Source organism: Myiozetetes cayanensis, unplaced genomic scaffold (assembly GCF_022539395.1).
Source record: "Myiozetetes cayanensis isolate MyiCay16 unplaced genomic scaffold, myiCay2020 scf17, whole genome shotgun sequence".
Classification (NCBI taxonomy): domain Eukaryota; kingdom Metazoa; phylum Chordata; class Aves; order Passeriformes; family Tyrannidae; genus Myiozetetes; species Myiozetetes cayanensis.
In genome coordinates, this window is record NW_026087378.1 from 4,507,496 (window position 1) to 4,621,409 (window position 113,914).

A 113,914-nucleotide genomic window follows, 5' to 3' on the forward strand; every position below is an offset into this window, starting at 1 on the left:
TAAACCTGATCGATAAATCTGCAGAAATTTAGTATTTGCAATTAAATTCTGTAGAGCTGCTCCCTAAGTACACAAATTGGGAGCTCAGAAAGGAGCTCTGCTTCTTGATACATCATTTTTTGCTGGGAATGCTCTTCCTAATGAAAAATGATGGCAAACAAAAATAGATTTTCTGTCATGGGGGTAATTGTTCTTTTTCTTAGTGCACTCCAAATATTTCTGTAAAGCATCATCTGCTCTTTAAACACACATTGTAGAACATCAATGGAAGTCGATACCTTTTGTCAATGAGTAAAATATTAAAAGTAATGAGCTGACCTGTTTCTTATTTAGCTATCGATCCTGCCTCTCTCTTGATTTGTTTTCCTGAAACATGCAAAGTTAGGGATTTGGTTTTCGAATCAGATAGAACAGCCCAGGCTGTAAGGGACCTCACAAAATCATCTGGTGCAATGTACTGTGGGGAGGAAGCCCAGATGAGGGTCTGGCACCATGTCCATTTACCTCTTGAACACTCCATGGCCCTGGGAAGGTTGCTGCAGTGACTGTTCTTGTCATGGCAAAAAAAAATTCTCAAATTGAGATGAAATTTCTCCCAGTGCAACTGGTACCCCTTGTCCCCTGTCTTCCCCACGTGACCACAGGGTTTCACTGTATAAAACCCAAGTGGCAGGGGATGAGGGGATGAAATGTGTGAGAGCTGTTTCAGCATTCTCTTCGCGATCCAAGCAATTATTCCAGCGGTTTCGCTGACCCAGAAGCCACCAGCAGAGTTTATTCTGGTCAGCTGTAAACAAAGCTGTGCACTTCTACTTATCAAATCACTTTGCTTCTTTCTGAAGGTCAGGATGGAGAACACTGAGCACCTGAGATAAGTGGGAGCTGATGCCAGTGCCCAGTGCTTCTTAGTGCCCTACCTAACTCTCCATCAGCTGCCCCAGCTTTCCTCTGGGGACCTTATTCTCTTTTGTGGTATGTTAGATGATGCAATTTTTGTTCTAATTGTGTTTCTGATCAGTGTATTCGGTTCAAGAAAAGGTTATAAAAATTTTATATCTGGGTCTGTCACTCTGCTGAGGCTGCAGGCTGGGGAACCCCTGTGCAGCTGTGGTGGCTGGATGTGCTCCTGTGGCCTCATGTTGAGACACAAGGTCTGTCCTCTTGTGCCACGCTTTATGCACACCCATCCCCTGGGATAAGGCTGGAATCAGCAGATGGGAGGGTTGCACAAGCCTGGAGGTGCCTGGCATGGGGTTGGGATAGGGCATGGACGGTGGGAGCAGTGGGAAGCTCTACCATGCTGTACCAACCCATGGCCATGGTGGACACTGGTCCACTGTGCTTTCACTCTGCACTCAAAAGGGTTTATTCCATGGCTGTTCTGACAGGTGAATTAAATTATTCTTAGATTGTCTTATGCAAAACAATCAATGCAGTGCTTGAAAGGTAGGGGCTCCTTTGGATTTTATTTACATTGATGTTGCTTTTAGTGGAAAACTCATAGTTTTGGTGTATAGATTTTAATTAGGACTGAAAATAACCTTTCAAAGACACAGCTAAGATTGGAAGGAAAAATGAATTTTTGTAAGTCTGAACTGCCTGTTTCAGTAATTCTGATGATTAAAAATTGAGCTGGATATTGAAGATAATATATTAAATAAACAGCAGAGTATTTTAAGTTATGTTCAGTGCTGTTGTGAGTAAATTAAACAAGTGGCTGGTACAGGAGTGAAAGGAAGAGAAGCAATGTTGTACCTTCAGCCCTGCTTTCTGAAGGCTGAACTGTACAATTCGCCATTAAAAAGCTTAATCTGATGTGCTGTTGGGAATGTTTCTGAATTGGTGCTGCTCAGGGAACACACATTTCTATGGAAATAAAATTTCTTCCCCAAAAGGGCTTGTCAGGCACTGGCAAAGGCTGCCCAGGACAGTGGTGGAGTCACCATCCCAGGACAGATTTAAAGTGTGAATGTGGCACTGGGGTTTGTGAGTTAGTGATGGTATTGGCAGTGCTGGGGGAAGGGTTGGACTCCACGGTCTTGGAGGACTTTTCCGACCTCAACAACTCCATCATTCTCATAAGCTGTTACCTGTTGCCCTCAATTATTCTCAGGTTACCGAGTTCAGTTCAACTGCTCAAATGTCAGCAGCTGAGAAGAGGGAGGGGAAAGCTCAAAGTCCACAGAGGGCAAAAAGAAGTTTAAAAGAATTCAGTGGGCTGAGTGGCCCCATAGGCAGTGAGTGTGTCTGCTCAGCTGTCCCAGGACATGAAGGATGTTGTCACTGCAGGATGGGGATGGAATTCCTTCGGAATGCTTTCCACAGGAATGCCCTCTTTGCTTGGGGAAGGTCTGTAGAAACAGGCTTGTAAACATCTGACAAAAACACACCTTTCTAATCAACACTGAAATTCACCTTTCCCAGAATTTGGGAGTATTGGTTCTGGCACTGGTTCAAGCCTGTCTCTCATCGAGTGATTGATTTCTTTATTTCTCTTGCTCCTGCCACCCCTCAAGAACGTGATTGAGTTAAATCTAGAGAACCTTAAAGGCACAAAGATTTTATTAGAGAAGGCAGTGAGGATTCCTGGGTGGAGGAGGATCTGCATAAAGGCAGGACAGGGCAGGGCTGTGCCCCAAGCTGTGAATCTGCAGAACAAAATCATCTGGAAAGTGTAATTTCATCAGTTCCTTTGAAAGAGGATGGGCTGGGGAGGTTGGACTATGAGGGATGGGATAGCGACCCAAGGGGGATATCCCTGTGCTATAGAATGTCAGTGCTCAGTGACTGGTTGCTGCTTGGATCTCCACTGGCACCAGTCAGTTCCTACTGCTGAACTCCAGACACCCATTTTCTGTTTTTATGAGAGAATGAAGTGTAGAGTGAGCCTGCCGTCTCTGGCAGGGCATTTCCATATCCTTAAACTGGATTATACAGTATGTAATGTGCATTTCTTGCTCATTCTTTCCTCCTTAGTCCACACCGTGCTCGGGCTTCCAGCCGAGAGCTGCTGAGTGATGGGGCAGAGGAGATGATGATGTGCTGCTGAGCGTTACCTCTCAGCCAGCATTTACCCCAGAGTTTCTGTTATTTCAGTTACTCTGTTTAAAGTTGAAATTGCTTTTGTGATGAGCACAGTATCCCAAGAGAAGGCAGCAGGACAAGTGACAACAGGCAGCGTTTCTTCCCTTGTGCCAAGAACCCGAATGCGAAAGCAGGTGCTGCCACAGCGGCTGCGCCGGGAGGGTGAGCAGCAGTTGGCAAAGCACAGATTCCTCAGAAGCAGAGAAAAAAATCACAAGCATCCAAAATGCCACTGGGAAAAGCTGGAAAAGCACTGTTTTCTTTATGAACAAGACAATTTTACCAGCGTTTTTCCAATAACTTGTGTGTCGGGCTGTTGTTCATTGTTGTTGCTTTCAGAAAGGAGGAGCTGCTGCCTGGCACTATCTACTCAGGCACAGGGTCATTATCTTGCCTTGCAGCCTGCATGGCATTTTCCTGGAGCAGATTAATTAAAAAGGGCTAGTTCCTCCCTGTTATTTACATATATAACAAGTTTGTTTCCTCTCTGCATTCTTTGTCCCAAATTTAACCATCTGTGGTTGTGGGCTGGTGGCTGACAGTGGTGTGCAGAGCCATGACCAGGTGGTGGGAAGGGCCAGAAATAACCAAACGGTGGGTAATTCAGCACAAAATCATTTTCTCATGGTCAACATGCCATTAAGTTCTTAAGTTTAAAGTGTTTGGAAAAATTGTAGTAAACTCAGTTAAAATGTTGATTATCTCACCAGAAAGTTATTAGCTATCCTTTTTTTTTAACCCCCCCGGTTGATTTTATCAAAAGTTTTATGCTTTCATAAACTGGGATTGTTCTTATACCTCACAAGAGCTAGAAATGCTTTTTGGTTGATTTTCATCATTATTTAGGTCAAGACTTTCAGTCAAGCAAAACTGCTGTAAAGCCCAGAGTGTGATTTGGGATTAACTCTTCCTCCTCAACTCACAGTAGCTGCTGTTCCCACCACACGAGCCCTTGGCCAGCCTGGACCTGCTCCAGAAGCATGGAAACCAGTTCAGCCAGACATTGCTGCAAGGCAGTCCAGAAATATCCCATGGACAGAAGGGAAAAGGGCAAGGTTACTATTTGGAGGATTTGGACTCCTTCCCATCTTCTGCCAAGGTAAATTCTCTGCTAATGTCGCAGAAACTTTCATATCCTCTGCAGTAACAGTGTGTGAAGTGGGGGAGTTATTGGCAGTTTAGCAGTGATAGAGCAGGAGAGAGAGTAAATGTTAAGTGCACTTTACTATACAACAAATTTTCTGTATATGGCATCCCAATACATCAAGAAATTTTGCTTGCTTCTGGCCAGGAAAATGTCATTCATTTCACTATTCATATTACTTGGAAAAAATAAGTGCAGTGCTCATGCTTGTTTACACCCTCACAGCTCGCTGGGAAAAGGCTGATTTCCCACCCTTCACTCACACAGTTCTGCTCTTTCCATATCAGAGCTGCTGTACCTGTGGGGGCTCTCAGAGCTGCGTGAGAGCACAGCCGGAATGATGCAGGACTAGAACACGTCTCTTTCCTATATCTCATCCAGTCACCCTCTGCATTGATGAGAAAAATAACACATAACCATTTGAATCAAGGTCCTTCTTACCCTTCTTGTGCAGAGGAGGTTGTTGGAGGGGTTGTTCAGTTTGGGCAGGTTGGAGCCCTGTTCCTGCAGATGGAGCACGTGCTGCCCACGCGGTGGGGCCTCCATCTGCTGCCCAGCTCACCCGCCCCAGCCCACCCACGGGCCAGCAGCCCACCTGCCGAGTGACAGAGCAGCAGGGAGGACTTCAGACAGCTTTTAAACCTTTGGTACAAGCTCCACAACCACACAGCCAGGCACAGATCCTCTCTACGGCTGCGAGGAGGGACAGGGAGCCCAGCAGTATCGCTTCACCTCTTGGAAGGGCAGCGTGAGGTCTGTGCTCTGCCTTCAGGATTAAAGTTGAGTGAGTGGAGGTTCTTCCTGAAAACTGCTCATGAAATCACAGGCAGAATCCTGAGCAAGGCAGAAATGTGTGCATACTGCCTGTGAACGCTGCCCTGACACCATCCAAGGGCACACAAATCAGAATAGTGGATGATTTTGTAGCCTGTGCCTTTCCCTGTGCCTCACTTACCCCGACACACGTGTAAAGTCTGTGTTCCCCAGTCTCAGCCAAATCCAGAGTCTGTCTTTCAAAATCTTATGGAGAAATCTCTGTTGCCTTATTTTTATATCTACCCAACCTCCTCCTCACCAGGGGTTGGGTTCATCCCACAGCACCAGGCTCTGCTCTGTGGAAGTAAACCAAGACAAGCCACTTGCATGGCTGAGGATTGTAATAAATCAAACACAATCTCCTCTCTAGGAACACTTTCCCAGACATTTCTCCAATGCCCCAAACCCTGTGGGATGAGGACACCTGTGACTACCTTTGGCTGTGACAGGAATGTTCTTCTTTCAAGACATGGTCCCTATGGAAGGTATGAGGAGAGCTGGGGAGTGTAACGTGGCTGATAAGGTTTACTCATGGACTTTACTGTTTGTGAGTGTTGCTGGCAATTACTGGAGTGAGACAAAAGTGTTCCAGGAAGAGAGGAGCAGGAGGGAAAAAACAACCACCTCCAAGTATGCAGAGGAGTATCTTGGTTTTACAGATGCACATAGCATCGATCAAAATGCCACCTGCACACCCTGGCTGGTACCTGGAATTACACAGTTCCCCTGAGCTTACAGGATGCATAAAATACACATTTAATGAAGCAGGCTCTGTCTGTGGATCCAAGAGACTGAAAAAGTGGAGCATAGGATATATATGCCCAATGCCTGTTCACAACAGAGGAATAGGGATTTGTTTCATCACAGCAAGTAGCTTTAATTTTTATGACTTAGTAGGTAGAGTTCTAAAGTGTTCAAACTAGGTTCAGATGCTCTCAGGAGTCTTTTTGGGGATGTGCAGGTCCTTATAGCGTATTTAGTCATGCCAGGCAGGCTAAGGGCAAATGTTGGAAAATTTTAGAGGTATCTTCATAGAATCAAATCACAGATTGCTTTGGGTTGGAAGGGACCTTAAAGCTCTTCCAGTTCCACCCCCCTGCTATGGGTGGCACCTCCCACTAGACCAGTTTGCTCCAAGCCCCTCCAACCTGACCCAATGAACCTCTGCATTGGCTGCTCAGAGCCCAGAGGATGAGGTCAGCCTGTCTGAGCTGCTCGGTCTGAGTCTGTTCTTCACAAACCTGAGGGCTGAGGTGGAAAAAAATGGAAATAAAGAATAGGTTATTTTTATTTCAGTATGCATCAAATCCTGCTTTTATAACTTATTAATGATAAATTGATCTCAGGAGATATTAACTCTGTATTTACAGAGTGTTTAGACATGCTGGGGGCTGTTTTAAATGTACCAGCTGCTCAGTGCTGATTTAAGTACACAGATGTTCTTATTAGCATAACATTCAAATTCGATGTCCTTCTTATCTGCATCCTGTCAATGCACAAAAACAACGGCACCAGCAGCCCAGGACCTCCACGCAGGAAAAGCCTTTTCTCCCCCTGGGACCTCCCCACGGGCTGCATCCCATCACACCTCAGTGACAACAGGTGGGATCCCAGCACGGGACAGCGCAGGGTGGTGGTGCTGGAGAGAGGGGGCCTCTTAGAGATGATTCGGTGAACCTGCGTGGGCTCAAGGCTAAACAGCCCTTGGGTTTTATGTAAACCAAAACTGGGGATGAACTTTCACTTGGCTCTTTTTGGCTGTGCTCGGCGACGTTTGCCGGTTATTGCTTCTGCGCTTTCCTTTGTGCTGATTTTTAACAGCCCTGTGCTTGCTTTTTGTTTGCGAGAGATCAGCTGTGATGGGCAGCAATGTCAGTGGTCTTTGAACCGAAGGAATGGCAGGTAATGACAGCAAATTGGTGTCTGGCTCCGTGAATTGCACGTTACAGAAAAGTGCCTGACTCACAGTTCAGGATGGAGTATGGCAGAGCTGGAAAGGGCAAATCCACCCCGGAGTGACTCTTTGCTGGCGTGTTGTGATGTGCAGAGATGTCTGTTGTCTTTGGGGTGACAAAGCAGCAGGAACCTCTTACAGCTCTTTTGAATTATCTCGGTATTTTTTCTCTTCAAAGGTAAAAAAGTTCATTAAAGTTTTCTTTCTTTGTTGGGTATTTTAAATACACTTCCTATTGCTGACCTGTTGCTGGAGATGACCCCAGATGTGACATGGTTGTAAACCAAAGGCTATCGCAGGGGATGTAAGTAACACTCTTTTCCAAAGAGACTTGTCTCTACAGGGAATAGAAGTGTCAGAAGAATGTACATGATTTTCCATATATATATTTTTGTTCTTCATTTTTCCTTGCAGCAGCCTTGAGCAACCCCTCGCAGCACCTACCTTTTGATACCCCGTGTTTTCAGACCGTGCCTCAGCGCTCAAGGGACCAGGCAAGGAAAGGAACACAGAAAGGGAGGATGTTTTGTGGTCCCTCGCTCCCCCATAAGAAACATCCAGCAGTCCAGTAGAAATACAAAGTAATGACAACAGAAGAACTGGAAATCGCTTCAAAGTCAAACTCATATCTTGAGAAACATGAGGAAAAATGTTACAAAGGAAATATCAAAGGCTCAAGAAGGATTTTCCGAGGCACTTTGTTACTGAAGTTGTTACCACCCTCCCGCAGAGGCAATCAAGACTAATGGGGACATTAGCACAGCCCAGGACTACACATCAAAAGAGTCCCTGGAGCAAATAACACCCAGCAACTGGAGCGTCGCTGGCACCGCGCTCCAAACCACCCCCCTCTGCCTCAGAAATGAGTAAAAGGGTCGTAAACAGCAGAGAGAAAATTTTTGCCTGGTGACTGCAAATAAGCACCCAGCAGAGCTGTTAAAAGTTGCTTGCTGAAGAGAAAAATATGATTCTTCCAGTTTTATGGGCCATGTTCAGATAGCTCTTACTCCTGCGCCATAAATCCAATTTTCACATAGATTAAATGGAAAGGCAGCAGAGGCTCTGCTGAATAATGCACGGATTGTCATGGATCTGTGGCGTGAGGTGCACAAATCGATCCTCCCCCCCACGCTCATGCGTGGCTTCAGCGATGCTGCAGCGCTCCCACCTTTGGTGCCTGGCTTCAGAGTGGTACCTCTGAGCATGAGGAGCGCTACCAATATCCTCACAGACCTTCACCTGTGGTCCTCCTTGGATCATCTACCTAAATTTTAAAACTTAAAAAAAAAAAAAAAGTTATGATAGAGTTTAAGCTAAGAAGAGGTGGCTTGAGGAATACTCTATTCCTTTAGAAGGATGCTCAGAGGAGCTGCACTGGGGTAAGGCCACCACGGTGTCCAAGGGAGGAGGAAGGCAGATAGATGCAGCTCAAGTGTGTCATTTGTCATCCATTTAGTGTGTCTGTGCACTGCTGGCAGCAGGTCTCAGTGTGCTGTGGTGGAGTCACCATCCCTGGAAGTGTTCAAAAAAGGAGTAGACGTGGCACTTTCTGATGTGATCTGATTGACAAGGTGGAGATTGGTCAAAGGTTGGACATAATGATCTTGGAGGTCTTTTCCATCCTCAGTGATTCTGGGATTCTATACTTGAGCTTAGCTGTTGTGAGAAGCTGAAACTCTCCCAGGAGCAGTGGCTGCATCTGTGGGAAACTGCTGGTATCACAAAAAAAGTGCTTTTTCCAGGTGTAGCATTAAGCACTGGTTCCCTTCTCCTAAAACAACGTCCCGTTTGGTCTCTGGAGGTTTGCTGACGTTGCTATAATTGTGAATGACAGAGCTTTGGGAATGCTGTGTCTGTGAACTGTGCTGTGGAACCAGAGCCTCACAAAGTGTGCTGTGTGCCGTGCTTAATGCTGAGCACAAAGGAATGCCACTGGCTGTGGTGTCTCTCAGTAACCAACCCGAGTTCGCTGATGCAGTGAGGTTCTCTGAGGTTGCTCCTCGCTATATTTAGATCAAAGGAAAAGCTCAAATCTCTAACCAAGTGCTGCCTGATAGATCTAAGAGATTGCATCATGCATGGGGCAGCACCTCAGTTACGCTCAGCCAATGTTTCTGTGTTTTTCTTAATTTTGGTTTCATCCTTTCAGTGTTACAGGTATTTAGGGAGCGGGGCTGGCTTTCCACGTCTGTGTCTGTTGGCCACTATTTGAGGCATCTCTCTGAGGACACAGTCCTGGTCAGTGTAAACCCAGTCGTCCCCTCATCCATCAGCACTGGGGTTGGACTCATCTGTTGTTCTGCATCTGGCACCGCTCTGCATTTCTGCATTTCTGTACATTATTATTATTATTATACTGGGGGTAGTTTTGTACTGCTTTGTTCTTGCTCCAGTTGCTGATCCTCTCGTGCTTTGCTGGGTGTGAGTACCCCAGGGAGTACTGCCTTTCTGCTTGTTTCATTGTTTCAAATGCTTCAAGAGAGGCCTTAAAAAGCCATTATTCACATCTACAAGTTGAAATTAGGCTCCTCATACCAATGTGAAGAACAAAATCTCAGGTGTGTTACATTCTCTGAGTTTCGGGGTTTCCTCTGGCTCCACATGGACCAGGAGTCCTCCCAGCACTGCCATACCCTTGTTTTTCAGCCCTTTGTACTTGTTGGTGTCTCTCTTAGTGACTTCTAGTTTAAAGATTTCTAAAATGTAAAGCCACTTCAAGTCAGAAAATATTTTTTTCCAAAAAATTAGAGATGCAGGAGGTTTGTCAGAGCTGAACCTTCATCACAGCAGTCACTGCTCACTGAGCTGCTATTGCCCAAAGATTCATTTCTTTTGCAAAAGTGAGTGGTTAACAGTGCCTCACACTTCTCATCACTGACCTAATCCCGAGGGAGCACCTGCAGTATAACCCCCAGATTAGGAATTACTCTGGCAGCCCTGTTTGAGGTGAAGGAAGGTCTGTGTGGGGACATTTGCCACACACAGTGACAGCACTCGTGGAGCCCTTGGATGAGTTCCTTGTGTCCCGATTCCCAGAGCTGACAGGGGTTGCCTGGCAGGAGGAGCTGTGGGGGCTCTGGACCTGCTCACCTGTAGCCTTTTATCCAGGTAACAGTTTCAGCTGGATGCTGACAGCTGGAATCACCTGTGGGGACACTTGCAAAGAGCTGTGTTTTCTCACGGTGACACAGCTGTGGTGCTCTGTGGGTGTTGTCTGATTGCAATTCAGTGCAGAGACTAAGGGGCAGCCCTAAACCTGCTCAGGTGCTGTGGTTCTTCTCACCTTCTCCCTGCTCACTTCATTCCTTCCATTCCCACCCAGCCCAGCACTGCCACCAGCCCCTTTCTCACCTGAGCAGGTTTAACTCCATGTCTGTCAGTGATCTCTCTGACCAGGATCGCTCCAGCTTCCCTCTAATTGTGCCACCTCACACAACAGAGGGATTTCCATAACTCCAGGAGAAGCTGCTTATTATTTTCCATTATTTTCCATTATTTCCCAACCAATTTGTTGTCAGCTCAGTTTCCAGCAGCCTGAGTGCTGGATGGCCTCATGCAACTTTAATGAGGCACAAGGTAAGTGGAAATACAATGCAGAGAGGAGGTCAGCAAAATCCCTTCATCAATTAAATAAGATGGAATGACTTTAATTTTGGCGAGGGCATGTTATCTGTCTGGAAATGCACCTCATTGCCAGTTCAACCCAGAAGTGACACATGGGCTGCATGTAGGTGCTTCCCCAGAAAGATAAAGGTCCCGTCTTGCCTGTGACAGGACACTTCATTTCAGATGAGACTGACAGTCTCTGAGCTCCCCTGACACATGCATGTGTGAATTCCTTGTGAAGTCAGTGTGCTTGGAAGTGAGTGCTGCAGCCTTGTATTTCTGAGTGGCAGAGAAAGTATCATGTCAGCATTCAGAATAATTAATATTTGTAATTCCCTGCGAGACCTTTAATCTATTTGCCACAAAATATGCTACAAAACAGGGAGCTTAAGGTTTTTTTTTTTTCTCTTTGAGTGAGGAAACTGAGATGGACAAGGAGGTGTGGGATCTGCCTGTCTCCTCCCAGCTCTGACCCAGCACCTTTGGAGCACCCTAGGCCTGGCTGGGGAGATTGCTTTGTCCACCTTGTCCTGATGAAAGTGCTCTGTTATGCATTGGTTTGCTGTTTATCTCACTCCAGCCAGACAGTCCCTCCCTCCCCCCTGCTGTACTCAAAGCATGATGTAACTGGCTAAGTAGACCCCCCAGCCCACCCTCCCTCTGCCTTCAGATGCTCCACTGAAGGGGTTAATTTGTTTAAACCACGGTTGTTCTCATGAGTTATAGGCTGACTCCTGCCAGTGGAGTGGAAAAGTGATTTAATTTTCCAGTTCCAGCATGGCAGATGTGTGTGTGGGAGGGCTGTGAGAGAAAGGGGGGGGGTTGTTGTTGTTTGTAAGGTGACCGAAATCTGGTCCACCAGATTTAATCTAACCTCCTTCCAGCCTGCAGAGCTGGTGATGGCTGACGTGGTGCTGCTCTCGTGGTGGGGTGCACAGCAGGGTGGGGGTGATGGGACACATGGGGGGTCCCACAGGCAGTGGTCTGTGCTCAGGGGCAATGAGCTGAAGGGCAGGGAAGCAGAGCTGGTGTGAGACCAGCTCTCAGGAGAGGGCTGCTGTGAGAGCAACTCTTGGCTGCTCAGATCCTGCTTGGGATCTCCTGGAGGCCCCATATCTGCTCGATCTTGCTGTAGAATTAGCTCATCCCACTGCCCTCCCTGTGTGTAGGCAGGTGCCTCGTGTCTTGTGCCTCTCCAGGCTGTGGGGATTTGCACATTATTTGACTTGAAATGTGTCTTGCTTTAACACTCAGTCATGTGCTGTGAAGGTCAGAGCCCTGCCTTGAGCTTGGCCTAACAGGTGAAAAGCTGTGATAAAAAAATCCGGTGCTGGAAAGCTTTTCCATTTCTCCCTGTCTGTGCAGGTGAAATGCAGAGTGCGGGCAGGAGCTGGAGGAAAGTTAAATTTTATTTTGTTATTTATTTATTTATTTTATTTTTTTATCCTTTTCTTTCTGTTTTCCTATTAGAATAATCTGTTATTAACAGATGCTTTAAGAGATAATATTATTAGATAACGTTAATAGATAATAATCCTATTAGAATAATTAGAGTTACTCTGCATGAAACACAATCTTCATAAACATCATCTTCCTTTACTCTCACAAGTTAGTCTTTGCTTTGGATTTATTGGAAGGAATTGTGAGGAAACATGGAACAGTGTTTTTGTGATGTCTAACAGACGCTTCTTTACCATGTGCAGATGGAAATTCCTTACAAACGTGATGTAACAACAAAGGATGCAAATGTATGGCCACAGTGAACGGGAAATCAGTTCAGCAAAGAGAAACATGGTGTATTTGGTAGGAACTGAGGCTGTGAAGCGTCTGCAAACATCAGATGGGAACCACATTAATTCATTGCACAGGGGGTTCATTACTATATTTTGGTAAAGGTACTGCCTCTGAGTCATAACCAAGTGATTCCTGCCCGAACCTGCTCCATCCTCACAGCAAACAGGAGCACACGGTGGGGCCCGAGTGGCAGCAGGTGGCAAGAGAGGGTAACCTGGTTTGCAAATGCTGGGAAAGATGCTGAGCACTGGTTTGGGGTTACAGTTTAAAGCATAACTTGAGGCCATGGATTTGGAGACTCACATTCTGCTCTATCAGGCTGGAGATGTCCCGGCACAGAACGCAGAGCCTTTGTGTTCAGCTGCCTCGATCCATACAGGAGAGCCAAAGGGGAGATGCTGTTAAGGTTTGCCTCATTCCTGTTTGTAAAGCATTTCAAAGTCTCCACAGGTCCGTTTGGAATTGTGTGCTGGAGGTCCATGGTACCACCCATGGTCCCTGAGAGAGCTGCTCTCTCATGGTGTCTGCTCTGTGAGGCCCCTGAGCCAGACCCTGGTGCTCTGCACTGGGGGTGGTTTGGTAGTCCCCACACCAGGTCTCTGTGATGCGATGGTTGGGGAGGTCATTGTGTATTTGGTTTTTTTGGTTTGGTTTTTTTTTGTGTTTGTTTTTTTTGTTGTTTTTGGTTGTTTTTGGTTTTGTTTTTGTTTTTGTGGGTTTTTGTTTGTTTGTTTGTTTGTTTTTTTAAATCAGCACGTGAACTACTCTTGTACCATTGCTACATCTAAAACTGCTGGTTGGAGTTTTGAGGTTGTTTTTCAAGAGGTGTTTTTTTTCTCTGTCCCTTTTAACCTTCTCTGGTTTTGCAAATTAAAAGAAGCTTTCCCATCAGATTCAATTTCTATTTTAAATAAGTAGCGTTTATGCTGGGGAAAAACTCTTCAAACCGCTCAGGAATTGAGCAGTAAATCAATGGCAGAACCAGTTAGTGATGCTGAGAAACTGAAACAGTTGTGGACTGATTGGAAAGGTTTTGGGAAGACACATGAATGGAAACCACACCTTTTGGGTTCAAATCTCTGGACATTTGTCCCTGAGAAGCTGGTCCTGCCTGGACCTTTCTGGATCTTCCTGGATCCTTTCTGCTGGCTCAGAGCATGGACGGGCCCTCCCAAGAAGGCAGCGGTACATCGTGCTCTGACACTCTCCAGTTCAGTGGCTGTTTAAGCTCAGTCCGGATTTTCAGCACGAGATAAAGTCCCACTGACAGCTTGTCTCCATCCCTGACGTGAAACATTCATTGCCACGAAACAGGTAGGAACCTTCCTGGTTTTAGGTGGGAGCTTATTCATGAGTAATATGTTTATGTAGAAACAGAGCATGTGGAAAGCAGCTGTTGGGTGCTCTGAGTGACAGCTTCCAGCCTCAAGAGAACTAAGTATTTGGGGCTGAAGCTTTACAAGGAGACACATCGTTGGAAATCAGGAGTTAATGAAGCGTTAAGAGGGAATCAGCAGTTGGGCGTGGAGCTGCACTGTCACTGAGAAGTGAGGCCGTGCCCGAAGCACCGGCAGCTTTTTTTCTCTTCCTTCCTTTCCCTTTTTTGGCTCTACCTGCAGTCCTTGCAGGCAGTGAGAGTGGAGCAGTGGCACAGGGATCTGAGTCTCCATTCTGTTGGTGCCACGTGTGGGTTTCCCAGTGAAGAAAGCACCGCAATGTATCTTAAGTATTTTTAGGGTAAAAGGACCATTGAGCAAAGATGAACCATTCTGGAGTGTTAACGCCGCGTGAAAAGGCATCGTTATCCTTGGCAAGTGCTGCTTGCTGTCGGCAGCAACCTGTTATTTGAGTTTATTTGTTTTTGTTAAATGAGGGGTACATTTCCATGCAGTACATTTCGAAAGTGTTAACCCGAGGAATGGGATCTATTTCAGGGACTCAGGGGCCATTACCTTGGTTGCCTGTCTCATTAACACCTCCTGCTCATCACTCCATCCTTTTTCATCCTGTAGCTCCTTTGGAGGGGCTGACACCCCATATTTGTAGTTCAGGCAGCAACAGCAACACGGTTTCCTCTAAGTACCTCACTTAGGAGCAGGATATGGAAACGATCCAATTAATCATCTACGATTTCTTGCAAGCACATTAGAGTGAGATCACAGTGTTCATGCAAAGGAAATACTTTTCAAGGCCATGCTTAATTTTGTTGAATAGTCTCATTGCTGTCACATCCTAGCCTCCTGTACCTGGTGCTTCACGTTCAGGTTTCTCCTGTTCCTAGTCCCATACCTCAGTTAATCCTTCTTCCCTGCAGGAGCCCTGAAATGCCATCTCCTGTGCTGGCTCAACGTGTCTGGTTTGTGATTAATCTGCCTCATACCTGAGCTCTGAACCCATTTAAACAGCCTCAGCAGCCGGGGACTTCCTATGAGGTTTTCCATTTTCTTTTCTTATTTACTGTAGAAAATTGCTGATGGAAATAAAAACGAAGTTCCCCTTTGGCTCACTGCCCACAGCTTGAAGGGATAGCTGAGGTCCATCTGGCTGAGACAGGAAGGCAGAAACAAGAAGGGAAAGATGCGAGTGAGAACATCTGGATGTTGGTCCCAAGGTATCCCTGTTAACAGACTGAAGCACTGAAATAACAAACCCACCACATCAAGGAGTATAAGCAGTGATTCTACAGGATTCTATAGAATAATAACTAATGTTAAGGTTATCACCCAGCAACTGGGTCCAGCAACTTTGAGTCTCCTCTGGAGTCAGGGAATGCTGGAGCAGGTTTCCATCCTGCTCAGCCTGTCCCGGTGACCTTGGCAAGGCTCTTCACGTGACTCTGCTCTTATCCTAAAATCAGCAAGGTTGGAAAAGACCTCTAACATTAATGAGTCCAACCATCCCACAACTGTCCTCTTCACCTGTGAGAGGCTGGGACCACCTTGCTGCCCTTCTGTGGGTGGTGCTCGGGAGGTGCAGGTGCTCACACACATCCCAGTGCAATGATCTTATATAGGAGTTTTCTGCACTGAAATACTTGGAGGTGACTTAAAAAGCAAATACATAATGTTTTTATGGCTGGACGTGTTTATCACCATGTCTCAGCAGTATCTCATGACATGAGGAAGAGTTATAAAAGCACTTTGAGCTTATTTGACAGTAAATGTTTTGTGGCCATTCTCTCTTTTTTTCCCCTTGTATTTTAAACTGCTGAGCTGTGTCATCAGTATTTATGAGCATCCAAACCCAGCACAGTGCACAGAGCTGTGCCAGGAAGGAGGGAGGAGATGGTGCCTGCCCAGGAGAGGGATCTGGAGAAGGTGTGAGGGCACAGAGGTGGTGAGGGGTCTGGAAGGTATGCAGGGGTCCAGAGGGGGCACAGGGCAGGGGCTGCTCAGCGCTGCTCAGGCTATACCAGCTGATTCCAAATTCCATGGCAGAATTCTACCTGGATGCCCCATGAGAAGGAAGGCTGCAGGACCAGGTGCAATAGAGCAGCTAACTTTCAAACTGTAAGTTTTCAGGTGGGCAGAACTGAATGGATTGCCTTGGAATCCAGTTCTGTTATAGAAGAGCAGCATTTGTGAGGAGGTTTAACCTGGTCCCTCCATGGCAGGCTCTGACCAGCACCAGAGCAGTGTCTCATTGGGTACAAGGGAGCAATAAGTTCTATATTGATGCTGAGCAAAATATAATATCTGCTGCCTTTTCCTCTGTGTAGGAAGGTCCTTACTGCGTGGTAATAGGCTGCCAATTCTGAATAATTCAAGTAGCCAAAGGTACTTCTGGATATAGGAATGTGTGCTTCAGACTTGCACCCCTTCCTGAGATCCCCCTCCTCAGCCCTGGTACCCCTCAAACCTTCTCCCCACTCCATGAGGATGTGGTGCAGCTAGCTATTAAATGATGAAGCTTTGCTTCCCTCAGCCTGTGATTAATTAGCTGTGCTTTTACCCCAGAGAGCCAATTAAAAGAGAAGCCCGTGCAATCCTACAAAAGAGCAGGAAAGTAAACATGGGAGACTTGTCACGAGCTGCTCCCGCTCTGTGTCACCATGCACCGGGCTCGGCTGCTCCTGCTAGTTGAGAGTAATTGAACCAGGTGCTGTATTAATATTTATAAGTCCTTGCTAAACCACGACGTGATCTCCTCCTGGAAATGCTGCATGTGGAGCACTTTCTGTGACCGGCTCTCAAGTGCCCTCCACCCTCCCCTGCTCCTGGCACATGGTATGCACATTGCCAGTGGAATTTTGTGTTACTCATAACTTGCTTTTTGTATCTCAAAATGTCTGAAGAAGGATATCAATGGCCCTTTTCTCCCCAGGTCTGGCCAGGGAGGGCTGCTCTCTAAAAAGGAAACTACTCAAACAACCTTAATTATAATAAATAATACTACAATAATATTACATTAATTATCATTAATAATACAATAATAAACACTGTTAAGTGACTTGGAGGGCACCCTGCTTCCAGCACAGGCTTGCTGTGATGTCTGTGGGGTTTGGCTCTGCTGGTGCCAGGAGGGAGAAAACAGCGTTGTCGCGGTATATTTCTACTGTGCTTGGGTTTTGCATGAGTGACCTCACTGGGGAGCATTTCTGACTGAAAACAGCCAGGAACAAACCCCTCCATGGCCACCTCATGCTCGGCACGGCCGCAGCTCCCGCTCCACCTCGGTATTCCACTGGTGTGACCGTCTGTAAGCGCTTGCCAGTCCCTTCCCACCCGCCGTTCCTGGCCGTTGGCTGCCTCTGAGCTGTGTAATTGAGACAGAGAGCTTTGTGTGCACACACGAGACGCTGCCTCCTGTCCTCGCCCTCCCCCAGACCCGCTGGCACGTGTCCCGCTGGCACGTGTCGTGTCCCCGGCGGTGGCCGCGGCCGCCTCATCCCGCCCGCTTGTCTGTTGGCAGTGGCGTCACAGATTATTTCACAGTTGGGTTGGATGGGCATAAGGACAGGAGGATAATGAAAGGTGAATATTTTAACGGCTTTGCACATCAATTGGTACCAAATTCCGTGAGGAATGATGGATAACTGCAGGAATAGGTTGCAATAACCCAGGTGCTAATTTAGCAGGAAACAGGAGCGTGAGTCTGAATCCCGTGACCCTTTTCCACTGAAATGTCAGTGATCCAAGTGGTTTTATTGCTTTTTTTCTGCTGGCAGACTCTGAAGCCAAAGGAACCACTGTGAAGTCTCATCTGACCTCTTGAGAACACAGGGACAAACTACTCCTGAGCCAAACTCACGATGAACTGAATGATGTGCTGCAGAACACAGGATCTAGTGGGGGCTGCTCTACCTCCTTGGAGCACCAGGAGACCCTGTGGAATGGGAACATGGATTGTGTTTTCATTGACAGTTTCAGCAAACGAATAGATTAGAATGTGACCTCTGGGGACAGATGGACAACAATATGAGAAAGCATCCATTGAGAGGCTCGAAGAGTAGTGACAGTGTCTTACCTTGGGCATATTCTGAGGCGCTTTACAGTCTATTATTTTGTGGCAGTAGGATTTGAGTGTCACACAGGTGTGGCTGCAGCTTACCCCATGCCATGCTGCCTTCTGGTCAGCCAGGTACCAGCAAATAGAGGGAAAATAACAGAGAGCTTGCAGAACAGTGGTTTCCAAATGGTTGCTCAGGATTCTAAATAATTAGGTCTAGGAATTACAGCAGGGAATGGCATGCCAAAGTGCCTTGGAAGAGCTGGGCAAAATGGTTTTAATGAAAACAGGAAAAATCTCTTGACCTAACCTTGAAGGGTGAAGCTTCCCACAGCAGCCTTCTGCTTAAAGACTTCACTCAAACCAGTAGACAGGAGAAACTGGTGTTGGTGGTGAGGTCTCACTGGTTGTACTTCCCAGAAAGGTACCCTTCGGACAAAGGGAGAATTCTGCATGGAAGTGCTCAGAAAAGTGAATGCAAGTGAATAAAGGCATGAATTGAGCTACCCTGGCACTAGGCCCTATTTTGACTCTCCTAAATTGAACCAAGGTCCCTTTGGTTCTGAAATAATTTTAAAGATTTAATGATTCAGTTAATTGTTTGGCCTGATTGATAATGCACAATTAGTTGGGAATTTAAACTCCACAGATAGCAAGTTTGTTTTTTTTTGGTGAGACATTTTGTTTTAGTTCTTTGTATGTCAGGAATCATCACACAGATGCAGGGATATTGAGAGCCAGAGGGAAATCATCCTGCTGGAGATTGCTGTAGAGTAAAAAAAATAATTTTAAAATCCATATTGATTCTATATTTTCTTATTGCTCTGAGCTGTGGGGGATACTGATGGGATGGGCAGCTGGAGGGGTCCCACACCCACTGTCACGGGTGCTTCCTGAGAGTGGGGTGGGTCAGGGCCATCCTGGCTGTTTTAATCTTGGAGAGGCAGGGAGAATTGTGCTCAAGGAATCACAGACTTCATCTGCTCTTGGTTTTGTCTTCCTGGCCTTGTGCTTGCCCTCCTGGTGCTGTACCAGCTCAGATCAAAACACCAGAACGTTCTTTGGATTGCAAGTGAACTTGTCTTTTCTCCCATGGATGTCCACTGGCAGCAATGGCCAGAAAGTTTCTTCCTACGTAAAGCCAAAGTCCAGGTGAGGAGATTTGTTCTGCCTGTGTGGGGATAAACCAGGAGAGCCCGAGCTCTGTCACCAGCCCCATCCTGGCAGATCTCACCAGCTTCCCATCTGCAGCAGAGACCAGCAGCATCCTGCTCTATGTGGGCAGCGTGAGCCAGGGAGACATTTCCCAGCATGGAGAGAGCAATTCTCTTCCTTTCTCAGGCAGTGTTTTAAGTATTAGCAACCATGGAAACTGGGATAGCGATGCAACCTGTGCGCTGTGCCTTCGGCTTGACACAATTGTCTTTGCAGAACAGTCGTGTTAAAAATAAACACAACTTGCACCAGATTCCTCAGCCACCTCTCTGTGCTCTGCAGACCTGCCCAAGGGTTGGTGCTTGGATGAGGCCAGGCAATGGGTTGGTGGTGATGGCACATCTATAATTATTATGGCCATGTATTGCCTTGCTAAAACATCTGGAATCGATGTTTGCTCTTATAGCTCTGGCCCATGATCAGTAATAATTTCAAGTTGACTGATAAGAGTGCATCAACCATTGACAGCAGAGACCACCTGGGATAGCAAGGATTTCACTTTGGAAAAGCTAGGTGATATCAGCTGAGGGCAGTGGTCAGAGCCCCAAGCCTGCCAGAGTTCAGGAAGTGTTTGGACACTGCTGTCAGGCACACTGTGGGACTCTTGGAGCTGTTGGATTTGACATCTCTGCCTCACATCAGTTTATACTCTACAAGAGATGGCAGAATGTGGGGGAAAATTGCTATCAAATGAGTCTGGTTTGACATCAAACATTCCTCAGGAGTTTGTGCTTTTTGGACTGCCCAGTGCTCACACACAGGGCATGCAGTGTAAGCCTCACGTGATTTTCTCCAGTGTAACATTGTGCTGAATTCCTCCTCCATCTCCAGCAGATGAGCAGGACTGAAAAGAGCCTCGTCAGATCCTCCTCCAGTTGTGTTTGCAAGCTCAGCACTTCGGGCTACAGAGCTCTGCCAGGATCAGGCCACTGAGAAACTCACAATGGAAAATACCACAGAGCACAGACTAACACAGCCCAAAATGTTCCTGAAGCACCACGGTCTCAGAGCCAGACCCACAGCGGTTCCCAGGGATGAGCTCAGCCCAGCTGGCTGCAGAGGGACAGGAGGAATGAGCTGCCCAGGTAGGTGGTGGTGTCACCATCCCTGGAGGTGTTAAAGGAGCAACTGGACATGGCACTCAGTGCTCTGGTCTGGTTGACAAGGTGGGGATTGGTCACAGGTTGATGCAATCATCTTGGAGGTCTTTTCCACCCGAATGATCCTGTAATTCTGCGGGGACTACCCTGTGTACCACATTGTTCTTGCCATAGAAGCAATTAAAACATTGAGCAATTCAATCATCCAGGAAAAGCACGTGGAAGAAGGGAATAAAATCTGACTCAGGAAGTATAAGTTTCCCCCTCCCCTCGTCTTTTTGAGTGAAGGAAATCAAGGGAAGGCTTAGATGGCAGGCACTTAACCACTAAAGATTTTTGCAAGAGTCATTTCCACAAATGTCTTACAGCCCATCTATAGATCTGGAGTCTGTGCTTTTAATGGACTGACAAATGTACACTAACCCCAGATGACTGTTGCTTCATTGCTTGGCTATCCAGATAAGAGGAATGCTTTCCTTTGATTGAGATCTTAAATCAATTGTTCCTTTACCCAGTGGCTGGTGGTTATTATCCAAAGAGAAGATAAAGTTCAGATGGTAAATTGTTAATATTGTAAGAAAAATGTCTGTTGTGTCCTGCTTAAAGTTTTCTGTCTAGATGAAATACATTCTCCTATAATATTTAGGTTTGTGTGTAATCCATCAGAGCCCACACTGAATCACTGGCTGTATTTGCTTGTTCTGGCTCTGCACTGTCAGATTTTGCTGTGTAGTTGTGTGAAATCTGCCTGCATAAAGCATCCAACAGCTTTGGGGAGTAGAGCTGAGCTCTCCAGGGCTCTCTGGCTCGGCTGGATGTCCCCTGGGTGAGGTATGAGCTGCTGGGAAGCTGGGCAAGACCCTCCCACAGTAATGGGAAAGCAGTGAGCTGTGCCACAGCAGATCCCCTTGTCCTGCCCCAAAATGTCAGGGACTGTGCTGCTGCCAGCATGGAGACGGAAAAAAATCCCAAAGAGGTCACTTGCTTCACTCCTGTCTGTCCCTGCCGTGTCACCCCCACTGGTGACACGTGGAGGGAGAAGGGAGCAGGGGCTGCAGGTCACAGGTGTGGGATGGAGCATCCTGAGCTGTTCCACCTCCTGAGTCACGTCAGTGTTCGGCAGCACCAAGCACACACCAGGTAGGTGAACAGCCCTGGTGTGATCCTGGGCATTCACACCCCTTCCCTACAGCTTCTGCCAGTGTCAGGCTCTTTGCCATGCTGTGCTGTCTGTGGTGGCCCCTGGACCACCCTTTGCTCTTGAGCCACCAGCACTTTGAAAAAGGGGGAGGTCCTTCAATTTCTTCCTGGGATTATTAACTCATTATTCATTGCCTTTTCAAGTTCCATGACTACAGTAACAGATGAAAACCATTTGGATGTTCTTCCTTTATATCATTGTTACCACAGATACCGACTTCCCTCTCAAGCACTCAAAACACATTGTCTCACATTTGCTTCCCAAATGAGCAACAACTGTAATTCCTCATCTACTCATCTTTGATTTAGTTGGGGTGCTAATATTTCACACCCGTTTGCTGTTGAATTTTCACCTCTTGTCACTGAGAGAAATAGTTCTGTTATTTTCTAGTGGTGACTCATGTTGTACCTTATGAACTTTACCTACTCTCAGGGTCATTCTCACTGACAAATTGCTGTAGGCTGCTACAGTAATTATTTGTCCTTAGGAAGAGGCATTGAAGGTATCCTAAGAATAAACCAATCTCAGTATTAAAATGTCTGGTCTATCACTGGAAGATTAAATACTTACCCTTTTGACCAGTTCATGCCAGTCCTTGAGAAGCAGAGATCTAGAAAAAAGTTCTAAAATCGACTCCATGAAAGCCATTAGAGAAGGTGTATAATTAACATGGATGCATATAATTAATTCTGATACATTCTTATTTTCATTTCATTTTTGTGTATCAGATCTGACAGTGATCACCAAGGAAACTAAAATATGCTGGTTCTTCACATCCCCAGCAAAGCTGAGTTAAGATCCTCCTGGTACAGTGTTCTTCACTTGAGGCAAGGACAAGCAGCATCAGATGTTCCCAGGTAATGGCTCACCTGGTTGTTTCTCTCTTGGGTTTTGAGCCATCTCAAGCCCCCACTGTGATTTCTAATGTTGCTGAAAGGTGACTTCCAGCACCACCAACCTGGGACTGAAGGAGGCAGAGCAGGAATCCCAGTGTCTTTTCCTGGCCAGGAGACTGGTACAGGTATCAACAGTATCCAAAACCCAGGCTCTGCTGCTGGTGGTGTCTTTGGTGCTGCCACAGCAAATGTGCACAGGAGTTGGTAGCTGAGCTGTACTTGTGCTCCCACATGCTCAGCCTGAGCACACACAGGTTTGTTTGGCTTTTGGGAAGCACTAGGGGAACAGCCTGAATCTAAAACGTGTTCACTAAGAGAAGAGCTCAGTAAAGTAAAGCAAATCCTAGGTCCATCAAAATCAATAAGAAAACTGAAGGAAAGCTCACAAACTGGGATTTGGCCCCAAATTTGGTAAGGGAGACACAAAGAGTGAAGAAACTGTGCCTTGGCAGACCCCACTTACTGCAGCCACAGAGCCCAACCCCACAGAGGGAGGCTGGATCCTTCTCCTCCTGTGCCTCTGTTGGTTTGGAGTCATGGACCTGACACCAAACACAATCCCAGTTCCCACACTGCCCTCTCAAACCTGTTTTATTTCCCATCTCCTTAACCCAGATTTGTGGCGGTGTCAGCTGCTGCTGCTGTGACAGATGCTGAGAGAGGCTGGCAATATTTTTGGTGTGAAAAGTGGTACTTCTTTGCTGACAAGCTGTTAAAGAAAAGATTTACTGTTATGGGGCTGTTTCCCCTCTGGGTCATTTTTGAGAGGGAATAACTTTGGCTCTGTTGGTTGAGGACGTGCGGGGGCACAGAACCAGGGGACACTCAGACACCACAGCCCTCGTGGAAGGACAGTGTCCCATGACCTCACACAAGGAATTCAGAACAGTGGCTTGTCCTGAAATGAAGATCCATTCACTCCAAGTTTCTTTTTGGTTTTCCTGCAGCGATGAGACTCTGCTCTAGGTCTGGTTCTGCCTGAGAGGTGAAGTGGTGGCTGTGAGTAGGTCCCAGTGAGGCAAAGCAGGAGGGAGCACAACCACCTCAGGTGGGGCACAGCTGGTTTCTCCTCATCCTCTTCTTCCTCCTGCCCTGTGGAGTGAAGCAGCTGGAAATGCCCTCCCCACCAGCCTCTGTGGCCTTTGGTGCTGTGACATGTAAGCAGAGGGGCTCTGGGGCTTGCTCATGGATTGGTACCCAACTGGTGGGATGGAGGGGGATGCAGGGGATGTCCCTCTGCTCCGCACACAGAGGCAACAGGCACAGGCCAGCACCACATGCTCCCTCTCCTGACAGCCCTGGCCCTTCTTGGGGCAAGCACTCTGGTCTGGGATGGGTCAAACACACACATCATTCTGCTGAAGTTCAAGGGATCTTGAGTGTTTCCACACTTACATCTTTTCTACATCAGTGCTGTCATGAGCGGTTTCATCAAGTTCCCTCCGGCTGAGACAGATCAGCACCGCTCCAGGACTCATTTTTCCTTCCCAACTCTGCTGATGGCTGTGTACCCATGGCTGTCAGTGCCCATGTCCCCCAGCAGCCTCTGCCTGGGATCTCCTCATTTGTCTTCCACAGGAACACATGTTGACTGTTCCCATTGCTCTCACGGATATGATGGATGGCATGTGGTTAATGTGTGGCCAGAGTGAGCTTGGGAGTAAGTGCCACTCCATGGGAATCACTATGATGTCCTGTTCCATGCTCCTTCCTCCATGCAGTCTTTTCTTTTAGTAGAGCTTATACTGCACAGTCTGTGCTTTTCCTGCTGTGGGAATAACTAGATGACAGTTGTCAATCCATGCCGTCTCCCCAACATTGAATAAATAGCTTTTTTCCTTCAAAGACACTTTGGGGACTTTGAATGATTTTTTTGACTGTTAAGAGAATTCACAGAGCTCCAATAACAGCTTTGTAAATATTCACCTACAATGTTTGTCCCTCCTCTACCGCATTCCTGATTTCTTTTCTATTGACAGGGATCAACCGTGGCCTGTATGAGGAAACAGATAAATGTATATCCAGCTAACGAGGGGTAAATGGCTCTTCAGAACAAGTTGGCCTCACAAGTTTCCACTTGTTTCTGCATTTTTTAAATTTTTTCACTAAATATTCAGCTATGCATGTTATCTCCCTCACCTTGAATGTATCTGAACTCTCCAGTCTCTCTTCTATGTGCTTTCAGTGTTTTGCAATGTCGGATGTTGCTCACAGCTGTAAGAGAAATTATCTTTTATACTTATTTAAAGGAAAAGCAATTTAGAGCATTTACATCTGCAGAAACAGTAGCTCCTCAAGGAGCCCAGCACCCAAGGGGGGGGTTTGTTTTTGTGCACTATTGGGCAATATCAAAGGCAGCATTGGGGTAGTTAATGATTCCCTCTTCATGGCAGCCTTTAAATTTTTGTGTAGAGCCTTTATTATTCACACCAATCTGTCTTTCAGATCATCTTCCATAGACACTCCAGATTAAATTTTCGTCATTATCATGATAGAACTGGATGAATAAGTGGCACATCTGTTCATGAAGTGCTTTATTATCTGTTCTGATGAGGTTTTGGATGAATAGCAGGATGACTTAAATATGGAGCAGAGAAGCGCATACAGGTTTATGCATAATCTTAAATTCATGACCAGTAGTGCTAACTCAAGGCATCTGATTTTATACAGAAGAGGTAATTATTAATTAGTGATATGGGCCAATCTATCACGAGGGCCAACTTAATGAAGGGACAAGACGAGACAGAGCAAACCCGCCTGTGAAACAGCACTGACGAAGCCCCACACATTGTTAAACTGGTTCTTGTTCCATCACTGCAAAGGAAAACTCCATAAATATTTTATAAACACACCATTCTGGCCATGTCAAACCAAACTGCACCAATAAATCTATTTATCCAGAAGTTATTTCCTAATCTCTTACAGCTGCATCACTTACAAAGGAGGACGCTGATCATTTGTCTGTCAAAGAGACAAAAGGGCTGAATTTTCCACACCCGAGCGGTTGTGGAGGGCTTCCATGAACACTCCCACACTGCAGAGCACACACGATCCTGTTCACCTTCAGGGCTGGTTGTCTCACAAGGAGACAGAGCCCTCAGAGGCAGGCCAGGAGGAACACAGCAGCCAAGGTTTTCCAGCTGTGGGTTCAGATCTCCTTTTAAAGGGGATATTTTTCTCATCCACACACCAAACCTTGCTTGAAGACCCGAGGAAGGTGCCCCAGGCCCAGTAAAAGAATCCTGCTCCATTCAGGTGCACTGAACAGTTTGATGCCCAAGATCACAGAATCCCAGAATAGTTTGGGTTGAAGGGACCTTAAAGCTCACCTGCCACTCCTCTGCCACAGGCAGCGACACTTTCCAATACACCAGGTTGCTCCAAACTCCATCCAACCTGGCCTTGAACACTTCCAGGGATGGGGCAACCACAGCTCCTCTGGGCAACCTGTGCCAGGGCCTCACCACCCTCACAGGGAAGAATTCTTCCCAATATCTGTTCCAACCCTGCCCTCTACCAGCAGGAAGCCATTTCCCTTTGCCCTTTGATGCCAGGCCCCTGTCCAAGGTCCCTCTCCAACTCTCTTTTATGTGCCTTCAATATTATATGATGAGACACTTTATTGACCGCCTGCAGATGAGGTAAAACAAAGCATCAGATTCCTGTATGTTCTTGAAATCTTTATTTTGAGGATATAAAATATGAACCTGTGTCAGAGGGAGGAGTCGCATCTTGAGCTCCAAGTGACAAATCCCTGGAGCTCAGGGGCTGCCAGGGGGTACAAGGTTACAGGAACAATCAATGAAATTGCAGCCTTGTACCACAGGGTTGTTCATCCATGGTTATGGAAATAAAGTACCATCAAAACTGCTGCAAAAACTGGGTTACAGGATGCCAAATTTGGGGACATGACAGCAACACTCAATCACAGTATTCTGACAGGTTCTGTTGGCAGAAAATAAAAATTACAAGCTTCTACTGTTGTTACCTGAATAATAGGATAACTGTTAAGATTATTTGTCAGCTGTTATAGAAGAACAAATCTGGGATACTGTACAGTGCCTCAGAAAGCTGAAATCCCTGGGGCAGCACAGGTGATATGGCAAACTCCACGATTCTCAATTTTCCTGTGGCCTCTACCAAGCAAAGTGCCCATCAGGTAAGTGATTCTTGTGGAATTTAGAGGGAATTTTACACGGGAGGAGAGCACAGCAATGAGTGGGTGCAGGATGGGGTCTGAGCCGCAGCTGCCACACAGTGCTGGAGTTTTCATTTAATAGAGAAAAAACTGCTCATCTAATCCATTTTGATGGTCTTTTGCTGTCTAGAGCTATGTGGAAATATTTAACTTCCATCTGAAAATACATAAGGAGAGTTAATTTAATATATCACTTAAAGAACAGGTCATTATATGCTCAACTCTCTGCCTTATTAAGGCATTAAGAGCTTAATTTCGGGCTTGAGCTGGGATCTGGGAGAGCAGAGCTGTTCCCAGCCTCCAGGTTCAGGCCTGCGGAATCTTGCAATTAAAAAATACTAGTATTTCATTAAATAATATTAATTGAATAATGGCACTTTCAAAAACAATGCAGAAAATGCGGTTTGCCCCAAACTGTACTCACACCACCCTGTTGCTTGCAGGTTTTTGAGATGCTTTCTTTTCTTACTGATTTCCTGGATTATTACAAAATATCTTTACTATGGCTTTCCTGCAGAGGTAGGATTCAAACCTAAATTGCTATTGTAGGAATTTTAAATATTTTAAAAAAAGTTCTGTACAGCTCAGCTTCAGACCATTGTTTCTGAGATCTGCCACAGTGGCAGATACCACATGGAACATTTTTGTCTCCCTCTGAAGATAGTATCAATCACGTCTGTTCCTGACAAGCCCTGAGGAGAAGAACATTTATCAGTACCTATTAGAACAGTCTAAAAAAAATTCTAGAAATGACATTTCCTAGCGAGGGTATGATCTGGTTGGAAAATAGCAGAAGCTTGATGCTTTCCCTCAAAAATTCTGTGCTGCCTCCTTATATAGCTGCTGTCATCACACCCTCCCCACACCTCATTCCTCTTATTTCAGGAGATCCTTTTTATATATTTCCACGTCAATCCCATGGGGGAAGATTCCAAAATGGGAGTGAGCAGGAGGCCAGACCCCGTTCAGTCGGCCCAAAACCTCCCCAAAGCGCTGAGCCTACAACTTTCTGCTGGCTCCTGCCCCTCAGTCCCCAAAATAAGTAACATCTGCTGCAGGGATTTGAGGGAAGTGTGAGGGTGGTGAGGCCCTAGCACAGGTTACCCAGAGGAGCTGTGGCTGCCCCATCCCTGGAAGTGTCCAAGGCCAGGTTGGACAGGGCTTGGAGCAACCTGGTGTATGGGAAGGTGTCCCTGCCCATGGCAGGGGGTGGGACTGGATGAGCTTTAAAACCATTCTGGGATTCTGTGGCTCTACAGCACAGTGAGGGACATCAATAGGCAACGTTTCCCTTTTCCTGCTCTTTCAGGGCCAGACCCAGCCAGGGTGTGGGTGCCCTGGCACTGGTGACATTCCTTCTTCAGAAGCGAGCAGAGGTGTGGGTATTCTTCATCCATGGGCCAGTCTTGTCTCCAGCAGACACTGTATCCCCCAAGAACTGTCCAGAACTTTATACGCTTAAATTTGACACCACATACCTTCAGCTGTAACAGTAAAATCAGTGGGACCATTAAAGCAGATTATGCACTAATAATTATGCAAATATTCCTTCAGTGAAACTATAAAAATCTCATGAAGATTTAGTACATGGCTATTATGGGTTAGAGGAATATGTGGGAAATGAAAATGAAGATTGTCATTAACTTTAAGGAGTTAGGGGAATTTTTTTGCTATCATTTAAATACACGATACGGGACGTCTTTGCAGGCTTAACCTGGAGGAGATGATTAGTTATAATAGTACTAAAATACAGCTGCAGGATGGAAATTTGGTCTGCCTGGAGACATGGTCGCTGGAAAAGAGAACTCACCTGCTTTGTCCTTTTAAAAAGAACTTCAACACAGTGTTAGGGCATTTATAAAATGCAGAATAACATTTGTATTCCTATCAGGTAGATCTAAAGGGAATATCCATCCTCCTGTTTCAGGGCATAGATCAGTGGTTGGAAGAAATTACACAGGCGTTTGACCTCTCCAATGCCCTTGGATTCAGCTGTGGCTGGAGGAGCAGGAGCCTTGCGGTGGCTCCGAGTAGAGAGTGGAGCAAAGAACCCACAAGCCAGAGTAGCAGAGTTTTCACTATGGTTGTGGCTGTGAAGTGATAAAATATTGAATGAAGAGACCACCCAAAGGAGAGAATTTAATTTACTGAAGTTGAGTTCAGCATCCTGGTCCTAATGTAGCACTTTGTTCTCAATTAACTTTAAATCTACAGAAACCTCTGGAGGTGCAGACACCACAGTGACAGGAGGGTCTTCAGAGCTGATGGATCTATCCCAGCAGAAAACAAAAAAAAAGCTAATTTTTCTGTTAAGATTAATTCTGACACTGAAGTCAGAAAATTAAGTCTATTTTACTGGTCCTGGTGTGGTGCCCAGTTCTGATCCAGCTTCTGCCTGCCCAGTGCAGTGCCTGAAGGAGTGAGGAGCATGCAGCACCTTCAGACAAGGGGCCAGGATGCTGTGGATGGGCATCCAGGATGCTTGGCTGCTCATCCAGGATGTTTCTGCTGGCCATCCAGGATGCTTCAGCCCTCCACTTACTCCAAGGAGATCAGTAGCAGAGGTAAGGATGCTACAGAGGTGATTGGGTGCATCCCTGATACTTCAAAGCAGAGGAAAAGCTGTCACTGCTCTCCCCATCATCAGGTCCCCGTGGTACCACATGCAGCTGCAGCCACCATTCCCTGGTACCATTCCAGGGGCAGGGAGAGGGAACTGTGCTCACTCGTGTTTTGTTTGCTGGGGAGGCACCGTTGTACAGCCACAGCTGAACTGCCAGTTTTGAGTTCTGCTTTGTTACCTGGATTTATTCCTTATTCACAGTGCTGGGAAAAACCAACATGTGACAGGGTAGAGATAAGTTCTAACGCTGCACTGCGACGTGGGGCAGCACCAGCAGCACCAGAACAGGTAAGGGTTTCCTGGCCAGTGCAGCTCACCCTAGACACAAAGGGAGGTTTTATGTATGACACGAAGATGTGAACAATTAAAATATATGAAATTTTGAGGGGAAATCTTCAGCCTTTTGTGTTGACTAAAAGCTGCAAAATGCCTGAAGAAGCTGGTGAGGAGTGGAACGATTTCTGCAGATAATTAAATCAATATATTAGATTTGTGGACAGCTGAAAAAGCTGCATGGAAGTGTAGTGACAAACATGGCGGTAGCTGTGTGTGGGATAATTCAGGTGAGAATAACATTCCTGAACACGATACAAAGCTGTAGAGAAAGGGGAGACACCGGGGCAGAGGGAAGGTATGACTGGAGAATCTGGACATCTGCACTTTAGGGGGCTCAGTCCTGTGGCCACTGTAATCAGGGGCAGGTTTTCCCTTTAATAACAATTTTACATTGAAGGAAGAGAGCAGCATTGGTGGGTGCAGGGGCAGTAGCACTGGGGGGTGCAGGGGCAGGGACAACAGTGGTGGGTGCAGGCATTTCTCTCTACCCTCTCCCCGAGCCTGGCCATCAGAGTTGACATGATGGGTGAACACATCCAGGCCAACACTGCTGTTAATTGAGGGGTTATGAGAGACATATTTTTACCCCTTCTATTACTGCCTGTGTGGGCACTGACCTTCACTGTCGCCCACCCTGGGCTGCACGTCACATCTTGCTGTGTCACTCAGCACTGGCATCTGTCCCTGTGTCGTGATGACAGAGCTCAGCCCTGCCTGCATCCTCTGCATTCCCCATCCTTTTACCTAAAGCCGTACCACTCCAGCCCCTGATCTCCTCAGCTCTCACAGGTTTGATTGGATTAATTCATTATGCAGAAAGCCAGGGAGAGACCTGGTTGCAACAGGAAAAAATGAGTTTGTCTCTCGCTAGGCCCTGTCACAAACAGTTGTCCCACTCCCCCAGCACAGGCTGCCCCAGAACCTCTTACACCTGTTTCTACCTCTCCATTTTTCCATCACACACCACCAAAAGCACATTGGGAAAGCTCTGTGATTGTTCTCAGGGCTTGTGATAAGAGAGAAGGGAAGAAGGATTCAAAAGTAATGGTTCTAATGAATAATTATAGATATTTTATATTATTATATTTTGTATTCATAATGATAGAGATCAAGACTTGTTCATTTGGGCTAATGATTAAAAAAAAGCTCACAGCTACATGAGTAGTGCCATTGATTTTAGCAGTGGTAATATCGCTAAACTACACGCTATTCCCAACACATTATGTTAAAATTGCACATATAAGGTGTCTTTATTGGATTTTAAAAATAATTAGGGTAGTTTAATAACAATTTCAAGTAACAGAGGCAAAATCATAGAGAAAAGAGAACCCACATTTTGGCTGAGTGTCCCTGAGCACCAGCACCATCCAAATGTCCTGGAGAGGGGCCAAGCCAGAGTGGGGGCAGGTGGAACTTGGGGTTAATGTCTGGGACTGAATGAAAAGGAAGAAAACTGTGGATTTCTCTTGGAGTTTCAGCCAAGGGCATCACTGATGCCATCAGCATGTACAGTCCATCACCCACGTGGTGCCCTTTACCTGTCACTGCTCATCTGCTGTATCTTATCTGCATTTTACATCAGCTCAAAACGAGGGAAGTGGGGGACAGACACAGTGATGTTGGAGTGAGATGTACTGAAATAACCCCAGCTCCGTGCAGAGGAGGATGTCGTCCCTTTGCGCCCGGCGGTCGATGGGGGGTGGCACAGCTCCCGGGGACAGCAGTTCCCCCGCCAGAGCAGCCGGGGAACATCGCCTCTCCTGGCAGCCCTCCTCCCCCGGACAGCGCAACCCTGCCCGGGGTACCGTCCCATTAGCACGAAGCTCTGACCCCCAGCGATGTGACTGCCCGGATTTCAGGGCTGTAGAAGAGGTCTGGGATGTCAGAGCAAAGGCGGGAGCAGCTCCGTCGCCTTCTGTTCCGCAGCTCAGCAAATCCAGCTGCTAAAATACATTTACACTGAAGTGTGCTAGAGGATTTTTGACAGCCCAGCACTGTCTAAAGCTGGAAGGCTTCAGCAAACCCTTCCCCGGCAGTTCAAGGGGTTAAATTCCAAGCAGAGTGTCTGCCCAAATTCCTTCTGCTCTCCCAGCTCTATTTCATGGGTAAATGGCCGCTCACAGATATTGACTTCCCAGTTCAGTCAGCACTAAGTCTCGAAATCAGGAATGTTTTGCTTCAGTAAAGACTGAATAAAAAGTGCTAAAGGGTTTAGATGTGGCAGCCCAACGTGGCACAGGCACACCTGACTGGGAATTTGGTAAGGGGAGGTGCTTTTAGTACCTCCTGGCTGCTTTTGCTGGGATCCCTGGGGCAAAATAACCCTAAGAGCTGTGCCTCGTTTTCTCCTCCCATTAAATGGGCACAATAATAAAAATACATCTGGAAAGATGCAAAATTTATGCCGTGGAGAGGATGTTTATAGTATTAATGGTTTTAGTGATTTTTTAACGAGTCTCTGATGAACCTGTTTTTCTCAAGCTTTTCTTTGGGAGGCAGCTCATTAACATGCAGTGTAATTGCTGAAAGTTTTGTTTTTCTTGCTGTGCTTTAAAAATCCTGAGCGTTTTGGGATGATTTTTGAGCCATTTGTGATATTTGTGTCATCACAGCCCTGTTTCATGACTCAGAATCGTACCAAGAGCCCAGTACAGCTCAGGGCTCACCCAGAGACAGTGACGAGCATGCAGCTCCTCTTCCCACGGACCTCAGGGGCATCTGCTCGATCCACTCCATTTAAATGGGTGATGGTCTCTGTTTGGAGGGCACCCCAGGGATTGATGTGCTGGGGAGGAGAGGCCAAGGGCTCTGCAGCTTCTCCTATCACAGGTACCATCTCTATACTCAAGGGCCCTGGAGGGGCTTGGTCTGGGTCACACAGACGATGCCGGGTGCCTTTTTTGTCTTTGGCTGATTTTTATTTATCAATAAAACAATACTACAAAACATGGGAAACATCTGCATTAAATACAGACCTGCTGATAGTGTGCCAGTTTTTAACCTGCTGTATTTACAGAGCTCTCCCTGCAGACACCCCGGCAGCAGCAGCGCGGGGCGGACGCAGCACCAGTTCCTCGCTCTCGGCAGCAGCGACGGGAGAGAACAGTCGAGCGAGAAGTGAGTATCCGATGCTCTCTGCCCTCGCCTGACACCATCCCGTTGTCCCAGTTCCCTGCAGCAGGTTTCCTCGTTGCCCTGCCTCGGGGCAGAAGGGAGAGGGCTGGAGGATGCAGGGGTTTGCGTCCCAGGCACTGCTGTCCCACCCAAATCCTGCCTCACAGTGCAGGGATCTTCTCTCCTGGATACCTCCGAACAAGCTGCTGAGCTCCTTCTTTGCTCTGGTTTTGGGGCACAATAATAATTTAGTCCCATTCCTGTCAAGCCCAGAATGACCTGCAGGGTCACACCTCACCTGCCCGAGCATCATTCCAGGTGGGAATGGCCCCGGTCAGGGAGCTAAAGGGGTGACACAGGGACTGACCACAGCCTTCCCCACCCCACCCCTCCTCCACAGACACCAGGTGTGGGGACAGCTTGTCATTTTGGAGGGGTGGGGGTTACCTCTGGGGAGGGGTGGCCTCTCCCCTGAGAGGGCTTTGGAAAGCAAGGAGTTTGCTTTTCCCACCCCCGCCCACCCTTGTGGCTTATGGCAGCACCTGGCATGGAGCAAGCCCAGCCCTAACCTGGTGCTGCCCACTCTGCTCCCAGGCCAGAGTGACTGTAACTCCAGCAGCAAGAGAAAGAAATATACATATGTGTGTGTGTGTATATATATATATTTCTATATATAAGCTCCTTTAATTATATAGTTGTAAGGCAGATTAAAATCATTTTCTGGTATCACCTGGTATCAAAGGGAATCTCTCCTATTTTCCATGCACATCATCCAGTGCTGTGTAGGGGAGGTAATTAAATCCTCAATAATTATTGTGCAGGTGTTCTAACCCGAACACCCACTACTCTTTCACATCTGCCCTGACATGAAAAGAAGACAAGACAGTGCTCAGAAGTGCTCAGAATAGCAAAATTCAGCTTCCTGCCCTAGAATGAGTGTGGGAAGCAGCAGAGCTGAGCTGCTTCTCAGAACTGAGGGGTGTCCTGCTGGGGAGAAGACTTGCCACCCATACTGGGGGTCTCAGCTGCTTCCCGTGTGTTCTCTCCTGTATGGAGAGATGGAGTGTGAGGGACAACCCCAGCCAGGAGTAACAGAGCTACAGACCTATGGATTTGCTCAGGAACAGCAGCAAATCCTTGGTTCACCCTGCCCTCTCCCCCAGCTCCTTGGCTCCCCACAAGGGGGGGTTAATCCGGGAGAAGCTTGGGAGAAGCTCACTTGAAGGGGTTTAGGGACACTGTCCCTGCTGCAGGTGTGGCCCTGAGGCAGAAGGCAAGTGCCTCCTACAGAGTCCTCTGCCAGGACAGGGATTGTGCCAGGATCACCTGGCTCGTGGTGCTGCCAGCGCCGGGCTGATGCCGCAGGTATGCCCGGAGAGCAGCCGCCTCACCATCTGAGGAGACACAGCTTCCAACACACTTTGCCTTCCATATGCTTGTGCAGACACTGCAACATCCAAATCCCTGCTACAGGGAGGCACCATATGGGGGAAATGCTGCAAAGATGGATCTTTCACCTTCTCCCAGGAAGGGGCCGTTGGAAAGGGCTTCCTCTGAACCACAGCCAAGTACCACAGATTAAAAATAATAATAAACCTAATCACCCCTGGATCCTCAGCCCCACAAGTGAGCCATCATCTGGTTTTCTGGCTTTTTCAGCCCCAGCTTGCCTACAGCAATGCTTCCCAATTCCAGCCGTGCAGGTATGACTGGGAGCATTGGGAACTGGGCCACCCGTGTGGCAGTGGCAGCAGGACAGAGCCCTGATTGTTCCCAGAGAGCTGTGCCGAAGGGAGGAAGATCATGGAATCACAGAATGGCCTGGGTGGGAAAGAACCTTAAAGCCCCTCTCATTCTGCCCCCCCAGGGGCAGGGACACCTTCCAGTAGACCAGGTTGCTCCAATCCCCATCCAACCTGGCCTTGAGCACTTCCAGGGATGGGCCAAGATACAGCAATAACCCCAAATTGTGAGTCTGCTGTTCCAAGAACAGCCATGTCGGGGCAGAACAGCTCCTTCCCACATCCTTTTCCCCTTTTATCTTTGCAGCAGCTACTGCAGGAAGGTGAAGCTTTCACCTTTCCCCAGGGACCTGCCTGGGATGGATGACTGGGGACCAACTCTGGAAAAAGGCCACAGCTGGCTGCCTCTTCATGTCCTAAAGAGATATCCTGCCTTTCCCTCCATATCCCTCTCCTCTTGTCATGCCCTGCACCTTCTCCACTTGTGACTCAGCTGCTAGCTGGGATGAAGCCATCACTTGCCAAGGCATCTTTAAAATGACAAAGGATAAAGTATTTTTGGAAACCCTCTGGCAGGTAACCCCTGATGCTGCAATGTCTTCTCCAGCTGCTGGGACCAGGACTTTCAATTCACAGCATCACAAAAATCTCTGTGCAAGACAGGGAGGGAGAAGAACTTTCCCCTGTGACCACTGAACTGTTATTTTCAGCCCAACCCCCAAATAAATGAGGAAAAATACCCACCACTTTCACAGGAGAATAATGCCCAGCTGGGAGGGAGGGAAGGGGTTACAAGGCCTAATGGTAAATCCCTGTGGGCAAGAAAGCCTGGATGGATCTCTGGATGTATTCCTGTATGTGTATGTGACAGCTGAAGGATACCAACCTATTCCTTGTCTGTGCTCTTACAGTGTATATTCACTGCTTTATTTGAATGGCAAGACACAAATTGGCTGCAGTTTTCAGTCGCCCAGTGCCCCGACACCGGTGCTGTGCTCTCCCCATGCAGGGTCTGACACCCACCCCGCACATGGAGCAGCTCTTCACTCATCATCCCCCGAACCAAAGGCCAGCTCTGTTTCCAGCAGCAACGCCAGAGCAGAAGGCAGCAGCAACACCTTCACTTCCCACCTCCCAGCCTCTAAAATTGGCGTTTTTAGCACTTGTACCACAGCGACCCAGAAGGTGCCGTTGCGTGAACGACCCCACACAGGTCACAGCTGTGACTTCATTTTTTCCAAGATCCCTCTCTTTCCTGGTGTTCTTTGCACCAGGGAAATACAGCAGGCTAAAAGCTACAAGATTTTTTTTTTTTTTTTTTTTTTTACATACCACAGTAGAAACAGTTACCAAGTTATATTTGTCAGAGTCACAGTAGTTTATGCATATTTGCTATTCACAGACTGCAGAATATTGCCAATAACCTCACTGGTGGGGACTGACAACACGGATACATGCATTCAGGTGAGACCATTAGCAAGGATGTCTATACTGTATTAAGCACATTCATTTTTTTTTAAACACCTTCCAGTAAAATCGATTCCTTTAAATTTGTAGTTAAAATTATTTTTTTTTTTTTTTGTTTCCACAATTACGCACAAAAGAACCTGTAAACAGTTTGACATTACACTTATGTACAAGTGAACCACGTTGGAAAGTCGAGAGGTAATTCAGTGGGTGCCACTTAATCTACATCAATGTGCAACAGACTGACTCAGCCTCAGCGAAGTCATTAAGTGCTGTATGAGGTCCGAAAATGTAACGTAAGCAAGGCCCCAAGAGATCACAACATCACCAAACCCCCTCTGCACCCCGTGTTGGCTGGGACAATATTGCACTGGCAGCACCTGCTCCTCTGTACAACCCCAAATGCCTGGGGGAGACCTGGTCCTGCCACCTCCCTGGGGCTGGGGATGGCCAGAGGGGACCACAAAGGGGCCCCAGGGAGGACATCATTCCCCTCGACTCCAACGCCCACCCGTTCAGCCAGCTGGGCCCTGCCACCCTCCTGCTTCACCTCAGTAAGTTTTGTCTGTGTAACTCTGAATTCTGCTTTTTCGTGTTTGCTTTAGCATTGCTATAGTTTAAAATCTGCAATATCCTATTTATAAACGGATTTTTTAGCTAAGTGACATCGATAATGCCAAGAAAAATAAAGAATGTCTTTTTATAATATAAATAATTTAAAAGTGCTTTTTCTTTCTTTTTTTTCTTTTTTTTTTTTTTTTCTTTTACTATTAATCTACAAAGCCCCGCTGGGGCATAAACTATCCATAAGACTGGACAATTATTTTGTACCATGATATACATGGGGCCTTATGCATAAAGTATTCTGAAAGTCCATACTCACAATGGTGGGAAAGGGCTTTGGGGAGGGTAAGGAGCTGGAAAGTTTCCTCCAGCCTTTCTAGGGCTGGGAGACCAGACTGGGACACAGCTGAAGGGCTTGGTTACATGATGGCCATTTCCAATAAACCCCAACCTTGTCTTCTCCTTCAGCTCGTAATTTGAAAATGAAATTAATAAATGGACTCACCAAACCAGAATTAAACCCCCAAAATGTTCTCCAGAGCACTGTGAAGCCTCTGGACAGTGTGTGCAGATGGTAAAATAAGTTGGTCCCTGTGGGTCTGTGTAAACTGACACATTCTCACATTCTCCCTGTGTCTCCCCTGACGCTCTGAGTCCTGCTCAGGTGTCTCAAGGTGTTTGGGCACATAACAAACTCCTTGGAAACTGGGAATTCTGCCTGTGGGAGGTGGAAGCTGTTGTGGGCACCAGGACAGGCGGGATGTGGGTGGCTGTGACAGGAGCTGTGTCACCCACCCCGTGGCCCATGGGGGCAGAGGGTGTCACCACGCTCCCTTCCCAGCACCCTAAGCTAAGCTTAAGCAAGACTATGAACCAGGCCATGGTATTTGCAGGCTGGCTGTGCCACACCGTCCCTGAACGACTGGACCTGTGCCACATGTACACAGATGTGAATGTTCTCACTCATCCTCACTGGGGCAAGTGCCCATTTTTCTTGAGAAAAGGTGTTTTGGGGGAGTCTCAGTCCCACTGAAGTCAGCGTAAGTTTTTCGGTTAGTTTCAACAGAACTTATATTTGGTCTTTGTTATGAGTGGAAAGTAGCTCAAAGTCCAGTTTGCCCCCCAGATATTTTAGAATGAAGTACTCTGTGAACTGAGTTTAATTTTGGCTTGCTACCAGAACTGTCCTAGGGAGAGACATGGGTTCTCTCACTGAAACAAAGTAGAATTGAGTAGAATATATTTTAGAGCCTAAAACCCAGCTGCCTTTCTGGCAATCTCATTCCAGTTAACTTTTCTCCTCTGAAATACCTCATCTCCATTCTTCCCTTCATGGCCCCATTTCCCTGCACAGCCCCAGGGAAAAGTCCTGGAAGGAGGAAGGTGCTGGACACACCAAGCATGGGCTGCATTCCCCTCCTCCTGCTGAGCTGGCCATAGGCTTTGAGGTACCACTTTGATACCCACCTATTGCAGGGATTTCCTGTCCCTGGGAACAGTGAGAAGAGCCCACCCCAGAGGGGAGGGAGGAGCAACCTTGCCAAGAAGGCATTGGCACCTGCCTTTCATCCCAAGGAGTGTGATTGTATCTATCCAACTATATGGAAATGTATAGTTTTGTGTCTCCATATGTCCATGGTATTATTTCTGGGAATAGGTATTCCAGAGTTAATGTCACCCTCCTACCACCATCCTGGTGCCTGCAGAAGGTTTGGTTGCTCTTTCCTGGCCCACTGCCACACAGCTGAACTATCAGGCCATCATGGAGCAGCATTTTTCATTCCCCTGGTCCCTGTCTCTACCTGCCCCCGGTTTTTCCACACCATTGCTGGATGCTCCCATCCCCTGCCCCTGCTCCAGTGGTGGCAGAATGAGGTGCCCCAAAGGTGGCTCTTTGAGGGGGTCCCATGGGACGGTGGTGGCGCAGAGAGAGCAGTGAGTGAGGAGGGAGAGAAGGGGAGCTCTGAGCAGCATCCACACAGCTCTGACTCTGCCGGGGAGGAGTAACAGCCCTCCCACCACCACCACCCAGGGATCCTGTGTTCCACCTACAGCCCACCAGTCACTCTGAGCAGCACAAAACCTGGCAGCACAGCCCCAGCTCTACACAAGCCACTCATAAAACAACCACACATGTAGTCAGACCAGAACAAGGTCCCTTAGCAACACAGCAGAGCACACATGAACACACACACACACAGGAGCCCCACGTCTGGGTACTGCCCTCCTCCAGCCCCATCTCAAATTGGGTTTCCCAGCAGGTTTGGCCTGCCTGTGATTACTGAAGTTTAAGACCTTTATTTCTGTAGCACTGGAGAGTAATAACCATTTCATCTCAAACTGGAGACGTGAAGGCCACATAAATCAAGCCCACTCGGGCGCATTTCATTTGGTCTAATTTTTCAACAGTTATTAATCATTGAGCAATCCTGTGTCCCCTGAACATCAGCCTGGGAACACACACACACACACACATCCAACGCCTGTTCTTCCACTCTGGCACATGCAGTTTATACCCCAAATATTTGTGATGTTAAAGAGAGACTTGGAAAGATCTGGATTGAAAGGACAAGGTTTTAGCTCCAGTCTGCTGCCGAGGAATCAGGGTGACCTGTCCCCAGCCCCATCCTCTGCTGGAAATTCTGAGGAGAGCCCTAGCTGTTCCCCAATTTTTCTTGCTTGGTGCCAGAGCCGGGGGGACAAGGTGTGGGAAATGTTGAGCAGGAAAAGAAAAATGCAATAAACTAACCACGACATAACTAAGCAGGGTCAAATCTGTGGATCTTGTGCAAAACATTGATTTCTGTGGGAAAATGTCCCCTTTGAGCCTGTAAGTGAAGGGTGGCACAACAGTCAGGCCTGAACTCCAGCAAGATGGAATGTCCTAAAACCTGAACTTGTTCCAAAGCACAATCCTGGGAAATCTCTGAGTTTCCTCACTGAGCATTTCCCAGCCCAGAGCCTCTCATTCCCAATCCTTGGTACCAACACGGCATGCCAGCTGCCAGGAATGGCACCTTCTCCATGTACAATCTCTACAGAGGTGATAACCAGCTGCCACATCCAAGCCCTGTTCTCCAGCAACCTGGAGATGTATTGCTGGAACGGTTTCCCCCTCTCCACAGCCAGATCATGCTTATGGATCCCTCTGGACAAGTATTGCTTCCTACTTTTGCTGGTAAAATGTGCATCCTCCCCAAAACACACCTGTGTGCTTGTAAAGACCTCGTAGTTCTCTACCAAACCCCTCTGTGCCAGCCCGGCATGATGGAACCCCACAGGAACCAAGATTCCATCCTGCTGGAACTGCACAAGGATCACAGAGAGAACCAGTGCAGACAGGACTGCATCTCCCACAGCAGCCTCTGGAATTTAGTTGGGGGAAGCCCTTGAAGCTTCAGGATGCTAAATAAGTCAGAATCCAAGTGCTCTGTGCTACCAGCACTGTCACTGTCCGTAGTTTTTTCTGTGTATATAAAATCTTCTTCCTGTGCCTTTAGAAAATGAAATATATATCCCAAATCCTCCAGCTGGTTTGTTCCCAGATATGGCCAACACAGGTTAGTTGGAGCAATTAAGTTTTCCATCACTTTCCATGGTTTCCTTCCCTAGCAGCCTGAGTCCCCTGAGCTGAGCCCCCCTAGCATTCCCCTGCTCCAGGTTTGGCTCATCCCACGCCTTTACCACCTGCCAAACCCCCCGATGCTCTCCACTCTGTGCTGCCATGCTCAGGCCTCACCTGGCCTTGACAGTTCTGCACCCCACAGACCCCCCTGCTCCCTTGCCCCTTGCTCCCACACCCCGTGGGTCAGCGCAGGACCAGCCTTTCCCACGGCTCCCGGGGTGACACGGCACACACGGTGCAGTTTGATGGCTGTCCCACCACGGGGCCTGTGGGACGGAACGCAGGCACCTCCTGGGGTTGTGCTTTCTCTCGGCACACACCTGCTCCCTCCTCCAGGAATGGATCCCCACACGCAGAGCACCACCAGGCTGGCTGGGAGGGTGATTTCTGTGGGTGTTTCCATGCTGGATGGGACACAGTGCCCTCTGTCCCTGCCAGCTGGGATAGACACTCCTGGCACTTGTGCCTGGCATCCACAGGAACTAGCACAGCCACTCCACACACAGCCGTGGAACCAGCCCTACAGCTTTCCAGCTGGGATCAGCACACCTTTAACCCACTGGCACTGGAGAGCCTTGAGGAACACAAGAGGTGTGGGGAGGACACAGAGGGACAAGATCATCCAGAACAAATGGGAGTATTTTGCTGATGGTAACAAAGAACGACAGACTGCACCCTGGTCTCCACTGAAACGCATTTACAGTGTCTCAGAGGGGGGGTAGGGACAGGGAGAGGGAGCAGGGGAGAGACAGTGAGATGGATTTCTACTGTTCAGCCCTCAAAGACCTGGAGAAGAAACAGAACATCCACAGACAGCTAAAAAATGCTCTTTTCTGAGAAAGTGTAGTTATGAGGAGAGAGCCAGAAAATCTTTAAGCAATATATATTGATATATATATATAGATATATATATACATATATATATACACAGAGATATATATACACACATATATATATGCACATATATATATATACACATGCTTAAACTGCCACAGCAGAGCTTGGGGCTTTGCCCTGTGCACCTCCCTCCAAACAGACGAGCTCTGAGGAGGACACAAAGGGCACGGAGCTCACATCCCCCTGACCTGCCTGTCCCAGGCCACGCTCCCACAGCACTGGCAGCCACATGCAACCATCCCTTGGCATGGGACTGGTTGTGCCCTTAAGGTTTTTAGCTTGTGTAAGACTCCGAGTTTACAAACGAAAGCGTTTGTCATTGTGCTTCCAGGACTGCAAAAAATATCGTTACCCTATGACTAGAAATGTTAAGGTGAAATAGGCAAATTAGGCAGTACTAGAGATGGGTTTTGGTTTTGGTGACCTAACAAATAATTATTATTGGGAATTATTTTTGTATCAATTAGGATCTGTCTCTAATGTAACAAGGTCGTGTGCTCTCCCCACCCTGAGCCTAAAGGTGGTACTTCCGCAGCAGTTCAGATTGCCAGGGGTGTTTCCTCTCGGGAAACCTGTCTGGGATTTTGATTTTGAGGAAATCCTGGATACATTTTTCCAGCTCCTCCTCAATGGAGAGCTTCTCCTTCACTGCTTTTTTCTTGCTAGAGTTGGACTCCCGGGAGCCGGAGGTGAGAGTCCGGAGCAGGTCGCTCTTCCTGCGGATCTCGGACTGCTGCAGCAGCTGCACGGGGCCCTTCTTGGCCGGCCGGTCCAGAGTCTGTATGTTGGTCTGGCGCGTGACAGGGCCACAGATGACGGTCTCCTGGGGGGAGCTGGCCTCCGACTGGCTGTCGCAGCTCGACGTCGACAGCTCGTTGCAGGACGTGCCGCTCTCGCCCTCCTTGTCGCCTTTGCCGTTCTTGCAGCAGCAGTCGCAGTGGGACGAGGACCACCGGGAGGGCTCACCTGCAGGAGGAACAGAGAGTGCCTGGGGTGACCGACAGCTCCAGACTCCCACCCACACTCAGGACAGGCTGCTCAGCCCCGCTGGGACTGCAGGGGCCGGGATGGACACAGGCAGCCGGTGCCACAGGAATCCTTGCAGGGAAATTCCCTGAACGTCACCACAAACTGCCAGCAAACCCTCCACCCAGTCCCAAGCAGGAGCTGATTCCTATTAACCCTGGAACTCCTCCATCCATTCTGCTGGCATGTGCTGCTTGATATCCAATGTGGGTCTGAAAATTTTCTGAGATCCTCAGTGAGAAACCACCACTCAAGGATCCATGTTTAACCTGAGTGAGTGACCACTGACAGAGCACCCAATTTCTCCAGACACCATTTCTTCCCTGAGGCTCAAGAGCTGAGGCCAGATGGGGCTGCCAGATGGTGCAGCCAGCACTGCCAGCCTCCGTCCTGGTGGGCATCACACCCCAGCATCCCCTGCCCCTCCCCAAACACGACACTGTGGATGTCCCACTTCCCCCAGAGCACTCTCCCCACACATGAGGGCCTGGTCACACACACAAACCACAGGCTCTGGGGAAACACAGTCCTTCATTTGCATGACCTCGGTGATGGAACCCCAGGACAATAACTATTTCCTGATTCATGCGGCGCACGGATGGAATTTTTGTTTTTCAGCTGGAACCCTGCCCAGCCGCAGTAATCCGTGACAAAGGGGAGAGCTGGCACCGCTAACAACTGCTCCCTGACCACACCGCAGTCATCACGGAGATAAATGTCATTTGGAAGCATCCATCTTCCCACTAAAATGGAATTACCATTCCCAACTCACGCAGAGTAGTAGCATCATCCAGAGCAAGAGAAGCATCACTAAGCTTTGCAACATCAGAGCAGCACTGCAGGCCCTGCTCTCACCCGTGACCCAGGGTCCCACTGCAGCCCCATCCACAGAGTCACACCCCAGGGTTGAGGGTCTCTTACAGCGGGACAAGGGGCAGGGGATGGGATGGTCTGGTCAGAGCCACAGCACTGCCCTGTGGTTTGCAGCAGTGACACACAGTGCCAGGGTCACAGCCCTGCCAGAGCTCCAGTGGAGCAGTGGGAGGTGAGGCCAACGGGGGAAACCTCCTCACACTGATGGGACAGTTTGGTGTCACCACTCCAGACACAGACCCCCATCAAAAAAGGGGGAAAAAAAAAGAAAAAGAAAACTGCCAATTTGCAGCTCCTGAGCCCAAGGAGAAGAGCCTGGAGTAAGGAGCCTGTGAGCTCATGGTGGTTACAAAGACACTGACAGTCACTGCCCTGCTCTTCTGTGTCTCCATCTTTCCTCAGCTGGGAACACAAAGCACGTAATTTACAGGAACAGGCAGAAAAATAAAGTCACCAAGCCTCCTCATCTCCTCCTTTCTCTCCCTTGTCAATGATGAAGGAGTCTCTCAGTCTGTGAGCTGTGGGGCTACATCTAATTTACAGACTCGCTTCAATTCTGTCCTGTATCTTGTCTTAAAACAGTCAATAATGGCTAAATTGAAGATTTTTATCATTTGCTGGGCTTGGACGAAGGCACCATGTACCAAGCCCGTGTAAAACCCTGGTCATGTGTGCTCTGAGAATGCTTCCAGGAGCTGTGTGGATTCCAGCTCCTTATTGCAGCCGACATTCCAGCTCCGTGAGGGTTTTTCTGATGGCTGCTCCCTGCGAGGGTTGGCTCTGGAGCTCTGCCTTTCCCAAACACAGAGTGAGTGATTCTAGCGAGCAGCCACCACTGCTTGGAAGGCAAAATCAATTAGGTGGAAGCAGTGAGTGTTTTTGTGGCCAGCCCTGGGGAGCAGGTTGGTGTGGGAAGGGAGAGTCTCCATCCCAGCAGCTCCTGCTCACCCCCTGTGAGCACTTCTGCTCTTCTCACCTGTAAATCAGTGATTTTCCCCACACTGCCTCTGTGCATTTAAGGACAACAGTGAATCCTAACAGAGGAACCACATTTGACAAGCAGTAGTGCTGCCAGAAGCTCTTTCCCAGCATGTTTTTCCTCTGGACACTGTCTCCCTCCTTCCTGGTGGACAGCAGGACCAAGCTCATGGCAGCAGCTTGGGGGGTGCTTGCCTGCCCCAGCACTGGAGTGAATTGTTCCTGCTGCCCTCGCTGCTGACCCCTCACACCAAACTGAATGAAGTCTGAGAAACAGTGAAAAATTAGCTGGGAGGGAGAAGGTTATTGCTCAGGTCAGTTCCCATTAGCACTGTGTAACCTCCTCCCACCTCCCACTGCCGGCTCTGAGCGTGGCACTTCTCGGTGCCCTCCTGACAGCTTCCCAGCCAATTCATAGGGACACTCAGCCAAACCACATCCCACAGCAGTGGGACAGCCCACGAAACCCACAGGGCTGCGCTCACCCAGCCAAGGAACAAAGCTCCAACACATGCCTTAAGTACCCAAACAGCCCAAACTGATCATCAATTAATGAACATCAGCCCCAGCAGTGGCACAGGACATTGCTGTGATCATCCAATGAAACTCTGTAAGTCTGCCCTCATGTTCAGCACATGCTCAGGTCACAGGCATGCTTCTTCCAGCTGTACCTTCACGGCTGTCATACAATCCCAGAATGATTTGGGTTGGAAGGGACCTTAAAGCTCATCTCATTCCAACCCCCTGCTCTGGGCAGGGAATCTTTCCATTATACCAGGTTGCTCCAACCCAGCCTTGAATGCTTCCAGGGATGGGGCAGCCACAGCTTCCATGGGCTGTGGGGAAGAAGAGATTCAGCCACCTGTATCCTGGCCAGACCCAGCTCAGGGATGGTGGCTTGGGCAGAGGGACCCTCCAGCTGCCATCAGGCACAACTACAGTATATACTTCATTATCACAAAACAAGGCTTTTATAAGTCAATTAAGACCTAATCGATGCTAATTTCAGTTAATGAATATTCACCAACCCTGAGCATACCACAGGTGAGCCGGGAGGCAGAAACTCATCTGTTCATGAGGCAGAACTGCAGAACCCAGGTGAGGTGAGGTCCTGGGAACAGCCACAGGGTATAGAGAGGCTCCCTGGGCAGAGGCCTCCCCTGGCACCAGTGCTCAGTGAGCTGGCCTGGGTCAGCTGGTGGGGAGGGGGCTCATGGGACTGCTTGTGTCCAGCAGCAGGTGCTCTGAGCACACAGAGATCTCCAGACCACTGGGAAATGTGAAAGCCCAGCTAAGCTGCTGGTGCTGCAGAGAGAGCTCCATCCAGGGAGCTCCTTCTGTACCCTGAACTGCTCCTCCACTCTGAGAAAACCACGGGGCAGAGGTGAACAGGTTTCTTTTTATTAATCACAAACCCTACACACTGAGCCACTCTCTCACACTGCCCAGCAGGAGCCTTTTGATTAGAGAAAAACCTCTGCCAGTGTAATTTTTTTCCTTTGGGCACCATTTTGCCATGAAATAAACAGTTTTGCTGGAGCCCCAGGAATAATCTCAGTGCCACAGGTGGGAGATTTCACTGAGTTTGGGTCTGGGTCAGCAGAAAACATTTGTTCCCTGTGGGAAGCTATCAGTGTTCAGTGTGCATCTCCTGGGCTGGGGGATTTGCACAGCTCCCAGCAGTGTGTATCTACCCAGGATAGGTCTCCTCACCCCAGATTTGAGTGCTTTCAGGGTGACAGACAGAACCAAAAGGAAAAAAAGAACTATTTATCTGTGTTTTGCAGTGAGAGGCAAGCACCTGCAGCAGCATTCACCCTGCAGGACCCAGGGGTGGGCAAGGAGAGGTGCTGAGACTGAGCCCGGCCATGACTCCGGCGCAAACCGAGCATCGTGCTCATTTAACCATCGAATTCATTAATTAATGTCTAAATGCTTTGAGATTCTTAGATAAAAGTAGCTAATTAATTCTGGCCTGGCTTTCCTGCTTTCCTCCCTGATCTCAACACATTTCTCTCCCAGTGCCCTAATTATAATTATTATTATCAGAAGCTTCTGAAGCAACAGCAAAGCTTATGATGTATAATTGACACACAAACCGTCAGCCATCCCGTTTCCCCCTTCTCTCCCTCCTTCCCAACAAACACACTGCAAGGAAGGAACAGGAAATCTCCATGCAGTGAACAGCTGCTGTAAGAAAACAGAGGAGCAGAGAGGAGTGGGATATAAACCAAGATTAGCACAGGACCTTAAAACCAAAGTTAACAAAGAGTTTTATGGTAAGAGATGGCACAGACCCTACCCCAGCCAAGCCCACTTCAGACATGGAGGTGTTTAAATTTGGAAATGCTGATCCTGGCATGAACAGCCCAGCACTGTTGGCCCCAGGGGTCTCAGGGAAGGGCTCCCCCATCCCCATCCCTCTATCACCCTGCCCCCTAATGGTGACCCCTGAGAGCAGGGGGGCTGCAGAAACACCTTGAGGTGTCTGAAAGTGCCCCAAAACCTAGTGCCACAGCAGGCTGGGACATCTCCCCCCCACCCCCCACTTCCACTCTGAGAGACTTTAAGAAGGAGGTTTTTGAGTTAGTTCACCCAGAAAAAGGCTAACAGGGAGTTTCTTACTATTCAAATGTAAATGCCACTCACAGGTAACTCCCAAACAAGTCCTGTTTGACCAAGTAGCTGCACCCAGATCTTAGTCTGGCCTCAGCCTCTCCCTTTCCCCAGCACTGGATCCTCCCAGATTTAATACCAAACAAATTATCCAGCTGCTACACTGGATAGAAATTATCCCCCACTGCTCTTCAGGCCCACCTGGGAGCACAGTGGGAGCACAGCCACACATGTGACACCTCTGACAGTCCTGGGAGGAAGGGTTGAACACTTCTTGGGCATTTTTTCACTGGTAAATGCTGCTGTCTTGAAATTGAAATATTCTAAAGGAGCACGGGGACTTTGACTGCATTTGCACTGGGAATGTGCTCAGCCAGATCATGACAACACCTCCTTGCATTTTGACATCTGTGTTACAACTTTAATATCACACCACATATAGTTAATTTTCTGTTATAACACTTCAGACCTGTAGAAGTACAGTGGTGTGATATTTCAGAACAAATGTTACAAATTAACATTTTACAGAAAATTTTGAAATTTTTATTTTTTTGCCTAATGAATTTGGACTGGAAGTCCTTGGTGTGGGAGAACATGCAATGGAATGGGGGCTGTGCTCTCACATAACTCTGACCTCACAGGCAGATGACCTCATTCTCAGAACTATATTCTTTTTATTCAGTTTCTACAGTTTTCAAAGCCCTTTTTCCTGAAGTCTGTGGCCTGTTTCAGGAACAGTGTCACACCATCCCAGGAGTGTCCAGCAGGAGTCATGGCTGGGAAGGGTCAATGTTCCCAGGCAGGGCACAGAGCTGGGGTACTGTCTGATGGCTGGCTTTGAGGCAGGCAGGGATAATTTCTGTATCCAGACACTCACTACCTTCACATGTGTGGCTGTACCAACTTTCCAGTCTGTAACCATCATTTAAGCCACTTTTCCTCCTGTTCCCAATCCAATCTGGTCCACTTACATTGTCCTTTCACCTTTTATTCTTCTTCCAGCTTCTTCTGCTTTAGGGTTTTAATGTTGGTCTTGATTTTTTATTTCTGTTTCACATTTGTTTTCTTCTTCCTTGTCCCATGACTTTTACCTCTGCCCTGTCCTGGGGCTTTGGTGTCTCCTCCACACTTAATCTCTTCTGCTGGGGCTATTGCAGCACCTGATCCCCATTTGGGTGGTAATTAACCACACTGCCCAGGCAGGGGCTTTGGTAGGTGGGAACAGGGTGATCCCCAGCCTGTGGGGACACCTCTTGGCCAGCTCTCCATCCCACTGGGGTCCCATCACCTGCATGTATGAGGGGCTGGTGCCCTCACCTCCAAGCTCACCTTTGTTTCCAGCCTTGTGAAGCCAGTATTCACCTTTCAACACCAAAAAATGAAGTGTGGAAGCTTTTAAAAACGTCACCCATTATTCATATGGCAAATCAAAACTGGATTGCCTCTGGGGCCCAGGATAAGGGAACGTTGGTGAGATGACAATTTGATTTAGATCAGGCACTCATGCGAGCCCAACGCCTCCAACGGGTTTGCATCCATGCAGGAATTAAAGGTGTTGTGATTGATGAGAGACCAAGCTCTAATTGCTGTTTTAATAAATACATTCTGACGTGGTAATCGAGCCAGATTTATCAGAAGAAAATGTCCCTGTCTAAATAAAATTACCAAGGTAAAGCTGAGGAACAATGACAAATGCCAGGCAGTAACGGGCTCCTGGATCCACGCTGTCAGCAGGATGGACACACTGTGGATTTATTTGTATTTAGGATCAAGTATCTTCAGTAAAATATCAGTTAAAAAAAAAAAAAACAAACAGGGAAGGACTTGGCAGTAATGCCTTGATTTGAACCCTCCCATATGTTCAAAGCCAGGACTAGGGGAGGAAGGGAACTGGCAGAATACACAGCTGTTTCAGCCCCCTTAGCAAGCTCATATAATTTTTTACCCTTCTTGGGGCAGCTGTGGTGCTGCCACGGACTTGATTGGCTTCCCATAGATTCCTGGTTTCTTCCTAGCCCAGTCTACAAATTTCAATTTTCTATTTCAAAGCTTTTTCCACTTATATGTTCTGAACTTGCCAACCCAATATAAACCCCAGAATTGTCCTTGTTCACCCACAGTCTCTCTTTTTTGTGCAAAGAGGGTTTCAGCCAGTCTCCAGCAGTACAGGCACTTCCATCAGGAGCCCAGCACATTGTCATTTTACCAACACTCCTTCGATGTTTCCTAAAAAACTGAATTCAGGAAATGAACTTCTGCAAGAGTATCAAATTTGTTTGGAAATAAAAATAAGTTCCCCAAATGGTGGAGAAAAATAAGAGACCTGGTGTTAAAATACCAGAAGGCATTTTAAATGAGCCAAAATATTTATATATGGCTCTTTCTCAAAGTAACATGTGATGAAGTTAAAATTCGGAGCGGAAAGAGAAGCCTGAAGTGTGAGCAGCAGTGTGGTGAGACACGGAAAGTGTTGGGAGAAATTGGTCAACGTGGTCATGGACGTTGTCAGACTGTTTCTGAAAGCTGTGGTGTACCCCAAGTCATACAGATGACTCCTTCATAACAAGAGATTTTTAGAGCAGAAAACTCCTTCCACAGTCAATTTATTCTTTTGGACACCACTTTGCTGCATAATTTTTGACTCTACTGGCATCCCCTGTGCTGGCTTACCTGGAGACCCAGCCTGAACCTGGGCTACTCATCACTTGTCTAAACCAGCCAACGTGTCCTGAGAGGACCCTCCAGCCTCAGGTGTCTCCCACCTGGGCAGGCAGGTGGTGACAGTGGCTGCAGGAGCAGCCTGGCCTTACCTGCATCTTTCCCAGGGGATGTGGTGGCTGTCCTGCTCTGCACTCTCCAACCAGCACAACACATGAAGAGGGTCTTCAGGCAGCCTCCTCGGCAGGTCTGATGGAGCCTGTGCAGATTTTGGGGTTGGGGGGCAGCAGGAGGCCCCATGGCTCAGCATGTCTCACCCTTAAGTAAGTCACTGCCATGTTCAGGAAACTGTTCTGCCTCTTACTATAAAGATGTGTGGTGATAGCTCAGCAAGTGTCTCCATCATTAATTCAGGTCATCTGTCAACTTTTAATTGTTTCTGATTATGGTCTCTTCAAATCAATCCTCTCCTTAAAGCTCTTTATCAGTCTGGCCATAGCTGTCTGCTTAACCAAATCCTTCTCTGTGAGCACTGAAACCATTCTGACCTGCACAGCCCAGATCTATCTGCCTTCCTGTCTTTAGTTCTCATCCACTAAGGAAATCTTTGGCCAGGCTGAAGCAGGGCCAGGGCTGAGCAATGCTCTTCCAATTCTCACTGGTATTTTCCATTGTTGTTTTAGCAAGGACTTTGACTGAAGGAGTACAGTAAAATGATTAGCTTGGTTTGTAGGAAAGGCTGGAGAGGTCTGAGCATTCAGCATTCCAATATAAAAAGTAGTAATTCAGGGAGTAATTCAGTGCTCCTTCCCTGTGCTCTCCTTTCCCAGTACTCTGACTAGAAACAATATTTGGCCATCAAGACTGAGGCATTTAAGTGTATTTTCCTCTGGGAAAATGACATTGATATGAAAACCTGATATCCAAATTTTCTTCCACCCACAGTGTTTGCTCTTTCTGTCCTGCCAAACATCTCTAACTCTTGTAAGTTTAGCGCACCGAGAATTAATAGCTGCCACTACTGGTACCTTCCTTCTTCAAGTCCAGTCTTGCTCCCTCAAATTTAAGACTCTTCTGAATATTTATTTATTAACAATGTATTATCTTAATACAGTACCTTATCTTAATACAGCCTTTCCTTTTATCTTCTGTTACTTAAAATTTATGCTCAAGAACTTGAAAGTGAAGTCTGATGGAATCAAACCAGTCTGGGTTAAGGAGCAAGTGCTTTCCTTGTTCTCTCTGGACAATCCCCAGGAGTAACGCATGGCATGGGCTGAGCTGCACCAAAAGGCATGAAACCCTCTCTCAGGCAGCAAACTGACAGCCAGAATCCAAGGAAGTGATGCAGGCTGATCACGGATTGAAGCCCCACTGCTGTTTTGTACTGACGTGTTCACGATATTTATGAAGAAAGAAATTCCAATCATCCTTTAATTAAAGCACAAGTACAACCAAATTAGTCTGAATAATCAGAAAACACGTCTCCTCATAGGGTCCTAATTTTGGCATTAACCACATGAGCACTGCTGAAGGCTCCTTGCCTGCAAGAGCCAAGCAATCCAGCATGAGATGAGATGAGTGTCAGCAAAGCTTGAACACCCAAACACAAAGCCACGGCAGCTTCCCCAGCCTGGTCACCCCGAGGTGTTGTGTCCATGACTGCACACAGTTCTGAGCTAGTAGGAAAGACCTCGAGATATATATATATATATATATATACAAATAGAAAAATAGAATCACAGAATCACACCTCTGCCACGGGCAAGAACACCTTCCAGTAGACCAGGTTGCTCCAAGCCCCATCCAACCTGGCCTCAGACACTTCCAGGGATGGGGAGTCCACAACGTCTCTGGGCAATATACAGGTATTTCCATATCTATAAGGAAACCCCCAGTTTAGATTAAACTTGAGCCCCGTTTTGGACACCTGTTTTAATTAGCCAAGCCAAAGTGTGGATTGCTCCTGCTTCTGTAAGATCTGTATTTTAAACTGCTGACAGATGGTTGTGCTAATGCGGGAGCCACAATTTTTGAATTTTTGAAAATTAGAGCTCATGAACTCAAAAATGCTCTGGAGATCCCAAGTTATCATGTCAGCCTATGTTGTTCCAATTAATTGCAATCAATTGCTAATTGAGAGCTATTTTAAGACTTGTCATTACCCTGAACATAATGTAGAATAAATTGCATGTTCCCCTTTACCCCCACCACAAATGACGTCAATGCAAAGAAATCTCAGGAAACAGAGTGAAAAAGAGTAACAGGAACCTGATTCCTGATTTTCTTCTGCTTTTTTGACAGGTACAACAAAACTAGGAGCTGTAGATTTAGAAAACTTAGAGATAAGGGCTGAGACAAAGAATTTCAGGGACTTCTTGGGGCTTCACCTGTAAAACCTGACAAAATGGCAGCTCTGATATTACTCATATTTTAACAAGCTGGAAGTAGATGATCTTTAAGATCCTGTTCAACTCTTTCTCTGATTCTGTGATGCTCTGATTCTATGATATACCCCTGGGGACAGGAAACACTGTTTGGAATGGGTTTACTGGGGAGAGCAGTTGATTTGGCTTTAGTTCGACTGGCTTTATGGCAATGGCCCCAAATCCTGACAGAGCTACTTTGACATAAAAATCAAATGACCTAAATAACTGTACAGCATTAGGCAACAGTCTGGATGCTTCCTGCAAAGCTGGTGGAGCAGGCAAATCCAACAGGGATAGAACTCTCAGAGGCACAAGGCACTGACGAGACCAGCGCTCAAAGACAGCGAGTCTGTCACTCAGTGTCGACGCTCAGACATTCACCAGCTTGACAAGCTATTTTATGATGTCAAGCAGGAAAATCCCCAGGCAGAGAGATAACTAATTCTTAAATGAGGAGTTTCTGCTAACAGCGCTGGTTTCAACCAACTAAGATATTTTTTAAATCCATCTACAGTTCTGCTGTCTTTTCATGGCATTTTACTGTGGTTATAGTTGGAGCAAACCCAGCTCTCCTTTTGAAAGACCCAAGTTTGATTTTTTTCTCCTGATTATTTAATCACATACTCTCTTCCCGTTTATTTCCCACCTGGTCCTCATAAATAAATATATCCTATATATAAATCTGTCTCTCTTTGGATCCTGTCAGTGGCCTCTGTGTGCAATTATCCTTGCCATCATCACATGGACAAATTCTCCCCTTTCACCTCTCATTTGTTCTGTTCTTGCAGTCGCTCCAGTTTCTTCCCTCTCATCTTTTACTCTCAGTATCAAGTGATTTGCTATTCTTGGAGTATCCTCCCCTTGTCCCTTTGTCTCTGCTCCAGGTGCTGTTCCCAAAAGTCACCTTTCCCAGGAGGTGTTCACAGGGGCTCCTCTGTCAGCTCTCCCCTGGGCTCTGCAGTCCAGTTCTCCTTTGGGTTTCCAAATTCTTGTCTCTCTGCTTTACCAGTCCTTTCCCTTCCCACATTCACAGCAGGGGGGGTTATAATGCTATAAACCATAACTAAGCTGTGTAATTGGGCTATAAATCAATAATTAAGCTGTCTAACAGGCAGGAAGCTGTTATAATGCACAACTGAAGTGATGCTATTGAAAAGGGGTGGTGGTGGGAGGAGATTCTTTGAATTTAAACCCAAGATTACTAAAGGTGAGTTAATACAGCCCTGCAGCTCACCTTTACAATTCACGGGATGGCTGAACAGCCTCCCAGGGAGGAGAGGATCAGCTGCCAGTCCCTGCTGCCTCCTGGGAAAGGAAAACCCAAGAAGGGGTCTCCAGCCTCTCCCCATGGCAAATCACAATGCCCATGTTGGATGCCATGTGAAGGGTGGGAGTTGGAGGAGACCAGCTCTTCCTCAGTGGCTCCTTTAGCTCTTCCAGCAGTATCCAAGGACCTGGAGGGGAGTTGCTCCCATTTGGACAAGCCAAAGCCACTTGTGAAGCACCGCTGAGAACACCTGCACAGACAATGGAGACGCTGCAGGAGCAGCCTGGACTCATCAGCCCACAATGAGTTTATTAGTGGCATTTCTTCTCTGCCTTGTTTAGCCCCGTGTGCCTGCATTGTCCCCCAGGCCTTGCTGGCACCGGCAGAGCTGAGAGGAACAGCTGCTTTCTGGATGGGAAACAGTGACATGATGAATGTCGTTATTATGGAGGGAGATGGACCATGGCTGGTGCACCTGGACCAGGCACAGCGAGAGGGGTGAGAGCAGCAAAGCAGCCAGAGATGGCTCTGCTGAGAGATCCAGCTGAAAAAGTTTCTTATGAAAACAATTACTTTGGAAATCACTTTCCTGCTTAAAGCCATTACTGATCTCCTAATCAGGAGGTTGTAGCAAGGTGGGGTCAGCCTCTTCTCACAGGCAAAGAGAGATAGGACAAGAGGAAACAGCCTCAAGTTGCACCAGGGGAGGTTCAGCTTGCATATTAGGCTGTCCAGGGAGTGGTGGAGTCACCATTCCTGGAAGTGTTCAAAAACCAAGTAGATGTGGCACTTTCTGATATGGTTTGGTGGACACGGTGATGTTCGGTCAAAGGTTGGACTTGATGATCTTGGATGTCCTTTCCAACCTTAATGATTCCATGATTCTAATTCCTGTTATTTGGTTTTAAGCAATCTAAGCACCTTCACTTATCCTTTATTGTTGTGCAAAATGGCCACTCACGGCCCAAGCAGGGACACCAGTGGCACTGCCAGGAGCTGCTGGTGGCTGTGGCACCCCCTGCCCATGTGGGTTGCACGCTGAGGAGCCTCACTGTAGACCCAAGGCACTGTTCCTCCATCCTAAGGATTCATCCCCAAATGAAGGCACACATCACTTCCCTATTTACCAGGAATTAGCAGCCTTCCATACCCAAAAGGAGCTTACAAGAAGGATGGACAAGGACTTTTGACAATGGCATGGAGTGACAGGGCAAGGGGGAATGGACTTAAGCTGATGGAGGACAAGGATAGATCAGATACTAAGAAGAAAGCCTTCCCTGTGAGGGTGGGGAGGCCCTGGCACAGGTTGCCCAGAGAAGCTGTGGCTGTCCCATCCCTGGAAGTGTTCAAGGACAGGTTGTTTGGGGCTTGGAGCAACCTGGGATAGTGGAAGATGTCCCTGTGCATGACAGGGGTGGAATAAGATGAGCTTTAAGGTCTCTTCCAACCCAAACCATCCTGGGATTCTATGATTCTATAGGCACAGTTGGCTACAGAAGCTGCCCAGTGGTGCTGCTGGGCATTCCCTGCTTTTTTATCACTCAGGAGGATGGTGGCATTTCACCACGACAATGGGCACTAACAAACAATTCAGGTTCTTTGCTGCAGCCCTGCATTTGCACTAGTCCTGAACCAGCTGCATCCTTCACAAACACGCTCTGAGGAAGAGCCCTGCATGGTGCTGGCAGACCCAGCAATGGATTGTGGTGCAGGACAGCAGTGCCAGCCCAGAGCTGTGACACGGAGCAGTGTGTGTAGGGTGGTGGCTCATCATCCACCCAGGCTGCTCATCCTCACCGGCTCCTGCTCCCACCAGGGCGAGAGAACACTGCAGCTACATGGAAAACCAGAGAGTGAGGGGCTGTGGGGTAAGGAAGCCCTGAAAAGCTGTTGGTTTTTAATTATTTGAAGCATGACCAAGAGAGCTGCTGCCAGCAGAAAACAGGGATGGTCTGACCGCAGAGTAGGAGCACGGATGGTGCTGGCATTTTGCATCGGGGTTGTCACATTTGTGGGACTATCAGATATCCCTTTCCATAGGGGCAGATGCTTATTTTTTATGAGCTATTTAAGACACTCTCTCTGGAAGTTTTCTTATTTTTTCCCTGTCTGAACCTCATAAACTGGGCTTCTGCTCTACAGAGATAAATTTGATTTATGTGAGAAACATTCCCAGGCACAGTGGGCTTTGCCTTAAACCCTGTATCTCGTTGTTCAGTGTTGCTGTGGCTTAGCTTGGTTTATTTTCTATCCTCTAAGTGGTGAATTGAACTTTCAGAAATGAATGGTTTGGTTTATCTGATTTAGCATCTAGCGCAAAGCACTTTTGCATCAAATAAACGCAGGCAGTGGGAGACCCTCCAGATGCTACTTTATTCCAAACATTTTCAGCACTGGTTTCAAGATCAATTAAGTTACCCATGCCTGGGCAGTCCTAAATGCTCTGAGATCACAAGCTTTTCCCTTCTATGGAGGGTTTTGAGGGGGTGAGGAGCATGCTGAGCTGTGTCAGGGACAGCACCACCGTGGCTGGGCTCATCCTCCAATGCACACAAGGCTCTGGAGGGCACTGGCTCTGAGTGCTCTCGTCCTGTGTAGCATCAGTGAAACACCCATCTCGTTCTATTTTTGCAACGTGTAAAAAGAACAAAAGTAGAAACCAGCCAAAGTCAAACATGCCCCATCACTTCCAACTTCACGGAAGGTGCTGTGAGCAAAGGGACAAGCAATTCCAGAAAATGAATCAGAACATCGGTGAAGAGGATCCACAGGAGAAAATCCAAGGGAAGTCTGGAATGAGTGACATTTAGAGATGGAAAACACAGCACAGCATCCACTCGCAGTGACAGAGGGGATTTGTGGAACACACCAGACCAGATAAATCTCTCACTGTGAAGTGAGGGGGAGGTGGGCACAGAGGGGCCGGTGGGACTGTGGGGTCCTGGGCTGTCCCCAGCCTTGGGATCACCCGACCAACCCTGCAGCAATGCCATCCCTGGGTACCAAACAGCAGAAGGTGCACACATGTCCTGTGGGAAGGGTTTTCAACCAGATACTGAAAGACTTTTCCCTAATGAGTCCAGAAGATAAGTTGATTTTTCGGAGTTGGGCAGACTGGGTTGCCCATCTGGCCCTGTCCAACACTAGATTGGATAGGTTTGGGGAAAATAAACTAAACTGGTTTGGGTTAACTAACCTCCAGCTCTGCCTTGCAGTTACAGAAGAAGAAAATACTTTTTTTCCCCTGATAAATCTGACAGATTATGTGATATTTTCTTCCATATTTTTCTAAAGGAGAATGCAAAAATCTGTAGAGATATTATAGGTTATTATATAACTTCTCCAGAGGAATGCAGAAAATCTCAATGATTATTAGACCAGCATCTCTGTGGTAGTCACAGGAAGTCTCAGAGCATTACAGATGTATTCAAAAGAATAATAATGGAAGGAGTTTTCTACATGCTGTAATGTGGGAATGCATCAAACATGGAAAAATTGGACTAACTGTCCTTTGACCTAGAAGAAATGCTGAAAATTTAAGTAAGCTCTCAGCTATGTACAGACGTGATCCTAATCCCTCTGGAAATAATGTGAGCATTTCTGCTGACTGGAAAAGACTTCAAAAGAGCCCACCAGCTGCAGCTGCAGCCTCGTGCTCCTCACCTCACACACACTTCATTGCTTCAGAAATCACCGCGTCTCACAGCTACCCCAGAGCTAATGAGGCAGATTGTGAAGGCTGGCTGAATCTAAAGAAAACTTCAGAGGGGAAAAAACTATATATACAAGTTAATTTGAAGGTTGGTATGTCAGGTTTCCCCAGTTGGAGTAGCAATTGCTCCTCAGTACAGCACAGAGTACTGATGGAGCAGGAACAGGTTGTGGGGAGCACTGACCTGGCTCTGGCTCCTTGGGCAACTCCTCTGTTGGCACAACGTGACCTGTGAGTGTTGCAGAGGAAGCCTCCATCTGCAGGAGATGGGACATGGGCAGGAATACACAACACCAACAGGAATACACAAAGGTCAGTTCACCCCCATGGTGCTGAGACCACGGGATGGAGGTTCCAGAGCAGCCCTGGAAGAGCAGCCAGGGTTGCCTCCATCTGCCTGGTGGAGCCAAGGCATAACTGAACATCCCATTTGTGTTTTCCTGATTTCTGTTCCTCTTTTTCTGTTTCATTAGATGTGCTTGTAATGTATTTCTGGAGTGACTGAATGCAGAGCTTCCAGCACTTTTAGACAGGTGAGGCACATGGCCAAGAGTGGCAGACATGGGAGCCCTCGCCCTGGCAGTCTGCACACTCCCAGCCCCACCAACCCTCTGAGGTGCCACCCGCAAAGTCATTCTGGAAAAATTTCGGGAATCATTTCTTCTCAGAAAGTTTGTCAGGCATTGGAAGGGGCTGCCCAGGGAATGACTGGACATGGCACTCAGTGCTCTGGTCTGGCTGACAAGGTGGTGATGGGTCACAGATTCTGGAGGTCTTTTCCAACCTAAATGATTCTGTGATTCGCACACATAAAATTAAAAGTAATGACAAAAGGTGGATTCATGGGTGACATCTAATAACATCCGAGGAATAAGCTGACCTCCCAAAGACCCTTCTTGCTACTCGCAGTGAAGATGTCATACCGGGTCAGGCCATGCCCCAGCCTGGCTTCTCCAGGAAGGACTCCCAGCCCCCTGCCCACCTACCTCCCTGCTGCTGCAGCCCTCACACAACAAAAGCCTCCCAAGGAAACGGCACAGTTTAGGGAAGCAGAGTGTTCAGCTGCTGTAATCACTCTAATTACTTGAGACGTTTCCTTTCTCCCTTCCCTCCTGCACCCTCCTGGGCCCTTTTGCCTTCAAATCAGCTACAGAAACAAAGTAATTTGATCAAGGAAGAGGCTTATTAACGCATCAGGGAGCTCAGCAGCACAAGAAAACAGAACCCAACAAGGTCCTTCCTCCCCATGTCCTGACAGACTGAGCGCCCCAGCATGGCACAGGGGGTTTCTCTGGTGGGGAGGGGTAGGAAACCTCAGCAGCCTGTGGCTTAAAAGACCTCCCTCAGTCCTCTCCATTTCAACTCAATTCCCAGCCATAAAGAAATGGTCTAGAGCTCGTTTTTGGGAGTTATTTCTGTTTGCATCCAGCACTGATGCTGACACAGGGACTGGCTGCTCAGGTCTCACCTATTTCTTTATTTCAGCTTTATCTGATGAAAACAAAATGCTGCAGCCCAGTTCTTTCGCTCAGGAAAGATAAATTGCAGTCCAAATGCATGCGTGACCTGCTGGTCAAGATGCTTGTTTTAGTGTTTTATGGTCATTATTTATTGACCAGCTGTGAGATCCAAATCTAGTTCTCTGAGCTCTTTAAGCTGGGCTGGAGCTCAGAGGAGCTTGGACACGGACACGGTGCAGCTGTGGGGGTGCAGGGGCTGCCCCCCTCTCTGTGAACTGCAGCAGCCTCATTTCAGCATCATTGCTCAGGTGAGAGTCTAAATGTTTCAGGTTCAGCTCAATAGTGATTGTGTGAGAAGAGTTTCTCCTTACACCACTCCCAGCTTCCCGAGAGCTGCTCAGGCCTGAGTCACCACAGGGCTCCCTCCTGACCTGTCCCTGGTGGCTTTGCACCCTTATATAGCTGCTTCCAGGCAGCCTGAATCCAGCCAAAGGTATGTCCTGCCTCCTCGGGGAGCTGATATATCCTGACATCTTTCCTGCCCAGCCACAAGAAGAAGTGGCAGATCCAGTGAGTAATTCCTAATGGGAGCTGTTGGACCTGAATCAATGTGGAATATACTGCACACACATCACAGTGCCACACTCACGGCTCATCCCAGCTGACAGCCAGGCAAGGTCGGCCCCAGGAGGGGCAGGAGGATCCCAGTGCAGCAGGAGTGGCACAGGGTGATCCCAGGAGGGGGAACAGGAATTGCAGCAGAACCCCATGGGGAGCCAGGACTGACCCATCAGGGTGCAGCTGGGCCCTTCACAGAAAGGAGGGAGCAGCTCAGCAGCTTTGTGCCAGGAGGAAGCCCCTTTTCCACCTGGGAAGGCGCCGGCTCCCAGGGTCTGGGATTCTCATGGCCGAGTGCTCAGCTTAGCAGGATTTATCCACTCTCCGGGACTTAATATTATATTTCACTCCCAAAGTTCAACCTACTGCCTTCAAAAAATAAAACAAACTCTTATTCAACGTGGGAGATTAATCTGTAACACAAAATATTTAATTAATCCAGAGAAATTCATTTCATGGGTACTTGCATTTGTGCTGTGATAAGCAGTAGCTGAAGATCAGTGATTCACCAACTACTGCCGACGACAAAGGAATCGTTCGTCTACATCGCAGTCAAGCATAGCAAATATCCAAGTAGTATTTTGGCATGGTCTGTAATGTTTGCTGTATTAGTCCTGTACATGAATAATTTACAGCTAAAGGTCTGTCTCGTTGCCATCACCAAATCAAAAGCCATTTGCTCTAGTTATGATATCACAGTGACAGCTTGGCTCAGACAGTTTCCACACTGCCAGCCTATGGATTTCACTGAGTTTAATGGATTTCTCTTACATATTAAGCAAAAATAAAATTAAAAGATGCATTACCAGTATCTGGGACAGAAGCTCATATTTGATTACAGTTCAATCATGGTTCAATGACCAAAGGATGAGCTGAACTGAGACACCTCATCACCGTGAGAGTGCCCTGGGCTATCCCGTCCTCCCAGCACAGCTGCTGGGACTGGGGTCACCCTATGGTGGGCAGTGGGTGCCTAGGAGGGCTGGGGCAAGGACACAGAATGGGGGCAGTGTCAGGGAGAACCCTATGACCCTGCCAGCCCATGGGACAGGGCAGGGAGCTGCTCCACCATGGCACGTGCTGCCTCTGGCCACAGTCCCGCTTATTGCAGGGAGTTTGTCATTGGGAAAGTATCACAAATCCCAGACCAGTGGAGTCAGATCCTCATTTACACATTAAGCCTTTTTATATCTCTCTTGCTGCATACGAGTGCCATAAAACAAGCAGCAGTGTGATTTACTTGCGTTTCAAGGCCCCTTTACAGAGCCAAAATGATTTATGGGGCCCCCGTGCACATGACCAAGAGGTCCTTAATATTTAACAGCTGTAAAAATCCTGCACGAACGCTGCACATTCAGGAGGCAGCTCTGGCCCACAAACAGATTAAGGTAACTCTGCATACAGTGCGCCTGGTCAAATATTAATCATTGAATAATTTATCCTGTGAATTTATTTTGTTTTAAAAAAATCATTCAACAGATAAATTTGCCCGCTCCAGTGCAAATACATATTTATGATATGGTTATTGGCCTAATGTATGTTTTCTGGTATCCTCGTTTCGGGATATACATAATAGGAGTCAAATCCATCCCTAGGAAAAGGAAGGGCGGAGAGCCCAGCAGAAGTTTTCTATGCAGGGCTACGCTTGGCTGAACGGCGCTGCCTGCACCAGGGAGCTCTGGAAATGAGCACTTGCAGTCTCTTTAAATATTAATGGCTTGGCTGGAACTGTTATGAAAGCACTGGGGAGAGCACTGGGGATGATGGAAAAGCCCCAACACGTGGAGCAGAGCACACAGGAATCCCAGCAGGGCTGGCTGGTACGTGCTGTCCTCAGCAACCGCTGGCCCCCACCCTAAATGAGCCCCTGCACATCTGAGCCCCAGAAGATCTGAGCTCCTGTCCCCCAGCACATCCCAGCTCCACTCTGGAGTGCACAAAACAGTGATGTGGAAGTTAGAATAGGGAACAGGTGCTCACAGAGGTAGATAAAGGTATTTGTTTCCCAGCATCCTTCCTGGCTCTCAGGAGGATGGGGATCCCATGGCACAAGGCACAGCCAACTCTGGCTCTGGGGAGACCCTCGGGGAGCCCCTCAGCCTGGCTGGGGCTCATGGCTCCACGGGGGCCAGGCCAGGTCTCATCCAAAGACATCCAGCCAACATATTCCCATCACACAGCCTGATGACTCCCAGGATTTTAGGGGAGCAGTGCTCACATCAGAATTGCACTGCTCCCTTCCCAAGTCCTCACTTGGGGACCCCCCCTTAAAACATTTTGATGTTTTTTGGTTCTGAAGGAAAAGCTGTGAGATTTTGGCACTCATTAACATCCTGGGAAGAGCAGAGTCAGCTTGGAGTCTGTGCTGGAGAGTGACTCTACAAGACTCTGTAGCACATCTGAAACGTCACGTAGACAAGCCCAAAGGGACCAGTGCTCAGGCTGTTGCTGGAAACAGCTTGTGCAGGCAGCTAAAAGCAGATAATGCCTGCACTGTGAGATGCACACTGCCGTGGGAGTCTGAAAGCACAAATCTGGGGGCCTTTTAGGGACAGAAAATTCATATGAAAAGCAAGTCCTGAGTTCAGGCTGGGATTTCTGCTCCCTGAATCCCAGCACTGCCCCACTGCCTTACAATCATTACCTGTGGAGTCATGCTTGATACCTGCAAAGTGCACACAAAAGGGGATTAAAGAAGGCAACATGACTGACATTGGTTGATTAACCTCAGCCAGGCATTGAATTCAGATTGTCAGAAGTTCTACACTAGCGAGTGAGAGCTGGGCTGGGGCATTTCTGAGCCCTCCTGCAGCCCATTGCTCGAAGGCTCTCACCAGAGACTCCAGGGTGGTCACTACAGCCACACACTGTGGGGGCAGACCAGCTCACCCAGCAAAGGAATGACTGAGGAGCTTGGCCAGCAGGATGGGCAGGTCAGTTATTCCACCATGGAGAAGCACCGTCACCGTCAGAAATACCCTGATTCATGCCGTGTGTATTGGGTGCAGAGCAGTCACTTAATGACCCTAAAATGGCACATCCACCGTGTGCACTGTAAATACACCACTAGAGCAGCTGAGGGGAGGTATTTCTAGCACCTCCCTCGTCAGCTCACTGCGTCACAGCTGCAGCTCCTGCCCAGCTACGGGTTGTGTGGGAGACAAAATCCGTCAAATATATCAAACTGGAAAAGCAGGACTGAGGCTTTAACCAGGACTGACACCTCAGCCAGGACTGACACCTTAACCAGCACTGCCACAGTGATGCCTGCATCCCCTGCATCCCATTCAGCCCCTACATCTCCTTCAGTCCCTGATTCCAGCCCAAAAGCCAAGGACAAATCCAGCAACCATCTGAATGCATCAGCATATCTGAGCTCCCTGCCTGCTCTGAGCCAGCCAGCGCTGCCACTCCAGATCAATTGCCTGAAAACCCCTGTCTGAATCCTGACAACTCCTCTGTGTGCCTCCAGACAGGATCAGATCCAGAGCCAAGGGCAGCCTGGCTTTGTTTTAAAAGTTTTAAAAGTTGCCTCTGATTTTTAAATCAGATCAATTGATTATTGAATCAAAGCCCCCAGGCCCTGTTGGCTCAGCTGTTCTGCTCTCCCCATGACAGCCTGCAGCAGGATGTTCCATGTTCTTTGGGGCCTGATCCCTCATTCCCCTTACCTCCATGCTGCTTCTGGGCACTGCCCCTCACACCTATGGGTCATCCTGGGGCCCCCTCAACCCCTGTCCCCCAGCACACCCTGTTTTGCAGCCATCAGTAGCCCTGCCCAGCATGAGCACTTCATCCACGCTCAAACTGAACAAAACCCAGCACAAACAGCTTCCCCTTGCTCCCATGGCACCAAAACTCCCACAGTAATAGCTAGTTAACTTATTTTCATTTCTTCATTATGAGGTGGTGGTTGCTGGTTGGCAACACTGAGATTTTCACTTGGAGCAGGATTTCTCTCTCTCAGGTTCACTCTACATTCGTCAGACCTTCTCTATAATCCCCCAGTGACCCTTCACACAGGAGCCAGATAGCCAGGCTGGGGCGTCATTCTGCAGGAATGGGAGATTTCAGCCACGCTCAAAACAGAGGGGTCAGAGAGGTCCCTCATCAGAGTAAAACATATCCTGGAAGTGGGTCTCAACTCCCTATTAGCAGCCTGAGCTGCTTTGGAATTTAGATCAGTCGGGATTTGAGCTGTGAGTGTTGGACACCTCCTCGTGCCTCCTGATGTGCCACACACAGCTCAGGTGAGACCCTGCTCAGCCCCTCTCCCAAAAGCCCAGACAGCAGGAGCTGGACTTCCAGCTACAAAGAAAGAAGTTTAAATCTCTGGTAAACTGAGAGTGATCCTCCATCACAGCAACGAGCCTGACATTCTTTTAGGAGAACATAAACTTAATTTTAAAACATGTGGGAAATTCCATTAAGCGATTTATCCTGTAACTGATGAAACTGCAATTTACTTCAAAGCCCCAACCAGCATTAGAGCCAGTCTCATGAGCTCAACAGTACAATATTTGACACTGAAAATTATTTTAACAGCAAATAGTGTCAGTTTCCAACTGGCCTGATGTGGTAGATCTCGGTATGGGCGAGCAGCAGCCAACTCTCTGGGATGGGAACGCTCAGGGCACCACAAACTGCCTTTAAGTGCAGTGAGAGGAGTGATATAGGCTCAGTCAGGGGGTCCCAGGTGAACCAGCACCATCCTGATCCATCTCAGCCAGCTCTCACCTCTCCACAACCTTCTCCTCAGAGCAAAGAGCTCAATATTGCAATCCATCACCTGCAGCCTCTCCCCTCCACATTCCCCTCTGCGGCACCACAGGCAGCCCGAGGATTGTGCTGGGATTAAGGAAAAGAACCCACTGTGCTGCAGGAGCTGCTCTGTGCTGCCAGCCCAGCTACAGCCCCAGGCAAGTCCTGGGCTCCAGGGAATCCAGGGCAGGAGAAGTGTCCATTCCCAGCACGTGCTTAATTACTGTCCAACTGCCTCTTGCAGTAACTGGTGACTAAGATCCTTATTGATCTAATTAGCAACAAGAGAAGAAAATTCTGCTTTTTTGTTGTGTTGGGGGATTTTTGTTTCTGTTTTTAAAGGGCTGTGGGCTGGTTCCAGGTCCCAGCTGGAGCTCTGATAGCTCCATGCTGGCATGTGGGCAGCAGGACAAGCTGGCCCCAGAGCCTGGGGATCCATCACGGTCGGGTGCCCTGAGCAGGGCTCAGCACCACACACAGCCCAGGGCTGGGCAGAGCACACAGGATGTGCCCAAACAGGACAGTCCTGAGCGAGGGCTGTGGGAGCCGGTTCCTCCCGCAGAAACTGCCTTAGGGAACAGCCTGGGTCCCGGTTTCAGGCTATGACCGAGCTGGATGGAACCAAAGGAGACCCAAGAATTTACATCCACCCTGTGTTTCCTCTCCCGTTATCCTCAATCAATGCCTGGGGCTGCTCCAATGTACACACTCCCTCCTCCTCTACCACACCCCCCTCCCAGCAATCCTGGTGTGCACAGAGCAGGAAGGGAGCAGCGAGGGGATCTGCTCCAACCCTGTGCTCTGCCATAGGGATTCATGTCCAGCAAGGAATGCTAAATGGGTGAAACATACCACTGCCTGGAAATGTTTAGTTTGAAAAAAAGATGAATGGAGGAGGGAAGGAAGAAGAAATTTGTTGGTATATGTGTTTGTTTATCTTCTGAAAGGAAACAAAGACTTCCCGGGACTGAATAGCTCAATTAAGCGCTTGCTGGAGTGACAGATTTACTGCTTGCTCAACAAATACGTCTCAAATCAGAAGCAGAAACAGAATGAGAGAATTAACAGAGAGATTAGGAGAGCCTCAGATAACCCAGGACAGGATCCACCATCCTGCACAGGCACCAGGAGCTCCTACAGAGTTGGGTCAGGTGATTTGTTCTGCAGCTCTGCATCCGTGGGAAGGAAGAACAGCCCTCGGGAGATGACACAGCTCCACAGCCCCTGCTCACCTGGCAATTCCCAATGAACCCCCACAGCCCTGCACAGGCCAGGGATCCACCACAGCAGGATTTCAGCCAAGGCTTGTTCTATCAGGTTAAAGTTTCACCTCCAGCTGCTCTCCTGGAGACATTTTCCTAAAAACTGTGACTTCCTGGTTTCCTTTTCATTGGTTACTCCTTACTCATGGCCTGGGGATGGTGCTGTCATCAAGCACAGGGTGCTGAGCACCTGCCAAAACGCTGGGTCAGATGGTGAGTCCTTGTCTCTCTAGTCACACATGGGGCAGAGCCCAGCCCTGCAGCTACACCTTCATGAATACTCAGGTAGTTATTTAAACCTCAAAAATTAGGTGCAATCCTTCAGTTGAATAGGAAGCACTGGAATGTGTATCCCTCCAGGAGCAGCAAGGAGTGCACTTTTTATTATGGGGACTCTGCTGAACAATGATCAGCTACATCGAGGAGGGTTTTGATGGAACCAGACAGAGGATCACCTACATGAGTTAAGGTGAAGGTGTTCCCAGCCAGGCTCTCTGGCAGGCAGGTTTTGTTTCAGCCAAACAGTAGCAATGGCAGGAATTCAAGATTTGCAGGTGCCCAGATAGAAGCTCAAACCCTCCTGTTACCAAATCTCCCTGCAATTATGGCAGACAAATTCCTATCCCTCCCTGAGCACCCAGACTGAGAGGATTCGTGGGTTTTCTGTTTCAGGCAGATTTTGAAAGGCACAAAAGCCCGTTGTGTGTGAAACTCCCGGTGATAATCAATGACAGTTGGGTCCTCATCAATCATTATGTACTCAGAAATCTTCACTTTTGTGATTAGCATATTGTTTCTTTGGCTCTCCTCTTGATTAACAGGAATCACAGAGAAACACTCACACATCCTATCATTACTGGCTCTGGGAGCTCTGCAATTACAGATTTTAATTAATATCCTGGTTCATTTCAGGGAAACTCTGGGTTTAAGTCTACTTTTTTGACAACCAAATAGCAGCCATGGCATGGATTGAGATCTTTTCTTCCACAGCCTGGGGAAAGGGCAAATGAGAAAGAACATCACTCAGGAAAACTTTTTTTTCTTTTTTTCTAAAACCTCTCTTCTTTTCCAAACAAAAATTCTGAATTTAACCCAAGCCAAGTAGTGATCTATTTCTCTCACCCACATTGCAAAAGGCTCTTTTTGTGCAGCAGAACAAAACTCCATTTGCAGTTTTTGGGGAGGTCACCATGACAACTCCCCAAAGTCATTCTTCCAAGACATCTTGAATAAACCACAGCCTGACCATCACATCATGTTTTAATCTGGTTTTCAGTTATGTGGCACATGGGTCACAGAATCACAGAACTGTTGAAGTCAGAAAAGACCTCCATGATCATCGACTCAAACCTGTGACCAAACCCCACCTTGCCAACCAGTCCAGACCACTGATGCCACGTCCAGTCATTCCTGGAACACTTCCAGGGATGGTGACTCCACCAAAAAGTGGATCCATGTGGATCCGGGACCTGGCCTGGGCCTTGACCGAATGTGGTGTGGCAGGTGAGTGCAGGTGACTGCAGGTGAGTGTCTCTGAATGTGGGTTTTAAAACTGAGCCTGGTCAGGACCTGGGTGATGCCACAGCTCCCACACGTAAAAGGACCTCCATCTCGGACCATTCCCTTTTTTTGTTGTGCTTTCTCTTCATTCTCCTTTCGACACTTGATTTTTCTCTTCAGCCTGTTCCTTTCCCAATGAAGAAGGGTGCTGTGGCCACAAGCTCTGCCCGCAGCTGTCCCCACGCTCGGGTTGCTCCCAGGGCTCTCAAGGGGTGCCAGCAGCCACCACCAAGCACAGAATCCTTCTCTGAGCTGAATGATACAACACAGCTGTTCTTTAACCTGCTCAATATTCTGATTGCACCCAGATGCCATGCAAGGAATAATCACACAAAGCCCATCGCGCACCGGAGCGCAAATCACAAACGGGAATTTTCCTGCAATCAAAAACAAAACGGTGCTGGAATGTGCTTTGGAAGAGGGTCGTGCAGGCAGAAGTAAGGCAAGATAGGAACTATTTTATTTTTAAAATAGGGGAACATTTCTGTGGTGAAATATGAAATGCTTTCAGTCTTGAAATGTCTTTTTTTTTTTGCCAGCTCTTCCTAATGAAAAATGATGAACAGCCTTATCTCTGTGCAGCCTCCTGTCTGTACAGGTGAAAATGACCTGGCACCCACTGCCCAGTTCCAAACTGAGGGCTGTCAGTGCTTTGGATCCCATTTGTCCTGCTACAAAGTATGAATCACGGAAGTTGCATTTTAGGCATTCCTGAGATTTGGAGAGAGATTTTTATCCTAAATGAGAAACAAGTCAAGCAGCCGCTGAAGCTACAAGTGACTTGATATGAGGATCCACTTTACCATCAGCCTGCAGGCATTTCCCCTAAGCACATGCCTTTGCCTTGGAAAACAGTCAGGAGCTGAGGGCAGGACCCCCACCTCTCTGGGGGCAGCTGCTGCTCTTCTTCCCCTCAGTACCCCAGGGTGGCCGGGGCAGAGGTGCCTATTCCACCCCTGAGCCCTCCCTGGGTGCCAGGCTTGCCCCCCCTCAGTGCCAGCTACAGCCAGTGGCATCCCTATAAACACTGGATGTGCCACCCAAAACCATAGTGAAAAAAGCCAAGAGCAATTACTTAACTGCTTTGATCTGTGCTCTGGTGAGATCCATGGAGCATAATTATATTCTTGCTTTAAAAGGAGTGAAGAAGAAAAAAAGGCTTTATTTTGATGTTTTAGTGTTTGCTTCACAGCAATATGTGCTTAAAGGGAACTATGGTAATTTATCTTTCCAATGCCTGCTTTCTACAACAGAAAAAACAGGAATAGCTGCTGTACATTTGCATCTCATTTTTAGCTCAAGCTTCTCAACAAGGATTCAGCCAAATGAATCGGCGCAGTTTGCACGGAGAGCAGCTCAAGGAAATAAAATCTCTAGGGATGCTGACAAAAACAGGCATTAAAATCGGGATCTGCTCTTCCACGGGGAAAGGAGCCCAGCACTTGTAGCAGGATTTGAAGTTCATTGAATTTCTTCCATCAGCTCCGCAGGCTCTGGATGGCTCCCAGAGATCCAGTGATCGACTCTGTCTGAACCTGTTGGGGCCAAATTCATCTCGAGCATCGAGACCACCCTCTCCATGGCAGAGGAGGTGAGCACAAGCCCTTTGATGGCCCTGTGACATCCCCACTCCCACCAGGGCTCTGGGGAGAGTGGAGGGCAGGCACGGTGAGGGGGTCTGGGAGCAGCCAGGCTCCCCCAAGCCCCCGGTTTATTCAGAGTGGCTCTCTCAAAGTTCCACCCGAGAGCATGCAAAAGCCTCCACTTTCAATTCACTCCGGAAAAAAGTGAGGAATATTGACCAGCTGCGCTGTTTATGGGGAAGTTATGAGCACTGATCTTGAAGAGCTGGAAAACACGTACCAGTTTTGCATAACAATTAACTTTCATGTTTTTCAAGAGGGCTGTTCCCTTTGCTGTCTCGGCACTCCGGGCCAAACCCCATCCCCGTCTCCAACCACTGAAGCTCCGCTGCCTCCAGCCACGGCGATTTCCCCAGGCTGAGGTTTTACTCTTTGTTTTAACCCTGCCTTTGTCTGAAGGTCACGCAGGCTCCGAGGGAGAGGTTTCAGACGTGGGGAGGACTCGGCTGGCTCTAATCCCTGGCTCCCAGGGAAGCAGAGGCCGTTAATGCAGCGCTTTCAAACCCTTCCCGGAGCCCACTTTATCTGGAAGTGCAGCAGTCGGAGAGGCTGAAAGCAGAGGTGGGGCTGATCCGGGCACTGTGGGAGCCCAGCAGACCAGTTTAATTAGTAAGACTGAGCCGAGATAGAAGCTTTCATCTCTTGATACAGCAAAGAGGACAGAGGAGCAGCGAACGATCTAAAAGGTGCCCATTGCCCCGGGCTGGCTTTCACTGGGCACCGCTCCCTTTGTTGCTCAGTCCTTTTGGTCTGGTGAATTGAGTCAGTCACAATGGATTGCTTATTGCATTTGAAAGAGTGGGAGGAAAAACTACTCCCAGGAACATGCCTGCAGTCAGGGTAGAGCAGTTGGAGCAGCTCCCAGGCTCTCTGTTGCTTTTTTCAATCAAGGATGTTCAAAATTGTCCTCTGGGACAGCCTGGCCGGTGAGGCTGAGAGTGACAGCCATAGTCAGGCAAAGAGTCATCCCCACTGGTTTTATTCCAGGACAAAACAGCAACAGGCATCATGCTAAGAGTCTCCATTCACCACCTGGAGTATCTGGGCACAGATGGTTTTCCTCCAGGATGGAGCATCTCCGTAACCCACTGCAGCAACACTCAGGTCCCAACTGGTATTGACAGGGTCAGGCTCTTATTGTCATTTTACAAAGCACATATAAAGTCAGCAGTTTCTGAGCTCTTGGCAACAAAGCCTGAGTACTTTGCAGGGCTTCATCACCACACCATCTCCAAGAACCCACATGGAAACAGCGAGTTCACCACTGGGATCTGACTGGCCCCAGTGCCTGGCTGGGAGCACCAGGCTGATCTGGCTCAGGGGGTTGCTGGCCCTGATCACCTGGGGATACAGGGAGGTGTCACAGCAGGATTTCCCCTCCGGACCATTAAAGATCATAGAATCATAGAATGGTTGGGGTTGGAAGGGACCTTACAGCTCATCTTGCTCCAAACCTGTGCCATGGGCAGGGACACCTTCCCCTAGACCAGGCTGCTCCAAACCCTGTCCAACCTGGCCTTGAAAAGATGGATGTAAAGCTTTCCTTGCAAACCCCTCACACTCAGAACAACTTAGTCAATTTTATATTGTTGTACAACATCAATCTAGAGCACATTCCAGGAGATGACTGGGAAGGCTCATGACATTTCCAGTTAATCCAGCCATGCAGTAACTGTATTGGTATCACCCCCAACTCACCCTCCTGCAGGTGGAATGTTGCCATTTTATTGAACAGAAAGGTAAAACAACACAAGCATTTAGTTTTACTAAGAAAAGCTTCAGACAGGAAAAGAATAGATCTGTTTTTTTGGAGACTATCTTGTTTTTTTCTCCAGAGCAAGATGAGGCAAGTGACACAAGCAGCTATAAATGATTCTTTTCCAGCAGCACCTGTATGGCCATTTTTATCTGAGACATGAGGAAGAAGAAGCCTCAGACACACAGTATTTTTAGTGGAATATCTCAGGAGCACTTTGAGCTAGAAATGACTACACCAGCTCCCCTCTAGCAACAGACTGCTTTCTAATTCACAGAATGCAAATGCAGATGCTGTTCTTGGCACTTAACCAAATTATTGCACAACACATTTGTTTCTAGAGGAGCAGCATTCAATACAGCAGCAATAAAAGGGAAAATAATACCTGACATCACCTGCATTTGCCTGGGTTTGTTATTTCTGCATATGACACAGTGAAGATCCTAAACTGACAGCAAACATCAGCCCTGGAGAGATCTCAGTCTGCCTGTCCTGGCAATAATGAACAGGGAGGAAAAGTTACAAGAATTTCTATGCTGTCCTAGCCTCCAGCACTAGGGTCATCCTAAGGGTCTCTTTGTAGGGTGAAGTCACACAACATAAGCCCTGCCTGACTTCTGTGGCTCGGCCGGGAGGCAGAATGGTAAAATTAAAAGAAATGTTATCAGAGCCAGGGATTCAGAGTCTCTCCCACTTCAAACTATTTGGCTCAGGATCAAGAGGAAGACAATTAATCTGCATTAACAACACAAGAGCAGTTCTCTGGGATTCAGTTCCGACATATATTACAAATATGGGTTTTGGATCAAGGTTGGCCGCACCAGCTGGGTCACAGCCCCGTGCCCAGAGCCACCCAGAGGGACCCAGGATGGTGGCAGGGAGCCCTCCCATGTGGCTTTCTGCAGACCAGGAACATCTACTGCTGCCAAACAAAGAGAAATAGGAGATAAAAAAAAATCCACATTTTCTCTCTGCCAGAATAACTCTAAAAAAGAACCAGAACACACTTGAAAACAAGGAATTGTAAAGTGAGGGTCATTATCTTGCTCTTCAATAACAAGGAAGGAGAGATGCTGTCTTTTTTCCTGACATTTTCTCTCTCTGTTCCCACTTGGTTCTTCTGATGTGGCTCTCTGTGCCCCTGCAAAGGTGGGGCACACCCAGAAACCTGCCTGGGGCAGCCCAGACCCTACTGCACCCCTTGCAGGCTCAGGAGGGCAAAAACATCTTTGCAAAGCTGAAACTCCTGCCTCCAGGGAGCTGAGGGCAAATGCTCCTACATCCCCTTACACTTCCAACCAGTTGAGCGGATCAAGTTTTAAATGCAAGAGTCACCTTAATTAAGCTGTAACATTTCCCTGCTTGAAATGAGCCCATTTCTCCCCCCAGGTTTCATCAGCAGCCTACATCCGCAACCACATTCCCTGTAAAATGCCATTGGAACACCAGGGATTACTGACATGCCAACTCCTCACACAAATTGCATCTTATCAAAGAGGCGTTGAAGTACATAATACAATTACTCAAAGAACAGTTTTCTGGTGGCAGAGCCAGTATTTCACATCCACCACTGAATTTACGGTTGAAGACTGAACATTGTCAGTGAGCACCGATCTGATACATGTCCCTCCTTGGGGCCTTTTCTTCCTCCCTCCTTCTTCTTTCAGCTCAAACCACAGATTAATGTGTGATTGGAGTTAACAACAGGTTGATGACTCCTACAGAGATGGACAGGAACCCTGTCAGCAGCCACAGACACACCAGCCCATCAAAACCAGCTCCTGCTTCCCAGTGTAGGCAGGAGACAGTGCAGTGTGGTCCATACACTGGATTTCAATGCCTCTGCCATGAATCACAGAATCATTTCAGTGGGAAAAGACCCCCAGGATCATCGAGTTCAACCTCTGGCTGATCACCCCTAGTCAACTAGACCAGAGCACTGAGTGCCACGTCCAGTTGTTTCCTGAACACCCTAAACATCTTCAACATCTTAAATACATCAGGGTGAGAGAGAACAGAGCAGTGCACAGGACACATCCTCAAACGGCACCAGCAAATGAGGTTCTTCAAAACCACTTACATGATATAACATGTCTTTTATGCATATTTTATACAGACACATAAATATGTATCTGCAGAATATGCAGGTATTTTGCATTGCTGAAGACTGAAGACTGTTTGATGCTTGCATTCACTAAATCAACCTGACCTTTTGAATCCCTGAGGTCCATTTCACAACCAGGACCCAGAAAATGGATGCACCTCATTTCAGGTGACAATGACAGCAGCTCCCTGGCCTAAGGATGTGCTGGTACCTCAGTGTAATCACAGCTCTCCTCATACAGCTCAGGACAGGCAGCCTCACTCACCTTCCACGTTTTACTGTTGGTTAATTATAAACATAACATCTAGATTTTTATCTGTTTATCCAGATTTCTGTACATACAACTACCTTATTTACCCAGACAGGGTGGTGTGGGCACCAGTAAGCAAATATTTGATGAGCGTTATCTGAACCTTAAATGTTATTCCTAATAAAAATGTCAGCTTGAAAATCAATTAAGTCCCATGGAACCAGATTCGCAGCAGAGATGAATCGGTTTATTTCTGGAAAGTCAATGGAGTTAAACTAATTTACACAGCTGCTAACGCCACCCTGACTCCTGAACAACAATAAATAGTCTGTGCTTCCCCCTGCTTAAGCAAAAACACATTACTTGTTTAAAAAGAAAAAGCTTTGCTGAAATAGATACTGAGCTTTTGGCCTAGAAGAGATTCTGCTTTTTTTTACCCCAACAGGCCCAAACTGCTTTTTGCATTCTTTGCCTTATCTAATATCAACTGCACTCACAGAGTCATTAAGACCTTTAAGATCACCAAGTCCAACCATCAACCCAGCCCCAACATGTTCACCAGTAAACCATGTCCTCAAGTGCCACCCCCAAATGTTTTTTGAACACTTCCAGGGATGATGATTCTGCCACCACGCTGGGAAGACTGTGCCAGGGCTGGACAATCCTTTCCATGAAGAAATCTTTCCTAATATCCAATCTAAACCTCCCCTGGCACAACGTGAGGCCTTTTCCTCTCATCCTGTCACTTTGCCAAGATGTCCCCTTTTTAAAATTAATTTGTGGGGTCTGAGACAGGAGCCTGAGCCAGGCCTGTGGTGGGTTTGCCAGTCAGGGTTCTGCAAGGAAAGAGTCTGACAAAACTACTTGTCACTAATTAGGTCTAACTAAACCTCCCAAATTTTATGGCCCCGTGAGATCTCCCACACAAGTATTTCGTGCCAATTTTACGAGCCCGAATTACAAACACTGACAACGTGATTTAGGAGGATGTGGTAAATACTCCCTGCTCCTGAGGAGCGGTGCAGAGCCCAGCAGAAGGCATTAATTGAAGAGAAATCACAGGGCCCAGGCTCACTCTGGGTCAGAGTTCCCCGTTTGTCCATGGATGTTGGATGGAACAGAAACAAACACTGACAAACACCCTCGTGGGGCACAAACCCAACGTTACACCCACCCCAACTCCTGTATCAACCCGATTCTCCATCTCCTGAGAAGTATTTTCTTTCTGCTGTCAACGTTGTACAGAAATGGGGATGTACTGTACCATAAATATTTAATTACAGGTAGCTAATGAAAACACTGAAGTTAATCAAAACCTCAAGGTAACGTGCACAAATACAGCAAGGGACCTTTTTACATGTAAATGAAAAAATAAGACAGCAAATACTCTGGGTAAAACTTTTAATGCTGCTTAACTAAATTCATTCAGGTTAATTAAATCCTTTACAAATCATTATTTGTTTAGTGTTTGTTATAGAACACATCACAAAGCACGTCCCCCCACTGCTCTGTATCCAGCAATTACACAGCCTTTTCCATGACTGTTTTGTCTCCTACGTTGGATTTGGTTGAGCCTTCCTAAGCAAAATAGAGTTTGAGTGTTTCCACGTCCCTCTCAGAAGCTGAGATACTGACCTTGGCTTAAAAGAAAAAGAGCAAAAGTCAAAAAGGAAAAGTACAAAAATTTAAGTTCACTGAGAGACCAAAATGGTTTTCCAGGGAATCTGCCCTTCCCATGGGGCTGCAAGAGCCAGACATCACTGTGGCCAAGAGTGGCTGTGACATGTAACATTCCTGCATTGGGGGATTTAGAGGTATAAAATGAGCACATGAAATTCCTTGTTTCAGCACATGGAAGAGTCTCTAACAGACACAATTCCCTGTGAATAGCCAATAAAATGACTTGCATCTGCCTCAGTGCCATCAGCATTTTTGCCCCAGAAGCATTTCCCTTGCGCTTTCCCCACCATTAACAAAACTGGGTTTTTTTCCTCCAAAATGTTTTTCTCCCAATGGCATTTTCTTTAAAATTTAAATTTATCTCAACAGTTGTGGAAATTCACAATGTTTGCTAACTAGAAGATCTCAGAATCAATTAAATATAAACCACAGTGACACTGATTTATCCAGTTTTAGCGATGCAGTGTCAGGGTCAGGAGGGAGCCTTGGGTCTCTCCTGCTGTGTCTGTCCTGCATCCCCAAAAGGTTCATCACCATAACTTTAAGAGACATGAGAAACTGGATTTTTTTTTATTTCATAGTTGGGAAGTTCAGAATGGGTCTAATTGTGGGAAAGAGTAATTAGGCATTTGCAGAGAAGTCTAGAGGGGGGTGGAGATGAGGAATTTATCATACTCCTCACACTTAGACATCATCTCCGGTAGGGAAACAGGAACTTTAAACTGAGTTTAAATTCTTCAGTGGGCTACAGTAGAGGTTAATGACAGCTCATGACAGGAGTGCTACGTATTATTTGTGATCTTTAAACTACTTAAAATCATTTCTTGAACTTTGTTTTTACTGGATGTGCCACTATGGTTTAGCTGACAAGGTGATGTTTGGTCAAAGGTCGGATCTTGGAGGTCTTTTCCAGCCCCAGTGATTCTGTGATTCTATTCTATCACAATATGAAGTGATTATCAACACACAGAACCAGAATAATTAGCACATCATTACCAATAAAATGGGGTCATCAAATAAAAGATACAAGATAATTGTATTACATAACCCCACAGCTGGAATGGCACAGAAAATACATGGGAAATCAGTTAAGCCCAAGGAGTGATTAGGCTGACTGGGACTTCGATGAGGTAATTGCAGTAAAACAAAGCAAACATCCCTGTCCTTCCGTGGTGGCGGCAGGAAAGTCGCTGGCTGTAATTGGACTCTGTCAGGGAAGGAGCAGCCCCTGATCGCTGTTAACCACTCTCTGGCATAACCCACTGCTCTCCCAGTCCATCGTGCACCAAACGCACGTGGAAAATGAATTGATGAGGATGTTAATAATTACCATCTTCTCAGCAAATTCCCTGAACATGCAATTATTTCACCCCGAAATGCTCCTGAGCAATCAAAGACAAGATGGAGAACAAAGCATTTAGCAAAAAATTGTGTAATCAAGTAATTATTTATACTGTAATTGGCACCGAAAAAAACGCGTGTGCAGGGCGAGACAGGCAGCGCGATAACTCCAGCGCTGCAGAGATCAGCAGCCACACGAGCCTGACTGCAGCCACCCCCCAGGGTCGCTCAGCCCCCTCCCACAACATCCCGCCTCCTCACAGCCTGTGCCCACATCCCATTTGTTTTGCTCATTAGGGAGCAGCCAAGCGGAGCCAGCGGGAGCGGGGCTGGGATCAGCAGCGCCAGGCAGAAAGGATTGCTGCTATCTTAGGATATGCTTCACTGGAGCCTCTTCAGAAAGGGAACTTTACCAAACAAGAAGATAAATCACTCCTGAGTGCAGGAGTGACAGGTGGATGGATATTCCCTGCATCTCTTGCAGGGCAGTGCCCACCTCAGAGCAGCCCCCGGGGAGCGGGCGGGCACTGCCGGCTGTCCATGGACATGAGGCTGACTTGGGTCATCCAAAAGCATTACATTTGTGGTGTGCATTGAAACAGAAGCACTAAACCTGAAGTCCCACTGTTGCAGCTCTCCAGGGAGAGAAGGAGTGACAGCCCTGCCATGACGGCTCGCCTTGGATCAGGGAGGAAAAGAAAAAAAGGAGGGAAGAATTTTTGTTTAGCAATCAGGTTTGCATCTGCATTCCCTCCATCTCACACAGGTTGTTGCACTGGCATGTCCTGCCACCTCACCAAGCCAGGGCTTGCAGAGAACCTACAAGATTGATGCAGCTCACAGGCTCATGGCCATATCACTCTCACACAGACTCTCTCTCCCAGTTCCTCAGCTCCTGGTTCTTGGTGCTCAGATGTTTGTAAATGGACTGTGTTGGTTTTACTCCAAAAAGAACTTGGAGTCAAAGCAAACTGGGACTTTGGTGGCCCTGGGTAATGTTGATGGGAAGTGACTCAGAGCCCCGGCAGCAGAGAGCACAGTGCTGGTGGAGGGGGTCTGACCACCCACATCCAGTTCGATGCAGCTGTTAAAGTACTTATGATTTTACCTGCACAATTGTAAATCCATATCAGCACTTCTGTGGATACAAACCCCTCTCTGCAACACAACAGGTGGATGTGGATGAAAGCGATGAATGGCTGCAGACCACAAACACAATACCAGCTCTTCCTAAAAGGCAGCTTTTATCGGGTTTTGTCAGCCTGTAGAGCCACTTGTGCAACTCCTCCTTTCCCACAGCTTCCTGATCCAACCACTCCCCTGCTCACAACATGCTCCCAGCAGCACGTGCAGCCTTGGGTGCTGCTTGTCATTCCCTGTCACTCCAGCCCCTCTCACTTGTTCTTTTTTGTGGTGAAAAGAGAAATAAAGTGGAGCCAGTAGGTGCAGACCAACCTTCAATGCTCTCTTCTTTCCCTAAAAAGAGCTTTTTTTCCCCCGTAAGCAGGAAGGTATCAGTGCCCATAAAATGGAAACACTAAAAGGCTGGTGTAAATTGGGAGATATACGACGGCAGACATGCTGGGAGTGTCTTCATGTGCAGAACTGCAGCGTCCTAAGCACCTGGTCCAGGAGTCAGATAAATCACAGGCTGAAAGATGAGCTCAGGGAAGTGACTTTATGGAGGCAAGGCAGGCAGAGGAGACAGCCCATGGCAGGCAGAGGAGATGGCACACCAAGGACAGAGGAGATGGTCCACAAGGCTTAGGGCACAGGGCATGTAAGGAATATGGGAAGAGCAGCATAACAACACGTCCTTCATCCTGCAGCAAAGACTGCCGAGCAGAGCCCAGAATCCTATTATGTGCACGTACCTGCATTATCCTGGGATGGATTACACTTGACAAAGTGCATTTCTACGTCTCTTCAGCTCCTTTCAGCCTTGACACACAACTCCCAGCATTACCATCACCCACGATGCTTCCCACGGGCAATATACTGCTCTTATCATTCATGCTTTGCACTGATGCCACAAGCAGGAACAAGAAGGAAATCACAGGAAATCACCCCATTTAAACAGAAAATAAGTTTAAGAAAATCTATTCTCACTTTAGGGCTAGATCATCACTGCTCTGTGAACAGAGTTTGCGTGTGTAATTATGGCAGCCATAAACATCAGTGCAGTAACTGCACATGGTAACAAGTGAACGTGCCAGGCACACGAGAGAGCATCACGCTGTGCCTGTGTAATCCTCTGTTCAGGTCAGATTCGTCCCACAGTGGTCGAGATCTGAAGATGGAATCATTCCCCTTGAAGGCTTTAGTGTAATTTATCCAGAATCTGATTGTAGATCTGGAAAGGCCATTCCTGCCACCAGCCTGCTCAGCCCCACCGACAGCCAAGGGCCTTCCCCAGGGTCCAGCACTACATACAAACACAAACGTTGGTGCCTATGTAGATGCAGGAAACTCTTCACTCCCCTGTTCCTCAGGTCATCTGTTCCACTCTTTTCCCCATGTTGTACCTGCACTTGCACAGGTCTCCTCACTGGTGACATCAATCACCCTGGACCATTTGTTCTGAACCTTGTTATGTACAAGTAAGTGCTAAACCAGCTTATTTTTCACTATCATTACTATCCTGTTTCAGAGGAATGTATTCATATAGATATAATAATAGTTATTAAAATTATTATTCCATTTTAAATCTTATCAATAACCCAGGGTTAGAAGAGGACTGGTGTCAGGGGAGGCAAATGGAGGGCAGCACACCCTTCCATCTGCTGGCACCAGGGCAAGATGCTCTATTGGAAACTGCTGAAGCAACTGATTCGTGGGACTGAGGGAAAAGGCAGCGCCCACGTGGTGGAACTGGAGCTGGTTGCAAACACCAGCTGCTATTTCTGGGTGTGACTCTGCAACACCACCATGGTACCAGTGTCTGTTCTATGAACTCGACTATCAGTGCTTGCCTGGCCCCACATTCCCAGGGTGAATGTTGGATCAGGGCACAGGGATGGCAGGACTCACAGCACACCCGGCCCCTGTCGGGGTCAGGAGTAAAGGTACCAAAAAGCATGAGGAGGGGACTGGGGAGCTTCATGCAAAAAGCAAGCCTCAAATTTAAGGGGCATTATTGCAAATCCATTGATGTCCTCAAGGCCTGTTTAGCATAAGAGCTACTGTGCTGCTTGTGGCCTTTCCAGAACACCAGTTAACAGGCATTGATTTTTGGGTTTAGATCCATTTGCCCTGAACACTTGCTTGGGTTATAAATGCAAATAAAAACAGAAGTGAAAGGGAAGACAGTTCTGTGGCTGCTAAACAGGGGACGTGTTCACCTTCCTTGTATTGAGCTGGGCTCATCTGAGATGTTGTGTCTGAACCGAGCTGTAACACAACACCCACAGTCACTCCTTGGGGACACCAGCCCAGGGACCACATCCCAGGGCTGCCCCAGCCCAGGTGAGGCAAGGCACATGCACTGCTATTCCCACAGTGCCCAATCCCTGGGGAACCCAGGGACTCCGAGTGTGTGACATGCACATTAACCTGTCACAGCCAGGACTTGCTGTCCTGTCCCACTCTGCTCTCCTGTCCCACACTGTCTCTCAGGAAGCAGAGGGACTGAAAAAAACCACAGAATCATCCAGGTTGGAAAAGAGCTCCAAGATCATTGAGTCCAATCTGTGACTGATCACCACCTTGTCAACCAGCCCAGAGCACTGAGTGCCACATCCAGTTATTCCCTTAACACCTCCAGGGATGGGGACTCCACCACATCCCTGGGCAGTCCCTTCCAATGCCTGACAGACCTTTCCATGAAGAAATTTTTCCTGGTGTCCAACCTATCCAATAGCTCCATAAAGCCCAGAGGCAGACAAAATACACTTGCACCAGCTCAGCATCATTCCTTAACATGTCCACTGCTTAAAGTCAGAGGTAACAGTGCTACAACAGGAGATTTCTTCCTATCAGACATCCCCCACTGCCACACTTCATCCCCCAACAGCCAAGGGGGAATGGTGAGAAATTAAGATCTGGTGACTGATACTGCAGGTCCTGTTCCAGGCACGGAGCTGTGGGAGCTGAGGCAAAGGAAAGACACAAATACCGTAATTGGAAGGTACCAGGGAGTTGTCAGCACTATCAGCAGAAAGGCAATTACTGTTTGAAAATTAATCTTTTTTTTTTTTGTTACCCTATTGTTATTCCCTTTTTAATGTCAGAATAAGCAAAACAGGAGATTACTTGTTGATGTTCTCCCTTAAGGGAAAACAAAGTTTAAATGGAAATGAGTACTGAGCTGGCAGCCCCACCCTGGCCAAGGGAAAGGCATCCCATACCAATTCAGTGACAAGGATGAAGCCCTCCACTCAAATTCCTGTGCCACCTCCTGTGTTTTTATCATTTCCCAACACAAATCCACTTCTCCATTGCTCCCAGACTGGCTGCCCCACAAGCCCACTGTCCAGGGAACAATATCCCCATCACCCCACACACCTCTCATCTCCTTCTCCACTGTCCCTGCTTTCCCCAAGGTCATTAAAAGCTCAGCTTACAGAAGGTGTCTCAAGTGTGAGATGTTCTTTCTTTCACTTCCATCCAAACCCAGTCTGAGTCTTGGCCTCCACACACTGTTGGAGCCTTTCCTGACCCCCCAGGTGCCCACAGGAGAGGATGCACATCTGTCAGCCCTTCCAACACAGGGGTTCAGACTGCTCCTCTCCTCCAAACAAAATCCCCCCTGCAGCCCATCCTTTGGAGAATCCTCTCCAACAACTTTGTTAGCTTTCTGTGCAGTTCTCAAACTGTTCTTTAACCCAAGGATTGAAGATGCCATCTCTCCCCTATTTGCATGTAAACAAAAGCTCAGCTCCACAATTGTCAAGTTCTTCTCTCTGGCTGTTTCACCTTCCTGCCATTCACGCAATACCAGAAGATTCTGGGAAAGGTCACACTCCCAGGTATCACTTTAGTGTCTCCTTGCAAACCCTTTCTCTACCCTCCTCTTCCTCACAACCATAAGCTGGTTCTTTACCTCTGTCCACTCTTCTGAAATAGGGTTTGTGGTTATCACAGAATCCCAGACTGGTTTGGATTGGAAGGAACCTTAAAGCTTGTCTCATTCCAACCCCCACCTTCCACTACACCAGGTTGCTCCAAGCCCCGTCCAATCTGTCTTTGAACACTGCCAGGGATGGGCATGGTTGTCTCCCTGGAGACCCTTGCAGGAAGTGTGACCTCTCCAAGGCTTCTGGGGAACAGCCTCTCCTCCTGACACCTAAAGCAGTGACCCAAGTGGGAGAGGAACTCCAAGCCCACATTCATCCCTGTGAGTACCAGCCTGCCAGCCTTCAGGAGTCTGGCTCTCGGGACCATCAGCCAAGTTATCTGATAATTCTTGCTGTCACTATTCATAGGGAGCAATGGAGAGAAGTTGCAGGCTTCAAGGCAACTCACGACTCAAAAAATTGTGTGTGGAGGTGGTGGGGGTGGTTTGAATTCACATTTATCCCATGCAAGTAAAAGGAAAACTAAGCTTTGGCTTCTTTAGCAAATCACACACTCAGGGACCAACATCCAAAACCAAATAGAATAAAATATGTTCTTGATGCAGCAGAGAAGTCTGGTACAGAATGAAAAGATGCCAGAAAACACAGGAGATGATAAGCTGCACTGGCTGGCTGAGGAGATCAGAAAGGAGAAGGAAGGAAAACTGAGAATGGCAAAAGGGATTCATGAATGATGCCTGTTTGTTGCAAAAATAAATTAAAAAAAAAAAAATCATCACTTCCAACACTTTGTGCTGTAAACAGGCACAGGAACACACCAGATGCCTTTTCCTGCACTGCCCCCCCTCACCAGGAGCCTGCAGCCTCCTGGGACCAGCACTGCCATGAACAAACGATGGGAGAACAGATTGCCTGGTGCCAGTCTTCACCTCTCCCCAAGATGGAAACAATCAGGGACATTTGATTGTTAGGGTGAGAAAACTATTAATGATGTGTTGATGAACACAAAGTTAATTTTCTGATACATTTCCTAGAAACTGTTTCTTCAGGAATTCTCCTCGGAGTCCAGAAAGCAGCTTGAAAGAGCTACTGTTAAATATTGACTGCTGCTCTGGGATCATTATGGAAAATGTGTTTGGGTAGTGTTTTCCAGGGCACGCCAAGGGGGCTGGGCAATTTCTATCAGGAGAAATGCCTTTCCTAACCCAGGAGGGAGGAGGGGGAAGTGCAACACACTAAACTGGTCACTGTTTGTTTGTTGTTGGGTTTTCCTCCCCGAACTCTCCAACAAAGCCCAAGGGCAGCAGTTTCCTAAGCTGGGCCAAGCAGAGAGTGGAAATTCAATAGCAAAATGGAAATATCTTTCACTGCACCACAGGGGAAAGCAAGAGTAAAGCAATTGGGAGGGGGGACGGACACGGGGCGAGGTGACTTTGGGACCAAAAAGGTCTCAGAAAGAGGGGAGGAAGGAAAAAAGAACCCAGCAGGGTATGCAGGAGTAGCATCCAGGAGAGCAGCCGCTGCCTGGCTTTCCAGGACCCTGCAATAGGAAAGCCCTCGGCTGCCACAGCCCCATGTGGAGGTGCCGGGGCACCCGTCAGTGCTCACTGCATCACTCCACAGCCAAGGAGCACGACTGAGCACATGGAATGGCTAATGCTCCAGCAGCACTTAGAAAAGAGCATTAGAAACGTAGTCCGAGAGGATAAGAAATTGAATGTTAAGCCCATAAGGCAGCACCCGGCCGTATCCGTGACGGAGCCTCCGCAGCGCACGGAGCTGTGCCCGTTCCCAGCTGCTCTGCGTGGGTGGGTGCAGGTGGCTGGTGATGCTCAAGGGAGGGTGCTGAGCTGTTTCAGTGCCAGCACCCCAAAAGGTGACTGTTTCTAGGAATTTCTACACATTCCCAGTATCAAAAAACATTTCCAGTGTTGATACAGGATTCGGGGGTCTGAGCAGGGAGAACAGAGCTAAGCCAGGCACTTGCAGTGGGAGGCAGATGTTCCCCACATGGATCCGAGCACCCACAGAAGAGAGTACTTTGCATTTCTGTCTCCTTCTGAATGAGAAAGCATCAACTCAGCAACAAACCCCATGGACAAATAGCTCAAGAATAACGTGGTTTTCCACTATAATTTGTACTGTACACTGCAGCTAACGTGCATTATGCTGAGGGATTGCCGATTCACTGATTTTCCAGGCTTCTTAAGCCCATAATAAAGAGCACATGTCAGGGATTTCATTGCCCGCAGGCAGTGGCAGAAGCTATTCTTCCTCGCTGGCTAATACAGTAAAAGCCACAGTTCTGCACTTGTGCAGTACATGTCACTGGGAAATACAGATCTGTGCAGTAAACAACGGCCCGCGGGGTTGAGTTCATCAGCTCAAACCCAGCAGCACAGAGAGAATGGCTCGATCCATCAAGTTATAGGAGGTTGGTGCTGTCAGGCTCCTTGGTCCAGCTGTGGAGGAAGGGAGGGACCCATCCCCCTCACTCCCAAATCTCCTGCCAGAGGAGAGGCACCTAATCTAACCCCTGAGGGTGAGGAGCGGCAGAAGTTGGTACCTGGCTCCTTCCCCACAGCTCTGCTGCCCCTTCTTGTCCAGCTACCCTGGGGTCAACACCCCCTCCCTGCCAACCAGATGAGGTCGCTTTGGTTTCACACATAAGAAACTCTGGATTGCTCTGCACACACTATAGCTTCTTTCAGGCACTGGAAGGGGCTGCCCAGGGAGGTGGTGGAGTCCCCATCCCTGGAGGTGTTCAAGGAAGGACTGGACGTGGCACTCAGTGCTGTGGTCTGGTTGACAAGGTGGTGATGGGTCACAGGTTGGACTCAATGATCTTGGAGGCATTTTCCAACCTGAACGATTCTGTGATTGCCTTTTCCCTGCCACTCACATACAAAATTAATTTTCTGTCATTTACAGTTCATGACCTGATTTGCAGTTTTCCCTAACACAGAAACGTTTACAATCAGGGTGGGGCAGAGACAGGTAGCACATGAACATCACCAGCTGAAATGCTTCCCATTCTTTCCAGTTTTCAAACACTGATGGATATCAGCTAAAGGACAGCCTGTCCTTGTGTATCATTCACATAAACTGGGGTGTGGCATTTATTTTTATGTAACAAACACTATATGGAGGAGGGGTAATGACTAGATTAATTTTGTACTTTGGATTCAGTTTCACTTACAAGAGTAACTAACAACATTATAGTTTGTTTTTTAAAATAATCATACTTTAAAAATGGAAAAAACCTCACTTTTTGCTTTAAAATTAAAATTCACTGATGATACACTCTCAGCAGTAAAACAGCTTAATTTTGCTCATCATCATCAAGAAGCATTTGAGTGACAGAGTCAAGTTAAAAAGCCCTGATTAGCACATGAAATGACATAAAAGATCCAAACAAAAGCAGAGCTTCAGATCCCTCAGATACCTCAAATAAATGAAATTTTGGTGTTGGCAAAGTTTGTTTATGGGATCTCCAACTCATGAGAGAAAAGAATCCCGCTTTTCTCTTTGAGACGCCTCAGATACGGCTGTACATCAGCCAGCAATAAAAACCTGATACAACAAATTGAGAGAGGAGTGACCCGGCACTGTCCCCTCTCCCTTCAGCCTGTCTAGAGCTGATAATGCAAATAATTCTGTCTATTTGTGAACAAACAGCTCGCGGGTCTGTTCCTAGTGAAGACAGTTTGTGTGCCGTGACCACTGCTCCTGAAAGCGTCTGTGAAACTCCCATGTTTAATAAATCCATGCTGAAAGGTGGTCGGTGTCAGGCATGTGTCAGCCTGTGCAATACCCCCAGCATACAGCCCAGCAAAGAGTGCCCTCTGCTCCATGTCCAGGCTGGCCCTGTCCCGTGGCAGCCCCCAGCCCACACACTCAGAGCTCTAATGCCACACTACAGGCTGTGTTTTTCCCAGGTACATTGCTCCTATATTCCTGGCACACCTCAATGTCATCAGAGTCTTCCAAACAACACTGTCTTATTTCTAAGGTGCAATATTTTCAAGTGAAACAGCCATATTCCAAATCGACAGTCTAAGGACTGAGAGAAACCATGAAAAAAATCACACCAATAAACCCAAAAGTCCTTCCCCTACCATGGTGAACAGCACTTTGCAGTCACAGCACTGACTCCACCTGTGTCACACTGAGTGCTCCGAGTCACTGATTTCTGAAAGCCAAGCCTAAGGGGAAGCAGCCAAATAAATTCAGAGAGAGGGAAAAAAAGAGAAAGAGTAGTGGAAAAGCACCTTTTGCTCCTCTTGAGTCTTTTTGCAGGAACTTCACAAGCACAGCAGAGCAAAAGCAAAAGGGCTTCATTCAGATTTAAAGAGAGTTAAAGCCTGTTGTTCCTAATGGATTATCATACTTTAAAATAAACCAGATCAGATGTGTTCAGCTGAGCTGCCTCCCCTGACACCTCAAGCTTTTAGAGCTGGCCTCAGCACACATCCAATAAAACTCCATGAAATAATTACCAGCAATTTGGCTGGGGGTAGAACTTTAACCTCAGACTGCATAATTTGAGGAAAAATTCAAAATCTAGCTATGGCTTCTTACTTATTAAAGGAATTTAAATAGTCTGTGCTGCTGCTTCCCATGCTCCAGCTTGCATCTTGTGGATATTGATGAGTCCAAACTTGCGTGGGCAGAGCTCCAGCACTCTGCCTTGACTCCTCACACTGATGTCATCCAAACTGGACAAAGAGAGGACCTGATGGCATCAGGAATGCTTTATAATAAATGCCAACTGGGATTTGTCATTCCACCAGTCCAAATCCATGTCAGGAGCTTTGTCTCAGAGAGACACAGTCTGACCCCATGGCATTCCCATGGTAGGACAGGAGAGCTCATTGACCCTGGGACCCCTTCTTGCCCCCCCTGCTCCCCAAAAAGTCAAAGCAGCCCCATACAGAGCTGCCTCCAGTGCTCTGCTAAAAAGACCACTGCTTTTATGGAGACATAGAATGTGGTCTCATTTTAATTTCAGCATGTGGATCAAGTAATTGTTTGGATTTTAATATTGAGTCTACTTTTCACTGATTTGCATTTAAATGTGTTGTCAAAGAACTTCCAGAAGTCTTTAATAAGAAGGCCAATTTGCATTTTAATGTGCACTTAAAGAATTTGAAGAAGTCTTTTCATGTGAGCAGTGTTATCTGAGTAACATTCACATTGGAGGGGGAATGAGATCTGCAAGTACAAGTCTAACAAAACTACTTTTTTGAGATAGCCCAGCCTTGTTGGACTTTGTTTAGGGGAAAAAAAAAGTCTTACTGAAGATGTGGTTTGAAGGCAGAGCTGGGAAGGCAGTGGAAATTCTCTGGAAGGTGGTGGGGATGGCTGAGGAGGAGATCACGGGGTGGGGCAGGGGAGCCCTCACCAGGACCAAGTGCACAGAGGGGAAGCCCGAGCCTGGGGGCAGAGACCTGCAGAGGGGCCATTTAGCTCTGCAAGATTCTTTGCTGGAGCTTTATAAATAATTCAGGTAGATAATGATGTCTCACTTGCACCGCCCTGCAAGGTAAGGAACCAGCAACTTGTTTTCTACCGCAAAAGTGAAGCCAGAGAGAAGTATGATCTCCTTCCTGTTCTCCTCGATAAAATGGATGTTTTAACCTCCTTGTGACTCTCCCTGTCTCTTTAGAGCATGTTGCAGTATCTGAGCTGTACCACTCATTTATGCCTTCAGGTAACCCTTCTCTCCTCAATCCAGTGCCATTACATCCACCAGATTGATAGGACATCGAGAGGTTGGGTAGTTTCTGAGAAACAGAAATAGAACAAGTCAGCTCAAAAGATAAAACCAAAGATGAGCTAAGATGAAAAAAGGAAGAGAAGAGCCCTCTCAAACTCCAACCCTACCCAGTCAAACAGGAACACCCCATGGAGGAATAGCCCAGAAGTGTCACCCCACCATCGCTGTCCCTCCACTGTGAAGGGACAGGACAGCACAGCCAGGTCCTGCGGCCTTCGACAGAGAACTGCAGCTGCCCACCAGGTCTGAAGGCCCAGCTGGTGGCTGCACATTTGTCCTGACACCCATCAGTACAACACCAGTACAGTTCTTCATAAAGTTAATCATTACCAGCAGCCTGGGTTTAAGTGCTAGAGAAAGAATCCATGTTTCTGATTATGAGCTTTAACCCACAGTCATTCCAAAGCAGAGCAAAACTCTGAGCTGACATGAAAACAAGCTCTTTCTTCCACCTGTGATAGCAGCAAAGAAATGGCTCCTTTAGCTTGGGCTTTCTCATGGAGCATTTGTAAGTGCCTGTAGGTTATCTTAACAGAAAATTAAATTTCTACACTGCTCAAGTTCTTTATGTTCTCATCTCAAGCACCAAATGCATTCAATCTTCAGAGTAACACAGCTGATCATATAGTTAAATCATAAAGTAATAAAACTTAATAGAATCACAGAATATTCTGAGTTGGAAGGGCCCCACAAGCATCATCCAAGTCCAACTCCTGACTCTGCTCAGAACAACCACAAAAATGTATGTTATGTGTTTCCAGATTGTGAAAACAGACACCTGATCTAGTCTCTGCATAAAAATTCTCAGGTTAGGTTTATCTTTAAAACAAACCATGTCAAAAATCATAAATATCCAAAGCTGCTGAGAAGCACATATTCCAACTAAGAGTAGAGTTCCAGCCTTACCTTCACCTCAGTACAACATCACCAGTGCTCTGCCCCTTTCCCACCTCTCCCCCTACAGATAAAGGGCCTTGACTAGAACCCACAGCTAAAATAAATAAACAGTGATAAATAGAAAGAGTTGGGCTACAGAGATAGTAGGACCTGTTTCCAACAAACAGATGAAGACAGGCTCATCACCAGCAACAAGTGGAGGAACTTGGAGACAATCAGAAGGCTAAAACCAGCTCCTTTAGGCCCCAGAAGTTCCTTGCAGCTCTTACAGCACCAGTGGGACATAGGACCTTGTCCTGCTGCTAAACAAATGCATGACTGAGCCATTCATCAAAAATAAATGACTCGGGGAAACAAAGATATTTATTTTTAGAAGATGAATCCTTCCCTGACGAGGCTCTGTTCGGTTCACATAACTTCACTGTACCCAGTGACTTGGGTTGTTTCCCTGTCTCCTCGGTGGCTGCTGGCACTGGCGAGGCCACCCCCTGCCCCTGGCACCACCAGTGCTAGTGAGGGAGAACTTCGGAGCTGGGAGAGGAACTGCAGAGCTCGGGTCCAGCCTCTGCACCCTCCCTACCAGCCTGATCTGGGATAAAACTGACAACAGTCCTATCCTGGGTTCAACAGAGATAGCTGTAATTAAAAAAAGGTTGGAAAAGACCTCCAAGATCATCAAGCCCAATGCTTGATAAATGTATATATATGTGTGTAAATGTATACTCACATCCACGCACTCAACCACGGCCGCCCTCCCTGCAGAGCTCTCGCCATGCAGCTTTGCAGACTGGCCAATATTCCACAGTGCAATCCCAAGTTTAAAAACTGCAATTAACCAAGTGGAGACATATGCAAGGAGGCAGCACAATAATTAGTGAAAAGCAAACCGGGAACTTCAGAGTTTTCGTTCCATAACACATAATTGGTACATAAGTGAGAGTGTTTGTTTGTTTACATGGTGCAGGGTCACCTACTGCTGTCACTGAACAAAGCTGTCACTGGTTTAGATAGAATAGGCTCCTGCTGCATAAGCCAATTATTTTCTCACCAGAAATCAGAGCATCAATAAAAATGAACAAATAAGCCTGTCCTGATCAGCTGAAATATTGGTTATGTGGGATTTGATCATATTCTTTATTGCAATAAACATAAACAGAATTATCACGTCCACATGGGCACTGACAGCTCCTGGGGTGTTCCTGAGCCTGCTCTGAGCTGAGGTTTGTCCCCATCCACCAGCCTGGGGCAGCTGAGGGAGGGTAATGTCAGTACCAAGGGTCGCAGGAAACACCTGCAAGTTACACCTGGGCACCGTGTTACCAGTGAGAGCTTTTCCATCATGTCAAAGACAACACAGCTGCTTCCCAAGGCCCCAGAGTTACAAGCCCAGGCTCCTGCTCTTCTCTGGATTTGTCCCGGTCAACCAGCCAGGAGGGAAGGGCTGTTACCCCCGTGATGGGGCATATGGCTCGCTATTGACAGGAAACCCACACAGCTATCAGGCGGGAGTGGTCCTTCTGTGTTGTTTTAAAGATCTGCTAATCCTGTTTCAGAGTCGGTAGGCGTTCTTAGGGAAGCACACACCCATTAATGAGTTGAGGGGGAGAAAACACAGTGAGAAGACAGGTTTAGTGTCATCCTGTCTTTAAGGAGCAGTTCCAAGCACAAGGAGACCTTCCCTTGATGTAGAACTAGTTCTGTTTCTGGTGGATTTGGGAGGGTCACAATAATGCACATGTTATTTGGGATATTGTTGTCAGGGTGTGCAATACACACCAAATCAAACTTCAGCTATGAAGGCTGAAAACAAGGTAAAGGTCTCACTGAAATAACTTTAACCACGCTGATAGATGGACTCCGAAATCCTGATCCTGCCATCACAGACAGGTTCATCCATTTTTACTCAGGATCTTGTGGTTAATACACGTCAGCTCCAAGGGCCAATGAGCTCATCACATGGATTCAGCCTCCTCTGGGGACATATGGGACGTGTCCCTGCCCTGCAGAAGGGGCCTGTTTTGTATGAGCTTATATCCAGGTGGACGTGTTCAGAACAGCTCAGTAAAGATGTGACTCCTGTACAACCAAACAGCTTTTGGCAAACGGTGCCGCTATGGATTTATCAAACCTGACGTGTCTCTCCGGAGTGGCCGTGTCACAGCGCAGGGGAGGATGGACCAGACTGTGACAGGCAGAAACACAGACAAGCACTTCAGCACACACACAAACCTCCCTGGTTTGCATTTTCAGCCGGGAGTAGAAAATTTAGATTAAAAATGCAGCATCTCCTACCTCCTGCAGCCCTGGCTCTCACATGACCCTGCCAGGGAAAGGGGGAATGAGCACAGGAATGTGTAGATCAGGGAACCCCACCCTGATCCCATTGGAGAGGACAGGGTGGGAACAGCCTTTCTTGAAAGGCTTTTGGAATATCCCTAACTTGGGTCTTACTTTTGTATTTCGGCCAGGACCATGGCAGAAAAAGGGATCACCACACTCTGGCCATGCCCCCTGCACACATCTGCAGGAACAAATACAGACCAATGCCTCATAACCTTACACAAAGCCTTTTTAAAGGAAATACAATTTTCCCCAATGAAATATTCTTTAAGGTTTAACTTAATCTGTTCTCTTCAGTCACTGCATCCCTTGGGAATAAGCACATTAAACCACTGACGATCTGTACAAGCAAAGAAAGGCATTACAGTGCCATTATCAATACAAACCAATTTAAAATCCTTCCAATATTTGGAGAAGAGCTACAGCACAGTTGCAAACAAAATCTCTGATCACTTTTTCAAACAATATTTAATCTGTCCTTTAGCCATTGTCTGTAGAAGCTGTGTCTGCAAAGAAAAAATAGTGTGGAACTGAGGTCGTCAGCAAACACCTTCTAGCTAATATTTTACTTATTATTCCATTTACTTGGCATAGTGAAACATGCTTATTATTACTCCTTGGAGTGGAGAAACCTGGAAGAGTTGGGTGCAGGAAATCTGGGTACAGGAAAATCTCTCTGTCCCCAAGGTGATGGTTCATGTCACCAAACAGCACGATGGACACTTGGAACATGACACTGGAACTCAGTTTTGAGTTTTTTGGCAGAGGTACTGACTCTGATTTCAGTCCTGGTTTGATTTCAAGCCACTGAGATGTAGATGCAGTGACATGTGGGAAGGAAGAGTTGCGTGGGTCGATAATCCATCCCACGGACATGACTGGCAGGGAGCGGGCAGGAGGGTGGTGGGCGTGTGGAGGGGACGTGGGACATGGTTAGAGAGGATAGAGCAGCCCATGCCAGGCTGTACCAGGCTGTGCCAGCTCCGAAAGAGCTCACCCGTGGGGAGAAAAGCGGGAGCAGCAGCCCCACACGGCAGAGCAGTCACCCACACTCAGTCCTACAGAGATGTGTCATGGGGGGACCATCCCCAGAATTCCCAGAAGGGAAAAGGAAAACTGTAAAGCTGTAACCTGCTCCCTGCAGCCAGGACCCAGCCAGCAGCCGGCAGACCAAGGCCCCAGCAGCTTGGGGATCTCCACTGGGGATGGAGAGACAGGATCATCCCTGCAGTGAACTCTGGGGGTAGGGGGTGACCCTTTCCATCCCACAGATCAAGGGGGCTGTGGGTTTGAACACAATGTTTCAAACACAGTGAAAAGTGCAAGAAGTTAATATTGCAGAGCTCCATAATCCCCTCCCTCAGAAGCAGCAAGACAAACTTTTAAATATTTATGCTTGTGAGGGAGAAGGTGGCAGCAGGGATGGGAGCACCGTGTGTTCCTGTCACCGCTGCACTCCACCAGGTAAACAGAGTCAAAACACACTGTCTAAAGCAAGGAGGCAGCTGCCAGGATGTGATGGAGTCAGTTGCTCTCGTATACATACGGTGTTGTAATGCTTTCCCATGAAATATTCATTACTCATCCCCACTCACCCCGTCCCCATTAGTACTTCAGCAGAGCAGCAGCGGTGCCTGCCCTTCCTGGGTACTCCGAGGGAAACCAAATTAGCAAAAACACCCCTGGCTATGGCACGGGCATCTCGGTCAATGTCATCCTATCCGGGATAATTATGGAAAATACTAATTATCAGAAATAGGTGGGAGGGTGATTTTTTTTGCACTCCAAGGGATCCCAAAAGCCCTTTCTGCATCAGCATGGCCGCCCCAACAAGAGGGGACATGGCAGCCCTGTGGGGATGGGACATCTCACAGCCTTTGGAGATGTGGTCCAGCATCCCTGAGCCTCCCTGCAGCTCTCAGACAACCCCACTGCACCCTCCAGAACTTTTGCATCCTCCACCACTTCCTGAAAAAGCAGAAAAAATTGCAAGCGAGGGACCTGGGTGAGGGTCTGGGGCTCAGGGGCCCCTGGGTACCAGGTCCCTGCCTCTGTCCCCTCAGTGCTGCATTCCCAGACCCACAACACTTGAATGATGGGAACAGAGTCTTCTAAACCACCGTGGGCTTCAGCAGGGAGATTTGTGATTTGTGCATTTGCATGCGAGAGGAATGAGTAATGGCAGCAGGCACGAGGGAGGAATAAATGAACCTGATTATACCCACACCTGCACTGCTGCCTTTGCCCTTGTGCCATATGTTTGCACCATCTTTCGTGGAACCCTCCCCTGCAGGTGGTACTCCAGGACGTAAATGTGAAATGCATCAAGGACAGGAACAGAGTAAGATTTATTTTTGCTGGTCCGGCCACTTGATCACAGTCAGACCTCAGCAATACATTCCCTTGTTAGGAGTAAGCTGGGCAGACACTTACTCAATGGTTTAACCCCTGGGAAATGTTGTTTTCCCCAATCTACAGATCTCAAACACCTACAGCTTGTTTCAAATGCAGGAGGCTCTGGGACTCTCCTGCTTTTTGGATCGGGCTCTAAATTAAACATCAACACAAGCTGGCACAAGGTTCCCCTGATCAGCTGCACACAGCAAACATCCCTGCAAGAGGCAGCTCCACGTGCCACGTCAAACCTCACCCCTCTGAGAAGATGCCACCAACTGCAGCCCCAGCAGAGACAGAGCCAAAGCAGAACCAAGGGTGGCACACGGGGGATGCTCACAGGTCCCTCCCCTGAGGTTTGATACAGGGCAGGAGGAAAGGATGGAACACATGCACAGGTGATTTGTGTGAAACATTGGTGTCTCTGCAGGAAAATTAGTGCTGTGTAGTGGGTGTAAAATATTCAGGTGGACATTAATAATTTGTAGCAGTAGATGTATTTTCTTTCTATAAAAGATTAAGCTTATGAATTATGACAAAAATACTACCCCGTGTTTCACAATAGGGTTAGATAATCAGATCCTTACTGGCATAAAAGTGGGGTCAACCTGGGTTTATTCCAATGCAACCAAGACCAGAATCCTGCCTGGCCATCTTTAGTCCCACCAGGTGTACAGTCCCTGTGTCGGGATTCAGAGCCACAGGAGGTTTGGGAGCGAGTGGCTGTCTCCCCATGAGCCTGGTGCAGGACCTGCTCACCCTGGGGACAGGGACAGTTTTCCCAGAAGAGGTTGGGCTGAGCTCATGGCACAGGCACTTCTGCAAAGCTCAGGTCTGCAACCCCACACATCTCACAGAGAACAGCAACAGGCACAAGGGGAAATGAAAGGGCCACTGGGAAGGAAACTAAATATATACAGAGAGGAGTTTTAGGCAGAAATAGGGCTGTTTCAACCTAGCAGTCCATGGAAAAGAGATTCTGAGAAAACCTGCACATGTGCACAGACACACAGAAACACACACATGCACAGGGAAAGAAGAAATGATGAGCAGAGCAGTAACAATAGTCAAAGCGTAATTTGTTCTTAACCTGTTCAAAATAAAAATAACTGGTGTACAAGTTCACTCCTTGGACCATCTGCATCTCAGAAGCATACGTTAAAATCCTGACACCATCTGTTCCATTGAAATTTTAATACTGCACCAATATGCCAAACCACAATCCTGCAGCAAGGACAGCAGCCCCCTCACTTCCCAACCAACCTGCTGGGGCTGGGCTCTAATGAGAGGGGAAGGAACTGGAGCCAGCTTGTTGCCAAATAAACCAGGGGCTTCTGCTCCTGGGGTGGGAGAAGCAGGCCCAGGCCACCAGTGGCACCCCAGGAGCCCTCACAGCCCCAACAGGAATTTGGGTGGGACATCTGAAGACTAAAATACAAACAGAAAAAAAAATCCTCTGGGTTCTCATATTTTGTTCTCAGTAAGAGCGTCCTTTCCCATCCTGCAGAGCCAACAGCCCCAGGAAGCCCTTCCAGAGGAGAGATCCATCACTGCTGCAATGAAGGTCAAGTCCCCTGGCACCACCTGGTACCCTTTGTTGGCCCTGGAGGTGGCTGTGACTGTCTGGTCCTTCTGCACCTCTACCAGGAACCAGCCATGAGCACCTCCTGACTTCTGTTTGTGATAACAAACAGACACTGAGATCGCAGCCAGACCCAGAGTGGTTGGTATAGTGAATTCAGGGATAAGCTTGGATTCAGTGGCAAAAAATATGTCTTGTGAAGTGTCTAAAAAAACCTACCTTGCTAAATTAGCCTAGAAAGATTTATTCCATCTTTTAATTAATCATTACTAGAGAGGCTGTTGAAAATCTTTGCATATTTTTTATTGGTCCTAGTGGGAAAAAATCCATTTTAAAATGGAAATTAATATAATATCTGCACAGCCTTCTTCAGTGATTTCTTTTTGCTTAGCAATATTGTAGAGTTACAAACCATACATCATGTCCTGTGCTGCTCAGAATCAATTTCTCCAAGGAAGAAAACCAGAAATGTGTTCCCTTACCACTGCAGGATATAAAGTGAATGAAGCCGAGGGAGGGGAGGAAGGCAAAACACAGCCAAGCAAGTAAATCTTACAGACATAGCACATATCCATTTTTTCCTGATCAATGGAACTATGTAGGCATGTTCACAAAATTTAATTAAGTTCTGTTCCCCAAGAAATCTATGTGCAATGTTTCCCTGCAATTATTTATTTACTATCTGCCATGTAGCTTTTAGCTTTCCTCCAGAGAATGATGGGTTTCCACTGCATTTCCATCAGCAGGAGCACAGCAGAGACTGCTTTGAAACGGTTTGGGGGAAGGTTTGCTCTTCCCTTGCTGTCTGTAGGTTGACGGTCTCCTCCAAAAAAAAATCTATTAATGTCTTTAGACATGCTTAAGTATCACAGAATCATAGAACAATAGAACGGTTGGTGTTGGAAGGGACCTTAAAGCTCATCTAATTCCACCCTCCTGCCGTGGGCAGAGATGCCTTCTACTATCCCAGGTTGATCCAAGCCCCATCCAACCTGGCACTGGACACTTCCAGGGATGGGGCAGCCACAGCTTCTCCAGGCAATCTGTGCCAGGGCCTCACCACCTTCACAGCCAAGAATTTTTTTTTCTAATGTCTCATCTAAACCTACTCTCTTGTCCTGTCCCTCCAGGCCCCTGTAATCTCTCTCAATCTTTCCTGTAGGCTCCTTTCAGGTACTGGAAGGCCACAATTAGGTGACCACAAAGCCTCCTCTTCTCCAGGCTGAAATTATGATGGTGTTTGAACCAAAGCCATGAGCAAAAGCTGGAAAAGCAATTTTCAAGTGAACCAAAAGCTGTTCTGCTGCCAGCAGCCATGGATGCTGTGGGAGCTGGGGCTTTTGCCTGTTTGCATCCAGACTTGGTTTGATCCCAAATCTGTTGTTACTGGATTGTGACTACACAAACTCAAACCCCTGTGCTATTGCAGCGAATTTATTTGGGCACAGCCAGTCACAGGGATGGGAATCATCCCATGGAAGGGAACAGCCCAGTCTGAGCCAGGTCTGAATCCCTCGGTTTATCTCTTGGAACAGGGAGAGGTGGGTAAATCTGTCATCCTGCCCACATGAGCAGGGCCTGGCTGCCGACATGCCACCTGCCTTGTTCCAGCCTGATTGGGGACACGTGGGCTGCTGGTGGAGAGAAAGGGATGCAATTATTGAGAGTTTCAAATGGATCAGCTCCAGTCCTTTTAATTTCAGCACAGGAAAGGTTTTAAAACTTCTTAAACCCAGAAAACTTGTATAAAGTGTACAGTGGTGCTTCCTAGCTACAAGCCAAATATTTTGAAGATTTAGAAATGGAAGTAAATTAGAGCAAGGTTTGATCCTACCCATCAGTGACCTCCACTAGGTCTGGGACCTGGGCTCTCCCCAGCACTGGAGATGTCACTGAGCTGTGGAAATTCTTCCCACAGACCAAACTTTAATGAACTTTTCAATTCCTCTGCAAGAAATGGTACCTCTTGACTTCTGCCTTCTCTTACAGGACTTTAAAACAGCGGATTCTTTAATGATGTCTTTACCAGTGAAAGCATTTTTATCAACATCCTTATTTAAATATTCTTTCTCTATGCAAGGTAAGGTATAGCAGCTTTCTATCTGCAGACTCTGCACGGAGGAAGGGAATGATTTAATCCTCACGTAATATGAGTGCATTGACTTGAGAGAATAGAAGGTTTATTCTCTTGAATGCTCCCAAATGAATGAAATCAAGAATACCTAGAAACTGCTCTTCTCCTAGCTAGAAAACAGAAGTTTTGTGTCTTAGTAACTGTGGCTTCATGAGGGGAAGTGAAGGCACCCTTGGGCTACACGTGGTTTGGGTTATAAACAGTGACCAAGGGAAGGAGAGAATTTATATGAGCCATGGGTACAAAATCTCTCTAACTACAAGTCTGTGGTTCAAGACATGATGGCAGGATTAGAGAAAGTCATTCTATCCAGTTCTGGCAGGAATGGGAGAGAGATAACTCAGTCAGAGAAGAGCAGGCTATAAAATGCCACAGTCAAACTCACGAAACAAAATGAGCCCAACTTCCAAAAGTTGTCAGCAACATATTTCCAACAGTGACCTCTCAAGGAAGCACAGCTGTACTTAAATAAAGTACATTAAATATATTCTCTGTGTCACACAATGGGATATCTTCTACAGCAACCCTTCCTAATTAGCCAGTCCCCATAGGAGCACACACTGCCAGGAAAAGCAGCAGCACAGCTCCAGAAATGCTTGGCCAGATCTACAGCTCTGGGAGCTGGTGCAGCTCTGCTGGGCTCGGCTTCTGTCCTTAACCTGAGCTCTTCATAACTACTCTTCTGCCTATAAATATAACATTAACAATAAAGGTAATAAATAATTTAATAAATAGTATTATTTATGCATAAAAATTATATTATCACTGTCCATGATTGGGCCATTAATTCAGAAACAAAATTTCCTCCGTAATTCTGCAGGAGGACAGTGGTCATTTTTTTTCTCCCACAATTATGCTGCAACATGAAACCAAAGCAAAAGCACCAGGCAACCTCTTGAGGACCAGCTCCCTGCACTGACTGATGATCACCTACTAGAAGACAAAATGGAAGAAAACCAAAGCTAACACACTTTTAAAACAATCAGCAGCTCCTCAAATTCCTCCCTATTGATTTTAGCATGTTAGAATGAGGAGGTTTGAGATCTTTGGTGAAACATCTCAGTGTTTTCAGTGGCCCCAGGCTTCTGGTCTGGTGCCTACGCTCAGTCTCCATATGACAACACACCGAGGCAAAGGCACCGAGAGAGAAAATTCTGTTCAAATTGAACATTACGGATGCAGGTGGTATATTTAGTGTGACCGGTGGTCAAAAACCACAGTTCTGTAGGAGCATGCAAAGAGTAAGAAGTCATGTTCACCTCCCTGCCTCAGGATCAGCTTCTGCGATCCCTCTGGGGATCCTTCATGGGACCACTGTTGGACTTGCCCTCACTACCAGCGAAAACTCTGAGCTGAGAAAAACCCAGTGAAATTCCCTTCGTAGGAGCACAAACTATTTTCCAAGCTCCTCTCTGTTTTTTGCTCACTCAAGCTTTGCTCAGAGTTTTTGGCTTTGAGAATATTTGAAGTGCAAAATTCAGTCAAAATCAGCATGTTCCACTGGGTTCTATTTCAGCCTGATTTAATTCCGCTGTAAAAATACACTCTGATTCAGTTTGATGGAAATTCAATCTGAAGTCTTGAAATAAGTCTCCTCCAAAATATGCAGAGAGAGAGTTTTTTCTTTAAATTTGGTTCTCAGGCCCTGTCCAAAGCCTAAAGCTCGGAGAGCAGCACACAGCAGTTGCCAGCTGCAGTCCCAGCTCAGAGTGAGGATGAGAATGTCTCCTGGGCTGCTGCTCCCTCCAAACTAGTTTTGCTCTTATAGGAACGCAAACTAAAGCTCAGGTTCATTTTCCTGTTTGGAATTAAATGTTTGGGGATGTTGTAGTCACTTTCCAACACACTCCAGAGCCCTGTGCTGGAGCACAGCTGTGGAGATTTTCATAGGCTGACTTAAAGGTTCTTGTAGAATCACAGAATATCTTGAGTTGGAAGGGATCCACAAAGATTATCAAAATCCAACTCCTGACCATGCAGGAGACAATCTCAAGAATCCCACAACGTGCCAGAAATGAAGGAATTGTAAGCAAAAAACCAAAAGAAAACAAACCCAAAAAACCCCCACAAAATCAGGCGAGTCCTTTCTACAGAACTGCTCAGAACATCCATGATGAAACAATTACCATCAAATATGGTGCCTTATCAAAGCCTACGAGTTTCACCGACACACAGGATAAACTACAAAATTTGTGGCAGGAATTATGTGTGTCAGATCATCTCAGAGAAGGAAAACTGAGAGACATAAGCGATTTAAAGGAGAAATCTAAAGCTGCTGGATCCAACCTGCTGCTGCTGCGATGCAGCCCCAGTGCCGAGCAGCATCACAGCAGCAGGACTTTCAGGATGGATTGCAAAGCAGGATGGCCACAGTTCTCACTGTATTTTTTGGTAGAGGAATTATTTAGCTGCCTTAGCAGCTAATCAATGAGCTCCTAGAAATCATTAATCACTTTGTTAGTAGATCCAGAAGCAGTGCTGGAAAATCTGTAACGCTAGTGATGTATGAACCAGCTCATGGACTGAAAGGGTATGAATGAGAGTCGATACAAAGGGGTCACCAGCAGCACACTCCAATTGACCAGTTTATATTTATGGGTATTTCAACAAAGCTTGTTCCAGCTACTGAAATAACAAAAACTATCCTCACAACTCCAGAGTTTTCCTTTAAACATTATTAGATAACTAATTTAACAAGCTAATGTGGAACAACTAAGGAAAACAGCCCACACAGTTCTCTGATGTTCATTCCCTATTTTATTTACTCATATCCTACTAGCAAAGATAAAGCCAAGGGACTTTCATTCCAGAAGACAAGTCATAGAATCAGAGAGTCACAGAATGGTTTGAGTTGGAAGGGACCTTAAAGCTCATCTCATTCCACCTCTCTTTCACTAGAGCAGGATGCTCCAAGCCCTGTCCAATGTGGCCTTGAACATTTCCAGGGATGAGGCAGCCATAACTTCTCTGGGCAACCTGTGCCAGGGCCTCACCACCCTCACAGGGAAGAATTTTTTTTCCTAATATCTAATCTAAATCTACTTTCTGTCAGCATGGAGCAGTTCTCCCTTGTCCTGTCACTACAGCACTACACTACTACAAAATGTCCCTCTCCATAAATCCAGGGTTCATGGGAAGGCTTTACTCAGGGCCATTAGCCCAGGAATAACCAGGCCACCAGGCTCCTGCACTGAGCCAGGAACAGCCACATCACCTTAGCTTTTATATGGCACATTAGTCAATCAGACCCAACCCTTTAAGAACTCAAGAGGCATTCCAGTGTTCAGCACTTCACAAACCATCCACATACCACACTTCCTTGCACCATCAGATTTGGAGCTTGAACTCCACTCTTCCCTAAATAGTTGGGTTAACATTAGGAGGCCCAGTAATGGCAGCAAGGTTTGACTGTGTTCCAGAACTGACTTTAGCATGTCTGAAAGTAGCAGGGGAATCACTCCTGCAGGATTCTTTGACCTGGCCAGCTCAGTCAGCATTACACCTGAGCAACCTTAAAGCAGTTCCACCAAGTATAACTCACTACAGTCTATTTTCTTCCTTTACAAGAAATACAATTTTGAGCAAGTTTCAGGGGAAAAAGAGTTACTCTTTCTGTTTGCAAAGAAGTAATTTAGATTTTGCTTCATGTCTCCATATTTACTGCATGTTAGCCTTGAACTTGAAAAGCTGAAAAAAAATGAGAGAAGAAACTGAGAAAATATTGTGGTTATGAAATTAAACAAATCCAGGATGGCTGGACAGAAAAAAAACCAACCTGCTGCAAGGAAGTGTTTGTCTGTGTGCACAATATGTTCCTGGTATTCACTGAATGGCAAATATCTGAGTTGTGTTTTCTTGTTTACACTTCTTTGCTCTTTCTGATTCTGCTTTCCTAAGAAACACATCAACATTTCAGTAAATTTTGGAAAAGGCCAGACCTGACCAGGCTGAAGGAAGTTGCAGAAAGTGGCTGGCGGGAGCCATTCCTTGCTGCTCCGCAGCCATAGCCCAGGGACACTGGGACACTTCCACCTGGGATTCTGCTGTCCCAGGGCAGCAAACCAGGCATTCCTTATTTCCACACCTCCTCTCTGGCACACATCTACTGTTATTACAGTAAACCCCTCCTCTGATCAGCCTCCCGAAATGGTGCTGTGGGACCTCGTGTGCGCTGTTCCTGGCCAAGAGCCAGCTCGAGACTGCAGTTTAAAATACATTGATTTTTTTTTTTCCTCCCCTAAATGCCAGCCCTCCTTGGTTAATCCTTTAGTCATTACAGTGTTTTTCTGGATCACAGAGCAGCAGCAGCAGCAAAGTGCCACAGGAGAGGCTCTGTCAGTGGTCCTGCAGAGCTGTAGTGGTGGCTGGGGGTGGCCAGGACATGCCCACAGCCTGTCCCTGTGGCCAGGCCCTCACTCCACCCAACCCTAGGGGAGTATTTCCACTGCCTCCTGGCACACAGACCTCCTGAGACCTTGGAAACCGAGGAAAGACACAAACACCAGATCACAGCCCACTCAACATCTCTTTGGGCCGTGCTGATTTACGTGCTGCATCCACCGCAGAGACCTCCAGGGACAGGAGTCAAAGGGATAAGGATTGTCCTTGGCAAGGAACCTGCCTGGCTGCTGCGCAGCTGTTGGGACAGAGGGAGAATTCCTATCACTAAGAGGTGCTTTGGAGCAGGAGGGAACAGATCTGCATGATCTTGCTAATGTCCATCTCAAACATTGCAGTCAATGAAGATCATATCCAATGGGTCAGGAGGTAACAAGCTGTGCCATGAATGCTGGGTAGAGACAAAGGTCAGGGCTCAAAAGCCATTCTTCCTGGTTCTTCTACATCACTTTTCATACACTATCAGAATGAACTCCAAGTCCTATATCCAGTCAACCTTTTTACCAAGTTTTGCTTCCATTTCCCATTGAGCTGGAGATGCTTGGCCTAATCTGACAATCAGATTTGACACTAGTGGTTTCCATTAAATAACAGAATTTTTCATCTATGGAATAACTCTAATCAGCAACTCTGCAGGCTTTTCAGTCTGCCATGACAAATTGGGAAAAAATCAACTCAAGTCTGACCAAAAAAGCTCGGAGCAAGGTCCTTCTGACATGGATATACTAACAGACTTGGCTGGCTACAGCCCCACCACCTGCAGATGATCATCCTGTAAGAGTTTGGCTTGGCAAGAGGGACCAGAGGCATCGATGATGAGAGTAATTACCTGGAAACAGAAACACCTCCTATCAGCAGGGTGGAAGCTTGTATTATTCATTGGATTTGACTTCATTTTGCTTGCTTTTGGGTCATTTTGATCTTCACTGATATAAAACCAGACAGAAGCAACTACTAGATCATATGACAGTATCAGTTTAAAGAGAGGGGAAATGGATGATGTTCCTCTCCCACATCTAACCCATTTGACAGCACAGCTGTGGGTGTCACTGTGCAAGAGTGTTCGTTTTGTTAGTCAAATTTCTGCCACGCAATGAATTTATGAGTCAGTGGTAGGCACATCAGTATGGGATCCTTTAGTTCTGTTCACACATGCACAGTGACAGGTCCCAGCTGGCTGCAGTAATCCCAAATGGATCATCTTGTCTAACAGACACCAGGATTATTCCAGAGATGTGTCCAACAGATGGGCACCAGGGCATTCACAGAGGGTATCACTCGGCATTTCTCCTTCCTCCTGCACATCCCCACCCCAGAGGATTCACCTGTTTATCCCAGGATAATCTGAAACCTACTTCACACACATCTCTGCACACCAACTTCCTACCAGCAGCTGCAAAGCACAACCAGCCACCACTTTCTCCACAGAGCAAGGTGAGGCATTTACAACATTTACAGCTGTCCCTGCAGCAAGAGAAGCCAGCATACATCCTTCAGGAGCAAGAGCATTATTAATTCAATTTTGGCGCTCAGAGCTACAGTGCCAGAAAATCTTATGACTTCCTTTGCACATCTGCAGGTGCTTGAGCTGCTCCCCATGTGCAGGTGTGAAGTGGCCAGTGCAAGGCAAGGCTTCCCCATCAGACTGGCTGTCCTAATTTTGTTGTGCCTGCTCAGACTTTGAAGCACAGCCCTAGGAGGGGCAGGAGGAGTTGTCTGTCTACATCCCTGTATTCCTTGCTGCTTAGGAACTTGAAGGAGCTTTTGCCAACCCTTCTCCACCTGCTTGTTGCGGGAAAACATTTGGATTGCACTGAGGGCTGACATATCTAACAAATTCCCCCTCACTCTATCTTGGTAGCCTTGTAAGTACCCTCACCTTGTCCCTAGTTTGTCCTCTCCAGATTGTGCAATTTTCTTTCCTTTCCCTCCATCTGTACTCCTTCTGTATCTGCTCCTCTGCCCAGCAATCTCCCCTTCCCGGCCATGTTGCCCCAGCTGAGCAGAGGCCAGGCTTCTCCCAAGCAAAGCAAGGGGGTTTATGTGAAATAGAGGAGCCAAGATCTCCCCTCTGTACTGTGAGCTGCTCAGAAAGCCCATTGCATTCTCAGGGAGAGAAAGGACATGTCGTCAGGGTGTTGGAGCAATAGCCATATGCAGTCAGGGCTGTCACACAATTTTTCCCCATCCCATCCCATCCCATCCCATCCCATCCCATCCCATCCCATCCCATCCCATCCCATCCCATCCCATCCCATCCCATCCTTCTGCTGCGTCACTCAGTCCCAGTCACTCCGCAGACAAACAGACACAGCCCGCCGTGTCACTGAGCTGCTGTCAGAAGCTCAAGCCTTCTCCCTTTCCAACCTGTTATTTTGCTCTCCTGGCAGTCCCAGCACCCACGTGCAGGACTGTCATCCCCATTACTGGCAGTGCTGCAAGACTGGAAGGAGGCAAAAAGAGCTGTTTTGTGGGTTATGGTGGAAAAGAGAGTGATGTTGCCACAGGAACAGGGCCAGGCTACAAAGGGCTGAGCCAGCCCATATGCTGTAACACCACCCACCCCCAACACCAAATATTCAAGTGCACACTTTTGTTTCATCCCATTGTAAAGGCTGAAAACAGGTAAAAATGAAGATCCAAAACCAGGTTATTCACCTTCTTCAAAAATTAGAGTGTTGGAGATAAGGTTTTACTTTAAGATCATCAAAACAACAGCAGGAGGGGAACAAAATAGCTCAGGTCAGAAATCCAACTTTAGCCAGTATAAAATTTAAGGAAACATCTTTGATATAAGAGAAACTGGAGGGGAAAAAAATCTGCATCAGCAGACCCTCAGCTCCTTTCCTCCCCTCAGCCGCCCTGCGAGCACGAGCCTGGCTGTGCCTCCTGCCCCCCGACCCTGCAGGAGCTGAGTGCCACAGAACCATTCTGTGACAGCTCTAATGGACCATCCCAGCCTGTCTCCAAACCCTTCTGTGCCTCGGCCTATTTGGAGCTGGAGTGCAGCCCAGCTGTGCCCCGAGGACTGCACCGTCATCCCCAGCACTGCTCTGAGCCCGTCCTGCCACGAATCAGCAAATAGCTGTAGGTCGTGCTGGACATGTTCTGCATTTCGGGAAAGCCTCCTCCATGGGGAACAGGCATCTCCCATTAGCCTTAATAGAACCTAAATTTGAACACAGGGAGAAAACCTCATGCAATATTGATGGTACAGTACTTTAACAGCACACACTGTACCCATGTGAGAGGCTGCTCGGCTCACACCCTCTCTGGCCCGTGTGAGCTCCTTTCAGATGAATTTGCACATGAAGAATGTTCTTTGTCTTCACATCAGCCTTTACCTTCTGAGTGGTATTTGGAGAATACAATGTATTTGGTGTATCAAAAAAATATTCCTCCCTCTATTCTTCCATCTTTGGAACTAATTCCCAGCTGGGAAGAGTCCCTCCGATGGGCCTTTCACAGGAGCTGCTAAGCGGCTCTGCAAAGACCACCTCTGCCTTTGCCTCACCAGTGGTGTTAGACACCTCCCAGGTTTAGGCCCATTAACCTGATCACAACATCTTGATGAATTAATGCTCATATAGGCACAGTTGGCAGCTTCTAAATAAATAACTATGGCTAAGCAGCTGCAGAGGAGATGTCATGTTCCACCAGAAAGCCAGATGTCAATTTTACTGGTCCTCAAAGTTTCAAATTAAATGGTTTTGGGAAATTCAGAATGGAATTATTTTGGAAAATTTGGAAATGGGGTTCTTTTGCTCCAGGTGAATTCTGTGCCTGCTCTTAGGGGGACTGGCTGCAACCAGACCTGAGCATGTGGCTGGAGAACCCCTGCAGCCCACCCGTGGCTCCTTCACAGCAGCAAATGGTTCAGAGCATAACAGAACCATTCGGATTGAGATAAGAGAGACTGATTTGGCATCATGGCCATGGCTTTAGATTTCATCTAGGAAAAGGCCCTTGGAAAAATCCATCTCTGAAACTGTATCAGTGTCAAAAATCCACAAAACTTATAGGAACCAAATGCAAAGCCTATTGAACTGGGTAAGAGTCTTTCCAGGAACTTTAATTGGATTGGGCTTTCTCTGCACTGGTGAGAGAAGATTTCGTGATGCCTGCTATAGACTTTCACTCTCCACAATTTCTAAGGTCCCTAACCGTGGCTGTAGTGCTGTGGAAGCAGTGACAGAAACCCCTGAAAATAAAAATTTGAGTAACGTGAAAGTCAGGAGTCTGTGTTTGCTAATTCAGGCAAAACCCATGTTCATCCTCTCTTCATTGTGCTTATATGGAATGTATATTTTTTTTTCTGATTTGAAATATAAATGCAAACACAATTTATTTTAATCCATTCCTTTAACTACATTAGTTCTCCTCCTAGAACTTGTATGAGTTTCAAGCAGAAGCTGCCTAATAACATAAATCATCCATCCCTGTCGGAATATAAGCGGATCCATGACCTTAGAACAATTTTGCTAAGAAATCCAGATAGAAAACTAATTTTAAGTAAATCTATGGATGTCAAAAACCCAGATGGCTTTTCAGGATGCTAACTTAAGCTTCATTACATAAGCAGATTAGGTCTGCCTGTTGAGCCCCACACAAGAGTAGATGTGTGCTGAATCCACGGAATTACATCCAAACTGTTCACTTCCTGATACATCTTACATCTAAAACTTTTGTCAGCTCCCCACGCCTCGAGCCTGTCAACTGTGAGCACCACACCCAGCACGGCAGCTCTGCCAACCAAGCGTTATCCCTCTATCCCTCTCCCAAGGCCACTAGCCAAAGCAGCAGCTGGATAAAGCCCCATTTCTACGGACAGACTGGGGAATTGTTCCATCCTTCACCCTCCTCGAACGAACATGGAGGAAAATAGCCTCATAAACCTCTCAAATATTTAAGCACAGCAGTTGTGGAATGATTTTCTGATACAGACTTATAGAATCAAAATTACCCTCATGTTACCAATGGTAACCAGCCTCTACCTGAGTATCGGCTTAGGAAGTTAATGAGCCCAGCAGCGCTACCGGCTCAAATCAGCACAGCAGAGTGCGGTCTGATGTGACTGCAGGAAGCAGGGCACACACTCCTCATGGATGAGGACAGCTGGGTTTTCCACAAGCATGTTGCATAACAAGGTACAGCACCCTGCCCCTCTGTGCACTGAGCCCCCATTTCAGAGCACAGCAGCTGGCTCCAAGGAGGCCCCGCTGAAACGCGGCCAGAGGAACGGGGATTGCGTTTTCCCTTCCCTGTGTGGAAGTGTGTCAGGTCTGATGACAGATGGCTTGGCTGACTGTGCTTGACAATTATCAAGCTGTTATTACCTTTGTAAAGCGAAACCCATTTGAAGATTTTCTGTAATTAATTCCACAGCGTGTTTGCAAGGCTTATCTTGTGTCCCACACATCCCGGGAAGTGTGCAAGGCACTCAGCTGGCTGATTTACACAGCTAGAGGCACCACATCCTCCAGGCACGCGGAAGGGGCGCTTTCGGCAGTCTGTGCTGCCACCTAGCCAAGGCCAACCCGCTGAGCTCAGCCCTGGTTTGCATTTCCAAAGATTAAACTGAAATGTATCCCCCCAGATCTAAATAAAGCCGTAGTCTGCAGCAGACACAAGGCAATAGGCACTCGTTGTGCCCTGGGAATTGTACGGGCAACGGAAGAGAGCAGCTTAAAGCAGGGAGTTACATTTCCCTCCGAAACATCTTGTACTTACGGTAGAAGACATATTCAGTGTAGCTGGACCAGACCTTGTCGTCTGTGTACTGGTTGACGAAGGAAGCTGTCACTGAGGAGTTACAGGCCACCATGTGGAATCCACACTCGGACAACATGTCGAAAGCCCTCTCCAGGTGCTTGAACTTGAGATAAAACCTGGAGGTGTACCTTTCTGGAGCCCTGTCTGGGTCTCTGCTTTCATTCAAACTTTCTCCAAAGACCTCTTTGACCAGAGCAATCCTTCCACAAACCAAAATCCTTGGGACTCTCCTGAATTTGGCATCTGCTTGGCTCTCCCTGCCAATAGTGCACGACCCCCGGTACCCGATGGTAATGAATCCCCACTTCCGATCCGATGGTAAGAGCGATGAGGGTGGGCATATTCTCGTGTCACTGCCTTGGGAGACCTCTTCGTAGTCACTGTGGCAGTAATCATCAGGGCTTTGCTTGTTGTCATCAGGAGTCAGGAGTTTGACTAAGTCCGGGAGCTGGAAGTACTCAGCCTCCCTCTTGAGCCTTCCCTTCTCTGGGAAGTGGTCGGGCAGAACCACTTGCTTGTCCCTGAGATAGTCCAGAATATAGCGGAAAAGGAAACCATCTCTGTCAATGAAGAATCTTCCCTTGGAGTCCTTAGCCAGATCGTTGGCTGTGTCTCTCTTTGGGGTGAACATTTTCCACAGCAGGGAGTGAGGGGTGCCAACCAAGGTGGAGTGGCGAGTGAAGTAAACCTGGCCGCCCACGTTGAGCTCCACTACCTCTGGGAAGGAGTGCAGTCCAGTCCCCTGCTCCCGAGGAGGAAGGTAAGTCCTGCAGTTGCCACTTAGAGCCATTGTACTTTAAACCAGAAATCAGCAGCACAAAGCAGCAGGACTATCAATCACATCAGAGGGTAGAATAAGGCTCCCAGCATTAAGGAGAAACAGCGGGGAAAGGAGAAGTGAGAAAATAATGATAGCCAAAAGGTTTGCTTAAAAAAAAATCTGAGTTGTCCATGAGTGACAGTGTGGCAGAAGCGTTTTATATCCTGAGCCACGGAGACTGGAGAGCAATCACCTCATGAAACGCAATCACATCATTAGATCTTCCAACAAAGCCATCAAAATCAAGGTCAAGACAAGCCTATGGTCACTCACAGGTCTGTCGAAAGGGAAAACAAAATAAGACACAAATTACTCTTGTAAGCATCATAGCAGCTGTAACAGAGCAAAGCAGAGCAGTTTGTAGAGCCAAGCTAGATCTCCTGCTAAATAGATCTCTTTTTTTGCAAGTTCTGTGCTTCTTTTTCACAAGTATTCATCAATGGAAGGGCTATATATGACTCCACTGTTTAAAAGAAAATGCATACTTCATCTTTAAAGAAACGTTTAAATTAGACATGCTCATGAGGGAACAAAAACAGGGAGTCTTACCTTGGTTACAATTAATGCATAGCTCTTGTAAAGGAACCCAAATGTCAAGACACTCAGAACACACATACAGGCACACGAGGGTCCGGGTAGTGTGAATCCGATCCCAGCAAGGGACAGCAAAGGCAAGAGAAGTGCTCTTAGCAACATCCACGTAGATCTCAAGAGTTAAACCGAGTCACAGGGAAGTTAACCATGGCGGGTGACGAGGAAAACCAGTGCATACAGCACGGGGGAGGAAAATAAACAAACAAATAAATAAATAAACAAAACGAAAAATTCCCGAGTAGATGCTCTGGGAGGGGGGAACGGGAGGGCAGCGCGGGGCGCGTCCGCCGGCCCCGATGACTTGCAGAAAGCCCGCAGCCTGCGCTAGGGACTGCCGGGCTCCGGCGGCTCCCGCGGCGGCAGCGAGGCGGGCAGCGCGGTCGGCGGCACCGCCATGGCCCGCCGGGACCGCCGGGGCCGCCCCGCGCCGCTCCGCTCCGCCCCGCTGCGCCGCTCCGAGCCGCTCCGCTCAGCGGGCCGGGAGCGCGGAGGGCGATGCCGATTGCATCATCTTAAAGGAGTCGGGCCGGGATGGGCGCCCGCGTCCCGCGCCGGGAGCGGGCAGAGCCGGGCAGAACCACGCACGGCCGGGCACAGCCGGGTCAGAGCCGGACACGGCCGGGCACCGCGGGCAGCAGCAGCACCGCGGACAGCGCCAGTCGCAGCCGTGCCGGGTCCGTGGCCGCCGCCGCCGCCCGCTCCGCTCGAGTTGGGATGAAGTCCCCGCCCCGCTCCGTCCCCTCGGCCGGCAGCGCCCGTCCCTGCCCCTCCACAACGTGCCTGTCCTGGCTCCGCGCAGCCCCGCGAGGGTCTCAGCCGGTGATGCGGGCGGGCAGGGCGGGAGAGCCCGGCGTGGGGGGGCTCCCGGCGCCCGCGGCTGTCGGACAGGACCGGGCTTTTATCCCCATCACCCCAGCGGCGACTGGCGCGGGCAGGAGCCGGCAGGGACGGTAGGAGGGGGAGGGACTGGGGGCGGCTCGGGCGCACCCGCTCTAGTTGTGGGTCTGTAACGGGGGGAGCAGCGGCCGTGGCTCCGTGCCCACCTCGCGCTGCCCGCGGACGCGCCGGCACCGCCACCTCGTGTCTGTCCGCGCTGCTCGGCCCGGGCGCTGCGGGCAGGGAGAGAGAGCAGAGCGCTCCGGGAGCTCCGGCGGGACACCGCGAGCCCCCGCTCACAGCGCCCGGGGCAACGAGCCCGTCACGGTGCCGAAACCCAGCGGCGGAGCTGCGGGAGCGGCTCCCGGACCGCGGGAACGGGCGGCACAGCCCTGTGCCAACACGCACCAGTCCTGGGCAAAAATATGCTACTCGGAATGATAACCATATGAGAAAATAAAGCCTTTTACTCAAACGTTGACCAAAAGCTTTAGAGTGAAATCTCTGTGTGATGGAGTTACCGTGTGCAGGCAGATTTTGCCTGCATTTAAGTTGCAGATACTTCAGTGAGATTTTTCTGAAAACATGGCCATAATTTAAAACAAAATTGTCAAAAAGAACAATTTTCAAGACTAAGGCAGAAAATCATTATTTGTGTACTTACAGATTATTCAAATTAAATCTGAGAGTTGAACAGTTAATCAAACTCTTGATTTTTACCTTAATTAATTAATTCTGAAGCAACTGCTCTGCTCCTGAACCAAGGGTCTGTCTCTCGCTTCAGGATCTGATTCCTAATTTTCAAACCAGTAGAATATGGGCTGCTACAGAGAATGTTCGTTGTGGCTCAGAGAAAAGCCCAAGTCCTGTGCCCTGCCCTTGCAGCTCTGCAGAGCAGCTGAAGCAGTACAGGTCAAGTGCTTCATAACCCTTGCACAGAGGATTTAAAGGTGGGATGTGAGATCATGTTCACTTAAATGTCTTCATTACTTTTTTAAGAGCCTTGGTGCAGGTGGTGCAGCCAGGATTTAACATCTGTATGACCAGCCAGAGCAAACTGCAGCTCCCTTCAGGAACAGAGTTCACCAGTGCTGCCTCTGTTCAAAGCAGGGAGTATTGCATCAGCTTTCCCAAATATTTTGGTTGTCCATGCTAATTAATATGCTGTAATCATATTAAAATCCATTTTCATAAAGGCAATGGTGCCATATTGGAAGGGCTTGAAGAAACAATTCCCTCTCCCCAGTAAAAACTGATGGTGTTCAAACCAGCATGGAAGCGTTTGTGATCTCACCATTATTAAGATCCAAACCTTCAAGGCTGGGGTTAAAGATCACCTGTGTGGATGCTTTGAGGGCCAAGACAACACAGTGAGTCTGATGTGCAGGTGCTCAGTGAACAGTGGGTGACAAGAGTCTTATAAAAACCTGTGATTCCTGACAAGCTCCATGAAGCATTCCGGCAAGGATTCCATGTGATTAGCCAATACAGAGAGCTCTAAGGTCTATGTCTTTTTGAAACATTTTCATCAGAATTGCCTTTTGAAAAGAACAAAAACCTTAGAATTTTAATCACAACAGCTTTAGAAATGCATCTGCACTTTTCAAATAATAATGAAAGCAATTCAGCACCTGCTTTTATTTCTTTACACGGGATGTTCCAATCATTTCACTGTAACACAATTTCCTTTGATGAAATGACTTCAGTCATAAAAGTATCACATAAGGCTCCCCAGCTAAATACAAGCCATTGGCCAAATCCATCAAAACGCAGCCCGAGAGAGTGAAACTTTAAAATCTGGGCCAAATACACGGTGATGACCTAAATGTAAAATATGTGTCAGGACCATGCCAAGGAGCAGCTCAGTTCTGATGGAAAGAAAAACAGCATCCATCAAAGGGGGGAGGATAAAGCACGTCTCACTTCTAACAGATGTCTTTATAACCTTCAGCACAGCCAGGGGAAAACTTAGCGTGAGCTTAAAGTGTATGTTCCAGAAGTCCCAACAGAGCTGTGCTTAAGCCTGATCTATGAGTGATGTGACAGCATTCACAGGTTTGAGGTCATTGCTTATGACAAAGTGCTAAATTAGCATTTCAGGAAAACATGGGACAACCGACTTCATAGAATTCGGTGGATGCTAAAAAAAGGTGTCTGAAGAGAAGTAGCAACGAGTGCTAGAAAGAAAGAGCAGCATTCAGCTGGGCTGTAGTGGCAGTGGTGTGTGTACGTATCACCTCCACACATCTCCAGTGTGAACCCACAAGCTGGAAATTCAAATCGTCACCCACATGTAATGAGAAACATCTGAGTTGTTTATCAGCAACAAACACCATGCAGAGCTTTGAGGTGCTTAGTGAAGAAGCAATTGAAAGTAGCAGAAACTGAATGAGTAATTCTGGGAAAAAAGAAAAATCTAAGTTGGATTTTGGACAGCAGATTTCAGCTAAAAAGCCACATGAGAACTTTCATCACTCTGGGTGGTTTTTACACAAAATAGTTTAAATAAAAAAGGAAGAAAGAAGAACAGTACTTCCAGTTCTAGGCCTGTGCTTTGATTCAGGAACAACTTCAAGGTGCCACCTAAGGATCCTTCAGCCCTGTTCCCTGTAACATTCTGTGCTCCTCAGTAGGCTCGTGTCTAAGTACTGAGCCAAGGCGACACTTCCGAGGGCAGAACTCCAACCAGCCAGAGGGAAGATGGCAGTTTTTGAGAAGGATGGCATGGCAAAGGGACAAGGAAATGTCTGGATTGGGCTTACTGTGAGAGCCAGTGGTTTTCCCAAGAGGCAGAAACCACTTCCTGCACTGGTGCTCCCAGACAAGACTGCCAATCTGACCTCAATCCATGGCAAAGGACAGAGCCTGCTAGGAATCAGTTCCAGGCTCCTGCAAAGTTACAGACACCTCTCTAAAAGGTGTGTATCCTTTCCATCACTCAGGTAGCTCCACAGACGGAGCTCTCAAGAAAAGAGCCAGGCAAGAACAAGTACGGTACAAGCTAAAATAGGAGATCATCCCGTGCTACAGCAGTGTGAATTATATACAGTGAAAGTCTCATCTGCTGAAATCCAGCAGTACGTGGGAACAGGAAGCCCTCACAAATCTTTCACTTTGAAGAAAAAACATAAAGTAACACTAAACGGTAGAATCTCCCTGAGAAAGGATCTTCCAGCAAAGAGCGTGAGTGCCTTGAAGCTGGGTTTATTCACAAATACAGAGTAAAGCATTACACAGATATGCCCTTGATCTTTTATTCATAACTCAAGTGTATAATGTATTTTCATCAAAAACAGGCAAAGGGGAAGAGCAGCTTTCCCAGATGCTCTGGATGTGAGCACGGGCGCGGTGCAAGGCAGATGATTCAAACGCAGACATGAGACAACGTTTCTTCCCACCATGTAACACACAGAGGGGTCACAGCTTCTGCAGATGAGACCGTTTGCTCCTTCTGGCAAACACCAAACCCACAGCATGAGCACAGCACAAGATTTGAGGTTTACAAAAACTGACATTAAGGGGCTATCGTGTTCCACTGATTTTGATATCAATCATCGTACATAAGACAACATTTTGGAAAAGAATTGATATATCCAGTGTTGACAACTCCTTTGGAATTCCACGGCCACTGTTCAACAAAGCAACCTGCTAGACAAACAACTCTGGACACTGCAAGAGATCCAGCATGTACAGGCAGTCCTCATGGACTCACCTTGACAACCAAGGACTAAAATCAAATAAAAATCGCTCTTTTCAGTCCCCCCCATCTGTAAGAAACTTTCTTTCTCTCTTAAAAGTTCTGCCATAGCAAGGCCTACTTCAGTAGACTTCTTCTCCTCTCCCTTTTTCCATTCCCCCATACTTCCAAAATTCTTTGAATAATCCTTTTATTTTCAGTCTGGTTCAAATTAATACTGGTGTAATTAAAGTGTGTTTTTTAATGTTACAGCTAAAACAAAGTTTGGTCCTCACTGGGTACCATGATGATGATAATAATAATAATGATAACAATTATGATGATGATAATAATAATAATAGCAATGATGTGTAACCCATGCACTAAGTTTATGAATATCTTTACTTTTCCCATCTTGGAGTAATTTCAAAGCCTCTTGCAAAACCAGATTGTCTGTTCAGACAGTGTTCCAAGCCAGGCTGGACAGAGCTTGGAGCAGCCTGGTCTAGTGGAAGGTGTCCCTGCCCATGGCAGAGGGTGAGACTGTGTGAGGTTTAAGGTCCCTTCCAACCCAAACCTTTTGGTGATTCTGTGATTCTGTGACAGCCACCAGTGCAGCTGGAGCTGATGCCTCAGGGAAGGGACGGTGTTTGGTGTTTGATGCTGCACCAGGCTGTAGCTCCAGGCTGTAGCCCAGGCTCACTGAGCCAGGCAATCCATGTACTGCCCTTCCCAAGTCGTGCAGGAAGGAGCAGCTGTGCAGCTGCAGTGTCTGCCCTCCCCTTGAACCCACAGCCTGTATGAGAGCACACACTGCTCCAGAGGGTGTGAATCCATCCCGCACAACTGAAGCAGATGATGCCCTACAGCAATGGTGAGGTGCCTGGTGCACAGAGAACTAATTAATGAAAGCTCGACCTAAGCTGTCAGTAAATTCTAATAATCTAAGCAATCCCAAACAGATTTCTAGCCAGAGAGCGTTTCCCCAGCAGATCACAATTACACAGCCCAGTGCCTGGGATTTGGGTCTCATTTCACTGCCCAGTGAACTGCAACAAGTCACACAGCTCAGCGAAGTGGCACTAAGGCACCACCATCAGATGCAGCCCACACACTGTACAGTCTTCCATGAAAGCTGGGCTCTTCTCAGCCTTCGAACACTAATTTTCCTAAAGCATAGATTTTCAAGAAGCAGCTTATACCACAGTTACTGATCTCTGTTATCCATGGTTGCAATTCCCCCACCGTTATTCCTTTCAGCTCTACAAACTGACATATTTCCCAGGAGCCTGTTTTTGGGAGATACTGTGGACGCTGCACTGGAAGATACGCTTTGCAGGAGAGGCTTGTAACAGGGCTGTAATTTAAATGCAGTAATCTCACTAGCAGAAGATTACATACAGCAGTTTGTAACACAATAACTGTAATAATTTCCTGAGCCAAAATGAATTTAAGAAAAAAAAAAAAAAAAAAAAAGAAAAATGTAGACACACTTCAAACCAGGGGCTCGGCTTCTGGAAGCTCATGTGCTCAGCAGGAGTGTGAGAGGTCAGGGGACATCAAGCATGAGATTAAACTGTTTATATGTGCACAGCTGGCGTGTTTCTGACCCTCATCACCACCTACCTGTTCAGTGACAATGATAAAGTAGCAATCACAACTCATTTCATTTTGAAGTTTCAAGTAAACTTCCTCACCTGGGGTTTTCCCTGAGCGTCCACCTCAAAGCCCACCCAAGTCAGCAAAGCATGGTCACTCCTTCCTGCACTCAGCACTGGGACCTGAGAGAGTTAATAAAAACAAATTCTAATCAACAGTCCCAATACAGCCTTTTCCCCTGGCCCTTCATGAAAAAAAAAGGGAGCAAAATGATGAAACTAGAGGGATAAACAGTGAGTGACACTGGACTGAGAAGCAAAGCAGCTTCTGCACATGACAGTGTCTGCGCAGTCCCAGTTATGTTTTTCTCAATTCTCCAGCCTTCCCAGATCCTGCAGCTCATTTGTGAGGGATGGGCTAACAGCTGGTCTTTAATAAAGACAAGAAGATTCATGGCTCTAGGAAAGTTTTTGTGTGGCCTCAGGAAAATATTTCTTGTGGACATATATAAAAGGGTATGAAAGCTTGGAACCAAATAACAACAATTACTGACTTTTCGCTCAGCAGCACCATCAGCTCCTCCATTTCCTCAGCACCTGCAAAGCCACATAAACCCTCCCATCTGTGCAAGGAGCAGGGCACAGCCTGCTCCCTTTGGGAGATGAGACAGATCACAGGGAAAAGCCTAAACCTGCAGGCAAACCCACTCCATGTCACTAAGCTGCGGCCTTGAGGAGGAAAATACACCTCAAATGAACATTATGCAAAACAGTGTCTCTAGAGCCAAGTCTATTCTTACTGATGCCCACAGGAATTCCGCCTGAATCATGGAAACGGCACTTCGTCTCTGCTCCGCTCCGTATTTATTCAAGTGTTCGCAACACCATTTTACTTGATGAGTATTAGGGGAAAAATCCTTGAAAGAGATTTTTTACAAAAATCGTGGTTTTTTTACGCCGTCCCGTCTGCTCTGTGTGACCACAGCAAGACCCGTGGGCTGGGCTTCCCTATCCAGGGCAATACTGACGGAAGGATTTACGACTACAACTCCTTTTTTTTTTTTTTTTTTTTTTTTTTTTTTTTATGTGTCGTTGCATCAATAAAAACGAAGAGGAACGAGCGGTAACGCGGCGGCTCCTGAACCCGCCTCAGGTAAACCGGTATTTGCCGTTCACAGCCGGGGGAGGTGCGGGGACGGCCTCTTCGCCCGGGTAACAAGC

General features: G+C 47.5%; 1 protein-coding gene and 1 long non-coding RNA gene across 2 annotated transcripts in view; one reads left to right on the plus strand and one right to left on the minus strand.

Moving 5' to 3' along the window:
- Positions 1-7,974, plus strand: part of LOC126638391 (uncharacterized) — a 19,455-nt gene extending 11,481 nt beyond the window's left edge. Inside the window, exons 5-6 of the long non-coding RNA XR_007628585.1 lie at positions 4,010-4,183; positions 7,413-7,974. This is a non-coding gene — a long non-coding RNA (uncharacterized LOC126638391). The remainder of the gene's footprint in view (positions 1-4,009; positions 4,184-7,412) is intronic.
- A 27,828-nt stretch (positions 7,975-35,802) lies between these two features.
- KCTD16 (potassium channel tetramerization domain containing 16) lies at positions 35,803-107,148 on the minus strand. The gene is made up of 3 exons (XM_050311946.1): positions 106,499-107,148; positions 105,088-106,226; positions 35,803-41,790 (listed from the first exon to the last, which is right to left on the minus strand). The coding sequence occupies exons 2-3, from the start codon at positions 105,917-105,919 to the stop codon at positions 41,339-41,341; spliced, it is 1,284 nt and encodes a 427-aa protein (XP_050167903.1). The 5' UTR covers positions 105,920-106,226; positions 106,499-107,148; the 3' UTR covers positions 35,803-41,338.
- Between the last annotated feature and the right edge of the window lie 6,766 nt (positions 107,149-113,914).

Excerpts from the sequence above, each read along its gene's own strand:
- KCTD16 (XM_050311946.1), bottom strand. The coding sequence starts at position 105,919 with ATGGCTCTAAGTGGCAACTGCAGGACTTACCTTCCTCCTCGGGAGCAG. Across the intron at positions 41,791-105,087 it reads CACTGAATATGTCTTCTACC|GTGAGCCCTCCCGGTGGTCC; the intron begins GTAAGTACAAGA and ends TTCCTCCTGCAG.